At 41.0% G+C, this 144179-nt stretch overlaps 2 protein-coding genes, 2 non-coding genes and 1 pseudogene across 12 annotated transcripts; 1 reads left to right on the top strand and 4 right to left on the bottom strand.

Moving 5' to 3' along the window:
• Positions 1–22085: 22085 nt before the first annotated feature.
• Positions 22086–23040, bottom strand: LOC132482667 (intraflagellar transport-associated protein-like; annotated as a pseudogene).
• Positions 23041–23646: 606 nt separating this feature from the next.
• On the bottom strand, positions 23647–108625 carry TAF1 (TATA-box binding protein associated factor 1). Of its 8 annotated transcripts, XM_060087980.1 has the most exons (41): positions 108418–108625; positions 107298–107412; positions 107039–107155; positions 102987–103106; positions 101648–101889; positions 100727–100945; positions 100116–100334; positions 99555–99762; positions 97904–98080; positions 97413–97540; positions 97212–97319; positions 96921–97094; positions 96092–96265; positions 95759–95863; positions 93781–93981; positions 93471–93612; positions 92918–93048; positions 92183–92263; positions 87536–87685; positions 87238–87357; positions 86767–86942; positions 86007–86185; positions 84144–84357; positions 76440–76605; positions 74932–75143; positions 71703–71811; positions 71389–71487; positions 70920–71097; positions 67449–67516; positions 66240–66362; positions 64362–64454; positions 64199–64283; positions 40153–40220; positions 39696–39812; positions 36377–36502; positions 35462–35563; positions 35039–35195; positions 34267–34444; positions 26830–26870; positions 26051–26176; positions 23647–23734 (listed from the first exon to the last, which is right to left on the bottom strand). In XM_060087980.1, exons 1-41 carry the CDS (start codon positions 108595–108597, stop codon positions 23700–23702), a joined length of 5763 nt encoding a protein of 1920 aa, XP_059943963.1. In that variant the 5' UTR covers positions 108598–108625; the 3' UTR covers positions 23647–23699. The 8 variants fall into 8 exon arrangements, with proteins under 8 accessions (XP_059943963.1, XP_059943965.1, XP_059943962.1 ...); XM_060087981.1 differs by lacking the exons at positions 23647–23734; positions 26051–26176; positions 26830–26870 and adding exons at positions 30958–31178; positions 31274–31311; XM_060087982.1 differs by lacking the exons at positions 23647–23734; positions 26051–26176; positions 26830–26870 and adding an exon at positions 29410–31178 and having other exon boundaries at positions 101648–101826.
• Positions 61255–61361, bottom strand: LOC132482829 (U6 spliceosomal RNA). Its single transcript, XR_009530993.1, has one exon. It is a non-coding gene; the product is annotated as a U6 spliceosomal RNA (small nuclear RNA).
• A 3497-nt stretch (positions 108626–112122) lies between the features above and the next one.
• Positions 112123–119952, bottom strand: LOC132482523 (rho-related GTP-binding protein RhoG-like). Of its 2 annotated transcripts, XM_060087845.1 has the most exons (3): positions 119851–119907; positions 116778–117108; positions 112123–115528 (listed from the first exon to the last, which is right to left on the bottom strand). In XM_060087845.1, the coding sequence occupies exons 2-3, from the start codon at positions 116802–116804 to the stop codon at positions 114938–114940; spliced, it is 618 nt and encodes a 205-aa protein (XP_059943828.1). In that variant the 5' UTR covers positions 116805–117108; positions 119851–119907; the 3' UTR covers positions 112123–114937. The 2 variants fall into 2 exon arrangements, with proteins under 2 accessions (XP_059943828.1, XP_059943827.1); XM_060087844.1 differs by lacking the exon at positions 116778–117108 and having other exon boundaries at positions 119851–119952.
• A 14941-nt stretch (positions 119953–134893) lies between these two features.
• Positions 134894–134998, top strand: LOC132482859 (U6 spliceosomal RNA). The gene has a single exon (XR_009531018.1). It is a non-coding gene; the product is annotated as a U6 spliceosomal RNA (small nuclear RNA).
• The last annotated feature ends 9181 nt before the right edge of the window (positions 134999–144179 follow it).

Raw genomic sequence — 144179 nt, forward strand, 5'->3', positions numbered from 1 at the left:
ACAGCAATGTGATTCAGATATATATATATATGTTCTTTTCCTTATTCTTTTCCATTATGGTTTATTACAAGGTATTGAATATAGTTCCCTGTACTATACAGTAGGCCCTTGGTGTTTATCTATTTTATATATAGTAGTTTGTATCTGCTAATCCCAAACTCCTAATTTATCCCTCCCCCCCTTTCCCCTTTGGTAACCATAATGTTGTTTTCTATGTCTGTGAGTCTATTTCTGTTTTGTAAATAAGTTCATTTGCATCATTTTTTTAGCTTCCACATATAAGAGATATAATATGTTATTTGTCTTTCTCTGTCTGACCTACTTTACTTAGTAGGATAATCTCTAGATGACTTCCTTATTTTAAATTCTTTTTACTTGGCTTCTAGGAATTGTACTCCCATCCCTTAATTTTCTTCTTACTTCACAGTCTGTTCCTTCTTGGCTTCCTTTAATGAGTCCTCTGCATCTCCCTGGCCTCTGTATTTGTTGGAGGACCTCAAGATTCGGTCCTTTAATCTCTTCTCTTCTTTGCACTCAATTCTTAGGCCATCTCCCCTAATCCCATGGCTTTAAACACCATCTACATAGTGATGATTCCCAAATTCATATCTCTAGCCCCAACCACTCCCCTCAACTCCAGACTCATATAGCCAATTGCTTATTCAACATCTCCACTTGGTTGTCTAAATGGCACCTCAACCTAATATGTCAAAAACGGAACTCTATTTTTCCCTTCAAACCTTCTTTTCTCTCAATGTTCTCCATTTCACCAAATAGCATCTCCAGCCTTCCAGTCTCTCAGGCTTGGGAGTCATCCCTGACTCCTCTCTTTATTTCAAACCTCACATGCCATCGATCAGCAAGCCCTGTTAGTTCTACCTTCAGAATACATCCCTACTTTTTTTTTTTTTTTTTTTTTTTTTTTTTTGCAGTACGCGGGCCTCTCACTGTTGTGGCCTCTCCCGTTGCGGAGCACAGGCTCCGGATGCGCAGGCTCAGCGGCCACAGCTCACGGGCCCAGCCTCTCTGCGGCATGTGGGATCTTCCCGGACCGGGGCACGAACCCATGTCCCCTGCATCGGCAGGCGGACTCTCAACCGTTGCACCACCAGGGAAGCCCCATCCCTACTTTTAACCACTTCTTACCATCTCTGTTACTACCAACCTTATCCAAGCCACCACCATCTCTTGCCTGGATTACTACAATCGCCTACTAATTAGTCTCCCTGCTTCCACCATTGCCCCCTAGTATTTACCACAAAGCCTAAGAGATCCCTTAAAAAACAGAAATAAAAATCATGACACTCCAAGCCTAAAACCTTCTAATGGCTCCCCATGCCACAAGGAGTTACATAATCTGGCCCCTGGAAACCTCTCTGACCTCATCGCCTTCCACTCTCCCCTTGTTTACGCTGCAGCAGACATGATGGCCTCCTTGCTGTTCCTCTAACATGCCAAGCACCTCAACTGTCTCAGCATCCTTGTACTTGCTGTTCTCTCTGCCTGGAATGATCTTCCCCCAGATATCCACATGATTTATTTCCTCACTTCATTAAGTTCTCTGCTCAAATGTCACCCTCTCAGAAAGGCCTTACCTGAACAGTCTAATAACTCACCCCCCCCAACTCCCTCTCTATACCCTTACCTTACTTGTTTTCTCATGTACTTACCACCACCGTCCACATACAGTCATCCCTCAATATCCTCGGGGAGGCGGGGGGATTGGCTCCAGGACACCCCCCACACACACACCAAAATCCCTGGATGCTCAAGTCCCTTATTTGCATATAACCTATGCACATCCTCCCATATACTTTATTTATTTATTATTTCTTTATTTGGCTGTGTTGGGTCTTAGTTGCAGCATGTGGGATCTAGTTCCCTGACCAGGGATCGAACCCAGGCCCCCCTGCATTGGGAGTGCAGAGTCTTAGCCACTGGACCACCAGGGAAGTACCCCTCCCATATACTTTAAAGTTTATTTTGTTTTATTTTGTTCAGTGCTGTATTCCCAGCACTTAGATCACTGCCTGGCACAGAGTATTCACTCGCTCAATAAATATTTGTTGAATGAATAAATGAATTAATGATTTCTAGCTCTTAGATGAACAGTAACTACATAATTGAATAAATGTATCTCTGTACTCCAGGTCCCAGCATAGTACCCTGTACCTAGTTGGTATCAACAAATTTTTGTTGAATGAATGAAAGAAGCCTGTAAATGTGCTCCTATCTTACAAGTATTTAAAAAATCTTCTGATGATCCCATTTCTCCCTCTAGTTATTACTATTATTCTCCTTCCCTTCACAGCCTAGCTTTCTCACCTTCCAATCATTATTTCTTAGCCTAAAAATTTTTATGAAACGTATCACAAATACAAAACAATATATACATACTCTTACGATTTATTTAAATCATATATATAAATAATAAAATCATATATGTGTGTGATGATTTAAAGAATAATAAAATGAACACTCATGTAACCCACCAATCAGCTTCAGAAACAGAACATTACCAGAGCTTCTGAAGCCCTCTGTATGCCCTTCTGTGTTGCATTCCTCTCCTTTCCCGCAACATATAACTGCCCGCAGGGATTTTGCTTTTCTTTATTGCTTTCTCACCTGTGTTTTTGAACTTTACATACATAGAATCATACCGTATGAACTTTTCTGAACTTGACCTTTCTGTAGATTGTGTTTGTGGGATTTATCCATGTTGATATTGTAGATGTAGGTATTCATTTTCACCAATGGGTAGTTTTCCATTTTATGATTATACTGCAATTCATTGAGCCAAATGTCCTGCTGAAGGACATTTGAACTGCTTCCAGCTTTTTGCTATTAAGATCAGTGCTGCTATGAACACTCTTGAACTCTTGTACATATTTTCTGGTACATTTCTGCAAGAATCTTTCTAGTGTTCATAGCTGGGGTAGAATTGCTGAGTCAGAGAGTATGATCATGGGTACTTTTGAGTTCTTACTTGACTTCTCTGTTGCATTTTAAATACTGATTATTGGGAATTCCCTGGCGGTCCAGTGGTTAGAACTCTGTGCTTTCACTGCCAAGGGCCTGGGTTCAATCCTTGGTTGGGGAACTAAGATCCCACAAGCCTCACAGCCAGGAAAACCCAAAAAACCATCTTCTGATGGGAAAGAGAAAGAAAGAAAGAAAGGAAGGAAGAAAGGAAGGAAGGGAGGGAGGAAGGAAAAAAGAAAGAAGAAAGAGAAAGACTGATTATTCCTTCATTCCTCACATTCTCTTCCCCCTCTAAGTTCTGGATTACACACTTGCTGACTGTTCTTTTGCAATCACCTTGCTGACTCCCCTACCTTTGGTCACCCATTAAATGTTGGATCTTTTCCCCAGAGTTCTGCCCTTGGCCCTGATCTCATTTCCATAACTTCATCTGCCACCCATAGGCTAACGACACAACAACATGGCCTCTCTCCTAAGCTCCATTATTTCCAATTACTTCCTGAACATCTCCACTTGGATGTCTTACAGACGTCTCACCAAACATGACACAACTCCTTATCTACCTCAACCCAAAGCCTATTCCTTCTTTTAAGTTACTCCTCTATTATTCTCCACCCCCACCCCTAACTGCCCAAGACAAAAACCTGGAAGAATTCCACTCTCCCGTTTGGTCATTACATTCCAATTTGCTTTACTCAAGTTGCAACACTTCAGTTCCTCCAATACACCAACCTCTTTTCTGCCTCAGAGCCGTTGTTCTTGCTGTTCCCTCTACCTAGGATGATCTTCCTGTGGCTCAGTGCAAGGCTAGCTCTTTCTCACCTTCAAGGCTTAGTGAAAATGTCACCTCCTCATTAGAGACTTCTGCTGTCTATCTTATCTAAAGTAGGTCTACAGCCACCCCAACCTGGCCACAATGACTAATATACCACCTTATTTTATTTCTAACAAACACAGTTTGTGTTTCTTTGCTTACTGTCTCTTTTCCACTCAGGTATAAATTTCATGAGAACAGAGATTTATTTCCATGTTTTTCACTGCTATGTCCACAGAGTCTAGAACAGGGCCTGGCACATAATAGGCACACTATAAAGATTTATTGACTGAGTCCTATAAGCCTTCTTATTTCTTGCCCCTCTAACAATTAGTCACCAAGCATGGTTGAGTCTACCTCTTAAATATCTCCCAAATCTATGCCATCTACTCCAACCCGAATATCGTTGCTCTAGTTGAAGTCCACAACGCTTCTCACCTGAACAAATGCAACTGCCTTGTAACAGGTACCCTTTCCTCCAGCCTGGCCTCTTCTCTAACACATTCACTACAGTGAAGCCAGAGTTAATCTCTTTAAAACCAAACCAAATCGAATCACATCCTTCACATTCTTCATTGTCCATCAAGATAAAGTCCAAATTCCTCACCGTGGTCTACAACCCCTTGTGGGATCTGTTTCATAATCTACTCTGCCTTCCCCACCTTTCCCCTACCCTCACTTTCCCTCCCCACAGGCCCAATGCTCCAATTCTGCTGGACTACTTGCGGCTCTGCAAACATTCGACGCTGATTCTAGGCTCTGGCTTTTGGATATGTACTATCTGTCTGGAATATCCTCACCCCAACTCACCTGCCAACCCTTCAGCAGCCATTCAAATTCAGCTCAAAGGTCTTTTGAACTGTAAAGCTTTTCTTCACCCTCATCACTGGCCCATAACTTGCAAAACTGATTACTTTTTCCTCTCAACTTTCCCTTTTCCTTTCACATGCTTCCACTGCATTGATCACACTGTACTGTACTCTTGGGTTTTGCTTCTCCTGTCAGTCTGGCTTCCTGTGATGCATCAGAGCAGATGCTGTATCATTCTTCTTCGTAACCTCAGTTGTCTCCTGTAGTAGGTGCTGGAACGGTTATTGAATGAATGAAAATAGGCAAAAACAACTTTTAAATAACATCTAAAGTTGACAATGTTGTAGTGAAATTAGTATGTTCACATAGGATGGGTACAAACTTTTGGAAAGCAATGTGACATTACATATCAAAACCCATAAATACCTTTGTAACAGATAAAAGTGGTTGCTTTGGGGAAAGTGAGTGGAGAAGAAAAGGGAAGTGTGGGTAGGGAAGTTGCTATTACATTATGAGCTCTTCTGATTTTTTGACCGTGTGCTACATAGATAGCAATTTTATAGAATTGTTTTTAACCACTGGCCTAATAATTCCACACTCACGAACTGATGCTAGAGAAACAATTCAACAGAAGTAAAAGCTATATGCATGGGACTTCTCTGGTGGACCAGTGGTTAAGAATCCGCCTTCCAATGCAGGAGACACAGGTTCAATCCCTGGTCGGGGAACTAAGATCCCACATGCCACGGGGCAACTAAGTCCACGTGCTGCAACTACTGAGCCTGCACGCCACAACTAGAGAGCCTGTGCGCCGCAACTACTGAGCCCCCGTGCTCTGGAGCCTGCACGCCACAACTGGAGAGAAGCCCACATGCCTCAACGAAAGATCCTGTGTGCCGCAACTAAGACCCAACACAACCAATAAATAAATAAATAAATACATACATATATAAAAAAGTAAAAGCTATATGTATGAAATGTTAATTGTTGAATTATCTAAAAATGGGAAATATTGGAAACAATCTAATGACATAATAATAGGGAAATGGTTAAATAAGTAATGGTAAATTCAATAAACTATTACACAGTCATTAAAAAATGGTATGTGCAAGTATGATCTAATCTTGGTATACATTATATATACACAAGTGTGTAAAGGCCTGGAAGCTAGCTATACACAAAACAAGTTAATGGTGATTTTCTTTGGTGGTGGGATTACAGGTTTGTAGTTCCCTCTTTTTGCCTATCTATATTAATTTCTACAATGAACAATAATATTTAAATAATTATTATTTTTGTATTTTTATTTTTTTTAAATAGTAATTTTTAAAAGTTAAAAAAACATATTTTGTACACCATGACTGCTATCAGGTAAAATTATGCAACTACGGGAACAAAGACTGGGAGGTGATATGCAAAAATGAAAACAGTTATTATGTTGGCATAGTAGGATTATAAATGACTTTTTTCTTGTAACAAAACTTATTTTCAACATTTTTATGATGAAAGTAATATATGTTTGTTATAGAAAATTCTCTATAGAAGAAAATTTTTTAATAAATTTCTTTTTTTTTAATGAATTTTATTTATTTATTGCTGCACTGGGTCTTCGTTGCTGCACACAGGCTTTCTCTAGTTGCAGCGAGTAGGGGCTACCTTTGTTGCGGTGCGCAGGCTTCTCATCGCGGTGGCTTCTCTTGTCGTGGAGCACAGGCTCTAGGCACGCGGGCTTCAGTAGTTGTGGCATGCCAGCTCAGTAGCTGTGGCTCGTGGTCTCTCGAGCACAGGCTCAGTAGTTGCAGTGCAGTGGTTAAGAATCTGCCTGCCAATGCAGGGGACACGGGTTCGAGCCCTGGTCCGGGAAGATCCCACATGCCGTGGAGCAACTAAGCCCGCGTGCCTCAACTACTGAAGCCTGCGCGCCTAGAGCCCATGCTCCGCAACAAGAGAAGCCACCGCAATGAGAAGCCTGCACATCACAAGGAACAGTAGCCCCCGCTCGCTGCAACTAGAGAAAAGCCTGCATGCAGCAACAAAGACCCAACGCAGCCAAAAATAAAATAAATACATTAACTTAAATAAAAAACCCATTCACTTTATAGCAGTACACCATATACACTCAATAAATATTTATTAATCAATAAATATTAAAAAAACAAAAAACAAAAACACTGCACCACCAGGGAAGCCCAATGGAAAAATTTTAAAAATAAAATGAAAAACACTCTTCATCCCACTGTGCAGATATAAACAGTGTTACAATTTTCCTGTATTTCCTTCCAGACTTTTTCTATACTTATTTTTTTAACAAAAAATGTGGTCATACTTAATTTTGTATACTGTTTGTCTCACTTGACATTGTATCATGAGCATTGTTCCATGTCCCCTGTCCATCTTGTGGCTGTATCTTAATTTAATTCCATATTGTCGAACACTCATGGTTTCCATTTTTTTATTTTTTTGCCGCGCCACGTGGCTTGTGGGATCTCAGTTCTCTGACCAGGAAATGAACCCAGGCCACGGCAGTGAAAGCCTGGAATCCTAACCACTAGGCCACTGGGGAACTCCCTCCAATTTTTTATATTAAAAATAGAATGCTTCGATGAGTGTATTTTACATAAATCTTCATGTTCATCTCTGATTATTCCCTTAGGATAATTTTGTTTGTTTGTTTTGGTTTTTTTTGTGGTACGCGGGCCTCTCACTGTTGTGGCCTCTCCCGTTGCGGAGCGCAGGCTCCAGACGCGCAGGCTCAGCAGCCATGGCTCACGGGCCCAGCCGCTTCACGGCATGTGGGATCTTCCCGGACTGGGGCATGAACCCGCATCCCCTACATCGGCAGGCGGACTCTCAACCACTGCGCCACCAGGGAAGCCCCCTGTAGTTCTTCTATAGCAAAGTTGTCCCAAATTGCAATTCTCTGTTATTCCTGAATGAACCCATTTTTCTGGTAAAATAATTGGCTGTTTTATTTCTATGGTCAACACCTTCAATGGACTTTCATACAAAGCAGCCTTTCCCAACTTCCCTTTTTCCTCTGTAAAATAACATTCCTCCCCTTGGTCTCTGGAGTTGCCTATCGTTTGCTATAGTTGGCATGCCCTTAATTGCTATTCCTCTGCCATTCCTAAATAAACTCATATTGCTGGTTAAAAAAAAATATGTAGGGGGCTTCCCTGGTGGCACAGTGGTTGAGAATCCACCTGCTGATGCAGGGGACACGGGTTCGTGCCCCGGTCCGGGAAGATCCCACATGCCGTGAAGCGGCTGGGCCCGTGAGCCATGGCCGCTGAGCCTGCATGTCCGGAGCCTGTGCTCCGCAACGGGAGAGGCCACAACAGTGAGAGGCCCGCGTACAGAAAAAAAAAAAAAAAAATGTAAGGTGTCTATCAAAAGTTCATTACTTACTTTGGTGGTTTTAACTTATGTTCACAACTTCTTTGCTACTTCTTGCTCTAGGAGATGGAACTTAATTTCCCCTCATCTTGAGTGTGAACTAGATTCAGTGACTTGCTTCTAAGGAACAGTACATGGAAAAGGAGAACTAGTAATTTTATAGTGGAGAAACCTGGCAGACAGCTCCTTAACCAAGTGATTAAGGTTAACATCAACAGTGATAAGTCATGCTGATATTCTGTGCACCACCTGGTATGATGTGAGAGAAAGGCACTTCACGCTGTGGTCTTCTTCGCCCACATGCATACCACCAGGATAATGAGAAAAATATCAGACAAACCCAAATTGAGGGCCATTCTACAAAATACTGGACCGGTACTCTTCCAAAGCATCAAGGTCATGAGAGACAAGGAAAGACCAAGAAACTTTCACAGACTGGAGGAGACTAAAGAGACATAATGATTAAATGCAACATGGTATCCTGGATTGGATCCTGGAACAGAAAAAGGACGCAGGTGAAAAAACTAGTGAAATTTGAATAGAGTCTCTAGTTTGGTTAATAGAACTGTACCAAAGCTAATTTCTTAGTTTTGATAAATGTACCAGATTAAGGTGTTAACATTAGGGGAAGTTAGATAAGGGTATAGGGGACCTGTCTGTACTATATTTGAAACTCCACTGTAAATCCAAAGTTCTTTCAACATAAAACTATTGAAGAAAAAAATATAATTTCTTATGTGGTAGGTACACATTTAATGGTTTTATGATTCTTTACATCTAGTACATCCATTATATTCTTTTTTAAAATTTTTTATTTTGAACAGTTTTATTTTTTTTAATTTACTTGGTTTAATTTTTATTTATTTGGCTGTGTTGGGTCTTCCTTGCTGCACGTGGGCTTTTAGTTGCAGTGAGTGGGGGCTACTCTTCATTGTGGTGTGCGGGCTTCTCACTGCGGTGGCTTCTCTCATTGTGGAGCCCGCGGTAGTTGCAGCATGCGGGTGCTAGAGCACGCAAGCTTCAGTAGTTGCGGCGCATGGGCTCTAGGGCACATGGGCTTCAGTAGTTGTCGCTCGCGGGCTCTAGAGCGCAGGCTCAGCAGTTGTGGTGCACAGGCTTAGCTGCTCCGCAGCATGTGGTATCTTCCAGGACCAGGGATCAAACCCATGTCCCCTGTGTTGGCAGGCAGATTCTTAACCACTGCGCCACCAGGGAAGTCCCCATCCACTATGTTCTTTTTTTAAGTTTATTTTATTGAAGTATAGTTGATTTACAATGTTGTGTTAATTTCTGCTGTACAGCAAAGCAATTCAGCTATACAGATGTATACATTCTTTTTTATATTCTTTTACCATGATGGTCTATCACAGGATATTGAAGATAGTTCCCTGTGCTATACAGTAGGACCCTGTTTATCCATTCTCTATAGTTTGTATCTGCTAATCCCAAACTCCCAATCCCTCTCTCCCCTACCCCCCATTATATCCTTTTATACACATGAACTATTTTATAATTTAAAAACCAATATAGGAAAAATGTAAGGGATCTAAAACAAGCCATCTGTGGAAGGGACCTACAAAATTTTTAATACTCCAAATTCAATTAAGTTGATTTGGGGTAAGCACAGGATGGATTGTTCCAGTAGGTAAGAAGCTTTTATTTTAGCAAATATACGGGCTTTCTTTAGTTGCGTCGAGTGGGGGCTACTCTTCGTTGTGGTGCGTGGGTCTCTCGTTGCCGTGGCTTCTCTTGTTGTGGAGCACAGGCTCTAGAGCGCAGGCTCAGCAGTTGTGGCGCTTGGACTTAGTTGCTCCGTGGCATGTGGAATCTTCCCAGACCAGGGCTCAAACCCGTGTCCCCTGCATTGGCAGGTGGATTCTTAACCACTGTGCCACCAGGGAAGCCCTACTGAGCTCTATCTGACGAAATGGAATATTAACAGAACAAGGATAGTCTGCAAGTCATCAGATACAAGAGTCCAAGGTAGAGGCCAAAGTCATCAATATTCCCCAGCACTGTCTAGGAGGATGTTCTGGTATCAAATCCATGCCTATACAGAAGATGGGTACATGAGGTTATGACAGCTTGATCCCAGCCATTCAAATTGGCCTGTATAACAACCAGATAATCGTGTGCCTCCTGATGTGATGCAACAGGAAGCACACACCATCAGTTATGAAACATCTTGTTCCTCCCCCTCCCTCGAAAATAAAAACATTCTGAACTTGACTCTAATCAAGCCTCCTGGTCTAACTTCCCGTTTACAGGATATACAGGGAATAGAAGACTATTGGGGATGCAGTCAGCCATACTGGGAGAAAGTCAAAGTCACCTGGTTTTCTCAACAACAAATGCCACTAAAAAAAGAGAGAGAGGTGGAACTGTTAAAGATTAGAAAGGACTTAAAAGATGTGAACCAAATATAATGTTTGAATCCTGATTTCAACAAGCCAAATGTATACCTTTTTTTGAGACAATGGGGACATTTGTGTATAGATGGGGTATTAGATAGTATAAGGGGATTTTTTGGGGGGGCTGCGCCATGCAGTATGAGGGACCTTAGTTCCCCGACCAGGGATCGGACCCGTGCCCCCTGCAGTGGAAGCTCGGAGTCTTAACCACTAGACTGCCAGGAAAGTCCCATGATTATTGTCATTTTTGCTATGTGATAAAGGTAGAGGAGTTTTTAAAGTTTTATCCGTAAGAGCTACATAATGAAGAGTTTTCTGGCAAAATATGATCTCTGGGATTTACTTGAAAATACTACAGCACCTCTCCAAGAAAAGGGGGAGGGATAGATGAAAGAAGACTGGCAAAATGTTGATAATTGTTCAAGCTATATGAGGGGTTCATGAGGGTTCATTATACACCTCTACTTTTAAGTAAGTTTGGAATTTTCCATAGTAAAAATTTAAAGGTAAAATCCAACTTACTGCCCTGGTTCTGATTGTCTCCTCACTAAGCAACATTCTGATTACAATGTCTTCTCCTGTAGACTTGTCAACTAGCAGAGAATGTACTAATGAGCAAATATGGGTACTTGTCTATTTGTTAAATTTCTTATTGCTGATTAACAAATTAGTAAATGTTTATATATCAGTTTGCTTTAAGGTTTAGACACAGCTTCTGATTGGTGAGGCAGAGACCATGGGCTGGGATGAATGCTACCACTGGTCAACTAACTGGGTGGCCAACTGGTCTTCCCTGAGTGGACGGATTACCTCCCAACAGTTTTACATTCACTGTTTTACCAGCGTGCCGTGCTTTCCTACTTGAACTGCAACACTGGTAAATTGTGATTTAGGAACTGATGAGCTGTGGAATTAGAACAAGGAAAGAAGGTCCACCTCTCTTCTCCTACTCATTATTTGTAACAACAAAATGAGAGTTAACACATACTGAGTGCTTACTATGTGCCAGACATTATTCTAAGCACTTCACAATGTATTTTTCATTTAATCCTTACGATTATCCTACTACCCTACATTCACAGATGAGGAAACAACGCCCAGGGGACTTGCCTAAAGAGCCATAGGAGTCTGACTTAAAAGGCATGTTCCTAGGCATTAGGACCTATTATCTTCATTGGAAAACACTGTCGTAAGTCATCTGGTTTATTTTGTAAATCACACACAGGAGCATCTCTGAACTGTCTCTAGGCTCTGAAGCAGCATATTACAGACTAGGCAAGTAAATATGTCCCTGGCAAAATGCACAAGGGTATCATATGTTGGAGAACAGAAGATTTTGTAATGAGTACTGGGGGGAGGGGACAGGGCGGTATAGCCTCTTTTACCTGTATATTGAGAGATTATCTTCTAAGTCTTGGGCACTACCTATGTTAAGACAGGACACCTAGGGAAAGCGCCAGGCTGTCCTCTTTACACAGCTCCCACTGAATCAAAAGCAGTTTAAGTGCTTGAAATTTTAATAATTAGAGGTTTGCATGGAAAAGCTTAGAATTTGTGTTATAAAATGAGGAGCCCTTGAAACTAGAAATTAATTGACTAAACGGGTACGTGAAATGTGTATAAATTGAATGGATGTATTACTATGTAATAACTTACTTCAAAATAATAATTTAAAAAATCATCATGCTAGGAAGGAGTCAAAGAGAACAACTTCTGATTTAGTTGCAAGAAATTTCTCGTCTTACCTTTCTAAAGAATTTATATTATATTTTCTGGCAAAAAAATTCTGCCCAGTCTGATATTTATTGCTCAGAGTTAGGAGAAGCCATACTTGCTTGGTGATCTGAGGGTTAAATCTCATAACTTACAATTTGATTCTAAAGTAAAAAAAAAATGAAATGAGAAGCAAAACTTTTAAAACCCCAAGTTTTGGGAATTCCCTGGCTGTCCAGTGGTTAGGACTCGGCGCTTTCACTGCCTCAGCCCAAATTCAATCCCTGGTCAGGGAACTAAGATCCTGCAAGCCGCTGTGGCCAAGCTTTTATTCTAAACTTGAATTTCAGAAACACATCAAGTAACTTGGAAGAAAAGCTAAAATATTTAAATTACAAAAGTTAGTGGTGGACAAATTCTTACGCTTTTTTCATATCTGCAATAACTTGGCTATTTTACAGTACTTGGAGCTGTCTAGAGTCGTCAGATATTTGTGTTTTACTTTTATTTGACTGTGTCATAAAGTGTTGTTTATTTTAAATAAAGGAGAGTCAAGTAAACTGAAAAGTTGTTTTCTGGCCCTGCCAGAAAGGGAGATGAAGTCAATACATGGTTCTGAAGATTTCCCCTCTACCTGTGTAGAGTCTCATCCATAATAGTGACTCACCAAGGCACTGATTTTCAGCCAAGGGGATAATAAAACTCTGGGTGAGAGTGGAAGCAACTCTCCATGTGGGGGGAGAAGACTAACAGGGAATGGGAGTTTGAAAACGTCTCTCAAGTAATTCTGACAAACCCTCCCTTCCTGAGGATCTCTACTTGGTCTGGAATATTTTGCAATTTCACATTAAGATCGAGGTTTCACTTTAAGGAGCTAGAATAACTTAAATTGGTCTGAATGTGTGAACTATTGTTTATTCAGAAGAGATAATAACCACAGCTAACATTTACTGGGTGTGAACCATGCGCCAGGCACTGTGCTGAGCACATCATAGGCACTATCTCATTTAACTCTCACTACAACTCTGTCAGATAGCTGAGGAAGCAATGTTAGTTAATTGCTAGTAAGCTGTTATACATAAGTATACATGATACTTAAGCCTGTATTTCAAACCACCACACACTACACTGTTTCTAAGACACTTGGATCTGAAATGTGGGTTTTTGTTGAAATTTTTTTTTTCCTGTATGTGGGCCTCTCAATGTTGTGGCCTCTCCTGTTGCGGAGCACAGGCTCCAGACGCGCAGGCTCAACGGCCATGGCTCACGGGCCTAGCCGCTCCGCGGCATGTGGGATCTTCCCGGACCGGGGTACGAACCCGCGTCCCCTGCATCGGCAGGCGGACTCTCAACCACTGCGCCACCAGGGAAGCCCCTGTTGAAATATTTTTTTCCTCACAGTCCACAAAGAGATTCTACTGGAATCTGGAGCTGGCAATCACAAGGTTGGAGAAAGTGAAACGACTGATAAATTTACCTCAAGAGAATGAAAAAGTGTTGTCCCAACTTTTCTCTCTATTGTAAATTGGCGATCGAGCCTGTAACTTGCTTATGATTTTGTCTAAAGATTTAGGAGTATTTAAATTATGCTCTATTGTTTGCAACTTAGACACCCTTGGTGAGAAAGTTACGTTAAACCTCAGACTATACTTCTTTTTAAATTACTTTCTTAACCAGGAGTCTAATAAGCACCTGATATTATATACAAAACTTATGTACCCACCGCTATGTTTGAAATAGATAACCAACAAAGACCTCCCGTATAGCACAGGGCACTCTGCTCAATACTCTGTAATAGGGACTTCCCTGGTGGCACAGTGGTTAAGAATCCGCCTGCCAATACAGGGGACACGGGTTCAAGCCCTGGTCCGGGAAGTTCCCACATGCCGCAGAGCAACTCAGTCCGTGCGCCACAACTACTGAGTCTGCGCTCTAGAGCCCGCTAGCCACCACTACTGAACCGGTGTGCCACAACTACTGAACTCCGGACGCCTAGAGTCCATGCTCTGCAACAAGAGAAGCCACCGCAATGAGAAACCCGCGCACCACAATGAAGAGTAGCCCCCGCTCCGCTCGGCGCAACTAGAGAAAGCCTGCGCACAGCAACGAAGACCCAACGCAGCCAAAAATTAAAAAAAAGAAAAAAAAATACTCTGTAATAACCTAAATGAGAAAAGAACTTGAAAAAGAATAGATACGTGTATATGTATAACTATGTTGTACACCTGAAACCAACACAACATTGTTAATCAGCTATGCTCCACTATAAAATAAAAATTTAAAAAAAATTTTTTTTAAATAAAAAAACTTGGGCTTCCCTGGTGGCGCAGTGGTTGAGAGTCCGCCTGCCGATGCAGGGGACACGGGTTCGTACCCCGGTCCGGGAAGATCCCACATGCCGTGGAGCGGCTGGGACCGTGAGCCATGGCCACTGAGCCTGCACGTCCGGAGCCTGTGCTCCGCGATGGGAGAGGCCACAATCAGTGAGAGGCCCGCGTACCGCAAAAAAAAAAAAATTAAAAAAAATAAAATAAAATAAAAAAACTTTATGTGTATTTATACCACAGCTTTTACTATATTTTCAAAATTGTCCATATCCCCAAACAGGGTAAGATCCATTATTTTAACCACTGTTTGATAGACTGAGAGCTGTTTGATAGAGAGCAAAGGTAAAGGCTGAAAATTCCTCGTTGATAAGAAATCCATTAGTTTCAAATTTAAGTATTGAAGCCTACGAATTGTTTTAATATAATATCGGGGAAACTTCATCAAAGTGTCTAAATCAGGGATTGGGGAAGGACGGGGCGGGGGGTGGCGGGGGGTGGGGCAGGTCTTCCTATCACTTGGGAGGCTTTAAAAAAAACCCTCTTCCCAGACTCTGGTGACCTTCCCTACCACCAGAATCTAGAGCCACCCTGTCCCCCCTCTCCCAGAATCTAGAACATTTGTTTACCAATGAATGCTCTTCTTAACTCCCAGTGTATTGGGGGAAGAAACAAAGAAACAAATAAGACTGGTTTAAACTCTTGCCTTCAGGGTCATAATATGTGCCCAGCACTATGCTGATGTTATTTTAAAAGATAGGCAGACTGTCAATATTTAGGATAAAGGAATTTAGGAAGTGAGTTGTCTAAAATAAACAGCTTCTAATATACTTTCTTCTGATACAGCTGTGAAAACTGAAGCAAAATATATCTGGCACCCTACCAACCTCCATTTTTCATTGATAAATTCTTTTTCCTTCCTAAGTATTTAACTATGTCTCTAGTTTTGGGAACTAGAGCAAATAAATGTGCTCCCAAGTTTTCCCATATAGCTGTTTCCTCCCTTTATAGTATTCCAGATTTCGTAAGAAGGAAACACAGGAAAAATGAATAAATTTGTGATCATTGATATGACATACCCTTCACCTACTAAAATGTAATTTAATTCGGCTTACTCTGTTATTTGACCACTTCTTACAGTTAACTCAGTCAAATTTTTGGTTGATACAAGTTCTTATTTGTACTCTGTAAGTGAGAGAGTCACAAACACAGGATATAAGTACACATTTTTATTTTACCGTAAATCAGGATGAGTGGGTATTTTTAAAAGTTAAAAAGCTATAATGTGCAGTTGATTGAAAACACTGCATTCTGAGACCCCAAAATGTGGAAAATCCAAACCTGTACAGGCAGTTTTAAATAAATGATTTTTAAAGTCTTACATCTATTTAAACCAACTTGCAGAATTTATAATTTATATGTAACTTAAGTTGTCAGTTTATATATGACATTTATAAATAATAGATTGAATGCATAATATTAAGGGTAATTTATTATTTTTAAAAACCTTGAATATTAAGTTATTACGAACCAAAAAGCAAAGGATAAATTTGTAATACTATATACCTGATAATTAAAATATTGTGATTCTATATTTCTTCTAAAGTACTTATGTTTACCAAAGGATTATTATGAATATTGTTGCTAGTATTATTTTAAGGACTATCTGTATCAGAATTATAGATGTGCATGTTAAAAATGCACATTCCAAGCCCAGGAATTTAAATTTACAATAAGCAACCCCTATTCCCATTTTGATGTAATACTTGTTGAAGAACAGTGATGCCGAGCAGGAAACTCTGGGGCTCCTGGGCAGGGAGGCCTTTTTGTCCCCCATTTCTTGTAGGCAAGACTCCAGCCTCCATGACCTTCCCTGAGTTCCAAAGGGCAGACCTAAACAGTTGCTAATCAAGGGCCTGAGGCAAGACTAAAGGGACCAGAGAAGCTCAGGAGGTTAGGGGACCCTGCATACACCCTAATCTTGTCAGCAACCCCACCCTTTTGAAACTTTGCAGAAGAAGAATGCAAGACTGTTACTGCCTTGATCCTTATCACATACCTCTGACCACTACCCCTCACTATATAACCTCTCCCTATTCCCCAGTGAAGGGGGCACAGTTCTTGAGGTGCTAGCCTACTGTGTTCCCCTTTGCCTGGCAAAGAAAGCAAGCCACTCTTTCTCCTCCATATTCCTGTTTGGCATTGCCGCACAGAGAGCCAAGATTTTGGCAACAAAATTGGGGGCTCGTCCAGGATTGACTTGTGGGCAGGAGGCCCCGTAGGGCCCTCGGCTTGATCTGTTGCTCAGGGATTTCTCTCCACGCCACCCTCCTCAGGGAGAGCAGAGGGTTGGAGGATTTCTCTGAGGCCAGATCGCCAGGGTTCCCCTGCCATAGGGCCCTGCCCTGATCACATCCAACCCGCCGTCTCAGCTGCAGAGCTCCATGGCTGCGGCGGAGATGGGGGAGAGGTTGCCCTAGCAGCTGCCGAGGCTTTCTTTGCCTTGAGGACACCTTCCTTCTCCCTTCTCCGCATCAGCCCGGACACCTACTCTGAGAAAACATTAACTCTTGGAGGATTAGAAAGAGGGCGTTTGGTACGTCGCAACAAACCTGCCAGCAATTTGGTAAGTCCCCTGGAGTGCACACCATGGCCTTTTTGACTTTGTTCAGTTGGGGAACTTCGGTTCCAGTTTGGGGAGTGGGAGTTCTCCCTATGAAGGGAAATTCCATTTGTAAGGCGCCGCTTCGGACAAAGGTCACAGGTCTAGTGGGACTGGGAAGTCATATTTGGGGCATTTTTGCCATTTGGTTTTTGATTTCTGGGCATCTCTTTGCTGTTTTTTTAAATTTTGAGTGTGGCTTCCAGCTGGCAAGGTCTGGGTTCGTTTGGTTACTTTGGTTGGAGCGCGCAGACGTGTTACTAACTGCTCAAGCTAGAATGGGAAGCGCTTCCTCTAGGGTTCCATCCCCACCTGGGAGCCCCTTAGAACACTTTTTGAATGACTGGTCAACCTATAGCTATGATCCAATGACAAAGAAAAATGGCCTAAAAATGGGTCTCTTACAATTAGATCTTTATTGCCACAGGATGGGAAAATGGACTGAGGTTCCCTTATGTCCAGGACTTTCCCCTATAATTGAAAGCCTGAGGAATCAGAAAAACTCTCCTGGCTCAGGGAGGAAAACAAGCCTCCCCCACTTCTGCACGTTCCCTTACTCCTTCAGATTGTTCTGATAAGCCTTAGTAGACCCTGGAACGTGGAATATCGAGGTTCCCGGCTTGGCCAAAGATATCCAGCTGGTGATTATTAAGTAAAAGGGTTATATAGTATCTAAATATAAGGTACCAATTTCTGAAAAGTAGGGAAGATCCTCAAAAACTGTTTATAAATAGATTACCAAAATAGGAGGCCACTGGTCTGACTAAACTAACCATAGCTGATATTCAGAGCCTGATAGGAAGTCTGGAAGAGGCCTTCTCCCCTAAGCTAAATGAGGAAAAGTAAAACTTTCCAACATGGGTGAATGGGTATGTCAGTCCCTCAATATCATTGAGGTAGCCACCCAATTCTTTGAAAAAGAAAACAAAACTGTCCTTGTTTTACAAATGTAGTCTTTACCGGACCAGAGGTGTGGCTCCGAAAATAATCCAAAACCCACCAATCTCTTTTACCACTCCCAAAACCTTCCCTATTTATCTTAAGAGGCTTATAAATATATATATATATATATATATATTTTTTTTTTTTTTTTTTTTTTTTTCTTTTTTGCTGCACACGGGCCTCTCACTGTTGTGGCCTCTCCCGTTGCCGAGCACAGGCTCCGGACGCGCAGGCTCAGCAGCCATGGCTCACGGGCCCAGCGGCTCCGCAGCATGTGGGATCTTCCCAGACTGGGGCACGAACCCACGTCCCCTGCATCGGCAGGCAGACTCTCAACCACTGCGCCACCAGGGAAGCCCAAGAGGCTTATAAATATTAAACAAAAGGGAAACAAAGTCATCCTAGGAGGAACTTGCCTGTACCATTGAGATGCAAATGTCCTACCTGGTCTTCTCAGGAACACCTACCTCTGCCATCCTTTTAAACTGGAAATTTTAAAGAGGGTAAAGTAATTTAGAATTTGACTTGTCAAGGATAAATAGAAATCTTAAGTGTCTTTTCTTCTGTAAACACTAGTAAAAAGGGTTTAACCATCTAGATAGGTGACCTTGATGTGTTCCATCTGCTAGAAGCCCAATTTGAATCCAACCCCTTGTAACTGATGGCTTTTATGTTGTATCTGACTCAGGGCTGAAATTCGAATGGAAACTATGGGGCCTCTATGTTTGTTTGTGTGTTCGTAAGTGTCTATATGTGTGTTTTAGGTGTATGGTATTGCCAAAAATGAATTCATAAAAGAGCTCTACTTAGTTGGCTTTTTAAAAAATTAAGTGCTTATATAAATACTCAGAAATAGAAAATAATCTGGCTAGAATGAATTTCAGGTTCATGTCATCTGGAAAATATTCAGTACTAAACTGATATCTGGTACTGAAGGTGGTTTAAGCTTGTTTGTTTGATTAATATAGATATGTTAGAGTCATCAATGTCAAGTATAATACTTCTGTTGTACACCTAGGTTTACTAGAGATCAAATAAGACCTTATTCTGTATCTATTACAAATTTATCAACAAGAAAATGAACTCAATGGGAAAAAACTTTTAAGGAAAGTAAGATATGTGTTTTTAGTAAAAGAAGTTATGAAGGGCTTTCCTGGTGGCACAGTGGTTAAGAATCCACCTGCCAATGCAGGTGACACGGGTTCGAGCCCGGGTCCTGGAAGATCCCACATGCTGTGGAGCAACTAAGCCCGTGCGCCAAAAATACTGAGCCTGCGCTCTAGAGCCCTTGAGCCACAACGACTGAAGCCCGCATGCCTAGAGCCTGTGCTCCACAACAAGAGAAGCCACCACAATGAGAAGCCCACACACCTCAACGAAGAGTAGCCCCCGCTCCCACAACTACAGAAAGCCTGCACGTGGCAACGAAGACCCAACGCAGTCAAAAACAAATTAAATAAAGTTTTTAAAAAAGCATTAAAAAATGTGTGAAGAATGAAAAATACTGAAAAGAATGATACATGATCAGGATTTTCTAAGACTGGACTAAATTTAGTTGGGTACATGGATTTCAATAGGAATGGGCTAGAACAAGACTGGATTTGGTTTCTCCCTCCAAAGTATTCTTTTCTTTTTTAAATCTTTATTGGAGTATAATTGCCTCACAATGGTGTGTTAGTTTCTGCTTTATAACAAAGTGAATCAGTAATACATATACATATGTTCCCATATCTCTTCCCTCTTGCGTCTCCCTCCCTCCCACCCTCCCTACCCCACCCCTCTAGGTGGTCACAAAGCACCAAGATGATCTCCCTGTGCTATGGGCTGCTTCCCACTAGCTATCTATTTTACATTTGGTAGTGTATATATATGTCCATGCCTCTCTCTCGCAGCTTATCCTTCCCCCTCCCCATATTTTGTTTTTTACAGATATATGCCCAGGAGTGGAATTGCTGGGTCGTATGGTAGTTCTATTTTTAGTTTTCTGAGAAATATCCATACTGTTTTCCACAGTGGCCCTGAAACATCCCAAAGAGAGATACTAATCAGGTTCATTTGGTATGTTAAATTACATGGGAAGTATTGTCACATGAGTAATAAATCTTCTTAGGTTATACTGTATGGTAAATGTTACTAATACAGATATTCTAGAAATTATATGGACTTCATAAAGATCTGATATGTCCTGGTAATAAAATGTTATCAGTCATAATTCTAGTTATTATCTTAAAATGTTGTATATCACAACAGTAACCAAGTTACTTTGTCAATTGCATTGTAATCAGATTTTAAACATGGCTTTTTTTTAAAACATCTTTATTGGAGTATAATTGCTTTACAATGGTGTGTTAGTTTCTGCTTTATAACAAAGTGAATCAGTTATACATATATACGTATGTTCCCATATCTCTGCCCTCTTGCGTCTCCCTCCCTCCCACCCTCCCTATCCCACCCCTCGAGGTGGTCACAAAGCACCCAGCTGATCTCCCTGTGCTATGCGGCTGCTTCCCACTAGCTATCTATTTTACGTTTGGTAGTGTATATATGTCCATGTCACTCTCTCACTTTGTCACAGCTTACCCTTCCCCCTCCCCATATCCTCAAGTCCATTCTCTAGTGGGTCTGTGTCTTTATTCCTGTCTTACCCTTAGGCTCTTCATGACTTTTTTTTCCTTAGATTCCATATATATGTGTTAGCATACGGTATTTGTTTTTCTCTTTCTGACTTACCTCACTCTGTATGACAGACTCTAGGTCCATCCACCTCACTACAAATAACTCAATTTCGTTTCTTTTTATGGCTGAGTAATATTCCATTGTATATATGTGCCACATCTTCTTTATCCATTCATCCGATGATGGACACTTAGGTTGCTTCCATCTCCTGGCTATTGTAAATAGCGCTGCAATGAACATTTTGGTACATGACTCTTTTTGAATTATGGTTTTCTCAGGGTATGTGCCCAAATCAAAACTACAATGAGATATCATCTCACACGGGTCAGAATGGCCAACGTCAAAAAATCTAGAAACAAATGCTGGAGAGGGTGTGGAGAATAGGGAACACTCTTGCACTGCTGGTGGGAATGTAATTTGATACAGCCACTATGGAGAACAGTATGGAGATTCCTTAACAAACGTGCCTTAAGTCTTTTGTCATTATAGACACTTACAGTTTCAATCTAATGCCTTTGCAAAAAATGCTTCCCCTTCAAGAAGATTTATAGAAAGGACTTTTGGATATATACAAGTTTCTGACTTTCAGACCATAATGATGAACTGGGTAAGAAATTGAAGAATTCTAATGAAAAACCTGATGGCCTCATAAAGCTGTTAACCAAAAAAGGATTAGTTATATAGGATGGAGTGAACTGGCGAATATGGTTATTTTTATGGTTTCTATCTGAAAAAATTACCGGTTTAAACCTGTGTTTTCCAGGTATAAGGAAACCCTCCCCTCAAATTCATTGTAACTTACAGAAATTTGGTAAATTATACTTTTTTGTAAACAGAATTGAAACATTTATCTTATCTCTCTATCTGCTCCCTCCAGAGATTGGAAACTCTTAGGTTCCCTGCAGCTTTATCAGATAAATTAGGAAGGCTACCTTACTAGTGGTTACAGAAATCCCAAGGTATTTTGGAGACCTCAAAAAGGGAGGAATTCACCTACAATCTGTTAGGCAAAAATCTGTGATAAGCCCTTGGCGTGACTTTCCTAGCCCTGAGAGGTCCTTTAAAAGTGCAGTCTGAGACTCCTTATAAGAGTTTCAGCAAGTAGGGCTTCCCTGGTGGCGCAGTGGTTGAGAGTCCGCCTGCTGATGCAGGGGACACGGGTTCGTGCCCCGGTCCGGGAAGATCCCACGTACCGCGGAGTGGCTAGGCCCGTGAGCCACGGCTGCTGAGCCTGCACGTCGGAGCACAGGCTCCGCAAGGGGAGAGGCCACAACAGTGAGAGGCCTGCGTACCGGAAAAAAAAAAAAAAAAAAAAAAAGTTTCAACAAGTAAAAAGTCTATATGATCAATTACAGTTATATAATAAATCATCAAACCAAGTTTATTGAGACCACACTTATTTTGCAATCCATTGATTCTTAATTTGGTTACATTTAGTAGAAAAGGGGGTAATTTTAGAGAGAAAAAGATTTTTCAATGAATGTTAAATCCCAGGTTTTTTTTATAGTAGGTATATATTTTATGCTAATGTTGCTCGAATAAGAACAAGATAAAAATAAACACGAAGATATCCTGGTGGATCAGTCCCGGGGTTTCTCTAAGTCTGTGCTCTTTTTCTTTTGCTCACATAGCTCTTTGATAGCATCTATCTCTGCAGGAGTGAACTTGGGGGGTTAGAATCACAGCATCATAATCAAATTCTTCATCAAGTGAGAACAGCCGAACTTCACCTCCGACTATCTTTGTTTGCCTGCTCCTTTTCCAGTGGGCCTTGGCTTCACTTCAGAGGTAAGAGGCTGGGCCACAGAAGGAATGTAAGAAGGAACACTCATGCTCATGTCCTGCTCCACCTCTCCTGGAAGCAGCAGCAAATTCATTTGGGGCTTAATGTCTTCATCCAAGTCCAAATCTTCTAAATCAAGGAAGTTGTCTACCTTCACCTTTCCTGCCTGATTCAGATCACCTTGAAAGGAACTGCCAACTTTTTGGCCTTCATCCATCACTATCTGTTCCTCTTCTGAACACTGTGACGAAGTACGAAGAAAGATGGCTTTATTGCTGAGATGGTGATCATTTGGTTCATTTCTCTGAGTAAATTTTACTGAAGGAAAATTGTTTTCTGAAGAATTGGTTCCAAAGGCTCCTCTTTTGGTCACATTATCTTTTGAAAGATGAGCCAAAGTGCTCAGAAATTCTTCATATGTTTGCTCGTGACAATTAACAAACTTATCCAAGACTTCTTCAATATGCCGATCTTCATCCATCACCTCCAGTTCTGGTATCTGGCAGGCATTCCTATTCATGAAGCCACATTCTCTCTCCTTCGCTAGTTTTACGTCTTGGCTCCCATTTAGTCACTTCGCGTTTTCGGCGTCTTTATTCACAGACTCCTCTCGCGGAGCCACAGAGACGAACTCCCCAGTTTTTTTTTGTTTTTTTTTTTTAAATCCCAGTTTTGTTAATGGAGATTTGTAGTTAATAAGACTCATCTCTCACATAGTTCTTTGCTGTTATGTTAAATTAATTTAAAGCTTAATTGAATTATTAAAGGATACTCTAAGCTTGTTTCTGAAGCTTATCTCAGTAATTTCTTTGGGTGAAGATCAGATGCCCCATGACCTGCAACCAGGGGATTATGCATACTGGAGAAGTTATAAGGGACAGGAGGACCCTTTTCAGGTACTCTTAACTAGCTTATGCACAGCGAAACTGAAGGGAATTGACTCTTCGATTAATTTCCACTCACAAAGGGCCCCTGCACTGGAGTGGCCCATAGAGAGGATGGGTGACCTCAAAATCACCTCAAAACAATGATCCAACAAAGGAGAAACTACACGCACACCAGGGCGAGAAGACGACGACATCAGAAGTAGACAGCTTGCCCGAGATCCTCGACCTGGCTCATCTCCCTCTCACCTGGAAGCTCTCTTACCTCCCTTCAAAGGGGGAGACGGGGTGCTGCTGAAGTATCAAAAAGAGCAATGACCTGAGCAGCAGAAGCAGCCTGAAGAAAAAAATGAAAGGGATCTTATCTTAGGACATTCTTCTTACTACTCACACCTCTCTAAAATTAGATAGAGTAAAACCGTGGGTACATCATACCAGAGTAAGAAGATTATCAGCTATTGGCCAGCCAAGGCTGCCTACAGCCAGCACAGACTCCTGCGAAGCAGACATCTCACCCTTTGGGAAACTTGAAGTATTTGTTCCGACAAGTGGAATGAAAGTTCTGTTTTCTTATCCTTTCTCATACCTTCTACCTATAGATTCATATGCTGATTCTTTCGATAATTCTAACTGCTAGACATGTGGTCAGCTTCCTATTTCTGGGTCTTCAGGATTGCCTTGATAGGTTTTCCCCATACAGGGAATGGTTTGGAAACAACTGGCTACAATAAGTCTCTCTGAAGTGCTGGTTCCAGACTGGGCTTCAGACTTACTCCCCTGAATTCCCAAGGAAATGAGATCTGTTCTGTCTACTAAAGTTCTAGTTGTCACTCCTCTTACTTCTAACTGGGTCTGCTACACCAAAATGGCAAAACAAAGGACTGAGATCTTAATCACATAAGACTGGGATCCAGGACTTGGAACTCAAATATTTCTAATTCGTTATCTATTCCCCCAAATTTAGGCAGGAATACGCCCCAGCTCAGCAAGAAGTAGTTAAAGCTGTTGTCGTCCCGTTCCCTAAAAGATTTGGGGAAAGATACAGCTGAAGTGGGGATGAAAACCGAGTCCCCCTAAAGCTGAGCTCCTCTGCCTAACATCTCTACCCAAAACGATTGTTCCCTTTTCTTGTCCAACATCTGTTCTCCTCAAGATTGAGGAATATCAAAGAAAAGGGAGGGACCAATGCTGAGCAGGGCCCTCTGGGGCTCCTGGGCCGGGAGGCCTTTTTGTCCCCCATTTCTTGTAAGCAAGACTCCAGCCTCCATGACCTTCCCTGAGTTCCAAAGGGCAGACCTGAACAGTTGCTAATCAAGGGAGGAGCAGCCACAAAACCACCTGAGGCAAGATTAAAGTGACCAGAGAAGCTCAGGAAATTAGTAGGAGACCCTGCACACACCCTAATCTTGTCAGCAACCCCACCCTTTTGAAACTGCAGAAGAAAGAAGAATGCAAGACTGTTACTGCCTTGATCCTTATCACATACCTCTGACCACTACCCCTGACTATACAACTTCTCCCTATTCCCCAGTGAAGGGGGGCACAGTTCTTGAGGCACTAGCCTACTGTGTTCCCCTTTGCCTGGCAAAGAAAGCAAGCCACTCTTTCTTTCTCCTCCATCACTCTGTCTCCATATTTCTGTTTGGCACTGGTGCACAGAGAGCTAAGATTTTGGCAACAACAGCTGATACAGAGGATAGCATTAATTTGGGAATGTTGCTGAATCAGAGTTTCCCAAACTTCTCAGATAAGAATCGCTTGGAGGGAATTCCCTGGCAGCCCAATGGTTAGGATTCCGCACTTTCACTGCCAAGGGCACGGGTTCAATCCCTGTTCGGGGAACTAATATCCCACAAGCTGTGTGGCATGGCCAAAAAAAAAAAAAAATCACTTGGGCCATCTGTAAAATATACACACCACCAGTCTTCCCCAGACATTCTGACTCAAGAAGTTTGAACTGGGGCCTGGGAATCAGTACAAGTACACCAGTGGTTTATCTTCAAAGTCAGGGGGAAACAAATTAGATTATTACATTTAGGCAAATATTTGCATTATAATACCGAAGACCCTGCAATTGCCAAAGGAGATTAAACTACCAATAGGAAAAAATTTGTCTATTTTTACACTGATATGGAACCGGTGTTTTGGAAACACAATCCTGAGGTTAGCTTCTCAGGCTCCAACCCCACTCCCACTGAAAAATTTCCCACTACTTTTAGAATATAGACAAAACTCCTTACCATGGTCCACAATGCCCAGAGTCATGGTTTCCTTCCTACTGCTTCTCTATATCCAATACCCATCTTTCTGGTCTTAATTTAAAGATGGCCCTTCTCTAGGCCAAGGCTAATCTCTTCTACCCTTGGTGCTCCTGAGGAAGTTTCCTCATTTGTAAAATGGGAATAATATTGATCTCATAGATGGTTCAGGATTAAATGAGGTCAGGTAAGAAGAGCTCTCTGCACAGAGGCTGGCACAGTGAATGACAGCTATTATTTAATCAAGTCAAGCTCTGTTTCTACTTCACATTCAATTCAATTCTTAAACCCACTTGCCATCTGGTTTCTGCATCCACCATTCCAAAGAAACTATTTTCATTAGGCTCACCAACTGCCAAGTCCAAATGACATATTTCAGTCCTTATCTGACTAACCTTTCTGCAAATACTGGACATTGCTGACCATTCCATCCTCTGAAATTCTCCTTTGGCGTCCCCAAAAACTGTATCCGTTTTTCTTATACTTCTCTGGCCAGTCTTTTAAAGTACCTTTTGTGGTTCCTTCAAATTAAAAAAAAATGTTTTATCACAGTAATACATGCATATTTATACGCCAATGAGAGCTACTCAGCAAGGTCTTCCTTGACCATTAAGTTAGAACCCTCACCCCATACCCTCTCACATCACTTTGTTTTGTCTTCGGAGTACTTCTCTCACTCTCATTCACTTGTTTGTCTTCCTCCCCCACTAGATCCTAAACTCTCTGAGGGAAGGGGGTATGTTTTATTCACTGCTGTATTCAGAGCACAAAGAATAATGCCTGGCACCCGCCAGGCTCAATCAGCATTTGACTAACTGACTGAAATATCCCCCACATTTAATCAATCACTTGTAGAGTCTACCTCCTCAATTCTCTCAAATCTTTGCCCCCTGTTCTTGTTTCACAACTGACTCATATCTTGCTTAAATGACTGCCACAACCATCTCCAGTCCTATTCTATAGTCCATAGCCCAAATTGCAGCTAAAGTGATCCAAATCCTTCAGTAGATTCCTACTGCCTTTAGGATTATGTCCAGATTCTTTAGCAAAGCATATAGAGCTCTCCATGATCTGGACCCTGGCTAATTCTAGTTTCAGCTTTTGCCAGCCCCTTCCATATGCACCATGCTCTAACCATCCCTAACTATTTATAGTCACATGCAAACTGCTTTACCTTTTCTGCTTCTACACCATGACAGCTGTGCTGCTGAGGACCTTTGGAAAAAAATCACACAATAAAGTAAATCGGTACCATTTTAGATAAACAGACTTTAACCACATTTGTGCATTGAACACCTATAACAATCATTTTATGGATCCCATGTCAGCTCCAGCTCCCATTTCCCTCATGACCATTAAAAAAAAAATACCAAGAAACACTTCAACATTAATAGAAGGGTTTACAGTGAAAAGAATGTGCCCCTCCCCAACCCTACTTCACTCCTAGAGGTGTTAACAGTTTGAAGCGCAACATGCCAAATCTTCTCTGTGAATATGCAAATATGGATTTACATTCCTTTTGTCTCCTAAACAAGTGAAATTAAATGCCACCTACTATTCTAAGACTTACTTCTTCAAGAATATCTTTCCATATTAGCACATATAGATTTTCCTCATTCTTTTTCAACAGTTGCATATTTTTTGACTGGACGTACCGTAATTCAACCTCTCTGCTACTAATGGACATTTAGCAGGTTTCCCATTTTTCATTCTCTCAGCAGTTCAACACTTTTATTCGAGCTCCCATCCCATTTTCACTTTTCTCACAAGGATGATTTTACCTATTCCACAGAGGAAACTGACGCTATGAAGTGTGAATTCCTCCAACTTTCTATCTCCCTCATCTATAGGCCTGTAACTGTAACTCCGTCTCCGTCCTTCCTTTGTCTGGGGGGCGGGGGGAGAATCTCTTCTCCTATAAGAGAAAATGCTATCTATGCTAACATTCCTTCCTGTTTTCACAGCGGTCTTTCCAACAATTATCTTCTCTTGCTTTTTTCCAACCCCTCCTTCTCTATTGCTTTCTCCCTGAAGCCTACATAAGGGTACTTATTTATCTTCCATCTTTTTTTTTTTTTTTTTTTTAATTTTTGGCTGCGCTGCACAGGCGCCGCATGCAGGATCTTAATTCCCTGACCAGGAATCAAACCTGCGGCCCCTGCAGTGGAGGCGCAGAGTCTTAACCACTGGACAGCCAGGGAAGTCCCTATTTTTCTTCCATCTTAAGACTCTCTCCCTCTTTTATTCCTCACAGCCTAGCTTCTTGAAAGAGTAGTCTATGATCTCTCTTGTCACTTCCTCATCTTCCATCTGTCCCTCACCCTCCTGCTTGGCTGGCTTCTATTCTCACTCTCTTGCTAGCTAAGGTCACCAGGGACCTCCTAGTTGCCAAACCCAAAGGCTCTCAGGCTTTATTTTACTTTTCTGTGGTATATATGCTAAGTATTTTTCTTTTTTCCTTTAAAACTCCTTCCTTGGTTTAAGAAATATCATTCTTCAAGTTTTCCTTCTATTTCTGACCACCCCTAAAAATTGGTCTATACCAGCATTCTGCCCTCCATACTCTTCTGACTCTACACAGGCTTCCTGTGTGACTTCACCTACTCCCAAGTTTGCACAAATCCTAAGCTTTCTACCTATCATAGTTTAAACACACAGGCTCCCAAGCGAACTTAGCTATTTCTCCTACCTTCCACCCTCAATCTGTTCAGTGAATGGCCATCACCATTTACCCAATCACCTAAGTCAGAAACCTAGATTCCACTTTTCAACTTTCCATTATCCAATCAGTCACCAAGAGGTACCTCTCATTTCACCCCTACTGCCAATGCCTCAGCCAATTTAATTTCATTTCACCCCTACTGCCAATGCCTCAGCCAGTTTAAGTCTCCATCATCTCTCATCTGGCATCACCCCTCCCCAGCCCATCCATTTTTCACACTGTGCCAGTGATCTAAGATGAGCATTTGATCCTGAGCCTTGTAATCACTACACTACGTATGTTTCCTATATTCCATCCATCCAGAACTATTTGTTGTTCCACGAACAGACCATGTACTTTTATGTCCCTAAGCATTCTGTTCCCTCTGCCTAGAATACTGCCAGGAGGACCCCGGCAAAGTCCTCCCTACTCTTCATGATCTATCTGAAGGGTTCCCCTCTATGAAGGCTTCTTATCCTTACTTCATAAGCAGAGTTGGTAACTCCTTATCACCATGAAACTTTGTAAATATTTATTGAAATGATCATTTCTTATTAAACTTATTTATATTTATGTGTCTACCACTCATCCTAGACCTTAAGTGCCCTGCCATCAGAAACTGTATCTTAACGTCTGTATCAGCATCTAGCAGACTACTTGATAAAAAGGTGGCTTGATAAATGCTGAATGAATGAATGAATACCATGTACCCATCCAATCAAGCTAAACCAAAATTCTGGAAGCCACCTTTCATTCTTCCTTCTCTACTCCCAAATGCCAATTGGTCATCAAGTCCTGTTGAGTCTATCCCCTAAACAGCTCTCAAATTCATCCCCCTCCTCGCCATCTTAATGCCACAGCCCTAGTTCAGGCTCCACTACCCCATACTTGAACTAGATTTGCCCCCCTCCAAACCACTCTCCGCACTAGTGCTGGAATTTAAAAAAAATTTTTTATTACAAAAATAATACATTCTTGTAAAAAATTCAAATACAGAAATAAAAGCACAATACCCCACCCAGTATACACACAAGCATATAGCCCCCTCCCCTCCAATCCCACTCCCCAGAGGTTATCACTGTGAACAGTTTTGTCTATATCCTTTCAGACCTTTTCCTTTGCATATACACACATATAAAAACACATATAAATACACACACATGGGTTTTGTCATTTACAAAAACGGTATCACACTTGTTACATGATTGTTCAATTTTTCTTCATTTCATATACAGAAAATTTCTAAAACACAAATCTGATTATATCACTCCACTAGAGCGCCTCATTTCTCATAATATGAATTCACATGCATTAGCATCAAATTCAAAGCTTTTGACGATATGCTTCCTATCCATCTTTCAGTCTCATCTCTAGCCATTCCAGCATTTGAGGGACTCGAACATAAACCACCTTAAATCCTTTCTGGAACAAGGCAGGTACAAACAAACAAACAAACAAACTAGAAACACACTCTGCCATTTCTGGAGTTCAGCCTTTTCACTTCATGTTACACTCTGCCTGGACTTTTCCATCTGGCAAGCTCCTACTAATTCTTCAACAATCAGCTTAAAAATTACCTCTAGGAAGACTTCCCTGACTTTTTCAGACATGATCACTCTTCTATTTTCCCCTATACTTTAGATCTAGCTTCTTAATTGCACTTATCTCACAGTACTGTAATGATTTATTAACATGTCTTGAATTCCACTCCCCCTCCCCCAACTGGATGGTGATATTGTTCAGTGAAAGGAATGCATCTTATTTAATTTTGCATCCCAACGTTTTGATGGAAATGCTTACCATGGAGCAGATGCTCAGTAACGAATCTGTTGAGGACTTTATGATTCTAGGAACATTTACTGAGTACCTACTCTCACAGAACCATATCCTAAGCATGAAAAGAAACAGAAGACAGTCTTTGCCCTAAGGAACTTACCATTTCCCTACCATTTCCCCTGGGGGGGAGGGACAGAACACATTTACATGGCGACATATTTCTGACATATAGGCTGTTTCAAAGATTTATAGTTATTTGCCTCCAATCCATTTAGGAACAAGGCATTGTATAATCAAATAAATAATAAAATAATGGGCAGTTCAGTTTGTCCAAGAGGTTTATGCTTTTAGTGTGGCATAGAGTCCACCAGAATCCAATTCTCTGTCCCAGCAGAGGGGCTGTCCCCTGTTCCAGCCTGCAAATTAGAAAACTGAGATGATACCATGCTTGGAAATTTTCTAATACATCAAGAGGACATAAAGTTATTAGTTCTTTCATGATTTCTCTTCTTTCCCCAGGAAAGAATGATACTAAGGGCAATAAATGGAGTTAAAGGGGGCACTGGAGAAGAAGATTACTCTCTGTTAGTGGTAGGGGGAAGGGGGTTGCTTGATTTTAAATCAAAGGGTGGCACTGCCCCAGGAACATCAGGAGAGGTGATTTTTTTATCATTTACTTACTTACTAATTTTTAAAGGCTACGGTATTAGTTAATCTGGTGATTTCAAGATCAGACACTGTACAAATAAAAACAAATGGGGGAAAGGTGAACCACCTAGGCTGGAGAACAGGGAAGGCTGACCAAGGAGGCCCAAAGGAAGCCTCATTCATCAGAGTCCAAGTCACTGTCCCCAGCAATGGAGTGGAAATCCTCACTGTCCTCCTCGTCCTCTGACAGGTGGACCTGGCTTAGTACGCTCGGCCCAGAGCGCTGCTCTTCCTCCTCCTCATCTTCTTCCTCCTCTGATACCTCATACCCACCGATGCTGCTGAAGCTTGTGTCTTGGGTGTTCGACTTGGGATCAGGCTCCTCATAGCTCCCATAACTGAGAAGAGAAACATGTCATCTCTCAAGCTCGGACACCATCCTCTAGCTGACCAGTCCCGTTTTTGGTGCCACCAAGGGATCAGCCCATCTCACCTAAAATGACGGTTCTGGACTGTTCTACAGGCAGGTCCCTGAGAGAAAAATGATCCTATTCAAAAACATCAACTTGCCAACTTCATATACGCAAGAATCTGAATGAAAGAAACTCCCCTACACCTGAACAACACACTGCCAGCTTACATGACCATAAATGCTCTGAGAGCCTCATAGTTTTGTCTGCCACTTACAGCTTCACTCATCTACATATCCAATTAGTCAACAGTCCTGAAGATTCTACCTTTTCAATATATCTTGTCTCTATCCCCTCCTTTCCAGCCCTATTCTGCCTGCCTTGGCTTAGTCCTTTGTGATCCCTGGCCGTCTGCACCACTGAAATCAGTCTTCATGCCTCCAGTCTTGCTCTCCCCCAATTAATTCTTCACATTTCTGCCAGAGTGCTGTTTATTTTTGTTTGTTTGTTTATTCTTAATTTTACTTAAAAAAAAAAAACCACAAGTAATGCACGTTCACCGGTTAAAAAAAAATTAGAATATACACCAGAAGGGGCTTCCCTGGTGGCACAGTGGTTAAGAATCCGCCTGCCAATGCAGAGGACACGGGTTCGAGCCCTGGTCCAGGAAGATCCCACATGCCGTGGAGCGACTCAGCCCGTGCGCCACAGCTACTGAGCCTGTGCTCTACAGCCCGCAAGCCACAACTACTGAAGCCCGTGTGCCACAACTACTGAAGCCCGTGTGCCACAACTACTGAAGCCCACGTGCCTAGAGCCTGTGCTCTGCAACGAGAAGCCACCACAATGAGAAGCCTGCATCCCGCAACAAAGAGTAGCCCCCGCTCACTGCAACTAGAGAAAGCCCGCGTGCACCAGCGAAGACCCAATGCAGCCAAAAATTAAATAAATGAATAAATAAATTAAAAAAAAAGAATATACGCCTGAAAAAAAGAAAAAAAAAACACCAATAAAGCTACCACCCAGAGATGATCTTTTGGTATATGACCTTCTAAATTTTTTTCTATGCACTTCACTTTGATGCTTAAACATTTTCTTTTTATTTACAAAATTAGAATACTCTACATACTCTTCAGGAATCTGCTTTTTCACTAATGTTTATAATGAACATCTTTCCATGTCAATAAACATACATCTATAGCATCATTTTAATAGCTGCATGGTATTCCACTGTATGGCTGTAACAGGATTTATTTCACAGTGTCTCACTAGAACATTTAAGCTGTCTTCAATTTTCCCACTATTAGAAACAATGCTGTGATAAACATCCTTGTACAAACATCTTGATGAAGGTATTTTATTGTTCCCATGGAATAACTTCCTAGATATGGAATGTGGGGGCCAAAGGGGATGCACGTGTTTTAAGCTTCTGATTTATAATGATAAATTGCTGTATCTCTCTCACCTACCCCTTTCAATTTACATTACCAACCAGTCATTTCAGAATGTCTTTTTCCTCATGCCTTTTCCAACACTGGGCGTTATCATTTATTTTAATCTTTGCCCATCTTATAGGTAAAAATTGTATTTCATTGTTTTATTGCATTTCTTTGATTCTTAGGGAAGCTACTTTTTCATATATTTATTGGCCATTTGCATTTCTTTTGTAAACTGTTAATTCATGGCTTTTGCCCATCTTTCTTTTGGGGCACAGAGCAACCTTTCCAAAATACGGGTATGATCATACTATGCTCATTCAATGTCTGCCCCAAATTTTCAGACCCTTCATGACTTGGTCCTTACCTACTTCTTTAAACTGTCTCTATTACACGGATCATGATCAAAACCTTCAGCCACACTGAGCTACTTGCATTCTCTAGAAGTGTTTCATGTTTCTGTGTCATCATACATGCTGTTCTTAGTCTCTGGAATGTCCTTCACTTTCTTTTTCATTTAGCTGATTCCTATTCTGATTCAGCTCAGTTTCTCTAACCAGCTCCCCTACTCCACTCCTACCCAAGTCCCCAAAAAATCCTGTTGTTGCCTATCACAGCACTTTTCTTGTTACACTGTGATCATCATCTGTTTGCCTGTTTTAGATTTCCCACTAGACTGAACTCCTTGAAGCAAGGACAACATCCTTGCTTTTGTACTTGTAAATATTTGATGATGAACAGACTCTTAACTGCTTGCTGGATACCTGTGGCTTAGATGTATCTTATGTACCTTAAATCCAACATATCCACAGACAAGTTCATTTTTTGCCTCCTTTCCCACTCCATCTAATACCTGTTTTTCCTCTTTCTTCTCTCAGTGACATTCCCATTCATTATATATCTAATCTCCTTACCTCCTGAATCCAATTGATCTACCCTCTGAACAGCTCTTGAATATGTCCCTCCCCTTTCTTCCACTCCTAACAGATTCTAGCTGAATTCCTTATCACTGCCCTAGAGTTATTTAACACAAAAATTTGATGTTACTTTCTTTTCCTTAAAGTGATGATTCCCATTAACCACAATCCAAATGTCTTAGCATACCAGTTAAGGTCCTCTACAGTATAATCCCTTGCTACTTCTAGAGTCACAACGCCCAGAAACCTCCCTTCTGTTTGGAATTTACTTTGCTATATTTCTGTGCCTTTGAACATACTGTTCCATCTCTAAGGATCTCCTTACCTGCTGTCACTTATCTACTTAGTAGACTCCTATTCATCCTTTAAGGCCCAGTTCAAATGTTCCCTCATCTGTGACACTTTCCCTGATTGCTCCAAGCAGAGCGAGATACTCCCTCCTCAATGGTGACTTGGCACTTTGTACTTAACCTATGCTACGTAGCTCTTATCACACTGTATTTGTAATAATTTTGTTGTATCAGTCTCTTCCACTAGACTGTGAGCTCCTCAAGGGCAGGATATGTCTTGCTCCTCTGTGTATCCCCAAGGGCCTAGCACAGTGCCTGGCCCTAGTAGGTGCTCAGGAAATGTTTGATGGATGAAAGTAATCTGATGCTGGGCCCTCTGACATCATAGCTGGGCACTGATGCCACAGCCCTATAGCGTGTTGCTACCGATTACCTGATGTTGCTATCCTCCAAACCATGAGAAGCCTCCCCACCGTCTCCCTCATAGGACATCATGCTTTCTTCATTTTCCATGCCCATCCTTGTGTTCTCCTGAAGCATGCGGGGCCGTTTGGGTCTTATCCCACCAGATTCCACATCAGAGTCACTTCCACTTTCACTCAGCTGGATAGCTGTGAAAAGAGACAGATCCTGAGATAAGTTTGACAAAGAATTAACATCTTTGGCTTAGTCTTCCAGAACTAGTTAATCCCATGCATCTACAGAGGCATCTTGCCTGGACTCCTCACCTCAGAGGACTGCCTAGGGTCAACATTGACAAGATCTGTAGTTTGGAAAGAGAATTAAAAAATCATTTCCTTTTTCCATTTCAGTGCTATCTATCTGTTCTTCCCCCCCCCCCCATCATCTCCTCTTATACTCATCCCCTGCCATTGCCATTAATCCACAAAAAAATCCCAAAGCAGGATCTTTTTTCTTCATTTTCCTTCCCTATTGCCACATATAACACTTCTATCTCATTTTTATCAAGTATTCAAATCAAAACTGCTGCTTTGGCATTGCCTTTTTGGCTGTCATCTTTTGTACCTCCTGTGTTGTATCTTTTCACCTCTTCTAAGACTAATGAATTTGATCAGCCTATGAGTGAGTGCTCAGTACCCTGAGGTCTATTAATGGGACTTCAATAAAAGAGCAGTTTCTGGTAAGAGCATATGTAGCCCAGAGCTTCCTCCCAAGTCCTGAGGGTGCCACGGTGAGCTACGTACCAGAGAAAGGGTTATCTCCTTCTTCATCACTCCCGGCATCTTCCTCATCATCTTCTCCTTCAGACATAAGCAAATCCTCATACAGGACACTGGCTTGAGGCTGTTGCACAGTTCCCTCCTCTTCATCTGCAAGATCACCATCTACATCTTCACCTTCCTAAATGAGACCAGTTGAGGACAAAAGTTCCATTAATCGACCAAGTAAAAGACCAGAAGCCACCATCAGCCGCACCCCCCTTGCTGCCTTACAAGGAGTTACATAATTTTGGTGGATAGATTTGTTTAGCTGGTTCTTAAAGTCAGATTGGGCCTCACTATGGAGACCTTCTGATAGCGCCTGGGGATTTGGCCTGTCCTGTACTACTGGGGCTCCTACCATATAAGGGTATAATGTAACCATAAGCTTTCTGTAAGCATACTCACTGGGGCTGGAGTCTTAGGTTTCCCATCCTCCTCCTCATCATCATACCCTTCAATATCTACATCAGAGTCTTCCTCGCCCAGCCTACCTCGGCCCTGGCGCATCTGAGTAAGGAACACAAATAGCACATCATTGAGGGACGTGCCAGTAGGAGGAGTTAACCAAGGGCTCTCACTCAGGACCGATGCTCCTCCCTGATATCCCAGCCAACCCCACAGCTAGTGGGGGCTGTTTACACAGCTCAAGCCATGTGCATTTTCCCCCATTCATTCTTTGGAAATCACAGGTAGGGTTAAAAAAGAAAAAAAAACCCAAAGAACAGGAAGGCCTCAGTCTACTATTACTGTATCATCACAAGGAGACTCCTCCTTTCTAAACCAAGCTTTCCCTAGCTTGTGTTGGACTCTTTGGGACAGAAAAACCCTCCTGGATTTTGCACTCTCCAGTGGAACCCTGACTGAGATCAGCTGATAAGATTTCTGGCTTCAGAACAGGAGTATCTGCTGATACCTCTAGAAAAGGCCAAGTTAAAAAACTTAGTTTTAAAAATAACTTTAATTTAGATAACTCATATACAGTAAAGTAGCGGGGCAATTATTTTGAACTCTGTCTCTGAATGCAGTTGGTCTTTCTAGTCACCTGTCAGGTTGCTGTGATGCCTCACACATTTTTCACACTTGTACCTTCCCTTAAGTTCTGCTGTGCCTGACTCTGCCCATGGTGACAGACAGAAGACAATGCCAGTCATGCGACCTGCCACCGTCCCACCTTGAAATCACATTTCCAGGCCTTCATTCCCAGGGCCAAGGGGTCCAATCATCGTCCTTGACACATGTCCACACATCACCACCATCACTCCCCCATCCCCTACTCCCAAGCATACTACCAATCTCACAAAGAGAAAAAGAATATCCTACCTGTGTCACCTGCTTTTCTGGAGTGGCAGTGGGAATATCCAGGACAGACATATTGCTCTCATCTTGAAATACAGAGGCATCTCGAGACATACTGAGGGATGTGTTGGTATCATACAAATCAGGAGGCTGTGGCACAAATCATACAACTTAGCTTCTATTTAGTAAAGGGAGCAAGAACTACAGAGAACTCCCCTTTAGAGCATTCACTGCAGAAAAAGGTCATGCAGAACAATCCATTTAAAGAGAAAACATAGTTTTGACATAGTTTTATGGACAGGTTTTTGGGAATCTCACAAATGTTGCTCATTCTAGTAGAGAGGCATCTGATGTATATGATCAGAAGCCTGAAGCAGAAAAGCATCAAAGCTATGGGACAATTCTATGTCCTAACTGCCTCTATGGTCAATAATCTAATTTCTTCTAAGCCTTGTCTTATTGTTTTTAGCCCCAGGGCTTCATACCAGTGCCATTTGGATTGTTTGGTTTAGAGACATCTAATAGAAAATGGGATAAAGAAATTTCAGTTCCAACCAGAGCATGGAATGGGGTAAGAGCTTATGAGCTCACCAGAGGATGCTACGAGGCAAAATGGCATGGTGAAAAACCATGGACTTCGGAGTAAACCGCCCTGGGTTTGAGTCCTGGCTCTACCATTTGCTAGCTGAGTAACTTTAACAAATTACTTCATTTCTCTAAGCCTTGATTTCCTCAACTGTGAAACACGGATGATAATGTCTACCTCACAAGGTTGTTTGGGAGAATTAAGAGATGTGTATATGCTCCTTACCCAATGCTTGGTAGTCAACAAATTATAGCTTCCTTCCTTCTTCCCTCTCCTGAAGAGAACAGGGATTTAACAAATGGACTATTCAGTGAAAGGAGGGCAGGAGGGACTAAAAAAGAACAGGCTGGAAAAGTAGGAAAGCATTCTCTAAAAAGCTGGCTGAGGGTAGAAATATTATGTGGCTATTAAAAAATGTTTTCAAAGACTATTTAATGAAATAAAAGGCTCATGATATAATGTGAAACGAAAACAAGACAAAATCATAATGACCAATTTCACTTTAAAAACGTGTCTAGAAACGTACACGTACACGCATTACAGATTTGAAACACACCAAAATGTTCACAGTGGTTGGTTCTTTCTGACTGGTGGACTTGATTTTAGGTAACTTATTTATTCTGTATATTTTCCAATGTGTCCCAATGAACATGTTACTTTTATCAACAAAAAACCCACATGTGTTACTTTGTTGTTGGTTTTGTTGTTGTTGTTGTTTTTAAAGCAAACAAACAAGGCTGATTGGGAACAGGGTTTTGGAGAAAGAGAGGCAAAACAGAATTCAAAGCATTACACTGCAAATAAACTAGTTGTGGAACAAAAGAAGAGAAAATCAGGGAATGAAACGCTATGTGGGAAAATGTAAAGCAAGCAATTTTAGAGAAAATGTTAAGCTGAATGTATGGTGCAATACAAGCTGGGTAGAAATAGTTGAGTGAAAATACATTATTGATTACCACCATTTAGAGCTGGAAGTAAAGTACGATTTCTGTCATGTTTCTACACAACAAAATTGTATTATGACAGGTTAAACTTACACAAACACACTTTAATAACATTTGGGTTTGAGAGTAGTAATGAGTAAGGACAATCACTCATGCGCATCTTCCTCAGGTTTAGAAATAATGCACTGGGCTTACTAATTTAAAACGTGTATATATGAGTGAAGGCAATGATCAGAGAGTGAACTGGAATAATGAAGAGGCAATACCTACACCCTACTCCTCATAGGAGATCCTCTTAACTGCACAAAACAACAGCTACTGCTCCAGAGGAAGAACAGTTGCCAGGTTTTCCTCCATTTGAGATAGTGTGGGAGGGGAAGGGAAGAAAGGAAGATGGCTTCTGGGTCTAAGGCTCTGACTCACCAAACGGTTAGCCTTAGGCTGTCATAGAGCAGAGCAAACCACACTCCACTCAGTAGTTAGACTCTCCTGGGGAATGATGGCTAAAACCCAGGCTTTAACTTACCACAAAGGGTCTTGTGGAAGCTGTGGGCCTATTAGCAAATAGGACCTTCCTGGGCAACATCACTCACCCAAGCCCCCTTGACCCAATCTGCCCACACACTCCAAGAGCCTTTCCTTGTTCTGGGCCTGGAAGAAGTATCTTAGGGCTCTTTATACTTGGCCCCTCAGTGGCCTAGGTTTTGGGGTGAAAGAGAGAGTAAAAGATAGATAAGGAGAGTGCATGAATGAGATATAGACAGCAATTATCCAACAGAGATCACACAGGTTGCATTATTAGTTCAGAGTGAAACCTGAGCAGAATGGAAAAACGTTTTCCGGTGGGAACTGGGAGAAATATGCATTAGAATATTTGGTTAAATTTGAAAGGGCCTCTGAGAACCCTGTAGGTGACTTTCATACAGATAAGGAAATAAACATTTCCTGAATGTCTACTATGTGCTGGGCAAATGACCTTGTTTAATGTCTACAACAATCTTGAAAAGTACATTTTAGAGAAACGGAAACTGGATTAGAGGGGTTAAGTTAACTTCCCAAGTTCACAAAGCTAGATAGCAGCAGAGCTAAGACTCAAACCCAGGACTGTTTTATACCAACCTTCATGTACTTTCCACTTTACCATAGTGCCTCCAATACAGTTATATTCTGGTAAGTCTTATTTTTCAAATATACCAGCCCTCTAAGAGTATAGTATAGATGAAAGAGACTCAGTATATTCAAGGGTCAGATCAGAAAGACTAAAAATTTCTTATTAATCTTGCTCTCTAGTCTTTGACATGAAAATTTAAGAACATTATAAAACATTACCTGTCTTCATTTATGGGGAGAGCGAGTCAATCCAGGAAAATGGGTGACATCTGAGCTACACTGAGATATCTCAGAGGGAATGAGTAATCAGGCATCTATAAGGCACAGGAACAATGTGGCCCATGTCTATACTCTAGGGTTGTCCTAGAACCCCAATGCATGAGGCAAGGGAGCCCCAGAGACTCAAGAGAATGCCTCTGGCCATGGTAGTCAGGAATCTGGTATTCCTAAATACTGCCTAAACAACTAAGACCCCACCCCGTTCATTCATCCCATATCTGTCTCTTCTGGATTCAACAAGGCTACCAAGACCCACGGCCCTCACTCACCTTAGCCTTTGAGAAGACAAGAAAGCACACGAAAGGCATATGAAGAGGAAGGACAGAGAAGAAGGGTATCTCAGTAAATACATCTGTTAACATGCTCCCAAGTTCCCAAACCAAAAAGAAAACTGTAAGAGGAAGCTTCTAGTCCTCAGACTCACCTGAGGTGTGTAAGGCCCTGGGGTCATTGGGTCCAAGCTTTCTAATTCTGCTTCCTCCAAAGCTGCTTCTTTGGCTGTGCAAATATCCTTCTCAAGTTGAGTCAAATGCTCATCATACTGAGAAATAAAGAAAATTAGTGAATTCATTCAACATTTGTTTTAGACACTGGGGACACAAAAGTTGTAAAAAGAGCAAATGAAAATCCCTTTGAGGAGCTTCTATTCTAGTGGCAGGACACACATGGTAATTAAAGTAAATAATTACATAGTTTATTAAAAACATTTAGTGCTAGGTAAGAAAATACAGCAGGGAAGGAAATAAGGGATGTGGGTTGAGGTTTGGGGTGGGCTATTACATTTTAAAACAGGATAGGCAGAGAAGGCCTCCTCATCACTCTAGGGAACAAAGGGATTCCAGAAAGCTAGATCCTAAGGGGACCTCCTCTTTACCACTTACCTCAGTCAATGTCTGGTAACAGACGTTCACAATCTCCTGAGCAGTCTTGGTATACTGACTTTCAGGCCCTAAAAATGAAAAGAGAATGCCATTACCTTTGCAGACTTCAGTTCCAGAAATTTACATTCTGTCACCAGCGGTAGTGTCCCATTATCCTAGATCCAAAGAATCATGCTTCAGCTTTAACTTGGACTCTTGCTCTACTTTTGGAGGTGGAAAATTTCAAACACATACAAAAACAGAGACACTAATAAAATGAACTCCCATGTACCCATTACTCAGTGTCAATGATTATCAATACATGGTCAATCCTGTTTCATTTACACCAACTTTGACACTTCCCAAATTATTCTGAAGCAAATTCCAGCGTTTCATTTCATCCATAAAATGTTCAGTATGTGTCTTTAAGGACTCTTTAAAAAAATAACTATGCATGATACTATAATGGTAGATACATGTCACTATAAATCTGTCAAAACCCATAGAATGTACAATACCCAGAGTGAACCCTAATATAAACTATGGACTTTGGGTGATAATGATGTGTCAATGTAGGTTCACTGATTGTAACAAATGTACCACCTTAGTGGGGGATGTTGATAACAGGGGAGGCTGAGCATGTGTAGGGGCACAGGGTATATGGGAACTCTCTGTACCTTCTGCTCAATTTTGCTCTAAACTGCTCTAAAAAATAAAGTCTATTTAAAAAAAACAAACAACTGTATTACACCTGAAATAGTTAACAATAATTCTTTAATATTATTAAACAGCCAGTCAACATTCAAATTTCCCCAACTGTTTTACAAATGTTCTTTTACATTTGATTTTTTGGAATCATAATCCAAATAAGGTCCACACACTGCATTTGACTGATGTGTCTCTTTAAGATACTTTAATCTATTAGGTGATTCTTAACCAAACTACAAAGCTCCCCATACAGTTTTTGTCACAAGTTGCAAACTGGTGGCTTGGTCAATCCAATTTTATTTGGCTCACAAAAAAAAATCAGTTCAGGTGGTGATTGTTTCATAATGTGCAGAAATGTCAAATCATTGTATTGTACACCTAGAACTAACATACTGTTGTAGGTCAATTATACTTCAATTAAAAGAAAATCACTTCAGTTTGTGAAAATGGATTGAGCTGTGCACTCATAATATATACACTTTTCTGTATGTAAACTGTACCTCAATAAAAAGTTTAAAAAAAATCTTAGTTGGCAACATTCAACAATCAAGAGATTTCATATAAAAACCCAAATGTCTAGCTTCTCTTAAAGAAGTAAAAGATGTGGCAACACAGGGTTATTAGCATTCTCATAATGCACCAATGGGGTGGATCTGAGTAGCAGCTGTCCCTTTTAGATAAGGCATGTGTTTCCCAGGTTACCTTGGTCCCTACCAGGTCTGCTTAACTCATTTACGCCTGGACCATGAAGGCATCTGAGTTTTTATTCCCTGCCTTAAGTGCTTTATAATATTCTTTAACATACTGTTCATTCACCTACTCATTCATAAAACATTTTTGAGTACCTTCTAGGCGCCAGGCACTAGACACAGAAAGGAGTAAGATATAGACCATATCCTCAAGAAGTTATGGTCTAACACAGTGAGATAGACTATAAACAAATGGGGCAATACAATGCAATGAAAACATCTATACAGGGCTCAGTAGAGGCATAGAGGAGGAAGTGGCCAATTCTAGGATATAAGAAGGAAAGCAGAATTAGGACAGGCTTCACAGAGGAGGTGATGCTTGAATTAAATCTACTATTTATCAGGATGTAAAGGATAAAAAATATACCACATGTGAAGTTTTCGTGCCGTAATTACTCTGATTATTGTAAGCTACTATACAAGTAAATAAGTCTCCTTCAGTTAAAATCTCTCACAAGCATAGGTCATCTGTTCATTCATTCATTCATTCATTTATGGCTGCGCTGGGTCTTCGTTGCTGCACGCAGGCTTCCTCTAGTTGCGGCGGGGGGCTGCTCTCTTCGTTGCGGTGCGCAGGCTTCTCATTGCCGTGGCTTCTCTTGTTGCGGAGCACGAGCTCTAGGCGCGCGGGCTTCAGTAATTGTGGCACTCGGGCTCAGTAGTTGTGGCTTGTGGGCTCTAGAGCGCAGGCTCAGTAGTTGTGGCGCACAGGCTTAGTTGCTCCGTGGCATGTGGGATCTTCCTGGACCAGGGCACGAACCCGCGTCCCCTGCATTGGCAGGCGGATTCTTAACCACTGAGCCACCAGGGAAGTCCCAGGTCATCTATTTTTTATAAAAGATAAGTAAGCTGTGTCCTCACACAAGCTGACTGTGCCAAACACAAACCAGAAAGAAAACGCAGTCAACCAAAAGATATTCAGGACATGTATAAAGACAGCCAGAGCTGGCTCACAGTCAAGAATAGCTTGAGTGATAAGAAGACCGAAGCTGAAGTTTCTGAGTTCTAATCTTCTAGGGCCACCAGTAGGTTGGTCCTCAAAGTACTGATGGAGACAGACTGCAACAGTTATCAGACAAGCTTTCGTGCTGATAGAAATGCATGATGTTAGAGAAAACAGGCTGCATACAGGTTAGAGCCCTCCTTCACCAAGCCAGTACAACATCAGCTTATTGCAGTATCCTGGCTCTTATACCTACCTACCTGACTCATCGCTCAAATTCCAGCCTATAGAATAAGAATTCAGCTCTTCAGTTTTGAAACCTAAACATAAACCAACCCTTTCAATATCTCAGTGCTCTCATAATACAAGGAAAAATTAGTTTTATACATTTGCAAAGTTTTCTCTTACTTTAAACCATTTAAAAGATGTGACCTCTTCGTCGCCCATTTTCTTTGCAACACACAGCTCTAAAGAAATACCCACGGGCTTCCCTGGTGGCGCAGTGGTTAAGAATCCGCCTGCCAATTCAGGGGACACCGGTTCGAGCCCTGGTCCAGGAAGATCCCACATGCCGCGGAGCAACTAAGCCCATGCGCCACAACTACTGAGCCTGAGCTCTAGAGCCTGCAAGCCACAACTACTGAAGCCCGTGCGCCTAGAGCCCGTGCTCCATAACAAGAGAAGCCACCACAATGAGAAGCCCACGCACCACAACAAAGAGTAGCCCCCACTCGCTGCAACTAGAGAGAGCCTGTGTGCAGCAACGAAGACCCAATGCAGCCAAATAAATAAATAAATTTGTATTAAAAGAACCCCTAAAAAATTTTTAAAATCCCCACTAATAAAGCCCCCAGAATATAAAAAAATACTTACTTATATAGCTGAGATACTTCTCTGTGTGTGTGTTTTGATTACTAGCTGTGTCTGTTCTCAGTTTTTGACAGTCCATGCTCTCAAGAGCTACAAGGGTTTCAGCTATTTAACTCTATTACTCTACTATATGCAAAGTGGCACTGAAGTATAATATTTTGGATGAAAGATGGTGGTGGAGTTGGCAAACCACTGTTAACACCACCAAAAAAGGATAAAAATGCACAGATATTTTCTTAACCCTACCTATATATACCAGAAATTCTTTATTTGTTTGTTTGTTTATTTATTTATTTATTTATTTATGGCTGCACTGGGTCTTTGTTGCTGCACATGGGCGGTGAGCAGGGGCTACTCTTTGTTGTGGTGCGTGGACTTCCTCATTGCGGTGGCTGCTCCTTGCGGAGCACGGGCTCTAGGCACGCAGGCTTCAGTAGTTGTGGCACGTGGGCTCAGTAGTTGTGGCTCACGAGCTCTAGAGCACAGGCTCAGTAGCTGTGGCACACGGGCTTAGCTGCTCCACGGCATGTGGGGTCTACCTGGACCAGGGCTTGAACCCATGTCCCCTGCATTTGCAGGCGGATTCTCAACCACTGTGCCACCAGGAAAGTCCCTGTACCAGAAATTCTTGAATGGAGTGGTAATGAGAGAGATCCATGAACCTCCTGAAACTGTAAACAGAATTCTGTATATAATACATATTTTTCTGAGGAGAAGATCCATAGTTTTCCATCAGATTCTCAAAGGGGTCCATAACCATCTCCATAATGCTAAAAATATTGCTCTATATTCTGCAGCAATCAGGTGTTTACTAAAAGTAGGATGATCAGGGCTTCCCTGGTGGTGCAATGGTTGAGAATCCGCCTGCCAATGCAGGGGACACGGGTTCAAGCCCTGGTCCAGGAAGACCCCACATGCCGCGGAGCAGCTAAGCCCGTGCGCCACAACTACTGAGCCCGCGTGCCACAACTACTGAAGCCTGTGTGCCTAGAACCTGTGCTCTGCAACAAGAAGCCACCGCAATGAAGAGTAGCCCCCGCTCGCCGCAACTAGAGAAAGCCTGTGCACAGCAATGAAGACTCAACGCAGCCAAAAATAAATAAATAAATAAATAAATAAATAAACAAATAAAAGTAGGATGATCAGCTTTAAGTTTCACAGCTTAGGAAGGAAAGAGTCATCCAGTGAAAAGACATACACAGACAACAGGGCCTCTGCGGGAATAATAAAGATACTGTGGCTATTGTGGGGGGAAAAAGAGGAGGCAGAAACTGAATTCCAATTTCCCAGTCCCTAAAGGATTACTATAGAGAAAATCAGAATTTATGAAGAGTAATTTCCAGGATGACATGAAAATGAATGTGAACGATAAAACTGTCTATGAATTATCACTGTGCCCTACAGGAGAACAAGTGACCCATTTGCAAAAAGAAATGTTTTTCTGAATATATTTTGTTTTTCTTCTCTCTCCTTATTTAGTAAATCATGGCAAAGCAACTGCAAATATCAAAGAAATATATTTATATTTATACTTTGCCTCATTCATAAGGATTGGCAGTAGCCTACAGAATCACATGTAGTTCAAATCAAATGTCCTTAAATAGTGATAATTCCAATGACAGCTTTGGAAAGTTGATATTCCACCAAAATCAAAGAAAATTCCTTTTGTCATTTCTAAGTTAATCTTCCTCTTTAGTAATGTCAGGAGAAGAGAAGAAAGTTACAAGCTTTGTGGTTCTAGTTAGAGAGGGAAAACAAGTATTATTGCTATCTAAAAGGTTTCAGAGAAAAATACCAGTTGAGTTGGTGAGCAGTCCTGTGCAACCAAGAGAAGAGGGTTTGTGATCACTCCTAAGCTCCTATTTCCTTTGAGAACATTTCCACAAATACTAAAAATAACCTTCCTCCTAAGAAGATGAGCACTGTGCCAAAACAAGCATACATTATTATCCTGACAGTGAACGGTGTGGGGGATATGCATGTGTTGCAATGTGAATCATTAAAATTAAAAAATAAAATCTCAGTAGCAGTAGAAAACTTTAAAAAAAATCAGTGCCAGATTTAAAAAGAAAAAAAGGAAAAATCTGCACAGCTAATTCCTAAAGAAATTAGAATTACTAAATTCAATTATGCATAGTCCACAGATCCCCAAAAAGATGAGCTTGGGCTCTCCCAATTCTTAGATATTTATCTCAAACTAGGTCCAGAAAAGGTAAAAAGAGAAGTGAATCTAACCTTTCAGACTGTAGCTAGGCTCTTTACATTAGGAATGACGTAGATAAAATGCAAATTAAGATGTTTAGTTTCCAAGATAAGAGGTTTGAGCTCTCAAACCACTGTAACAGAACTTTACTCAGAATCTGGACTAGAAACTCAAGAAGCTAGAAAATCCAGAGGGGAACTGGGGTAATAAATCTCACTGGGCATGGGTAGGATTTACATTCAGGACCTACCTCATAGAAGCCCCGAAGAATGTTAAAATACCTTTTTCCCCCAAATGGACCATTCCATTTAGCAACTTAGAAAATACACACATAGGGCTTCCCTGGTGGCGCAGTGGTTGAGAGTCCGCCTGCCGATGCAGGGGACGCGGGTTCGTGCCCCGGTCCAGGAGGATCCCACATGCCGCGCAGCGGCTGGGCCCGTGAGCCATGGCCGCTGGGCCTGCGCGTCCGGAGCCTGTGCTCCACAACGGGAGAGGCCACAACAGTGAGAGACCCATGTACAGAAAAAAACAAAAACAAAAAAACAAACAAACAAAATACACATATAGCCTTAGCTAAACACACTCATCTCATATTTCTACAACAATTAGAAAAATAACAATACAGACAATTCAAAACACCTTTTCTTGTAGAATAAAATTTATAACAGCCTAACTCTTCATTTTTAAGTACTTACTGGAAGCCAGGTATAGTGCTAGGCTCTGATGATACAAAGATACAAAAATAAACAGAACAAAACAAACAAAAAACAAGAGATAAGTCCTTGTCCTTGATGCCCTTTCACAGCTTCATGGAAGATAAATATACACAAACTCGTAACTTCAATAACATACCAAGCACTAAGGGATCATAGAGAAAGTAGCAAATGTGTCAGAGAATGAGGCAGTGTTAAAGAACAAACACTTCTTTGCAACTGTTTTCATCAGGTCAACAGTGATATGCTTAACTGCCAAATCCACTCAACATTTTTCAGACTCAACCCTAGAAGTGCTATGTTACATATGCAATTGACGTTCACTTCTTTTCCTTGAAATTCTCTAAGCCCGAGCTTCTACAGCACCACTCTTCACTTATTCTTGGTACTGCACCTCTTTCTTTGGCCGTTAGTTCATTCAGCAGATATTTACTGAGTGTTTACTATGTGCCAAGAATTATCCTACACACTGGGGATATGAGACAGACATGGTTCCTGCCTCCATGGAGCTTATAGCAATCACTTATTAGATTTAGGCCATTTTTCTTTCTATACTCTTCACCTAACTCTACATGATGCCAACTGTAATAGCTTATATAGAATAAACATGGGGAAGTTAACATTGATTTATATCCTTCATGGTAATAAGGTTTTGTTTTGTTTCTCCTGGCACCACAGAAAATACACTGCCTTGACAATACATTACAGAAACTCCCAGGCTGACAGAAAGCCTATTTTTCTATATCTCCTTTTTCTTTTAATAAATAGTAATTTTTATTTTCCCAAATGCTGTTTTTGGAAATGTGGGCTTTGTTGTGTAGCCTTAGCACTTTCTGGTGCATATTTGTTTTCTAGCATATTATAATATCTCACTCACCATAAGTACAGGACTTTCAGTGAGATGATGCCTTGTAACAGATTGCTATATCACTATTTACTAGCTCAATACAGTACATAAGAGAAAAGGGCTAGTAACTTATGGACATCCTATGTCTATTCCCTATCAAACTTAAGCAGATAATGAATTCTTGAACAACAAACAAGTATTCTCACAGAAATGAAATGTCAAAAGACAATTACCACTGGGCAATCTCCCTCTACTTCAGCCACAGTATTTATGTATATATACATACACACACACACACATTTTATTGAGGTATAGTTGATTTATATATTAGCTTCAGGTGTACAACACAGTAATTCAAAATCTTTATCGATTATACTCCATTTAATTACAAAATACTGGCTGTATTCCCTGTGCCATACAATATATCATTGTACCCTTTTTATACATAGTAGCAGCCACAGTATTTTTTTTTTTAATTGAAGTAGTTGATTTACAATGTTGTGATAGTTTCAGGTGTACAGCAAAGTGATTCCATTATACATCTATATATATCTATTCTTTTCAGATTCTTTTTCATTATAGATTATTGTAAGATATTGAACATAGTTCCCTGTACTATACAGTAGGTCCTTGTTGATTATCTATTTTATATACAGTAGTGTGTATCTGTTAATCCCAAACTCCTAATTTATCCCTCCCCCCACCTTCCCCCTTTGGTAATTGTAAACTTGTTTTCTATGTCTGTGAGTCTATTTCTGTTTTGTATCATTTTTTTAGATTCCACAAAAAAGTGATATCATACGATATTTGTCTTTCTCTGTCTGACTTACTACATCTAGTATGATAATCTCCAGGTCCATCCCACGTTGCTACAAATGGCATTACTTCATTCTTTTTTATGGCTGAGTAATATTCAACTGTATGTATGTATGTGTGTATATATATATTACATCTTCTTTACCCATTCATCTGTTGATGGACATTGCTTCCATGTCTTAGCTATTATAAACAGTGCTGCTATAAACATTGGGATGCATGTATCTTTTTTTTTTTCTTGCCATGCCATGCAGCATATGGGATCTTAGTTCCCCAATAAGGGATTGAACTCGTGCTCCCTTCAGTGGAAGCATGGAGTCTTAACCACTGGACCACCAGGGAAGTCCCCTTGCACGTATCTTTTTGAATTAGAGTTTTCATCTTTTCCAGATTAAATGCTCAGGAGTGGAATTGCTGGATCATATGGTAACTCTATTTTTAGATTTTTTTAAGGAACCTCCATACTGTTCTCCATAGCAAGCAGCCACAGTATTTTTAAAAGCAAAGTAGAAATCCAATTTAGATTTCTTTTCCAGAAACATTCAAAATGATATTCAGTTCACTCTTTTGCCTTTTTGAGTCACATACAAACAGATTTTACTTAAACAATATCACATACTTAGATGAATGAAAAATTGTCCATAATACAATGTCAACTGAAAAAAGAAAAAGTATATGGTGTGTACAGAAAAAGGCCCAGAATGCTTCACACCAAAACTAACACTACTCTGGAGAATGGGATGGATGAAGGGGAAGGACAGGGAGATTTTTCCTTTGCACTATATACAATTCTATATGGTTTGATTTTTTTTTAATGCACATGTAATTTTTTATGATGAAAAATTTTAGTTTAAGTTATATACTTGAATTTTACAGAAATAATTTGGCAAAGATTTTAAAACACTGATAATCTCCAGTGTTGGACAGGCTGTAGGGAAACAGGCATTCTCCTTCACTGTTATTTTTATTATAAACAGGTACAGCCCTTTTGGAACACAATTTTAGAACATCTATCAAAATTTCCTACAAAAATATTCCTACAAATGTGCAAGGATATCAATTATGATATATATATATATATTTATGCTATGGAATACATTAAAAAGAATGATAGAGATCTCTATGTACTAACAATAAGACAGGATCAGTAAAGATGTCAATTCTCCCCAAATTGATCTATAGGTTTAACTCAATTCCTATCAAAATCTCAGCAAGACTTTTTTGTAGATATAGACAAGATTCTTCTAAAATTTACGTGGAAAGGCAAAAGAATAAGAAAACAATTTAGGAAAAGAATAAAGTGAAAGGAATCACTCTACCTGATGATAAGACTTACTACATAGCTACAGTAATCACAGCAATGTGCAGAGGGACAGATACATAGGTCAGCGGAACAAAGTAAACCCAGAAAGAGACCCACACATTTAACTGATTTTTTACAAAGGTGCTCACAGCAACTCACTGGAGTAAGTCTTCTCAACAAACAATAATAGAACAATTGTCGGACATCCACAGGCAAAAAGAAAATGAACCTCAACCTAAATCTCATGCCATATATAAAAATAAATTCAAAATGGATCATGGGGCTTCCCTGGTGGCACAGTGGTCAAGAATCTGCCTGCCAGTGCAGGGGACATGGGTTCAAGCCCTGGTCAGGCAAGTTCCCACACGCCGTGGAGCAACTAAGCCCGTGCGCCACAACTACTGAGCCTGCGCTCTAGAGCCTGTGAGTCACAACTACTGAGCCCACGCGCCACAACTACTGAAGCCCATGTGCCTAGAGCTTGTGCTCTGCAACAAGAGAAGCCACCGCAATGAGAAGCCCGTGCACTGCAACAAAGAGTAGCCCCCGCTCGCCACAACTAGAAAAAGCCCGCGTGCAGCAATGAAGACCCAAGGCAGCCAAAAATAAATAGATTAATTTAAAAAAATGGATCATGGATTTAAATGTACAACAATAAGAGAAAACCTTTGTGACCTTGGGTTAAGCAAAGACTTCTTAGAGACATACCGGAAGCACAGTCCAAAAAGAAAAAAATTGATAAATTGGATTTCATCAAAATTAAACATTTATGCTCTTCCAAAGTTACTGTCAAAAGACTGAAAAGACACAGGTTAGAAAAAAATCTTTGTAAATCATATATCTACGGACTTCCTGGTGGTGCAGTGGTTAAGAATCTGCCTGTCAATGCAGGGGACACGGGTTCGAGCCCTGGTCCAGGAAGACCCCACATGCCACGAAGCAACTAAGCCCATGCGCCACAACTACTGAGCCCGCGTGCCACAACTACTGAAGCCCATGAGCCTAGAGCCTGTGCTCCACCAACAAGAGAAGCCACTGCAACGAGAAGCCCGTGCACCGTAACGAAAGAGTAGCCCCCGCTTGCCGCAACTAGAGAAAGCCCACAAGAAGCAACGCAGACCCAACGCAGCCAAAAAAAAAAAAAAAATCATATATCTAATAAAAGACGTACCTAGAATATATAAAGAACCCTCAAAACTCATTAATCATAAGAAAACAATGCAATTAAAACCAGGGCAAAGAAATGAACAGACAGTTCACCAAAGAAAATATATGGATGGCAAATAATCACATGAAAAAACGTTTAAAATCAACAGCCATTAGGGGAATGCAAAGTAAAAACACAATGAGATAGATGAATGGATACAATTTTTAAAAACAGTGGTAATACTAAATACTGCAGAGAAACGATGATTCATAATTGTTGGTGGGAATGCAAAATGGTACGGGCACTCTGGAAGAGTACAGCAGTTTCTCACAAAACCACACATACATCTACCATCATATTCTTAAGCATTTATCCCAGAGAAATGAAAATTTATATTCACACAAAATCCTGTATACTAATGTTCACAGCAGCTTTATTCATAAGCAAAATACTGGAAAACTGAATGTCTTTCAATGACTGCATGGTGGAACAAACTCTAGTGAGATGGAACACTACTCAACAATTCAAAAAATGAACTACTGGGCTTCCCTAGTGGCACAGTGGTTGAGAGTCCGTCCGCCTGCTGATGCAGGGGACATGGGTTCATGCCCCGGTCCGGGAAGATCCCACATGCCGCGGAGCGGCTGGGCCCGCGAGCCACGGCCGCTGGGCCTGCGTGTCCGGAGCCTGTGCTCCGCAGCGGGAGAGGCCACAACAGTGAGAGGCCCGTGTACTGCAAAACAAACAAACAAACAAACAAACAAACAAACAAAAAACCTACTGACACAATAATTTTGATGGATCTCAAGAGAATTATATTTAGTGAAAAAAATCAATCTCAAAAATATTATATTATTCTTTATATAACATGCTCAAGTTTCAAAACTATAGAGATGGAGAAGAGCAAAGAGGTTGCCAGGGAACAAGGAGAACGGTGGGTGCACGTGGAGGGACATGGATGCAAAGGGGTAGCGTCAGGGAGTTCTTTTGTGATGACAGACCAGTTCTAAACCTTGATGGTGGTGGTGGTGGTGTGATGGCATAAAACTGCATAGAACTATACACATGCACAAATGAATATAGATTTTTTTAAAGGTGCAATCTGAATAAGGTCTGTAATCTAGTTAATGGTAATGCATCAATATCAATTTCCTGATTTTGATATTGAACCACAGCTATGTAAGATGTCACCATTGGAGGAAGGTGGGTGAAGGGTATATAGGACTCTACACTAATTTTGTAATTTCTTGAGTCTAAAATTATTTCAAAATGGAAGCTTAAAAAAGAGGATCAGGATATATTCATGAGCAAAGAGAGCAAATTACAGAGTAATTATCTATAAAAATGACAATTTTTGTAAAAAAGAAAACCCAAAAGTTAAAAACTATTTATGTGTAATTACTTAACATGTTTTGTGTAAGTACAGAAAAAAGTACAGACGGGGCTTCCCTGGTGGCGCAGTGGTTGAGAGTCCACCTGCCGATGCAGGGGACACGGGTTTGTGCCCCGGTCCGGGAGAATCCCACATGCCGCGGAGTGGCTGGGCCCGTGAGCCATGGCCGCTGAGCCTGCGCATCCGGAGCCTGTGCTCCGCAACGCGAGAGGCCACAACAGTGAGAGGCCCGCGTACGGCCAAAAAAAAAAAAAAAAAATATATATATATATATATGTAGACGGATATACACCAAACTGTTACCTCTAGGGAATAAAACTATGGGAGATAGGAGTGGGAGCGCAGGAACAAGCTTTTTTTTTTTTCAGGAGAAGGATGGATTTACCACTTGCAGCAAGTAAGGAGAACACTGGGGATCTTTCCCAAAGCAGTGTCTCCGGAAGAAGCTTTAATATTTAATTCTATCTATTTCTGTATTGTTTGACCTTTTTGTAAGTATGAATTATTAAAGAGGTCTATCTGACAGGAATGTGAATGATAGGTTAGAAAGAGATAAGTCTAAAGGCTGGGACACTGGCCAGGTGACTACTTATTTTAATAATCTAGGCAAAATATAATGAGGGTTTTAGTGATATGCTGGAAGTTGGAGATTTATTCAAGGGAAAGAATCAAAAATAACTCTGAGGTTTCCAGATGTAGCTACTCAGTGACGCTAGTACCCCATTCAACCCAGATTGGAAACAGTAAAGGAGTGAGTCAAGTAAAGGACAGAGGGAGAAAACTGGAATAGAGAAAGACTGGAAGAACACTCAGTTTGAAGCATGTTTCAAGTTCCACTGGGACATCCAACAGGAAATGTTCAGCAGGTGGTTGGGATATATATAGATCTTTCCCCAGAATAGAGTTGAGAGTCATCAGGGAAGAGGTAGTAATTAAAGTTGTAGGAACAGGCAGAAGAACATTGAGTAAAGGAGATTAAAAAGGAATGGTCAAAGAGGTAGGAGGAAAGTAAGAGCTGAAAGTTGTTATGAAGCCAATCATACTACAGTTTCAAGGAAGAAATGGCCAGTAATGTCAACTACTGGGGTGAAGTCAAGATAAGGACTTGGAAAGTGCCCACTATACCAGGCAATTATGTAATACTGTTCACTTGGTATGCCGGGCAGGGTAGAACCAGATTAAAGCTAAGTGAGGCATGAATGGCAGGTAAGGAACAGGAGAGAGACGTTACATATTCGTTTAAAAAAAAAAAAGAAAAGAAAAAAAAAAGAAATCCTCATCCATGCTACAACATGGATGGCTGAACCTTGGAAACATTATGCAAAGTGAAATACAAGCCAGACACAAAAGGACAAATATTCTGTGTACTGTATGATTCCATTCATATGAGGTACCTAGAAGAGGCAAATTCACAGACAGAAAGTAGAATAGAGGTTACCAAGAACCGGGGGAATGGGAGAATGTGGTTACTGTTTAATGGGTACTGAGTTTCTGTCTGGGATGATGAAAAGGTTCTGGAAATGGATAGTGGTGATGGTTGCACAACACTGTGAGTGTACTTAATGCCACTGAATTGTAAACTTAAAAATGGTTTAAAAAGGTAAATTTTTATGTTGTGTAGATTTTACCATTTTTACGATCAAAAGAGATTTTATTCTCCTCAATGATGTGAGAGACTTAACCTGTATGTAGGAATACTTATACCTTGGCCCCAATCTAAGGAGAGTCATTGACAGAAAAAAAGAAAACCTTAATATTTATTAATGGCCAAACTTACAGAGTAGTCTCAAGGACAGACTTAGAAACTAGTATACAGAAATACTTTAAGCATTATATTAACCTATGAACAATACTATTCTTCAAACTGATTGAAACCTTTAGATTTAATAATCATTTTGGGGGCGGGGAGCACATGTACAACAGTAGCAAAACTTTTAAATCAACTAGGAATAGGGACTTCCCTGGTGGTGCAGTGCTTAAGAATCCGCCTGCCAATGCAGGGGAAAGGGGTTCGATCCCTGGTCCGGGAAGATTCCACATGCCGTGGAGCAACTAAGCCTGTGCGCCAGGACCACTGAGCCCACGCACCGCAACTACTGAAGCCCACGCGCCTAGAGCCCGTGCTCTGCAACGAGAGAAGCCACTGCAATGAGAAGTCCGCGCACCGCAATGAAGAGCAGCCCCTGCTCGCTGCAACTAGAGAAAGCCCACGTGCAGCAACGAAGACCCAATGCAGCCAAAATTAAAATAAATTTATAAATAAATTAATTAATTAATTAACTAGGGAAAAACTCAACAAGAAAAATATAGATGCTCAACAGCAACAAAAACTATAAAACATATAGAAATAATCAAAAGATGCCTAGAAATTATACAAAAAACCTAGAAGTCTTTGTTGCGGGGAGTAAGAGAAAATTTGAATAAATGAAGAAACGTGAGATCCTAGATGAAGAAACGTATTATTATAAAGATATACACTCTCTTCAAATTAACCCACAAATTAAAATGTCAATATTATCTACCTACCTACCTATCTATTTATGGACAAGATAGAATCTAATAAAAACGATCCTAGAGTGTATTTAGGATACTTGGGTGAAGACAGTCTAGCAGGGGAATTTAAAATGATAAAGTCTGAATGATGATCACAGTGATACTATCTGGTGGTAACAGTGCAGACTGGATAAACAAACACATAAAACAAAATAGAAAGCTCCAAAATAGGTTCAAGAATATATATAAGAATTTAGTATATGATAAAGGTGGTATTTTGTACTAATGTAGAAAAGGATAGACTATTCCATAAATACAACTTGAACACTTTGGCTAATCCTTTGGAAGAGAAAATAAGTTAGATATTTACTTTATACCTTAGATCCTATTTTTAAAAATCAGTAAACATTCAAACGTTTAAAATGTTATATGTATTAGAAAAAAATACAGTTGGGTATCTTGGGGGTAGGGAAGGTCTCTTAAACAATTATACCAAAGATAGAAATCATAAAGGCAAAGACTGATAAATGTAACTACATAAAAATGAAGTTTCTATATGTCAAAAATACCATAAACCTAAAAGACCTCTGGGCATGATAGAGTAACTGCTATTGGACTAGTCTTCCCACTGTAACCAGAAAACTGGAAAAAACACATGAAACAACTGTTTCCAACCAGGAAGTATAGGACTGTGATTTTTGAGAGAAAGGAAATAAAGGAAGTGAGCCCTATAATTGTCCTTGGCTTTCTGCCGAACCCAAGAAAAGCACAGCAGTCTCGCTAAGCCATAGAGCCAGACAGTGGAGTCTGGGGAGGCTAAAACAGCTGTAAACTGCAGGACAGATCTGGAGAGAAGAGAACTCCACAGAAAAATAACCTAAGGTCTTCAGAAAGGCTCTCTTGAGTCTTCAGCTGAATACTAAGCTGCACATGTACATAACGAAACTCCGGAAAGAGTCCTATAAGCAGAACAACTATTAGAGCTCACACAGGGTTGGGAATTACTCAAACAAAAGTGTAGGAAAAAACTACCCTAGAGATTTTTTGGGTAAATTTATTTTTTTATCTAATCTAGATTGTAGGGTCCCACTGAGCATTCTAAAACGTCAGGAGCTCAGATTTTATGATATATCATCTACTTATCGTAGGTAAGATGGCTTCTTCTTGGGGTTGACTTTTTGGTTTGAAGAACACCGGAGGAGGAACTTGCTAGGAAATTCTTTGGGAAAAGGGCTTTCGTCATGAATAGCTCGGCATCATCTATTGGTACAGACTATGCAGTTTACCTTAAATTTACATCAAACATTAAGTATTAAGGCCTCTGCCAACGATTTAAGACTTTGTGGCTTTGTTAAGACCAGTAAAAAAAATGCGGGCTGTGTTTTTCAGACAGGATTTCTTTATCTGTATGACTCTCTCACTGACATGGAATGTTGTGTGCCTTTTAAGACTAGTGCAAATAGTTCCAATCCCAAGTTTTAGGTTTCCTTGATTATTAACGTTCCTTCAAATGTAAGTTGAACATGAACAGAGGCTGAGATTGATTCAGTACCTATGTGGTATCTGGAAGGCCTAAAGGCCTAAATTCCAATATCAGTGTGCAGTCCATCACCACTACCTCAAGTACAAGACTGTGTCCTCCAATGTGTACTGCATACTTCCAGATGCAGTTTCATCTGGAGTACTACTTATCTTCCACTTGTTGCCCGATGATAACCTTAGTGTTAAGCATTCTAGCTATGTACAATATAGCTCATGTGTCATATACATGATTATACAGGATAAGTCAATGAAGGTATATAAAATGCTATGGAAATACGCCACTATGCAGTGTGATATTTATTATATGTGAAGGATCTGAATGGAAAGAGTCAAAATAATGTTAACTAGAGATACCATTCTACTAATTTTGGTTAGTAAATTTTTTTGAAATAAAAATTTTAAAGCAGGGAATAGATTCCACATGGATTTTGTTAATTTTATATATATATATATATATATATATATATATATATATATATATTTTTTTTTTTTTTTTTTTTTTTTTTTTTTGCAGTACGCGGGCCTCTCACCGCTGCGGCCTCTCCCGCTGCGGAGCACAGGCTCCAGACGCGCAGGCTCAGCAGCCATGGCCCACGGGCCCATGGGCCCAGCCGCTCCGCGGCACGTGGGATCCTCCCGGACCGGGGCACAAACCCGTGTCCCCTGCATTGGCAGGCGGACTCCCAACCACTGCGCCACCAGGGAAGCCCCTGTTACTGTTAATTAGAAAGAGGCAGGTTCGTATCTGGCCAAACCAACACAGTTTTAAACAAAAGTATTATTTTGTGTATAGTACCTGATGGTAGGAAACATCTCATATGTGCCTTCAACTCCATGATGGGTGTCCTTTTAGTATAAAAAATGTGACATTTCCAAAAAAAATGTGACATTTCTTATCTCATGACACCATTTACCCTTACAGCCCTATTCAGAGGTTACTTACACTCTCACCCACTGATTAAGGATGGGGGGAAGACAGCCTTCTAGGCTGTCCACTGCTGCTACCAAATTATTATTTACTTCCCCTTGGGGAAAAGAAAAAAATCCCTCCTACTTTGAGGCTTGTTCTCTCCTATGCCAGAGGTTGAAAACCAGCTGCCTTGGAGCCAGATTTGGCCTGCAGATAGATGTTTTTATTTGGCTTGCACAATTAAAAAAAATTTTTTTAACTATTTGCAAATATGTAAAAATTAGAAAATGTTATACACACACAAATCCAGATTTTCAGCTTCTCTTGAAAAATTAAGATACCTAGTGACACTGTATACTCATCTCCTTAGGAAAACAATCAGATGTAGTAAAGTACAAGCCTCTTTAGATGGAATATGTACTCTTCCAGTTTACCACAACCCACACCTGGCCCACCTCACTCATTTACATTACTTGCCTGGCCCCTATAGGCCACTTGAGTCTGAGATCTTTGCTCTTCACCTTTACTCACCATCATTAACCTACTCACATTCACCAAGGACTTGCACACCTGGCACAATCTTCTTGGCTCCAAATCCCTCCCCATCATGGTGGGTTACTCTAACGTTCATATGTACCACCCATCCAAAATCCTTGCAAATCCTCATGCCAATGGTTCACACCTCCACTCCAGCCAAACATATACACGACTATATCCAGAATGTTCTTTACTAAAAACTGCTTCACCTCTGAAAGTTTCAATGTCAATATCCTACACTTCCTTATCACAGCCTTGTATCTGTCCAGTTTTTTCATTCTCTCTCTCTGATCTCAAGGAAACTTGCATCCCCATTAACTCCTGTCTCTATCAAGCCTCTCCTGGCTTTAGTTCAAAAACTAAGGCAATGTGTAGCAGTATACTGAAGAAAGCTATAGGATCACTGTCATTTATCTTTCTTCATCAGCAGTTTTACTTGAAGATGGAGGTGAGGGTGGGGGAGGATATAAAATAATTTGGTAAGAAATTTGCAACATGTTAAAGTACAAAGAGATTTCGCCTAATACAAAATCAGTATAAATTTAAAAGATAAAACATGAATTGCCAAAGAAATTTCAAGCTTTTGTAGAGCTGCTTTGGGATACTCCCCCCAAACTAGAGGCTATGTAGTCATAATCCTCTGCTATAAAGGGACCTTTGGTGACAAAGTTTGAGAAGCTCAACGATCAACTTTTTTTTTCTTGCTAACACTGTCAATTCCCAATCTTTGCAACACATCCAGAAACAAAATCCCAATCCTGAATCAATTCTACCATCTGCCTTGTTTCCTCATGTGGTTTGATGAGCACTGACAAGTTACCCAACTGTGCCAATTGATGCTGTTATAAAAATGAATGATCTCCAACTTCAGCTGGACCCTCAAAGGCTGCTCAACATTTCTGAAATGTCTCTAAGTCAGCTCCTTTTCAAATTTCCTACAACAGATAATTCAAACCCTTATCTACATTTCTCTTCAAATTCTCTCTCCCACCACCTCACCCACTCTTAGCAAAAGATCCCATTTGCTACTTTGCAGAGAAAATGAGAGGCTACTGGGCAGAAACTTTCTCAATGTTTATATTCCCATTCTCATAGGGATCCTATCTTATACTCTTAATTTACTTCTCTTTCACCTATACAAACATCCCCTCTGTCCAACTGCCTTCGTCCCCTCCAAAACATTGATTACAGTCTTCCGTCTTCCCTTCACGGGCAAATTTCAGTCTCCACTTAATTCTCACTCATTTATATCCTCTGTAGTCTGGCTTTTGATTCTACCACTGCACTGAAATAGCTCTTCTAATGACCGTTCTCTTTGGTCTTCTCCGTAGCACTTGACCTGTTGGCCATTTTCCTCTTCTCTTGGTTTCCAGGACATCACTCTCTTCTGGTTTTCCTTCTTTCATTCTGGTCACCCCTCAGTATTCTCCACCTGATCCCTTAAATGTTGATTTGGTATTTGTTGAGTATATTCTCATCCTACATTCTTTCTTAACAGTGGTTCTTAACTTTTTTGGGTCACATACAACTTTGGTAATATGATAAAGCTATGGTCTGAAAAACATACAACCATATTTCACCTACAGCATCAGGGGGTTCAAGGAATGTACCCTACTCCCTATTTGAGCTCATCTACTTATATTTTTATATGCTGATGATTTGAAAAAAATATCCATATGTACAAATAGTATAGACTTCTCTTCTGAGCTTTGGACCCCTATATAGCTAACTACCTACTGAAAGTCTTCACTTGGATGTCCTACCTTAATACAACATAGCCCAAATTGAACTCTACCACATTTCTCCAAAACCACTCCTCCTATATTTCCTATTATAGTCATCCCTCTGTATCCACAGGTTCTGCAACCATGGAAATCAACCAACTGTAGGTCGAAAATATTTGCAAAAAAAAATTCCAGAAAGTTCCAAAGAACAAAACTTGATTTTTCTGCACACTGGCAACTATCTACATTGTATTTATAACTACTTACACAGCATTTACATTGTATTGGGTATTGTAGGTAATCTAGAGATGATTTATTAAAGTATATGGGAGGATGTATGTAGGTTATATGCAAATACTATGCCATTTTATATAAGTGACTTGAGCATCTGCAGACTTTGGTATCCATGGGAGTCACGGAACCAATCCCCTGCAGATATCGAGGGACAACTGTATTAGTCAATGGCACTGCCAGTTTGCCCAAGTCAGAATTCTGAATGTCATCTGACTTAGCCATCCTTCCAAAAAATGGAAATTTCTTTATTTTTAATTACAAAAGTATTTCATGCTCAATTAAAAAAATTCAAATACCTAAGTACAGAAAAGTATAAAGTGAAGATTATCCTCCACCTCTCCCTTTAGTAATTCTACTCTGTGACAACAATTGAACAAAATAGTGACTGAGCCCTTTAGATGGGGGATGTGCTCTCCAGTTCATCCAGTCCTACTGAGCCTGTTTTACTCATTTATGTTACCTGTCTGGCCTCCATAGGATCTGAATTTGCAACTCCTGTAAATACTGTTGAGTGATCTAGTTTTCAACAGTACATATCCTGGATATATTTTGATATCAGCATATGTAAGGTACAGCTTTATTTGTTAGCTGATCTACCATTCTGATGGCTAAACAGTATTCCATCATATAGATGTACCATAATTTAACTAATTTCCTATTGTTGGATATTTAGAATGCTCCTATATTTTTGCAATTACAAACAATGTTGCAATTACAAACATATGTACATTTGTACGTATGCCTTTGCAAACCTGTGTGGAGTATTCCTTTGAGATGAACTTGCTTAGTCAAAGGGAATACACATTTATAGTCCTCTAAAAAGTCTGTACTGATTTATGTTCTCACCAAGAGCATAAGAGTACTTGGCATCATTCTGAATTCTCCCTGTCCTTTACCCATACTCTCAACTTCCAACCATTTATGAAGGTATCAATCCTACTTCCTCAGTATCTCTACCATCTGTCCCCATCTTTCCATTCTTATTGCTACTTAACTTAGTTCAAGCTCTCAGTACTTTTAACTTGGGACTGTTGTCAATAGTTTCTTTACTGGTCTCCATATTTCATGTCCCCTCCTATCTATTCTTCAGGTAGCTTCCAGAATGATCTTACTAAAATACCTGTTATGGTGGTCTGTCCTTTTAAAGGCATACTAGGCCTTTCATGACTTGGCCCCATCTAACTTTAAAAACTAATCTCTTAACACCAAAACTAGCTCCCACTTTGCACCCTAGCCAAACTCAACTATTTGCACTGCCCTATCCAAGGCACTCTCATCTTTTTAGCATTTGCACTATCTACCTGGAACTTCTTCCCCACCCTTCTCCACTTGACTATTTGCTTGGCACAGCAGGTGCTCACTAAAAAATTAGCTACAATAATCGTCATCCTTCAAAATTTAGCTCAAAAATCACCTCCTCATGAAAGAGTTTCCTGCCTTCCATACGAGTAGAAAACTTGGAAAACATACAAAAGATGAAAATGAAGACAACTGTAACCTTACATCTCAGAAATAATCACTTATCACCAGCACGTCTTTTTTCTATGTATCTTTTCTTAAAAGCATAACTGAGATGACATAAAGTTATGTTCTGCTTTTCTCACTTAACATTCTAAGCACTTTTGTCATTAGCTTGTTTTTTTTTTTTTTTTCCTTTTGCGGTATGCGGGCCTCTCACTGTCGTGGCCTCTCCCGTTGCAGAGCACAGGCTCCGGACGCGCAGGCTCCGAGGCCATGGCCCACGGGCCCAGCCGCTCTGCGGCATGCGGGATCCTCCCGGACCGGGGCACGAACCCGTGTCCCCTGCATCGGCAGGCGGACTCCCAACCACTGCGCCACCAGGGAAGCCCTAGCTTGTTTTTTTTTTTAACACCTTCATTGGAGTATAATTGCTTTACAATAGTGTGTTAGTTTCTGTTTTATAACAGAAAAATATGGAACGCTTCATGAATTTGTGTGTCATCCTTGCACACGGGCCATGCTAATCTTCACTGTATCGTTCCAATTTTAGTATATGTGCTGCCGAAGTGAGCACTGTCATTAGTTTTTAAAATAAGCTTTCAATCTTTACACAGCAATCCATCATACAGGTGGCACAATAACTAGTCATTCCCTTTACATTAACCGTTCAGGTTATTTCTAATTAATATAAATGACATTATCATGAACAGCTTTGTCTGTATCTCTGATTAGGATAGATTATCCTACCACGTGCTAAGCACTTACATGCATTATTTTATTTAATCCTCACGATAGCCCTCTGAGGAGGGTATTATTATTTTCCCCATTTTACAGAAAAGAAAGCAGAGTCTAAGTTATTTGTCCAAAGTCACAGTGCTATGAAGTGGTGGGGCCAAAATTCAAATTCAAGTCTACCTGACTATAAAGTCTGTTCACTTAACGATTTTTAAGTCTCAATGCTGTCAAAGAGCTTTCTAAAAATGTCTAACAATGTTACACTGCCAACAGCATATGTGAGAGTAACTGTCTCACTAGCATATTGAATACTTCCATTAAAAAAGAAATTGAAAAAAAAAGAGAAATTGAGCTCATCTAATAGGCAAAAAAATGGTCTGTTTCAATTTGCATTTCTTTGATTACTAGGTACAAGTGAATTTTCATTTTCATTTGGTATTTAATTTTTGTCTTCTGTGATTCGTCCATCTGCCCTCTTCTCATTTCAATTAGCATCTTCTGGGTTTTTCTTGTTGCCTTACATAAGCTCCTCATAAATCTGCCCTCTATCTTCAGGCAGCCATTACCAGGCCAAGCATCCTCTCTGTAACACTCCAGCTTGCTTATTACTTGTTATACTCATTTTTAGACACCTGTGAGCCTGCCAACTTCTTTTACCAGAATTTTGGCTGATTAGCTTTAGGTGTTTTCAGGAGACAATAATGGAGAAATAAATGACCTGACAGAGGTCATTTCCACTTTCCAATCAGCAATAAGAAGGGCACAAGGGACAACGCAGATTCTTTTAACGCAACCCAGACGGAAGAAAAATGGAAGGCTCATCTCCTACAACTTCTCTCTCTTTTTTTAATTTACTTATTTTATTTATTTATTTTTGGCTGTGTTGGGTCTTCGCTGCTGCGCGCGGGCTTTTCTCTAGTTGCGGCGAGCGGGGGCTACTCTTCATTGCGGTGTGCGGGCTTCTCATTGCAGTGGCTTCTCTTGTTGCAGAGCACGGGCTCTAGGCGTGTGGGCTTCAGTAGCTGTGGCTCACGGACTCTAGAGCACAGGCTCAGTAGTTGTGGCGCACGGGCTCAGTTGCTCCGCGGCATGTGGGATCTTCCCGGACCAGGGATCAAACCCGTGTTCCCTGCGTCGGCAGGCGGATTCTCAACCACTGCGCCACCAGGGAAGCCCTCCTACCACTTCTCTTAATGAAATATATAGGTTCTAGTCAAGTACAGTCCCTTGAACTTACCCTGTTCTTTCATTCCTCCATGATATTCTATTCTCTATACCCAGAATACCCATTTCCTCATCTGTCATTCTGGTTGTCCCCTCTGTCACCTCCTCTTTCTAATTCTCTGTCCCTTCTATCTGGCAAACTTAGCAGCCACACTACTTGGGTTCCTGAATATTGTGGAGAAAAGTCATACAATCAGGTGGATTTTTAGCTGAGACCTCAGTATGCTAGGCAATTCTCTCAAATGCCCTTAGCTCCCTCTTCTGTTTTGCTTCAGGAGTTATTTGGGATTGTCATTTTGCTGCCTAATTCTTTCAACGTTTTTCCATTTAGGATAATGTAAAAGCTCTTAAGTATGACATATGGCATACACTAGGCCCTCTTATGATCTGACACCTGTCTACTTCTCTATATGTAACCAGTCATCCATCAACATGTACGCTTAACTGCAACCCCAGTAACTTGTTTCTTAAACCCAAGATGTAATTTCAGGTCTCTGTGCCTTCATATATTGCTGTTCTCCCTGCCTAGAACGCTTTCTCCTCATTTTTTTGGTTAGCAAACTCCATATCCTTTAGAACTCAGCTTAAGAAAACTCTCTTCCCACTCTGATTTAGATACCCTGTTTCTGTTTTCCTTTGGCACTCTGTGAATGCATCTAGCATAATACTTAAGTTCTGTAATTTTTTTTTTCTGTTTTCCCAACTAAACTATAACCAATTTGGAGGCAGAAAACATATCTAATTTGACTTTATATTTGTAACATCTATCAGTGCCAGCACGTATTAGGTGCTCAACTGATGTTTACTTAAGTGAGCCATTCAAAACTGAACTGTATTAACTTGTTTATGAAGCCTTCCCTAACCCTTAGGTGAAGGTGTCCTTCCTCTCCTCTAGGGCACTTTGTACATCCTTCTAATATAGCCCTTGCCAAGCTGCATTTTAACTGTTTCTCTTCGTTGACTTGAGGACAATGATGTCTTTCCCGCTGGTAGATTAAGTAGCTAGCACAGCACCTGAGATACATTATGCAATCATTTCATATATTGAGCAAAAACTCCATGCTCTGAGGAAGCACACCATGGTCTATATTTAACACATTTCCCTAAGCTCCATCTAAGGGCCTGGGGCATAGGTGAGTTTTTACATCTCATGGAAAGCAGTGATGGCCCAAAGTAATATCCAGTTGATTTTCATTCTCATCTCATTTTTCGGTGCTTTCCAAAGTTTAGAAAATAAATATACGTTGTTTTTTCATCATTAAACGTTATTAGCAAACTTTACAGAACACACTAAAGTACGTGCCTGTTTTTAAAAAAATGCAGAGTAAGTCACATGACTGATTCTACTGACTATCATGGCTCAAGGCTGCTTTATGCACTTAAATTTTAATAATGCTAACTAACGTTGGATGGATATATTGATGGAAAGAGAAAAAAAGGAGAAATACCCACCATTGTATTTAACACTGTTGGCCAGAATAAGGTTGACATCGTCTAGAAAGCTCTCCCGACTCTGATACTTGTGCTTGGAGATATTCTGTGATTAAAAGAATCAGGGATTCAGATACACAAAGTTACTTGATTCCCAAAAGACATTTTAGACCAAATCACTCACCTTACGTATGGTCTCTAAATCCATTGGACTGACAATCACTTTGTAATAATCTGGAACAAACTTCTTATTAACTGGGTGATGAAATGGCCAAGACTAGCAAAAAGAAAGCATGAGAAATTAAATGGAAACCATTCTTTATACCAGATTCTCAAACTTCACTGGGTCACAAATATTCTTAAGACTCCGACAAAAGCTATGGACCCTTTTCCCAGAAAGACACATAATCATACAAAACTATGCATATGATTTAAGGGGATTCCTTTATGGATTCATGTGCCCTGGTAGGGTAAGGACCCCTGCTCTATATTCACAATTAAAATCTCTCATTCCCTCGTCCCATGCAGAAGGTTTATAGCAGGGGTCCCCAACCCCTGGGCCATGGACCGGTACCGGCCCGTGGCCTGTTAGAAACCGGGCCGCACAGCAAGAGGTGAGCGGCGAGCAGGCGAGCGAGCGAGTGAAGCTTCATCTGTATTTACAGCCACTCCCCATCGCTCACATTATCGCCCGAGCTCGACTCCTGTCAGATCAGCAGTGGCATTAGATTCTCACAGGAGCGTGAACCCTACTGTGAACTGCGCATGTGAGGAATCTAGGTTGCGTGCTCCTTATGAGAACCTAATGCCTGATGATCTGAGGTGGAGCTGAGGTGATGATGCTAGTGCTGGGGAGTGGCTGCAAATACAGATTAGCAGATGATAATTAATGATAATTAGCAGAGAGGTTTGACTGCACAGAGACCATAATAAATCAATTGCTTGCAGACGCATATCAAAACCCTATCAGTGAGTGGCAAGTGAAAACAAGCTCAGGCCTCCCACTGATTCTGCATCATGGTGAGTTGTGTAATTATTTCATTATACATTACAATGTAATAATAATAGAAATAAAGTGCACAATAAACGTAATGTGCTTGAATCATCCTGAAACCATCCCCCACCCACCATCCGTGGAAAAATTGTCTTCCACGAAACCGGTCCCTGGTGCCAAAAAGATTGGGGACCGCTGGTTTATAGCGTAACTGCATCCACAACATATGCCTACAACACAAAAGGAAACTCAGTTCAGAACTCCCTAGGGAGGATCATTACAACAAAATGATACATAGAATCAACATGGTACTCCTGCCATAAAGTTGCAAGACAAAAAATGAAACAAAAAACAACAAACGCGGGACTTCCCTGGTGGCACAGTGGTTAAGAATCCACCTGCCAATGCAGGGGACATGGGTTCGAGCCCTGGTCTGGGAAGATCCCACATGCCTTGGAGCAACTAAGCCCGTGACCCACAAGTACTGAGCATGCACTCTAGGGCCTGCGTGCCACAACTACTGAGCCCATGTGCCGCAACTACTGAAGCCCGCACGCCTAGAGCCTGTGCTCCACAAGAGAAGCCACCGCAATGAGAAGCCTGCACACTGCAACGAAGAGCAGCCCCCGCTCACCGCAACTAGAGAAAGCCCGTGCACAGCAACAAAGACCCAACGCAGCCAAAAATAAATACCTTAAAAAAAGGGAAAGAAAAGACAACGAATGCTGGGTAATTATCAAACTCTCATTTGTTAAGAAGCACCTCTAAATCCAAAACCTCCCATTACCTGGCATCCTAATTTCTCTCCAGGGCTATTCAGGAGCATTAAAATACTGAATGTCAACAACAGGTATAAAGAACCTCTCTATATCACAGATTCCTGGCCTCTTTGATTTCAATGATAATGCACTCATAGAGCAAAAAGGTTTCTTTTTAAAATTATATACCAGTTTGAACTGACAAACACCACACTCCAGACTCCCAAACATACATACACATGCACACATCCTTTCACCCTTTCCTCTCCCCTGTCCTATCTTCACAATATTTAACACACAGACCACTTACATCTGGAACTGCCATCATTTTCTGGGTGACAATGTTGTCCAGAATAAAAGAAAATGCCACTTGGTCATCATCATCCAGCAAGGGGTTGATAGCTTTCTCTAAACGAGCCAATTTGTCTTCTTTCTGACATGAAACAAAGCAAAGGAAAGGCAGAGGTTTCCCTGAGGTATAATCACCATAGAGTATTAAGGATAATTTAAGGTTCAGTTGTCTATTTCCCTTGTCCCAAAAAGTCTAACTTTGAATTGTGGCCTATTCAGTTCCAGACAAAAAGTCCAGATAAGAGAAATAATATTCCAGTAAAAGGATCAAAAGAGATGTACTGACCAATTCCTTTAGGTATTCTATCTTCTATTCTTGTAGATCATCAAAAATACACATCATTGGGCATCAATAGCTTAGCTCCCACAACAAAAACATCTTCACCAAATTAAGTTTTAATATCAGACTGTTTTTGTCGTAAAACTATTGCTGAAAACACTGAACACATTATTGTTGAGTAGTGACTTTTGTGTAAGGGAATCTAACCCAATAAATTGATTTTAGACTGTACTAGGAAAAAATTTGTGTCAACTGCTCCATATCCTCATCCAATAAAACTCAGACTTTTGTTTTTTTAAGTCTTTTTAAATTTTAGCCTTCTAAGGGAGGTATGCAGTGTTAACTAATCATGGCTTAAATTTGTATCTCCCCAATGATCAATCAAATTGAGAATCTTTTCATGTTTACTGGCCATTTGGTTATCCTCTTTTATGAAATTTCTACTTCAATATTAGCATCACCATAGTTATATTTTTTAAGCCTATTAAGGTGCCATTTTTTTTTGTTGTTAAGAAGATGAAATACAGATAGATTATCTTTTAAAAATTAAAGTTTCTCCCTGCCAAAACAGTCTCTTAGCTTCAGCTGACTTCCTGGGAAGTCAATTTCCTAAGAGTTATGTGGATTTTATATTTTAGTCGTAGCCCTACTGTTTAATAGCCATGATGCCCAAGACAAATTAGTTTCTTCTATGGACCTCGGTTTTTCCATCTACAAAAGGGAGGGATTAGACTACATGATTTCTAAGGTCCCCTCCATACTCTAACATACAAAAGACCTGCTACTCTCTCATTTCTCTACTCTTCCTTCTGTTACATTCCCTACTTCCTCAATACTGGTACCTGCCAGCTTCATTCTACTGCTTTTCCCTCATTTTAAATGTCTTACCTCTTTAAGTTTTTCATCACAGAGATCCAGCATGGATTGAGAGATCTGGGTCAATGAGTGCTTCGGCCCTAGATTACAGAGGAACAATAAGAGATGGGACCACTAAAAATGGGAGGCAAAGAGCTACCAACACCTCTCCAGACTTTTAACTCATTTAGTTAATCACCTAATATGTGCCAGGCACCAGCCTAGCTGCTGGGTTAGACAGATGTATCAGTCTTATCTCCATTTTTCAGTGCCTAACACATAGCAGATGCACAATATGGATGAATACTAACTAATTTTAACTCTCTCCCTTATTTGTGTATATCCATACATAGCGGTACTACTGTCGATACTGCTGCCTTTAATACCTTGAAAATAAAACTATGGATGGGGAATGACAATTTGTTTAAGGATGTCTAAGGAGACCAATGAATGATTTATAATCTTTCCATACTCAGCATACAAAATTTGTGACTGCAATTTTTGTTCGCAGAACTCATGGTTTGTGATGTCCACCCAACATACGGCTAATCCAAAGCCTTTGTCAGTAAAGAATCTCCACCCCACCTCAGACTATTACTTTAGTTTCCCTGAAATCCGTAACAAGAGCTTCACAGAATCCTCCAACTATCTCCTACATTCCCTGCTTATGGCTACCCTAATTTAAGCTCATCATAAGGATAGTGAAAACATTTTCATGTAAAAAAACAGTAATTCTGGCTACTTCCTTTCAATATACTTTCTTATCTTCCTCTGTCAATTCTTTCGTGTAAGTGCTCCCCAGAGCCTAAAACTCAGCTCTTTTCTCAACTACTTATTAATTAATTAGCAGGGATTTGTTTATTCATTCAACAACTGTTTAATGACTGTCTGTGATGTATTCAATGTTGAGAATAAAGGGAACATAAGACACAGTCCCTACCTTAGAGAGTTCTTGGTTTAGTCAAAGAAAATGATATGAAAATAAAGCACTGCACGACAGGGCGCAAGTGCTTCAAGTATCTACAGATGAAATGATATGACGTCTGGAAATACAGGCTAAACAATGAACAAGACTGGCCATATATGCTGGTGATTGTGGAAATGGGTGAAGAGGTACACTGAAGTTTATTTACTTTCTCTCTACTTCTGTATATGCCTAACAATTTCCATAATAAAGTTTTTAAAAAGTGAGTGTAGGGCTCCCCTGGTGGTGCAGTGGTTGAGAGTCTGCCTGCCGATGCAGGGGACACAGGTTCGTGCCCCAGTCCAGGAAGATCCCACATGCCGCGGAGCAGCTAGGCCCATGAGCCATGGCCGCTGAGCCTGCGCGTCCGGAGCCTGTGCTCCGCAACGGGAGAGGCCACAACAGTGAGAGGCCCGCGTCCCAAAAAAAAAAAAAAAAAAAAAAAGAAAAGTGAGTGTAAGTGCAAATAGAGGAATACACTGATTACTATGAACTATGGAGGGGTTGCAACGTGTTTTAAGTTGTTTTACAACAATTAAATCTGAGTACCAGGGAGGAGTAGGGAAGGCTTGTTGTGAATGACAATCGAGCAGTGTTATTAAACAAGAGAAGTCTATCTGGTAGACAGTAGGGTTGAAAAACATTCCAGAGGGAGGAAAAAGTATGCAAAAACATGTTAAGTAAGCAAATTCATGGAAACATGAAACAATACATTTCACAACAGGAATCACAAGTAGTTTGGTACAACTGGAATACAGGTAGGTATGTGTGGAGGAGAAATAGGAAATGGAACTTGGAAAGGCAAGAAGGGACATATTACAATGGTCTCACAGGAGATACAAAGGCACTGGAGATTTTAAGCTAGAGAGTAATTTTTCAAATTTGTGTATCAGAAAAACATACCCTGTCAACAGTGTGAAGAATTAAGGCAAGCAGCAGAGAGAAAGTCTGGAAGCTATTGCAAGAGGTCAAACAAGAGACGACAAGGGCTTCAACTAAGATAGTAGCAATGGAGACCAAAAGGAAGGTGATGTATTTCAGCAAAATTTAGAAGGTACAATTTATGCAACTTAGTGATTTATGAGTATAGGGCAGGGAGAGTGGAATAACAATGGCCAACATTTCTAGGTTGTACAACTAGATGGACAGCAATACTAGCAATGGTGGCACTACTACTATCATCATCATTATCAGCATTTGGGTATGAGGAAGAAGGAAGACTGAGTTAGAGGGGGATGTGGAGAAAGTCATAACTTAAGTTCCCAAATTTTTACGAACACTGCCACCTAAATGACCCACAAGTACCTCAAGCTCTGTATTTTCAAAGTCAACTCTTACCTTCCCATTCCCCTTCCAAGCTGATTTTTGTTTATGCATTTATCCTTGTCACCTTGAATGACAGTTGGGACTAATAAATTTCTTCTTCCTCTGTATGTGTCTAGTACTCTGCTAGGCCCTCGGAATACAAAGATGAATAGTTTCTCTAGAAGGTCACAAAGTGATGGGAAAATCGGATATATAAACAATTATATGTAACACATAAGAGCCATAAAACTTGATTTAATAATTGTGCTAGGGGGGGCACAGAGGATTGAAATAAATGGGTACTTTGGGCAATCTGAATAAGTCTTCATGAGAGATGATATGAGTTGGTCTGGAAATATGAATGGAAATGGAATAAAGGGCACTCTGCGGACAAAGACTATACAAAGACATGAAGACATGGTATAGGATATTTAGTTAAATGCAACACTGAGCATAGCCGGAGTCTCTATCTATAGTAGGTCTGGGAGCCAGTCTCTGGAGATGAGACTAGATAAATGGGTCAGGCCTGCCTGTGAAACGTATTAAAATCTAGGTACTACTATTGTCCCATGTGTACAGGTAAGAAAACTGAAGAGGCTATGAGAGGTTAAATAAGTTGTCTAAGGTAACTCAATTAGTAAGTGGCAGAGCCATAGTTCATACTCTATCTGTAAGTGGCAGAGCCATAGTTCATACTCTATCTGTAACCTTAATCCCTACACTAAGGATAGAACTGGAAACTAGAAAACTTTATCCTCTACATGCAGAAGCTATACTGTTTCTTGAACTCTTTAAGACTCAGAAAACAGATTTCTTCCTCCTTGCCTTTCCAGCTTTTGAGCAAAGTAGACATATAACAGCCCCTCTCACAGATTTGTAGACCAAATCAAAGACAAATATAGTCAACAAGCATATACTCTGCAGGGGTTCCACCCACACTGAATGCCTCTCCCTTCTACTTATTTAGGCTCACTCCTATCTCCCACTGCTTCTCATGCAATTGTTTCAACAGATTTTCTAAATTCTCTAGAGGATACATAAAAAAGTGGGAATAAAAAGAAGCAACACTTATTAAATGATTAAAATGTACATTACCTGATTTTCATAACCCCCGAATGCACTAATACATTGTAGGTCCCTTCAGTCAGTCCAATCTAGTCTAAATTTAGGACTAGTAAGGGATAAATAAGGATCTGAAAGGTGACCTTTGCAGTCAAAGAACAGGTGATTCTTACCATTGTAGGTTGCACTATTTTTCACAATTAGCTCCAAATGCTCTCTGAACTCTTCCCGAGATGGGTAAAGGCGTTTACGCACATTTTCACGGAGCGTTTGTAAGTCCATTGGTCGGGTGATAATTTTGTAGTAGTCCTTTACAACCTTTGCATTGACTGGAGTGTGGAAAGGGTACGTCTGTGCAAACAAGAGCCAGCACCATCCATGAGCAAAGAACAATTGCCAGACCAATTCCTGAAGACTTTCTCACACCTTACCTGTCTCTACCTGGCCATGACCTCTCAAAGGAATCTCTCTAGATGGAGCAGGTCTGTTTCCTCTACTAAACTATTAAAGAATAAATGAAAAACTATATCCCAAAGAATTAGGAGTTCCAGGTTCCTAGGACTATACTCTACTGCCATCTATCTGAAATCACACAGAACACCCTTGCCATCCATACTGTAGATCTGAATGCAATGAACTCACATTTGGAAGATCTCTCATGTCATTGATGATAGACTCCAAAATGGATGACAATGTCACCATGGGGTCTGTCCGGCGCCGGTGAATGGACTTATGAGGTCTCTAAGGAAAAACAAGAAATCAGAATGCTTTTTTAGATTAAAAAAATAATAAACACAATACATATATATTTTGGAAACCCTGTAATGAACAGTACATGTAATTCTCAGGGCAAGGCCAAAGGGAGAATCTAAGGCTATATCAGGGCCACGGCTTAGAGGGCTGGGGGAATGAATGAGAACCCTATGTGGTCAGAAAGCAGCAATGCCAATACTCACATTCAAATAGTCACAGTGAACAGTGGTTCCAACTCGCCGTTTCTTCTTGGGAGGAAGTTGCTGCTTAGGGAACTTGAGAACCAGAGATTTTCTGCGAACCTCATCTGCACTGCAATAAATAACACTTTCATAGTGTGCAGTCCCTATTTCTAGTCCCCAGAAAAAAAGCAACTACAATGAAGAAGTCCAAGGTACCTGAGCATGAGCCTAGGGAGGAAAAAGCCAAACCAAAGGCCAGACATCCACATTCTAAGGCTCAGATCAGGCAAGGCCTCATAGGATCTCCAAATTAATAAAGAACTAGGCAAGCCACAACTTCACCTCAGTTTCCTATTTGGAAGATAAGGCAACTAGGCTAAAGGAATTTCAAGAATCCTCCCAGCTCCAACATTCTATCTTTGGGCTAAAGGGCTAGGAAATTTAACTCACTCAGAATAGAAACAAGGAAGAAATTAAAGCAGGTTTGAAAAGAAAAACTAATTTGAGTCTCCCTCAATCATTAAAAGCCCATCCACCTTTTTCCTTTCCATCATATGGGATCAAGATACTACATTTTCCTTTTCTAATGTGCTTCAAAACATGACTACTATAGATATTGATAAATTAAATTAACGAGGATGGAAAACAACCCTCAAATCTAAACAGAAACGGATGAATATAACTGCATATCAAATTAATTAAAAATCATATACTCAAAAAAGAATTCAAATATATTTTGAATAGAATACCCTGACTGTACAACTTCAGTGGCACATAATCCAAGGACAACTAATTACAGAAAACACCTTGAACCTACTGTACAGATTTGTTGTTGGTAGTAGTATTGGTATTGTAATTCTCAAACTATTTTGTACATATCATAGGATAGAGCAAGATGTTGGGAACCAAAGAAAGGATACAAATATGAAACGGAGGAAGATAAGGAAGCTGTAGATACAATTTGAATTGGAGGTATTGATATGAAGTTGTGATTTACAATATATGTATATTTCCTAGTTCTGTCTACTAAGAGCCTAGAAGCAATGACATCTCAGTGGCAATGAGCATACCTAACACCTAGATATTGGTTTCTAAATACCATTCCCCAATAAAAGGAACCAGGACTCTCTGAGAAATGGCTGATTCTGGGTCTGGGACAGGGAAATTTCAAGGACAGCCTGGAACATCTCGTGCCAAAAAGCAAAGAAGTTTTCAAAATTTATAGGGTCATTTCAAAAGGACACAGGTCAGGCTTGAAGGGATCAAATTTGGGACAATCTGGCCATCGAAATTAATAATGATGTTAATAGATTTTAATATATTAAAGTTTCCAAAAGAAAGAATTTCAGAATCTATAGTAATACCCAAACAAAAAAGGGAGGGGGAAGCTCTTTACAGAATGCCAGTTAACGCAGAAAGAATGAAAAGAATTAGAAAAACCACCATTAAGCAACCCCCAGTGTAATAACTGAGTTATCAGGTAATGATCATCAATGGATGTTAAAACTATTGAGAGAAAGATTGTTAGCAGGATAGACCGCAGTCCCTAGCGACACCTTGAAGGCAGCCTCTGAGCAGAGGACCCAGCTGAGCTGTGCCCAGACTCCTGACCCACAGAAACTGTGAGATAATAAATATATGTTGTTTCAAGCTACTGGGAAAAAAAAAAGGGACTTCCCTGGTGGTGCAGTGGTTAAGAATCCGTCTGTCAATGCAGGGGACACGGGTTTGATCCCTGGTCCGGGAAGATCCCACATGCTGCAGAGCAACTAAGCCCACGAGCCACAACTACTACTGAGCCTGCACGCCACAACTATTGAAGCCCACGCACCCTAGAGCCCACGTGTCACAACTACTGAGCCCACATGCTGCAACTACTGAAGCCTGCATGCCTAGAGCCTGTGCTCCGCAATAAGAGAAGCCACTGCAACAAGAAGCCCACGCACCGCAATGAAGAGTAGCCCCCACTTGCCACAACTAGAGAAAGCCCACGTGCAGCAATGGAGACACAACACAGCCAAAAAAGAAAAAATTTTAAAAAACCCAGGATATTCACCCACATATTAATTACAATGGGAAAAACATATCTTTATTATAGAGGAATCTGGGGATTAACACTTTAATAAGATAATCAAAATACTAAGAAAACCTGACGTTATCTGCTTCCTGATGTGGTGCAGTAAGTACATAATACCACCTATGTTGTAATCTTGCCAAAGACATTTACTCTGAATATAATCAATGCGAAAACAGACAAATCCAGAATGTGGAATATTTTATGAGACCACTGGCCTGGACTCTTCAAAACATTCAAAGTCATGAAAACCAAAAAGGTGGGGAGGACAGTTCTAGATTAAGAGAGACTCAAAATACTTAAATGTTTGAACTGGAATTGGATCCTGAAGGGGGGTGAGGGGCAGGCAATAAAGGACATTGAGACAACTGGGGAAATTTAAATAAGGACTGAATATTAGATCCTACTGAATTAATGTTAATTTTCTTACGTGTAGTAATAGTATCATGTTTGCCACATCTTTATTGTTAGGAGATGTGTGCTAAAGAATCTGAGTGAAATGCCATGATGCCTAAAACTTCCAAATGTTTCAGCAGAAAGAAAATGTTTTAGATATATAAAGATGAAACAAATGTGACAAACGTTAACAGCTGGTGAATTAAGAGGAACAACAAACTTAATTATTCCTTCAGCTTTTCTGTAGGTTTGCAATTTTCAAACTAAAAATTTAGGGAAGAATTTTTTTTTATTTAAAAACTTTTCTACTTGCTTATCAAATTCTCTGAGGGCAAGAGACAGATAAGTATAAGCACAGTTTGTCTCCTTAATCTTTTTGGATGGTCCATTATCAGAACATCTGAGATCAGGGACCTTTACAAATATTCCAAGTGCCTGGAAGTAGAATAGGAAGAGCATCTACTATATGCCAGGCACTATACTACATTTTTTATACAGTCTCCCTCATTTTACCTTCATAGCTACCATCGTAAGGGTGATTTTATTTTGTAAATAAGGAAATGAAGACTCAGAAAAGTTAGGTAGCATGCCCAAGGGCAAGTGGTGGAGCTTAATGAGTGCTTCACAAGACTAATTTTCATTACTGGCAACAATTAGTGAGGAAAATCCATCAAAGTTCCTATGTCCTCAGTTCCACTTCAGAGAACACATCACATCCACCCCTGCCACCCATCGATACCACCAACCTCCAACAGATCTCTCCCACCTGCTATCTCTTACCTCTCAATTAGCTGTTTCCCTAAGACAATCTTGGTTCCTTCAACCTTGATAAGTTCTTCATTATCATTATGAATGACTGTCTTTTCCAACTCTTCCTCCTGCTCCTCTGTCATGGCAACAGGGTTGGAAGGTGGAGCATTTGTTTGATAATAAAGGGGGCAAAATTTGTTTGTTCTCATGTGCCCAATGGCACCACAAGCCCCACATTTCAGCTGCAAAAGGAAAAGTATCAACATGTCAGAGGTAAGCAGGCTTCTTCATGTGAGCTTTAAGAAATATATAGAAGGCAGACAAGAAACAAAGGCAGGCCCAGAACTTTTATTCTAACAGAATCGTTATACGCCTTTCAACCAGAAGGCACTAGACAAAAGTGCATGTATGGAAATGACACATTAAAAACAAAGTGAAATCCAGAGACTGAACATTACTTTAAAAACCAAGTGAGGGAGAAAACGGAGAGGATTTCTATCCCCAATTCAAGTTGTAAACTATGAAAATATTAAATATGCATAAGAAAGGCTATTGGAAGCCCAAGGCTGCATTCAGCCTCACAGGCAGCCAGCATGGGTGTATTCCCAGCCTCAAGGAAAAGGCTTAATACCAAGTCTCCGGGAATTCCCTGGTGGTCCAGTGGTTAGGACTCTGTGCTCTCATTGCAGAGGGCCTGGGTTCAACCCCTGGTCAGGGAACTAAGATCCCACAAGCCGTGCAGTGTGGCACAAAACCCAAAAAACAAAAAAAAACAATCTCCATCTTACTTTTGCAACTGCCCTCAGTTTCATCTGTAAAATGGATCAATACTGCATCATACAACACTTATATAATATCACATAGAAGAAACATTAAAATACTTAATGACCTCAGTACATGTTAATAGCAGTTCACATTTGTTGAGAATTTTACAGTTTATAAAGTGCTTCCCATGCATTATATACTTTAATACAACACCAGTGTGAGATAGGTATCATTTTATAGAAGAGAAAACAGGTTTGGAGAGGTTACGGTCACAAAGCTACTAAATGGCAGAACGAGAACCTGAACCCAGATCTTCTGTTTCCAAGTCCATGGCTCTTTCCACGGTACCATAGTTGCCTCATTTTGTGATGCACGTTACAGTTACACTGCACAGTAATATCTGGAATCCCACCTAAATTATGCAAAGCAACCTGTATTGTATGTTTTTTTCTGTTGCTTCTTTTAATACATGCAATTTAAAAACAAGATGTGTTCACATATGTACATACATGTACATGTTAAAAAAAATCCACCACACCTATCTCAACTCACAGAAAATATTTCCAATGGATGAAGTATAAATGACACCCAATGACACCAGATCAAGTCTGGTGTTGTCAGTACCAGTCACAATAGTACTAATAACACCCAAGTGGCCACATCCATTCAAACTAGTTTTCCACAATACTGCCCTCATTCCCAATAAGGGAGGATGCCAAAAGCTAAGGGAAAAGGTATGCTTTCTTAGTTATGATCACACCACATATACTTACTTTTAGGTCAGGACGCTCCTTCATTTTTTTGGGCTTCTTCTCAGGAGGACCCTTAAGCTTCTCCTTTTCCTGGTTTCGCTTAAGCCGCCTCAGTTGCTCTTGAATCCTCCGCCGTTCTTTTCGCATCTCTTCTCGATGCTGCTCATCAAAAAGGGCAAATTTACGACTAAATAATGGGGAAAAAAAATCACAGATCCATAAGTAAACTTAAACCAAGAAGACTGTCCTGATAGCAAACATCTCAGAACTAAAGTAATCCATCAAGAATGAAACAAAAGGGGCTACCTGGCATCCCCATCTATCCTGCTCATCATTCTTCCACGTGCAGAGAGGCACCTCTCTCAGAATGAGAAGCCCTGAGGAGTCCCTAAGATTTTTGCCAACCAACCAATGAAAACACAAAGGACCCAGTGGAACTAAAAACATGCCTTTATTTTGCAGCAAATTTGGAATTCTCCCTGTGATTTGGCTTTGTTCAAACCCAAAGTTCTAAAGGCAAAATGGTTGCCAATTAACACAGACTTCCAGGGACAACTGTGCAGAATCCTGTCACTAAAACTCAAGCAACAGGAGGAACCAAGATGGCGGAGTAGAAGGATGTGCTCTCACTCCTTCTTGTGAGAACACCAGAATCACAACTAGCTGCTGTTGGACAATCATCGACAGGAAGACACTGGAACTCACCAAAAAATATACCCCACATCCAAAGACAAAGAAGAAGCCACAATGAGATGGCAGGAGGGGCACAATCACAGTAAAATCAAATCCCGTAACTGGTGGGTGGGTGACTCACAGACTGGCAAACACTTATACCACAGAAGTCCACCCACTGGAGTGAAGGTTCTGAGCCCCATGTCAGGCTTCCCAACCTGGGGGTCCAGCAACGGGAGGAGGAATTCCTAGAGAATCAGACTTTGAAGCCTAGTGGGAATTGACTGCAGGACTTCGACAGGACTGGGGAAAACAGAGACTCCACTCTTTGGACGGCACACACAAAGTAGTGTGCGCATCGGGACCCGGGGAAGGAGAAGTGACCCCAAGGGGAGACCGAACCAGACCTACCTGCTAGTGTTGGAGAGTCTCCTGCAGAGGCCGGGCGGGGGGGGGGGGGGGGGGCGTGGCTCACCATGGGGACAAGGACACTGGCAGAAGAAGTTCTGGGAAGTACTCCTTAGTGTGAGCCTTCCCCCCAGAGTCTGTCATTAGCCCCACCAAAGAGCCCAGGTAGGTTCCAGTGTTGGGTTACCTCAGGCCAAACAACCAACAGGGAGGGAACCCAGCCCCACCCATCAACAGTCAAGCGGATTAAAGTTTTACTGAGCTCTGCCCACCAGAGCAACAGTCAGCTCTACCCACCAACAGTCCCTCCCATCAAGCCTCTTAGATAGCCTCATCCACCAGAAGGCAGACAGCAGAAGAAGGAAGAACTACAATCCTGCAGCCTGTGGAACAAAAACCACATTCAGAGAAAGATAGACAAGGTGAAAGGGCAGACGGCTATATACCAGATGAAGGAACAAGATAAAACCCCAGAAAAACAACTAAATGAAGTAGAGAAAGGCCCCCAGAAAAACAACTAAATGAAGTGGAGATAGGTAACCATCCAGAAAAAGAATTCAGAATAATGATAGTGAAGATGATCCAGGACCTCGAAGAAAGAATGGAGGCAAAGATCGAGAAGATGCAAGAAATGTTTAACAAAGACCTAGAAGAATTAAAGAACAAACAAACAGAGATGAACAATACAATAACTGAAATGAAAACTACACTAGAAGGAATCAATAGCAGAATAACGTATAAGTGATCTGGAAAACAGAATGGTAGAATTAACTGCTGCGGAACAGACTAAAGAAAAAAGAATGAAAAGAAATGACGACAGCCTAAGAGACATCTGGGACAACATTAAACGCAACAACATTCACATTATAGGGGTCCCAGAAGGAGAAGAGAGAGAGAAAGGACCCGAGAAAATATCTGAAGAGATTATAGTGGAAAGCTTCCCTAATATGTGAAAGGAAATAGCCACCCAAGTCCAGGAAGCACAGAGAGTCCCATACAGGATAAACCCAAGAGGACACACACCGAGATACACAGTAATCAAACTGGCAAAAATTAAAGACAAAGAAAAATTATTGAAAGCAGCAAGGGAAAAACGACAAATAACATACAAGGGAATTCCCATAAGGTTAACAGCTGATTTCTTAGCAGAAACTCTACAAGCCAGAAGGGAGTGGCATGCTATACTTAAAGTGATGAAAGGGAAGAACCTACAACCAAGATTACTCTACCCGGCAAGGATCTCATTCAGATTCGATGGAGAAATCAAAAGCTTTATAGACAAGCAAAAGCTAAGAGAATTCAGCACCACCAAACCAGCTCTACAACAAATGCTAAAGGAACTTCTCCAAGTGGGAAACACAAGAGAAGAAAAGGACCTACAAAAACAAACCCAAAACAATTAAGAAAATGGTCATAGGAACATACATATGGATAATTACCTTAAACGTGAATGGATTAAATGCTCGAACTAAAAGACACAGGCTTGCTGAATGGATACAAAAACAAGACCCATATATACATACTGTCTAGAAGAGACCCACTTCAGACCTAGGGACACATACAGACTGAAAGTGAGGGGATGGCAAAAGATATTCCATGCAAATGGAAATCAAAAGAAAGCTGGAGTAGCTAACTCATATCAGAAAATATAGACTTTAAAATAAAGACTGTTACCAGAGACAAGGAAGGACAATACATAATGATCAAGGGATCCATCCAAGAAGAAGATATAACAATTATAAATATATATGCACCCAACATAGGAGCACCTCAATACATAAGGCAACTGCTAACAGCTATAAAAGAGGAAATTGACAGTAACACAGTAATAGTGGGGGACTTTAACACCTCACTTACACCAATGGACAGATCATCCAAAATGAAAATAAACAAAGAAACAGAAGCTTTAAATAACACAACAGACCAGATAGATTTAATTGATATTTATAGGACATTCCATCCAAAAACAGCAGACTACACTTTCTTCTCAAGTGTGCACAGAACATTCTCCAGGATAGATCACATCTTGGGTCACAAATCAAGCCTTGGTAAATTTAAGAAAATTGAAATCATATCAGGCATCTTTACTGACCACAACACTATGAGATTAGAAATGAATTACAGGGAAAAAAACGTAAAAAACACTAACACACGGAGGCTAAACAATACGTTACTAAATAACCAAGAGATCACTGAAGAAATCAAAGAGGAAATCAAAAAATACCTAGACACAAATGACAGTGAAAACATGACGATCCAAAACCTATGGGATGCAGCAAAAGCAGTTCTAAGGGGGAAGTTTATAGCTAGACAAGCCCACCTCAAGAAACAAGAAAAATCTCAAGTAAACAATCTAACCTTACACCTAAAGGAACTAGAGAAAGAAGAACAAACAAAACCCAAAATTAGCAGAAGGAAAGAAATCATAAAGATCAGCGCAGAAATAAATGAAATAGAAACACAGAAAACAATAGCAAAGATCAGTAAAACTAAAAGCTGGTTCTTTGAGAAGATAAACAAAATTGATAAACTATTAGCCAGACTCATCAAGAAAAAGAGGGAGAGGACTCAAATCAATAAAATTAGAAATGAAAAAGGAGAGGTTACAACAGACACCACAGAAATACAAAGCATCCTAAGAGACTACTACAAGCAACTCTATGCCAATAAAATGGACAACCTGGAAGAAATGGACAAATTCTTAGAAAGGTATAAGTTTCCAAGACTGAACCAGGAAGAAATAGAAAATATGAACAGAGCAATCACAAGTAATGAAATTGAAACTGTGATTAAAAATCTTCCAAGAAACAAAAGTCCAGGACCAGATGGCTTCACAGGCGAATTCTATCAAACATTTAGAGAAGAGCTAACACCTATCCTTCTCAAACTCTTCCAAAAAATTGCAGAGGAAGGAACACTCCCAAACTCATTCTATGAGGCCACCATCACCTTGATACCAAAACCAGACAAAGATACTACAAAAAAAGAAAATTACAGACCAATATCGCTGATGAATATAGATGCAAAAATCCTCAACAAAAGACTAGCAAACAGAATCCAACAAGACATTAAAAGGATCATACACCATGATCAAGTGGGATTTATCCCAGGGATGCAAGGATTCTTCAATCAATGTGATACATCGTATTAACAAACTGAAGAATCAAAACCATACGATCATCTCAATAGATGCAGAAAAAGCTTTTGACAAAAGTCAACACCCATTTATGATAAAAACTCTCCAGAAAGTGGGCATAGAGGGAACCTACCTTGACATAATAAAGCCCATATATGACAAACCCACAGCAAACATTCTCAGTGGTGAAAAACTGAAAGCATTTCCTGTAAGATCAGGAACGAGACAAGCATGCCCACTCTCACCACTATTATTCAACATAGTTTTGGAAGTCCTAGCTATGGCAATCACAGAAGAAAAAGAAATAAAAGGAATACAAACTGGAAAAGAAGAAGTAAAACGGTCACTGTTTGCAGATGACACGATACTATACCTACTATACATGATACTATACTATACATGATACTATACATATACAAGAATCCTAAAGATGCCACCAGAAAACTACTAGAGCTAATCAATGAATCTGGTAAAGTTGCAGGATACAAAATTAATGCACAGAAATCTTTTGCATTCCTATACACTAATGATGAAAAATCTGAAAGAGAAATTATGGAAACACTCCCATTTACCACTGCAACAAAAAGAATAAAATACCTAGGAATAAACCTACCTAGGGAGACAAAAGACCTGTATGCAGAAAACTATAAGACACTGATGAAAGAAATTAAAGATGATACCAACAGATGGAGAGATATACCATGTTCTTGGGTTGGCAGAATCAATACTGTGAAAATGACTATACTACCCAAAGCAACCTACAGATTCAATGCAACCCCTATCAAATTACCAATGGCATTTTTTACGGAACTAGAACAAATCATCTTAAAATTTGTATGGAGACACAAAAGACACCGAATAGCCAAAGCAATCTTGAGGGAAAAAAACAGAGCTGGAGGAATCAGGCATCCTGACTTCAGACTATACTATAAAGCTACAGTAATCAAGACAATATGGTACTGGCACAAAAACAGAAATAAAGATCAACGGAACAAGACAGAAAGCCCAGAGATAAACCCACGCACCTATGGTCAACTAATCTATGACAAAGGAGGCAAAGATATACAATGGAGAAAAGACAGTCTCTTCAGTAAGTGGTGCTGGGAAAACTGGACAACTACATGTAAAAGAATGAAATTAGAACACTCCCTAACACCATACACAAAAATAAACTCAAAATGGATTCGAGACCTAAATCTAAGACCAGACACTATAAATCCCTTAGAGGAAAACATGGGAAGAAACACTCTTTGACATAAATCACAGAAAGATCTTTTTTCATCCACCTCCTAGAGTAATGGAAATAAAAACAAAAATAAACAAATAGGACCTAAAGAAACTTCCAAGCTTTTGCACAGCAAAGGAAACCATAAACAAGACAAAAAGACAACCCTCAGAATGGGAGAAAATATTTGCAAATGAATCAACAGGCAAAGGATTAATCTCCAAAATATATAAACAGCTCATGCAGCTCAATATTAAAGAAACAAACAACCCAATCCCAAAGTGGGCAGAAGACCTAAATAGACATTTCTCCAAAGAAGACATACAGAGGGCCAAGAAGCACATGAAAAGCTGCTCAACATCACTAGTTATTAGAGAAATGCAAATCAAAACTACAATGAGGTATCACCTCACACCAGTCACTATGGGCATCATCAGAAAATCTACAAACAACAAATGATGGAGAGGGTGTGGAGAAAAGGGAACCCTCTTGCACTGTTGGTGGGAATGTAAATTGATACAGCCACTATGGAGAACAGTATGCAGGTTCCTTAAAAAACGAAAACTAGAATTACCATATGATCTAGCAATCCCACTACTGGGCATATACCCAGAGAAAACCGTAATTCAAAAAGACACATGCACCCCAATGTTCATTGCAGCACTATTTACAATAGCCAGGTCATGGAAGCAACCTAAATGCCCATCGACAGACGAATGGATAAAGAAGTTTTGTTACATATATACAATGGAATGTTACTCAGCCATAAAAAGGAACGAAATTGAGTCATTTGTTGAGACATGGATGGATCTAGAGACTGTCATACAGAGTGAAGTAAGTGAGAAAGACAAATATCGTATATTAACATATGTATGTGGAACCTAGAAAAATGGTACAGATGAACCGGTTTGCAGGGCAGAAGTTAAGACACAGACAAACAAATTAACCAAAAAAACAACTAATACTAAACTTTCTTTGGGTTATTTGTATGGACATACGTTAATATAAATGTTTCAGACATTACATGAAATTTCTAAAAATCTTGTATGTTCCGGTATAATGTTATAAGTCATAGTTCTAGTTATTATTTTAAAATGTATATCTCAGAAACAACAAAATTTCCTTGTCAATTGCATTATTATGAACTTTCATCAGATCTTGAACCTGGTCATTTTTAAGTCTTTTGTCATTTACAGACAGTTCTGGACGTACTCTGATGCTTTTGCAAAAATGTTCCTATAAAAGTTTTTCATCTTCAAGGAATTCATGGAAAAGACTCTGACAAGTACAGGTTTCTGGTAACTGACTATACTGCTGAACTGAATGAACAAGCATTTTCAGAACTCTAATGGAAAACTGATGAATTCATAAAAGTGCTAACAAAAGATCAAGATGGGGCTTCCCTGGTGGAGCAGTGGTTAAGAATCTGCCTGCCAATGCAAGGGACATGGGTTCAAGCCCTGGCCTGGGAAGATCCCACATGCCACGGAGCAACTAAGCCTGTGTGCCACAACTACTGAGCCTGAGTTCTAGAGCCCACGGGCCACAACTACTGAGCCCATGTGCTACAACTACTGAAGCCCGCGCGCCTAGAGCCCGTGCTCCGCAACAAGAGAAGCCACAACAATGAGAAGCCCGTGCACCGCGATGAAGAGTAGCCCCCGCTCGCCGCAACTAGAGAAAGCCTGCGTGCAGCAACAAAAACCCAATGCAGCCATAAATAAATAAACAAATAAATATTGAAAAAAAATCAAGATGAAAAAAATTAATTACATGGGGCTGAGTGAACTGATGATGATTATAATTTTTGTGACTTTCTGTTTGAATAAAAAAAAAATCCACATCCCCCCCCCCCAAAAAATCCCACAAGGACTGAGAGGCAAAAAATATACAAATCAATTTTCACTGCAAAGTAAAGGAGCTGTTACAGTGGAGGATTACTGGACTGAATGTCAATACTATGACATAGTATGAGTGTGTTTCGTGTTTGGTAATTGCAATCATTGTTGCTTTTGTTGTGGTCATCCATTTACAATGCTTGGTGTCAGTTTATTTATCTCTTGTAAAAATAAAATACAGTGTGTGTGTGTGTGTGTGTGTGTGTGTGTGTGTGTGTGTGTGTGTGTGTGTGAGAGAGAGAAAATAAAGAATATTCAAAAAATAAAAAATTTTTAAAAATTTAAAAATAAAAAATATAAAAAACTCAAGCATCCACCCTCACTCCCTTCCCCATCATTATCATTCTCCTTATCGCACTGGAAAGTGGGGAGGGAGTCAAACTCACATGAATTCCTCATCTTTTGTGGTCCGTATACGCACGTAGGCATCAATGACAGCTGGCTTTCGGACGGTCTCACAGCGAACGTATTCTTTCCCCTCTTCATCGCGAAATGTGCGACAAATCTTGAGACAACGGCCAGTGGCAGAAGAGTTTAGGCTAGTCACAGAAGCTGTGTCATCATCTCTGTGATTGTTTCCTGATGCTGCTGAGCCTGCTGCTGCAAGGCAGAAAAAGGTTTCCACAAATTCCCCCTACCACCCAAATGGCCATTTTCTTGGGGTTGAGTGGAGACCCTGAAGCTCAACATGCCACAGAACTATGTTTCTACAGAAAGCATCAGTCACCACCAGCCCCAAGGATACACTGAGTTGTCCTTTCCTGACTTCATTTTACCATTGTCAAGTTCTCATTTTTGTAAGTACAAAAAGTTCTGAAAGGATCTCAAAGAAACACGTTTGTTATATAGGGGACAGAAGAGCAGTAGCTGTATTCTGATTCCTCTGAACAACAGCACAAGAAGAAAGTCCAAGCAGGAAGCAGTTGATGGTCACATTATAGAAAAGCACCCAAGCACCCAGGGGAAAAAGATGGCACCACAGAAAAAATCCAGAGTCTCAAGGTCTAGAGTATGCTTCTCAGACTATTAATATGAACGAATAGGAATCATCTGAGGATCTTGTTAAAATACAGAGTCTAATTCAGTAGGTTTGGGGTGAGACCTGAGATGCTGCATTTCTAACAAGCTCCCATGTGATGTAGATACTGCTGGTCCACGACCACACTCGAGGAAAGGCTTTATCACATCTTTACAAAGTAGCCAGAACAACAGAATTACGCAAAGCTTTTAGAGAGAGGAAACAAAGGAAAGACTACTGTGAGTGAAAATAGTCATTTAAACCTTCATCTTCAGCCTTTATCCTCTCTCTCTCAGTATCTACATCCAAGTTTTCAATTGCCTACTTGACATCTATACTGGGAGTATCATGGGGACCTCAAACACCACGTATTACACCTTTCCTTCTTAAACCTGCTTCTTTTTCTGAAATTTACTACTTTAATCAATGGTACCACCATCTTTCTAGCAAGCAAGAGTGAAATCTTAAGGTCCCTTTTTCTCTTTTCATTCCCAGTGACCAAATCCCAAACTAGTTTAGGCCTTTCTCATCCTCACCGTCAACTTATGCAATTTTGGGTTGGTGATTTTAAACTTTTTAGGGTCTAAGACTCCTTTAAGAATCTTCTGAAAGCCATGGATTTTCTCAGAAAAGGCACATTTGCACAGAATTGTACATGTGATTTCAGAGGGTTCATTAACAACCCCCCAATTCATCCACAGATTCTGTATTAAAAACTCTTACCCTCTAGGATGAATGCACAGAAAACTCAACTGATGTATAGCACTGATAGCCCTGGCTTGGCCAGGCCAAATACAGACAGAGGCAGTAGTGGACTGGCAACATCTCTTCAATTTGTGCCCCACAGACAAAGCTAGAGTCCAGTTTGCAGAATCTCTCTACCTCATCAACAGGCTTTTCTACACTCATCCCCTACTTCTTCTGCCTCCAGCTTTACCTCAGTTATTAGCGTGGTTATTTACACTTTTTTTTTTTTTTTTTTGCAGTACGCAGGCCTCTCACTGTTGTGGCCTCTCCCGTTGCGGAGCACAGGCTCCGCACGCGCAGGCTCAGCAGCCATGGCTCACGGGCCCAGCCGCTCCGCGGCATGTGGGATCTTCTCGGACCAGGGCACGAACCCGTGTCCCCTGCGTCGGCAGGCGGACTCTCAACCACTGCGCCACCAGGGAAGCCCATTTACACTTTCTTGATCTTTCTTTTTCTTATCTGTCTGTGAAGTCACTACCCTCACCCAGTAGCATCCGCTGCAGTTCCTTCCGCTCCTGCTCCTCCCGCTCACGTGACAGCTGAGAGCTTGTTTTCTTATTCTGCAACATGTTCTCGATGTTCTTTCCCATCTCCTCAAAGTCACTGTCTTCAGCTGAGCTGCTATCTGTGTCAGTTGATAAGATTTCAGTTGATGACAAAACCCTAAAAAGAAAAAACGTTAAGAAGAGGGAATCATAAACGTGTAGAAACAACTGAAGAAATACAGTTTTAGTTTAGGCAAAAGTAGGAAATTGAGAAATCAACCTTAAAAAAGAAATATTCAAAATCCACTAAGACATGGGACCCTGAACAGAGAAGCTCTACAAAGTTTTCCCAGAAATTTAGTCACAAGGCAAGTTCAAAATATGAAATAGTACTGCAACTCTTTCACAATTCCTGGAAAAAGCCTGAGAAACAAATCAGTACACTGGTCATTTTTAATAGGGCATTACCATCCTCTAACCACTAAGCCTACTGTTGCCTATCACCACTATAATGGCTGTCAGGCCCAAGTAGGCCACAAAAGTTGCCATGGAACCTAGCACTTCTTGCCATTCAAAACCTTTGCCAAGCTGCTTTGAAGGGAGTAGGTCCTCTAGCAGTATTATGAATAGACACCACCCTGAAATCTCAGATACCTGACCACCAGTCACTTTATTAGGTGACCTTCTCTTCACTGTAAAATAATGTCTGGGACCCCCAGCTTTCCAGCCTGGATTTTCTACAGCACTAAAACAACACACTTGTTCTGCAGGTCAAAGATGCGCTGACATTCCTCTTTGTAACGCTCTTGATGCTCAGCCACAGAAAACCTTGATCCACGGGCAAATTTACTCATGGGCCCCTCTCCAGAGCGGGCCTGTTCTGTTGACATTGTGCGTACTACATCGATCACTTCCCAGCGGGACAACTTTTTTATCTATAAGAGACACACACAAATCATTCAGGGATTTCAAAGGACAAACCAGGATACATGGTTAGAGTTAGACCAAAAAAAAAAAAAAAAAAACCAACAACAACAACAATGAAATCACCCAAAACAGGTTAAACAGAAAGCTTTGGGAAAGCTAACTCCTGAAAAACTATCTAAGATCCAGTTTACCACAACCTACCCTACAAAATTCTCCAGATTAGTTCCTAACATCTGCCTCCAAGCTTTTCCCTCTCTATACAAAGCCCCTAGGAGCCTGTAAGTCTTCCTCTTCCACACCCACCTCTTCCTCAGGCACGCCAAATTTACGTAGAAGTTGCTTGGCATTTTTCAGTGAAAGGCGACGGAGGTCTGCATCTGTTCCTGTCACTGTCTTCTTCACTGGCTGAGGCTCCTTATCATCCTACCTCAGAAACAAAACAAGAGAGAACACTAGTAAGTTGAATTCTTTATAGTAGGCATTTAAGTCATCCTGTCAACATTTTAATGGCTTTCCAGATCCCCACCCATTCATCTGCATTCCTTAACCTCTATTTCTTCCTTCCTTGAGTTTTAACCTCTAGAAATTCAGACAGTCTCACCTTCTGCTGTGTTGGTTTGTTTGGAATCTTCACATAGGAGAATCCTTCACCACACCCTGTGGGATCTGCCACCCCAGTCACCTCCAGGAGACACTTGCCCTTCATGGCAGCAATGAAGGCCCTTGTGGTGTTCCAAGGAGCAGTGCGAACCTGAGGTAGAGAAAAATATTCAAAGGGTGGTGGGAAACATTTGCTCTATGTCTAGCCATACTTAGAAGGTGGGGATAATTACAATAATGTACAAGTTGATGCTTTCTTAAACTGCCTACAGAGATCAATAGTTACATAAAGCTGCCCAGTACTCAGCCTGCTGTTCTTTCCTATGGTACTTAAATCATGATAATAAATAGAGGCCAAGACCTCAGTCAGTATAAGTAGGAATATGTGGAACAGTGGTACCTTCAGCCCCATATCCCTTGGGTTTGACTGAGAGTTCTCAAAGACAGTGTTGCCCCCACTCTCATGATGCTCAAAGAGTTAAGTTAGATTGATGACCACATTTGACTGTCCAATTGCTCAAACGCCTTCTTGAGAATGACTCTCACAATTAGATGATAGGCATGCTTTACAAAAGCACTGGCCCCAATCCCAGTAGCAATAAATTAAAGTGTATTCTACCTCTGCCACTGGTTTGGTCAAAAAGGCCTGTCCTCTCCTGGGACCCTGAATAGTGTTCATCGACCCCATTAAATAATCAGGCAGTTACGACAAGGGGAATGTGCTTGTCCAAACAGACCAGTCAAGAGTATAAATTATTAGCTAGAAAGAGGCCAATTCTCTACTCAAGATTCAATCTTGAAGGCCATTCAACAGAATCTTTAATTTTGGAAATTCTTAGACATCCACTCATTGTTAACTCCAACCTCAAAAGAATAGTACAACAATGCTTCTTTAGTCACTCTGCCTGACCTCACTGACAATCATTCACTCATTTAACAAATATTTATGGAATATCTACCACATGTCAAGCACTACTTTCTCAAGGACCTCATATTAGTGAGAGAGAGACGAATAAACCAACAAATTCAATACTGCATGATCAGTGCCATGACAGGAAAGTAAAAAGTGCTGTATGTACACAAAGAAGGAAAGGATGGTGATCCAACCTGAATGAAGGGTGGGAGTGAGGGCAAGAGTTGGGGAAAGCTTCCAGGAGAATATAACTTGTAGATGAAGGTCAGATGACAGAGGAGTGGAGAGAAAACATTCTAGGCAGAAGGAATAGCAGTTGCAAAATCCCAGAAGAGAGCAGAAAGAAATTAAGGGAACTGAATGAACTTCAGTATGTTTGGAGCTTACAGTATAAGATGGGCAGTGACAGATGAGAGGAGGTGATAGTTGTATTACAATACAAGACCAAAATCATGCAGAGCCTTATGAATCATGTTAAGGATTTCTTCCTACAAGAAATGAGGACCCAAAGGAAGTCTTTGGGCAAGAGAGTGATATGACCAAATTTTTGTTTTAAAAGATCATTTAATTTTTTGACAAATGGTACTAGAATAACTGGACATCCATATGCAAAAAAATGAACCTTAGGGCTTCCCTGGTGGCGCCGTGGTTGAGAGTCTGCCTGCCAATGCAGGGGACACTGGTTCGTGCCCCGGTCCGGGAAGATCCCACATGCCGCGGGGCGGCTAGGCCCGTGAGCCATGGCCGCTGGGCCTGCGCGCCCGGAGCCTGTGCTCCGCAACGGGAGAGGCCACAACAGTGAGAGGCCCGTGTACCACAAAAAAAAAAAGAACCTTAATCTACACCTTGCACCCTAAACAAAAATTAACTCAAAATGGATGTAACCGTAAGATCTAAAACAATAAAACCTTTAGAAGAAAATATAAGAAAAAAACTTTGCAACCCTGAGTTAGATTAAAATATCTTACATATAACACCAAAACCACAAGCAACAAAGGAGAAGATTTACAAGTTAGACTTCAGCTCTTCATAAGACACTGCTAAGACAATTAAAACACAAGCCTCAGATTGGGAGACAAATCTTTGTAAATCACATACCTGGATAAGGAACTCGGACCTAGAATACATAAAGAACTCTCAAAACTTTAGAAGAAAACAAACAACGAATTAAAAATAAAAATGGGCAAAAGAGATACAGACCCTCAACCAAAGAAGATAACTGGATGATAAATAAGCACATAGAAAGATGCTCAACATCTTTAGCTATCAGGGAAATGCAAATTAAAACTGCAATGACAGACCACTTCACACCCACTAGAGGCAGGCAATAATAATAATAGTAATAATAATAAATAGAAAATAACAAGTGTTGATAAGGATGTTGGAAAACTGGAACCCTCATACACTGCTAGTAGGAATGTAGATGGTGCAGCCACTGTGGAAAAGTCTGGCAGTTCCTCCAAAGGTAAAACAGAGTTACCACACAACCCAGCAATTTCACTTCTAGGTATTTACCCCCCCACACAAAATGTATGTCCATGTAAAGATTTATACATGGATATTTAAAGCACCTTTATTCATAATAGCCAAAAACTGGGAACAACCAAAATGCCCTCTGACAGGTGATTAAACAAACTGTGGTACATCCACACTGTAGTATACTACACAGCAAAAAAAGGAACAAACTATTAATACACACAACCACCTGGATGAATCTCAACATAATTAGAGTGAAGAACACAGACAAGAAAAAATTTATACTTTCAACAAATGGTGCTGGGAAAATAGAATACCCACGTACAAAATAACAAAGGTGGACCTTTACTTTACACCATATACAAAAATTAACTCAAAATGGGACAAACACCAAAATGTAAGAACTAACGATGTAAAACTCTTAGAAGAAAAAATAGGGGAAAAGCTTCCCGACACTGGATTTGGCAATGATCTCCTGGATATGGAACCAAAAGCACAAGCGACAAAAGTAAAATTAGGTAAACTGGACTACATCAAAATTTAAAATTTCTCAGCAACAAAGGACACAACCGAGTGAAAGCCAACCTATGGAATGGGAGAAAATATTTGCATAACATATATCTGAAAAGAGGTTAACACCCAGAATATATAAACTCCCGCAACTCAACCACAAAAAGCAAACAACACAATTCAAAAATGGGCAAAGTGCTTGAACAGACATTTCTCAAAATAAGGCATACAAACGGCCAACAAGCACATGTAAAGACACTAATCATCAGGGAAATGCAAATCAAAACCACACTAAGATACCACCTCACATCCATTGAGATAGCTATTTATCAAAAAAACAATAAATAACAAACGCTGACAAAAGTGTGGGGATGCTGGAACACTTATACACCATTGAGAGGAATGTAAAACAGTGCAGATGCTTTGAAAAACATTATGGAGGTTCCTCAAAAAACTATTGATAAAAATAGAATTACCGTATGATCCAGTAATTCCATTTCTGGGTATATATGGAAAAGAATTGAAAGTAAGGTCTTGAAGAGATAGCTGCACACCCATATTCATAGCAGCACTATTCACTACAGCCAAGAGGTGGAAACAATGCAAATGTCCATAAATGGATGAATGGATAACCAAAATAATATTCCATGATATACGTGTGTGTGTGCATATATATCACAGAATATTATTCAGCCTTAAAAAGGAAGGCAGGGCTTCCCTGGTGGTGCAGTGGTTAAGAATCTGCCTGCCAATGCAGGGGACATGGGTTCGAGCCCTGGTCCGGGAAGATCCCACATGCCGTGGAGCAACTAAGCCCATGCGCCACAACTACTGAGCCTGCGCTCTAGAGCCCATGCGCCACAACTACTGAAGCCTGCGTGCCTAGAGCCACAAGAGAAGCCACCGCAATGAGAAGCCCGCGCTCCGCAACGAAGAGTAGCCCCCGCTCGCCACAACTAGAGAAAGCCCGTGTGCGGCAACAAAGACCCAACACAGTCAAAGATAATAAAAAACAAAACAAAAACTCTCTAAAAAAAAAAAAAAGGAAGGAAATTCTGACACATGCTACAACCTGAATGAACCTTAAGAATATTATCCCAGATGAAATAAATCAGTGATATAAAAACAAATACTGTATGATTCACTTAGGTGAAGTACCTAAAGTAGTAAAATTCATAGGGAATTCATAGGGACAGAAAGTAAAATGGTGGTTGCCAGGGGCTGGGGTAGGGAAAAACGGGGAATTACTGTTTAATGGGTAATAGAGTTTCAGTTTTGCAAGATGAAAAGAGTTCTGGAGATTGGTTGTATAACAATGTGAATGTACTTAACACTACTGAATACACACTTAAAGGTTAAGATGGTAAATTTTGTGTTACATGTATTTTACCACAATTAAAAAAAAAAAGAGTACATGTAACTGTATGATTCCATTTATCTAAAATTCTAAAAAGTGCAAACTCATCTATAGTGACAGGAAGCACATCAGTGGTTATCAAGGGACAGGGAGGGTAGAGAGAAGGGAGGAGAGTGGAGAAAGGGATTTCAAAGAGGCACAAAGAAACTTGTGGGGGTGACAGATACACTCATTATCTTGTCACGACAATTTCACAGGTATAAACATACAACAAAACGTACCAAATAGCACACTTTAAATATGTGCCGTTTATTGTATGTCGATCATCTCAATAAAGCTGTTTTTTTAAAAAAAGGATAAATGGGATGTACTAATAAAGATTAAAGCCGTACCTCATCATCAATCTTCATCTGGAAATCTTCCTCATTTTCCTCTTCTGGAGCAAAAAAGGACTTCTCACCATAGCCAGCATCCTGGAAAAGGAAGGACACATCCATGCGAAAGACAAAGCACAAGTTTCACTGAATACCAAGTACAGAACACCAAAGCCCATTTTGCATACAGAATGGATTCTGTAAAGTCTTAGGCGTACCTATCACCATTCTACATCCTTAGGCTAATACATGTGGACAGTTAAGGCCCATAAGGAAGCGGAATAGAGATGCTCATTAACTCAGTGGGACAGAGTTGTGCTATCTCACCCCAGCTAGATCTTTCCTATTTTGGCCTGATAAGGACATTATGCTTCTCTAAACCACATGTCCAGCACCATCATCATCTCTGCCCACCTGGAAGGCTATGGAAAACAACTGAGAAGTACTTTCCCTGCTAACACAACTGTCTTACAAAGAACAGAGATTAAAACCACCACCCAAATGAATGAGCGACCATTTTCAAAGCAAAACAATATGCCCTAAGTCCCTCACTAAGCCTTCCCACTGGTATTTAACTACAGTGCAGTTTACCCCAGAACTGATGTACACAGAGTACATCATACAGTTTGACTTTATAAACAGTTGGTAATAATCTAGTAACCATCATTCGTAAGCCAGTGAGAAAAGTCTTCATCCTCATCTCTCTGAAAAAAACCCATAGGCATAAGTAGTGCCTAAGAGGAAGGTATTCACCTTCAGCCGCTGCTCTGCCGCTATCATGCTATAATAAGCGCAGCACTGCTCTGGAGACACCATAGCCCTGATCTCCTCCTCAGTTGGTAAACGAAAATCAGACTTCAGCACCCACCAGTTTGAGTCCATGCCTAGAAAAGATAGAGAAAATTAGACCATTCTGAATTCCAAAGGCCCTTTCATTGACAGCAACAGGGATAGCAAAACAAGACTGAACTAGGCAATGTCCTAGAAGGTATCAGGCCTAGCCACAGTTAGCCTGACCGTCCGGCAAAGAAAAGCCCTGCTGCTAGGTTTCCTACATCTCATGCAAGACATCCAACAATCACACTGAATTTCCTGACAGGCAAGATTAAATAGCCAAAAAAAAAAAAAAAAAAAAAAATTAAATAGTAATCAGAGCCTCCATAATTAGAAGATTGGCTAACTCCTTTTGATGACTTTATTTTTTTTTTCTACTTTATTAACTGTATGTTTATCCTTTTAACTGGAAACCCTAATTCCTTTCTTGGAGAGAGGCAGAGAGGACATATAATCAGTCACAACTGATGACCTGTGCGTTTGAAGTCAGCGCAGAGCTTCAGCCTCTTCCGGATGCTGCTTTCTGAATGGGAAGGAAAGGCTTTTTTTATATCTTCCATTCGGATCCGCCGTGGCCGATCTTTACTCTTCCAGAACAGGCGGTAAATAAAAACCTGCCCAACAAACCGAATTTTTTTTATTTGGCAAAGTAAGGATAAAAGTCCTCCCCAGGGCCCCTTCCCCTGTTATCCCCTATGTGTTTTGATCTTTCCTGGTATGCCCCCAAATCCACATATCCTTTTATGTACACCCAGACCCCCTCCCTATCCTCTCATCCTTACCTGGAGAAAGTCTCGAATATGTGTATTGGCCCTTTTGGAGTTGGGCCCAGGAACTTCAGACAAGGGGCACTGCTGTCCAACCACAAAAATATCCACTAATTCCCGAATATAGTAACCTTGTCTTGTGCGAATGATAAGGAAGTCAGTTTCTGGCATCTTATGAAGATAAATTGGAGCACGAAAAAGATTGTTCTCAAATGCCTAACAAAAATAAAAACACAAAAGTTATATACAGAAAAACCCTGGAAATTTAGTAAACTAATGAGAAAGGAAAATCAAGCTTGTTTGCTCTCTATCCCCATTATGCCATCTAAGGTCTATCGAATAACGTAAACAAATTATAACATGGAATATCAAATGAGATTAGACAGATAATTTTTTACCCACTGGCTACCTTTAAGAGTCAGTAGTAGGGAAACTACAGGATTTGGATTCAGATGACACTGGCTCTGCTACTCACTGTATGATGTCAGATAAATTACTTAATATCTATGAGCTTAATTTTCCTCATCTACAAAATGGAGATATTTAAAACACCTATACCTCACACGATTGCTATAAAGATTACATATGAAAATCACTTTATAAACTAACAAGTACCATACTATTACCCTAGACCTAGCATAGCCCTTGACATAATATGTGAAATCAAAACATTTGTTAAGTAAATTAATAAAAAAATAAAACAACAAAAACAACTAATGAATTAGAAAGTGTGCTAGAAAAGACAGACTAAACATGCAGGACAGAAACATTTGAGCTTGTTTAAGTAGCAGCCAGATGAGGATCAACTATCACAAGAACCTGTGATTCTAAGGAAAGACTTCTCAAAAAAATCAGAAAAGTAGAAAGAGGGAGGATCTTCAATAGATAGGTGTGGAAAGAAAATTCTAAATGTGAAAAAGAGTTACAGGGGAAGGTAAAAAAGGATCTCTCTGAGAGACTACAAAAGTAGCCACAAAAGAAGGGGATGGACTGGTAGAAAATCTCAATAGAAAGTTACAGGGATAGGAACTCCAGGAACAGTATGAAGGTGATACTCAAAATCTGGTGGGAAATGGATTACAGATGTAAAGGATAAAAAAACAATGTGCTTGGTAGATGCTTTAAGAGAATAAGCAATAGAAGCAATGGAATAAAGTAGGTACAAGAGCAGGTAAAATGGTTAAGATTGCCAAGAGAAATGAAGTGGGGCGGGAGTGGGGGGGAAACAAGGTAGAAGAGTGCTAAAGATTTCCTCACATCATTTGTGGACCTCTGTACGTTCCCTTAACAAAATATGTAAAAGCTAGGTTACCAGAGGGCATATCTCTATACCCATCAGAACAAAGAGGGGAAAAAACCATTTCACTACAGCTGGGGACTGTAAGTAGCACAGTTCAGGGTGGTTAAATACTCAAAATGACCACGACTAATATAATTAAAACATACCCATCTTACACATACAAATTAAACATTCATAAATTAACTATAGTAAATTTTTTAAAGATTTTTTTTTAATGTGGACCATTTTTAAAGCCTTTATTGAATTTGTTACAATATTGCTTCTGTTTTATGTTTTGGTTTTTTGGCCCCGAGGCATGTGGGATCTTAGCTCCCCAACCAGGGATTGAACCTGCACCCCCTGCATTGGAGGGTGAAGTCTTAACCACTGGACCACCAGGGAAGTCCCTATAGTAAATTATTAATCCCAGGTTGACTTCCCTATGCCACCCAGATGTTTCTGGACTTCTTACCACTATGTATTTTCAAAAAACGATTTCAAATTTAACTTACTGAATAACATAATAAGGAGCCAGTTTCAATAAAAAGATGCAAAAAATTTTGGATTATAATCATTTTTAGTTTATATTGCTTTTTCCCATACCTGATATATAAATAGTATCTCAATCAACTAGAATTGGTCCTTTCTGGGCTGACTAGCTCCTCATCTATCAATTTCCTTAGGGAAGAGTTACAACAGGAAATAATTCCTTACCTGCAGTAATTGTCCAGGATGGAGTGAGCCTAGAAAAGGAGATGTATGGCAGTAAACAGTTTCTCCGTATTTACAATCTGGGGCTCCAGGATCTTTTCCGGGTTTCTATAAGGAATGCAGCAGACCCAGTTACTATCCCAGAATATAATCAATAAGCCTACACAAAATATTCCATGAGCATAGCATTCTTCTAATAGTACTACCTGCAAAATGGATACCATTCCTTTCTCCCAATAAATTTCTAGTATAAAATAACAAAATACACGTTCACATATGATCACTGATATTTAACTACAGCTATGCTAACAACAAAGATTTTCTGAGCAAACTCACCCGCTTATAGTAGTTTTTAATCTTGGTTGCCATGCCAACCTGCATCATTAATGGTCCATTTTCCTCACTATATTCTGCAAGAATAAGATCTCCATCTTTGCCTGTGAGGTCCTGAGGTGTGCGCATGAAAAACATCTCTCCACCACCTGAAGCTTGCCTCTCTTGTTCTCTCATCTGCCGAGAACAGACAATACAGTACAGCTACTGACAGGACAATAATTACAGAGTGATGTTATTCATTGAGACATCAAAAACTTTTACTTGCCTTTTTTTTCCAATTTCATTGCAAAAATTTTCAAACATAAAGTCAAAACTATGAACACCTATTATCCCACCACTTAGATGTAACTTTATATTTTGCCATATTTGTTTTATCTGTAACTATCTCTCAATAGATTTTGCTGAACCATTTTTCAAAGTTGCAGTTATCATGGCACTTCACTGCATTTTCACATGCATATCCCAAGAATAAGGACATTCTCCTAAATAACCACAATAACATTCTATCTCATCTAAATAAATAAATAATTTCCTAGTATCGTCTAATATCCAGTCCAGCTCCCCCGTTTGTACTCCAATGTCTTTTTTTTTTGCGGTACGCGGGCCTCTCACTGTTGTGGCCTCTCTGCGGAGCACAGGCTCCGCATGCGCAGGCTCACTGGTCATAGCTCACAGGCCCAGCCGCTCCGCGGCATGTGGGATCTTCCCAGACCGGGGCACGAACCCGTGTCCCCTGCATCGGCAGGCAGACTCTCAACCACTGCGCCACAAGGGAAGCCCCTCTAATGTCTTTTATAGCTGTTTTTTTCTAACCAAGATTCAATCATACCTTAGCCTTCTTTTTGATGTGCTTTAGCAAGGGCTGGACTGAGTGGGGACCTGGCTGAGATAGTGCCCCAAAAGAGTACTTCTTCAGAGGTGGGCGATGGAACTGCCGTAGTTTAATGGGCCCCATGTGGGTGGGAAAGAAGGGCTGCCGTAATTCCACAGCAGGAATTGAGTGCTAAGACAGAAATATAAGGGTTCAAATTAAACTCCAGCCTAGGCAAGATTTACCCATACCCTCCATCAGAAGAAAGCAGTGGTTCCCATTCACCACAGAATAAAATGCTACTTTTACCTGGATAATATTTCCTCCAAAGGTGCCTCGAAGACCCTGTTGCTTAGGGTAGTAATATTCATCATTGGAGAGATTCCATGGATCTTTCACTTCTGGCTGAGACATGTTCTAATGATAGATCATCAAACCTTAGTCAGACTATCCTTCTCCATTACCTTTCTTCGTTCTTCTAAACCCCAAACCCCTTTTCCCTTCACAGACCTGCTGTGGTTCCTCCTTGATGACTCCTGTTTTCCCTAACAGAATTCGACTCTTCTTCAGAGATGATTCCTTCTTACTCTCCTTGGAGGGGGAGTTAGAAGTAGCCTCTTCCTTTTCATCTGGAATTTCTAAGGAAACAAAAGTTACCGTGGAGTTATCCTTGAAGATTCACCTTTCCTAATGACACCTTCGCAATTCCTAACCAGATTTCTCATCCTTCTCCAGACCACTTCCAGTCCATAATCAACTCCAACCAAACTACACTCCTGACATCTCCAAGGTACTACTTTCCAACATTCCTACCTTTTGAGTTTCCCCTGAACAATACACAAATACTAGAAACTGACAGCCACAACTTTGCTGTCTCAAACTGCTATCAAGAAGCTTCTAGTCTTGACCTTCCCAACCCTTCTGATTTGCTCCTACCCCTGACATTTGCAGAGCAGGCTGTCAATTACGGAGGATAAACACTGACCCAGCCAGTACCATACCCAAAATGAGGTTCTCATCATTGGGATCAAGTGTCAAAACAGGAGGCTCCAAGAGCCGGGGCATGGCCTGGGCGTCCCAAATGATATTGTCCTCCCAGCGTCCATACACTAACTCCTCATTGTCAATGGGAAAAATGGAGTACCAAGGTTTGTCATCATCCAGGGTTGCTGCAAAACCTAGTCAAAACACGAGGAAACAATAACAAACAAAACATTTATGCCCCCTTCAATTCTAGCAAAGGGAAAAGGAGCAATGCTAGTAGTTACTCATGTGGCTACTGAAAAGGAACCTAGTGGATACAGTGTATTTTAAAAAATGTTGCAGACAAAAATGTTCACTGCAATGTTTTTTTATAATAGTCAAAATTTAAACAGCTAAGTGTTTAATAATGGACTGATTAAATAAATTATGGTAATAAATGATATGGTAAAATATGCTAACAATAAATGTAGTAAATTATATTATATTTAAAATACAATAATTATTGGTAAGTTATGAAAACATCCATGTATGACTGCTATGTAACTAATAAAGTGTTTAGATAGATGCGAACGAAAAAGAAAAAAAACTATTTCTTAGATTTAAAAGACATTTTTGGTTTTCCTCTGAATATAAAAGAAATCCAGATTAACTCAATAAAATTTGGAAAATACAGGAAAGGTATAAAGAAAACTGCAAAGCTGTTTGTGATCTTACAAACTAGAAGGAACCACTGTGAATCCCACAGTATATTCCCTTTTAGTAAACTTTCTGTTTATATAGTGTTTTTTTCTTTTTCACTTATGCAAACAGGGTATCAAATATGCCACATCATATCTGGGTTTTTTTTTCCTTTTAAAATGAGTTTCCCATGTCATTAAACATTGATAATCTCTAGATGGCAGGATTACCAGTGATCTTTGACACTGTACTGCACCTTCAAAGTTTTTTACATTAAGCATAGCATACCTTTTTTTGAGTGTCCACGTCTATTTAAGGAGGAAAAAAGCAAATTCTAGAATGATAAAGATAAACGGCCTTTGAAAACAAAAGCAGACTGTAAAGAAAAAAGCATTGTTACAGTTCAGAAAGATCTTTTTTTAAAATTTTATTTATTTATTTATGGCTGTGTTGGGTGTTTCTTTCTGTGCGAGGGCTTTCTCTAGTTGGGGCAAGTGGGGGCCACTCCTCATCGCGGTGCCTGGGCCTCTCACTATCGCGGCCTCTCTTGCTGCGGAGCACAGGCTCCAGACATGCAGGCTCAGTAATTGTGGCTCACGGGGCTAGCTGCTCCGCGGCATGTGGGATCTTCCCAGACCAGGGCTCGAACCCATGTCCCCTGCATTGGCAGGCAGATTCTCAACCACTGCACCACCCGGGAAGCCCCCCAGAAAGATCTTTAATTTCAAAGTAGTTTTCACATTTTTCTAATGAGAACCGGGAAGCCCCCAAGATCTTTAATTTCAAAGTAGTTTTTCACATTTTTCTAATGAGAAATCAGAGTCCAACCTAGCTCATTAACAGTGTAAAAAAAAACATTAAAGACTAGAATCAGGGCTCAGATTCAAAACATTTTACTGTCCCTCAGCAGCCAAGATCACAGCTAAGCCTACTTAAGATGACTGAGATGAAGGACAGTTTGTGCTGGACACTGCGGGCATAGATGCACACCTTGTTGAACATTGTAAGCCATGGCATTCCTAGTCATGCTGGAAGGAAGCCAGCCGGCCAAGCTTGCACGCTGTGGTTTTGTCCCTTTGTGTTTGACATCCTCTCCATCCCAGATGATATCATCCTCCCAATGCAGCTGTGTCACCATCAGGAAGTTTTCATCAGCCAGAAGATCAGTGCCACTGCTTTCCTCAAGTTTCCTGAAGCCCTACACAAGTAGAAGAGGAACAACAAATCCCTGAATGGTCACTCATCAGAGTTCCCACTCCAAATGCCACAACCGATACATCAAATGTGGTCCCTGACTTGAGAGAAGAACCTGATAACAAAGGGGTATCTGCCTCCTCCCCCTCCTAGTCTGGCGCAGCACTCATCTCACAAACAGAATCCTTGCAGTGGGGCCAAGTTGCCAGGGTGATATACCACACCAAACAAAAGGCTTGGACACCTCAATCTCCCACCAAGGAAACCCTACCCAGTGTCTCCCCAGTTGAAAAGTAAAGTAAAACTGATAGGGCTCTGGGCACAGTGATTCCTTTCTTACACACCAGTGTCACTTACCTCCATCATTCTACATTTCATCACAGGTTCAAGTTCCATCTTCCTCAGTTTGAAGCCATAGTCAAACCCACTGCCATCTTCAGGAACACCTAGCATATCATACCACAGTCTAGCAGGACCATAACGCCACTCAGCCACTCTTGGTTTGGTGTCTGTCACTTTATCTGTATCTCCAGTTGACTGGGAAAACTTGGACTCCACAGGAGCCATCATTGTGATCTGTAACAGAATAAAGTAGAAGGGGAGGAAGATATCCTGATCCCAGATGCCCTAAGGCTACAGGGAGTTAAGAGGCAGGAGGGGAACTTAGAGGAGCCATAACAATGAATCTTGAACAGGACTGGAGTTCGAATGTAAACAATGCAGGTATATCATGGCATACTCTTATCATTCAACTTTCCTACTCATCAGTGTATCACCATCTGCCTGCCCCCAATACTTTTCTATTACAACAGGGAAGGGACAGCCACTGGGATTGAAATCATGATTACTTAATAATAATCAGCACAGGACACTGCCTGTTAAGGTATTATTTTCAATTTAGACATAAGCTAGGGAGAACTCATTTGTTCCCCTCTTAGGTCTTAATTCCAGATCTCTACTTTGCCTACTTCATCATCAGAGAGACACTGCTCTGGAGGTGGTGGTGGAGCGTAGTCATAGTTCCACAAAGATTTCTGGTTGACTTCTGATTCTACTGAGCACTCCACCTCCTGGATCTGCTCTTCCTGTATTAGTTCACGGTGCTTCTTCTTCCTCTTTCTCCGAGCACTCCGCCAAACAGATGGGACATTCTTCCCTGGTCCAAAAAGACGTAGGAAGCGTAACACCTAGAACACAAAACATGCTTCTATGTCAGAGACTCAATGTCAGATAGGAAAACCAGTAGCTCTGAGTCTGGAAACTCCCTTGAGGATTCTACTCAACTGTGAGGGAGGGATCAAGAAATGCTGAACTCGGACTTATAACATCTGCCAAGAAAGTAAAGTGTTCCTTAATAATTTGGATTAGTTCTTTTAAAACAGAAAGGACAATTTCTAATGAGAACTATATAAATCACTGTACTATCAATGCACAAAACTTAAAAAAAGGAAACCTTTAGATTCTACCATTCTACCCATTCCATATTCAGTATCTTAACAACACAACTCAGTATCTACAAGAGGGCAGTGGTTTGCAATGTGGACATTCTCCATAGAAAGTATGTTCCCGGGCTTCCCTGGTGGCGCAGTGGTTGAGAATCTGCCTGCTAATGCAGGGGACACGGGTTTGAGCCCTGGTCTGGGAAGATCCCACATGCCGCAGAGCAATTAGGCCCGTGAGCCACAACTACTGAGCCTGCGCGTCTGGAGCCTGTGCTCTGCAACAAGAGAGGCCGCGACAGTGAGAGGCCCGCGCACCACGATGAAGAGTGGCCCCCGCTTGCCACGACTAGAGAAAGCCCTCGCGCAGAAACCAAGATCCAACACAGCAAAAATCAATTAATTAATTAATTAATTAACCCTACCCCAAACATCTAAAAAAAAAAGTACCTTCCCAGGACGAAATTCTGGGAAAAGTTCTGTGACACTCGGCAACAGCTTGGTGGCATCATGCTGCATAATCCCAGCCAATGGTAGGGTCAGCTTTCCATCCTCTGATTCTGCCTGTGTTGCTTCCTGAAGTCCCATCTCAGATTCTGAGTCAGAGGAACTACTGAAGTCCACTTTCTCTGAGGCCAAAGAGGAAGGGGCAATGATGGAGGGCAAGATGATGCCTTCTCCATCCTCAGACACTGCAACAAGGAAGAGAAACCCCTTTGGCATGTAACTGTGAGCATATTTCCTCAAATTCAGCCAACACCCACTCTAGGCTTAAGCATGGCTCAATGGCAGGGGATACAGTTCCAAGCACCCAGATTACTAGTAGGCAACCCAGAAAACTCATTCCAACTCATTATCTCCCACCATCCCCAACTCACCTTGTACCTGGTACCCTGGGGTTGTGATAAGAGAAAACAAACACTATTACTACATTTACTACTTTCTGTAAGTATATTAGGTTAAAGAAATGTGACCAATAGAAAAATTACGTAACACTTTTATACCAGTCAGGCCTTATGTCTGATTCAGGGACCCATAAACTGGAGAGATTTTTTTAAGTCCACAGGATAACAATGAAATTATTTAGCATAAAATAACATCTATGCCACGAAGTTACCAAATGCTACTTAGCCTGCAGACTAAAAAGGAAATGGCTTAAAACTCTAATAGGAGACACTTAGGTTGACATAAGCCTCAAAATACAGGAGATCAAAGACACTGCTCTTCCCCAATCTTCTAGCCTAGAACAGGGTTACTTACTGCTGTTGCGGACATAGGAATAGGTGAGATGATCATTAAAGACCCTGCCTTTGAAATCTCTGATTCTGACAGCTGGCTCTAAATGATTTATACACATTCTAGATGCCTTCCTATTTAATCATTTCTTTTAAGGAGAGTCATCTAAACAGGTAGTTTCCAAATACCAGTATAGATCAGTTGCATCAGAAATTACTTGGGGGAATTCTCTGAAATCCCTGAGCTCTACCTCAGATCTTCTGAATCAGATTCTCAGATTTTTAAGACTCGAGGTGATTCTGATGGGCAGCCAGATTTGAGAACCACACTGACCTAAACTACTTTTTCTTGAGCGCTTGTTAAAATACTCTTGTCAAATGTTTTAAAAATAAAATTTCCCTTTAATACTGAAATTTGAAAATTGTATGAATCACTTCTAGAAGTTGCGTCCTTTCCTAGCAGCTTAATTTTAATAGCTCACTATGAGCATGCCAAAAATTTGGACCAGGAATGGAACTTGCTCCTTAGACAAAATTAGACAGTCTCTACTTACCACCAGTAATAGCATCCTGGTCCTTATCCTTCTTCATTGGTCCTGGGGGTGGAGGTGGAGGAGGCATCAACTTGCAATCAATGTCTTCACAATCAGCATCATAGTCATCCTCATCATAATCTAATAAAACCAAGAAAGTGATCTCCTCAATATCCAGAATGTCACACAACAGCCTTGAGCGCCCTTGTCGTTCAAGAATTTAAAGCACCACATGAAGAACTAGGCAGATGCCTTGAGAACACACAAGAGATGCAGCTTCTGCCTTCAGAAAGAGATGACACCATATCGCCAAGTGCTGTTAACACCATGTATATCTCACACAGGAATGTAGGAAGCTCCCAAGAACTGTTTAAAACCTTCGCTCCTTCTCCTGGTCAAACCCTGTTCCTTTATTTTCATGCTACTCAATCTCATAACTGAATTTAACATTCTTCTTTCCTCTGTCAGCTTAAGACTGGACTTTTTTCTCACCTCCCAAGTCTCTGACACATTTTTTTCTGTCTACCTTCTGTAGTCTGTTATTCTTTTCACTACCCTTTAACCAGTGGCATCACTCAATACTTAGTCCTGAACACTCTGCTTTTATTCCTCTATACACTCTCCATTCCCTTTCTAAAGAATCACCTTTATCCAGACTAAACTCAAATCTGTTAAGTCTTGCCCTGACTTAGCCCCTCTACAATTGCATGTTCTGCTGCCTGAAGAGCTTTTCCATTCATATATTCAACAACCGCGTTCCGTATCACACTGAAATATCCTTCAACTCTTTTAAGTTCCCTTTTGTTACTATCAATACCTCCTCCATCCTCATTTTCCCAGCTTAAGATTTTAGCCTCCTGTCTCCTTCATCAATCTCTTACCCCCAACACACCTTTTCCAATCAATCATTAATAGTAGTCATTACAGCAACTTCTATTCACTGAGCTCCCATTATGTGCCATGTACATTTAGCTATTTTATCTATAATCCTCCCAATAATGCTACAGAGTAGGAATTATTCTGAGATACAGAAGCGAAGTGACTTAGGGTCATACAGTTTTAAGTGACAAGGTCAGAATTCAAGCCTGGTTTAACAACAAAGTGTCTTTCCAACACGCTTCCTCACTCACCAAGTCCTACCGATGTTTTATCAGCAACTCTCAAGTCTGACCCTGCCTAACATTTTCCACAATTGTCACCCTACTCCAGACCTTGATAACTTCTGATAACTTTACATCTAGCCCACAAGAACTGTCTCCAAGTTAGTCTGCCCCTTCACCCTTTTTCTAATCAAAACCCCAAAGCAACAAGCATCACTTTTCATTTTCACTTAGGAAGGAAAGACAACTAACATTTATGGACCATCCACCATGACACTATTCTATGTAGGTGTTTTCATACCATGTGATAATGAACTTGAATTCCCACCAAAGTCCTATTAATGAGGTAGGTATTAATACACTTATTGCAGAAAGAAAACTGACGGATTATTACAAATGAGAAATCCAAGCCTCGGAGACTGAGCAACTTTCCCAGGGTCAAACTAAATATGGAGGTGGGACTTGAACCTATGACATTCTGACTCCAAAGTCCATCTTCTTTTCATTATACCATCCTGCTTCTTACTCAACAATCTGTATCAGTTTACAATTCTTTATGGCAGCAAACCCCAAGTAATGCGTACATAAAGGTGCTGTCAAGTTGCTCTATGGTTGGTTCTTACTATTTGGTGTATGTTTTCCACTCCTTCCAAGAAAACCTGCTGGCCAATTCCCCCCACACGACTTGCTTATTTCTATCTCCAAACCTTTATGCAAGCCATGTTTACAAACCACAATACCCTGCTGCGTCCTCTTCATCAAACCTTATCTTTCAAAATTTTGCTCAAAATTCACCTCCATGAAGCCTCTTCTAATGACCTCCATCTACTTCTAATTATTCCAAAGAAACACCCTTATCAGTCAAGCCGTGTGAAGGGGCCAATGCCAGGGAAGGAGGAAGCTAAGGGTATAGATGAAGGTACCCTCAGAGGACAAGAGAACTTGGAAATGAGCTTCCCACAGTACTGAGACTCTATCAAATACAGCATCCTCCTTTTCCAGGAGGCCAGCTCACACAACCCAACTAAGAACCCCCACCTATCCTCTTCCTTACCATCCCTAGCCAAGACAACAAATCCAAAACCGAAAATTACAACAAGCCCTGAAAAATCAGATCTGCTACCACCTCCCCCTCAGCCTGAGTCAGGGTGCTCAAACAAATAGTTATGCTACTTGACTTAGCTAGTCTGGCAGCCCTTCAAAATTAAGTATAACACTCTATACAGAAATACGAGCTGGCAACTGGTTTATGTCTTCTTATTATGAATAATTATGTTTTGCATTCATTTACCTCACCTTCCCCAAACGATAACAATATCCCTGAAAGTAAGGTCTGTATCTTCTATTTTTCTAGGTTACTTCTTGTGCATGTGGTGCAGTTAATTCTCTTTATATAAGAAGCACCCAGGGCTTCCCTGGTGGCGCAGTGGTTGGGAGTCCGCCTGCCAATGCAGGGGACACGGGTTCGTGCCCCGGTCCGGGAGGATCCCACATGCCACGGAGCGGCTGGGCCCGTGAACCATGGCCGTTGAGCCTGTGCGTCCGGAGCCTGTGCCCCGCAGGGGGAGAGGCCACAGCAGTGAGAGGCCCGCGTAACAAAAAAAAAAAAAAAAAAAAAAAAAAAAAAGAAGCACCCAAATATATTAACTGGCTCTGAAGAAACTAAGTTCAGCTCTTTACTAAGGTTTTATCTATACTTCTCAGCAGCCTGAAATCTAATTCAAAGAGGTGGATAATGAATAAACAGTGAACAACTTCATACAAAAGTCCCAAACAGTGAAAGGTAGTATAGGGCAGTGGAAAGAATGAACTAGGATCAGTAAGTCTAGGTTCCAGACCACAAAGCCAAGCTCCTCAAAAATCAGAAAATGGATTTCATTATCTTTGTACTTTACTATCACAGTTTATAACACATAACGGGTGCTCAATGCCTAATAAACTGAAATGCTGAATTAGTCAAGGTCTGCCACTAGTAACTACAGAACTTTTGATAAAGTTCCACATTTTATTAAAGTTTTCTTAAGTTCCAGGTTTCCATATCTATGATGAGCTTAAGAATAAATAATCACTAAAACCCTCCAACTCTTGACATTTTGATTCTATAATGTAGCACCTTATACCAGGAGGAAAACCTATGTTGTGAGCAAGCATTAAGCGCACTGTGTCGGCATACAGGTAGTGAGTGATTAACGGAAGCTGAGCCGATAAATACATGTGCTCGTTTATATACAACATAGCATACTTAATCTTTCTTGAACTACCAATTCCTTGAGGGCAAAGACTGAGATTAAATAGCATCTAGGGCTTCCCTGGTGGCGCAGTGGTTGAGAGTCTGCCTGCTAATGCAGGGGACACGGGTTCGAGCCTTGGTCTGGGAAGATCCCACATGCCACGGAGCAGCTGGGCCCGTGAGCCACAACTACTGAGCCTGCGCGTCTGGAGCCTGTGCTCTGCAACAAGAGGCCGCCATAGTGAGAGGCCTGCGCACCGCGATGAAGAGTGGCCCCCGCTTGCCACAACTAGAGAAAGCCCTCGCACAGAAACGAAGATGCAACACAGCAAAAATAAATAAATTAAATTAATAAACTCCTACCCCCAACATCTAAAAAATAAAAATAAAATAAAATAAAATAAATTTTAAAAATAAATAAATAAATAAATAGCATCTAAAACAGTACTGTGAACCCCATAGGTACTCAAATACCAGATGATAAGGAGAAAAGAATTATCATCCTTATTTGGCATTCACCAAGAATTTGGGACTAACCAGTATGAGGAATAAAAGCCTGAGTATAGTAACGCTGCCCCAGAACACAAAGGAGGACAGCAGCTACTTGGAACTGAGCTGACAAAGGGAGAGAAGCAAAGACATAAAGAGCAGAAACAGTGACAGAAAGCTTGGATAGAAACAAACTGGACTACACAGCAAGAAAATGTACTGGAGTGCTCTTACTGATGGCACCAAAGAATCACCTGCATGGCAAAGGGGCTGCAAGGTCCCCATTGTTTGCTGGTATCTTCGGCTTTCATCTTCTGCTACTTCATTAATGTCTGAATAGTCCACAGCATCTTCTGTACTCCTGATCCATCCTATAAATAAAAGGGGGGGGGGGGTAGATCTAAACAAAGAGCAAGAAACTTTCACTCCCTTAGATAATTCCCATTGAAAAGTACATGTACAGTAAGTGGCTAGCCTCCTCCCCCACCTTACTCCCCATGACCCAGACTTCACCTTCATCATTTACCAGGGCACCGTCAATCCCAATCAATTCTTCATTTGCTGTGAGTTCAGTGATCAGGGTGCCCAGACCCAAAGCCCCCAGGCCTGCCAGGTGCTTCTTACACTCCTGAAAAAGAGACAGCACCAGAATCAAAGACAATACCTAAGCCTAAGTTTCCCACACCACAAGGCTTATTTCCCAGATCCACGACAAAGCTATAAATCCATCTGAAAAACGACTGGGCAGCGTGCTAAAAGCAGCATCACATCCGAGAACTGGAAAGTACATCTTCCACTAAACTCCACATTGATCAACACATCATGTCCAATTTCATCACCATCCTTTAAACTAATGTAAGGAAAGATTATTCAAGGAACCCCCACCAAGACTAAATAAATGGAGCAGCAGTTGCCTGAATAAAGGCTAAGGAAACTGAGGTCATTCTGATCAGAGAAAGCAAGGCAAGAACTTTACTGCTGTCATTATTGTGTGTTGCAGAGAATGAGGAATAGTGGTCAGTATTTTCTCCGTGAGGAGACGAACTTAAATGAAGATAGGTGAGTGTCAGGCACAAGAAACTATTTCATGAATGTCAGTGAACGGTGGGAAAACTATGTAAGAAGTGCACTGGGACCAGAAGGGGTCTGCCCTGGATGGTTTGAACACTGGCTGTTCTAAGAACTGGGACCTGAACCACGTGATTTGGTGCAGGTCCTGTCCTCTCGCTCAAGAGCCACCTCTAGTCAGCGATGGCACAAACGCAGTTTCAAGAATCTCCAAGGTTCTCGTAGCAAAGGTTTGAAAGCACTCTCACTAGGTTAAGCTGCTATTTTTCCATCTATCTAGCTCCAAAGCCACCCATATCAGCGCCGCTGACGTCCCAGAGCTTGCCTACTCTTCTCTCGTCTCCACCATCGCCCAAACTGAGCCCCCTCGCTCTCGGTTACTGCACAATCTACTAGCATGGCAACCGCTTCTCTGGTCCCCTTCGCGTACGTTAAGTGCGCCCTCTCACTGGGGGAGGGCCGCATCGCCCTCTTTTTCTGGTTCCTAAGACCACTCAACTCTCCTCACTCCACCTTTTCCTTAGCCGATCCACCCCCAGCCCTATCCCCACGCCCACCCCCTCACATCATCCAAGACGCTTTCCCCCTCCAGCTGCCCGGCTCCATTGATGTTGCCGAAAAGGAAACCGGTTAAAGAAAATGGGCGGCCTCCAGCGGAATCTTCATCGCTGTCCGTGTCTGACATGATGGCGGCAGCGATCCTGGCAGCCGCTTTGCAGAACAGCAAATCCCACTCTCGCCCCATATGCCGGAAACAACGTGGCCCAGAAGTGATTCTCATAGTTCAGTGACTCTACTAGCCCCTACCGGATGCGGAATAAAGAAAAAGAGAACCGGAAAGGCCGCCAGTCCTACGAGAAAGGAGAATTGTATAACAAACTCCAGGAGGCTTTTGATTGGAACACGTGATGAGGGGGCTGGATCTGTGAAAAGAGGTTTTTCGGTCCCGTCCCCTTCCGCTTATCTAAGCAGGAGCTGTCTCAGTGCAGGGGGGGAGAGCGTGCTTCCTAGGTCACGTGATCTACGTCCTACGTAACCACGCCACAGGATAGAACCGGTTTTTCTTGTCTGTGTTGTCTCCTCCTGTACTGTTTCGATCCAAAGAGAAACTGGCAGTGTGCCAAAGGTACCTTTGCAGTTAGTTGTTTTGAATTGACATTTACCCTTAGAAATGGATTTCTTCCCCCTTTTTTTCCCCGGGAAATGTGAAAGTAAAAGATAAGTAAAACGAACAGGCGACCCTTCACCCAGATTCACAGTTTTAACATTTTGCTAGGTTTTTTTTCCTGAACCATTTAAAAGTGGGTTACAGATATCGTGATTCTTCACCCCAAAAAATACTTTTTTCTACACAACCACAATACCATTTGCACATATTTAAAACTTAACATTAATTCAATATCATTTAACATACAGTCCGTATTTAAATTTCCTCAATTGTCCTAATTGGAGCATTTTACATTTCAATCCGGGATCCACTCAAGGTTCATGCATTGTATTTGTTTATCTCCCTTTAGTCTCTCAATCCAGAATCCACCAGCATTTTTCTTTGTGTTGCATGACACTACGTATTTGGAAGAATCCAGGGAAGTTGTCTTGACAATATTCTATATGCTGAATTCGTCTAATCTTTTCTTCAAGGTGATTCCGGTTAAATATCTTACCGGTCATCAGAAGGCACGATGTCAGGTTGTCCCAATGTTGGTGATGCTAAATTTGATCACTTCAAAAAAGTGGTGTCCACCAGATCTCTCCATCGCAATGGCACATTTTTCCTTTTGTATTAGTAAATAACCTATGGGGTGGTACTTTGAAATTCTGTGAATATTCTGTTCCCTATCGCCCTTGCACCCAAAGGTTTTAGCATCCGTCGATGATCCTTGCCTGAATCATATTGGAAGAGTGCAAAAGGGTGATTTTTCTAATTCTTATTTCCTTCTACATTTATTAACTGGACTTATTCTGTAAAGAACTTTCCCTTTTCTTATCTCCTTTCTTGTATTTTTATTTTAATGTGTTACAATCTAACACCATCATTATCCTTTTTGATCCTCAAACTGTTACAAATTTGTCCAATGGTTACCACTTCACTCTGGCTCCTGTGTCCTTTTGACATGACCCATGACCCCAATTAGTCTTTGAGCACTTCCTTGCTTTTTGGCACAAGATGTTCCAGGCTCATTCTGTGCATTCCCTGTCCTGGATCTGATATAAGCCATTTCTCCAAGGAGCCCTGGTTCCTTTTAGTGGGGAATGGTGTTTAGAAACTGGGGCATCGGGACTTCCCTGGTGGTCCAGCGGCTAAGACTCCGCCCTCCCAATGCGGAGGGCCCAGGTTCAATCCACATGCGGCAACTAAGAGTTCGCGTGCTGCAGCTAAAGATCCCGCACGCCGCAACGAAGATCCCGCGTGCCGCAACTGAGACCCGCCACAGCCAAATAAATAAATAAATATTTTTTTAAAAAAACAAAACTGGGGCATCATTGCTTGTAGGCCCTTTCAGTGGAGAGAGAGAAAAAATTTTAAATGAATGAGTTTATACTAATACCTTCGATTCAAATCTAATACCACAGGGTTCTCCCTCGCCGTTCCCCATTTCATATTTGTATCTTGCTTCTCTTACAATGAAAACTCTGGTTCCTAACACCAATATATTACTCTTTTCAGAATTACAAACCAATACCACTACCAACAATTAACCTAAGTTCAGAAGTGCTTTGCAGTTTTCTGTCCTTAGACTATATCCTATTAAAAATTATGTGAATCTTTTTTTTTCCTCTGTGGAGTTGTTTCCGTTTGTATTCAACTTTAGGATTTGCTTTTATTGTCCTTTTTAATAAAAAGGATAAAAATTTTATAAAATTTTTATTTTTAAAAAATGTAAACTTTTACATGGTTCAAAGTCAAAACTATATAAAAAGCTATTTCCAGAGAAGTCTTGTTCCCATGCCTATGCTCTCTGCCCCATTGTCACCCACTCTCTGTAACCATTTTCATTAATTTCTGGTTTATCCTTCCTGTGTTTATTATTTTTTTCAATTGAGGCGTAATTGACATTAACATATTAGTTTCAGATGTACAGCATGATTCACTATTTGTATTTCCTGTTTCTTTTTGCAAATATATGCAAATGAGTATGTTCTTATCTCTTCTTTTTCATTATATACCCATGTATTGTTTGATTCCGTTCATATGAAATGTTCAGAAAAGACAAAGATTAGTGGTTGCCTAGGGCTGGGGGTGGGAATGGGGATTAACCGCATGAGGGATCTCTTTGGGGTGATGGAAGTGTTCTCAAACTTAATTTTGGTGATGGTTGCATGACTCAGTAAATTTACTAAAAATCATTAAATTGTACACTTGAAACAGGTGAATTGTACAGTATGTAAATTATACCTCAATAAAGCTGTTTTTAAAAAAACAAAAAACATGGTTTTGCACTTCTTTACTCGTGCACTTACTAGCGTACCAGCGCTATTTACAGTTGCCAGCCAGGATGGGGGGGGGGGTTCTTTGTGGTTTTTTGGGGGTGGGAGGAGATCGAACCCACTCTCTCAGCAGTGAAGGCACAGAGTCCTAGCCACTGGACCACCCACCAGGGAATTCCCTAGTTCATTTTTATAACAAACGGGAAGGAGATTTTTCTGATATAACTGGAAGAGGCAAAAAATATTAAATGATATATCTTATCTTCACAACCCAGCCCCTAGCAGTCAAGCCTGTAACACAGTAGGAGCTTGGTAATTGTTTACTGAATGTAGTGTAATAAGTGAGGAAAATCACCAACAGGGAACTAACTGGTCTGTCATTATTGAAAACCAGGAAATGAAGCTAAATCCTGGGGATGAATAGGTAGGGGGTGGGCAGGAACTAGACAATCAATGTTAGCAGGGCAGACAGTTCCTTACCCTGATTATCTGATGTAGAGAAATAAGCACAGCTACACATAGGTGCCATGTGCAATATGACAGTTATAGTTATTTCATCCTTTGCAAGCTGAAAAGCATTTAGAAACCACTCAAAGCAAAGGGGTGGTGGTGAGGAATTGCTTTGATGTTTAGAAAGCAGTGGACCCAGTAAAATCAGAAAAGTTTATTACCATTCCTTATGAATAATTTAAAAGTGATATTAGCATGTTGGTCTTCATACAAATTCCTTTCAAGTATAAAAACCAAGATGTCAGTGTATGCTTAAGACTATTAAATCAGACCAATACAAAACCACTCTCTCAGACTTGTGGATCACACCTCCATTTATTAGAGGACACAAATTTGCCCAAACCAAACCCAGGCTTACATTTGGGAATTTGCAAGGCAAAGGGAGAGCAGGAGGCACTATTAAATTAAAAGCCAACTTAAAAGATTTCAGTAGCTAAACAGAAAGTTCCCAGAGACCCAGGTGACAGCCATGTTTCTAACCCCTTTGAACCATGAAGTCCTGTGAGCACCCAAGGTGGCATCAATCAGAACATCCTGAGACTGGAATACACTTTCATTTGGCTGCCTTTGGGAAAACCCAGTGACTCTACCCAAGGGCAGTGGGCACAGTGCCCAGAAGCCAGTTGACTTCTATGGTGGCCACGTTACTGTAACAGCAGCCCCACTTTCCAAAGTGCTACTGGGCCTTAGTTGAGGAGGTCCACCCTCACCCTCTTCCAGTTGACTCACTTCTCATATAGAATCCCTGCCACCCCCAGGAGGCCCCGAGTCACACACTGGAAAATAGATACAGTACATTGGACCTGAGACAGAAGGCAAGCGCTGGACAACAGTATTCATCCTGGATCCTCCACAGCTTTAGACAATCAGCAGTGTAGAAATATACACCAATGAAGTACTATGTGAAGTGGAGGGTACAGTCATGAAGGAAAAAGAAAACACTAGTCCAACGTGAGGGAAAGGGCAACCAGAAGAAAAGGAGGAAGAATAGAGAATTTACATAATCATTTTTAGAAAATATTTATTTATTTATTTTGGCTGCACCGGGTCTTAGTTGAGGCAGGCAGGCTTCTTAGTTGTGGCAGGCGGGATCTAGTTCCCCGACCAGGGACCAAACCTGGGCCCCCTGCATCGGCAGCGCAGAGTCTTACCCACTGGACCACCAGGGAAGTCCCTACATAACCTTTTATCTTCTATCAATACTTGATATTTGACCTCCAGGTTCCAGGTTCTCCAAGAGTAGGGTTGCCAGATTTAGCAAATAAAAATACAGGATGCCCCATTATATTTGAATTTCAGATAAACAGCAAATAACTTTTTAGTGTAAGCGTGTCCCAAATATTGCATGGAACACACTTATACTAAACAATTATGGTATTTTATCTGGCAACCCTATCCAGGAGGTTCAGTTAGCCTGAGGTTACTCTGATCATACCCCGTCAAAGAGCAACAGCAAGATGATCACAGAGTGAAGCTCAGGCACTCCACCCACCCCAAGGGGAGGTATGTGTTCCTTTCAGCTCCATTTCCCAAACTCTCAAAAATCCCATGCTATTCTGGCAGGGTGAGAGGATATGTGCACGGTGGAGTTGTCAACCACTATTTGCCAGGTAGAGAAGTTAAGGTTTCCTTCCATATCAAATGAAGAAGGTCAAAAATACAGCTAGGGAGAAGGAGCAGCAGGCCCGCTAGGATATGGAATCTGAATCCTTCCACCCCGAGAGAAGGCTGAGCAACTCCAGCAACACCACCACAAGGGCGATGACAGCCCTGCGGCCTGGAAACCCAACGTACCCCAGCTCTCTTGGAGCAACCTCAAAAGGCACACAGGGCTGAACACACACACAGGGAGATACACAGAGGCGGGAGGAACAGGAAGAGAGCAAGGTAGTCTTTATAGTGACTCAGAGGAATGACAGCAGAAGAGAAGTATCAGAGGGAATCACAGAACCCCCTGACAGTGACTGGCAGGACATTTTATTTCGTTGGTCGTTTCATTGGTTTTATTTAGGGGGTTAATCTTCAGTGGTCTTTCCTTCAAGCGGAAGGATGATGAGAGAAAAAAGAGCCACACAGAAGCCTCAGAGACACAGCTCTTCAGAGGGACTGTTCATTACACATCACCATGCCTACTGTGCTAGCAGAATCCAAGAGCAGATCTGAACATCAGATCCCACAGCCAATATACTATCGTGACTAAGTGCCAAACCCACCTCCTGAGGATGGAAGAGGAACCAATAACAAGGCCATGGCTGGTAAACATTCCTGTCAAAGGCATGAAGAGGGAAACAGCACAAAGAACAGGACCACATTATGCTTTTTTCAGTCTCCACCATGAGCATTCCCAGTCCCTTGTAATCCAGCATCCCTGAAACTGTGTTCCCAGAGATGTTAATAGGTGTTGCATGGGGCCAAAAAACAAAAGTTCAGTGAAATAAGTTTGGGAAATATTGCATACTTATTAAGTTATAACTTCCTGCAGTAGAAGAGGAAACTATCCGGCATTGTTTAAATCACTGGTCCCTGCCTTATTTGACCAGAGAACCCTTTTAAGAAACATCTATTACCATCTCAAAGAACTCTAGAAATGCTGCTTAACCATTATTGCAAAAATATCTCCTCTCAAGAATGGAAAGAGCATGTCAACATTGGGAACACCTAGGAATCACACATAAGATGGTTTCCAAATATTAGCGTATCAGAAAGCTTAAGGCAATGATTTGAAAACTTGTAGAACCTTGTCCTTCTGTGAGGCACTTGCTCAACGGTAAATACAGCCAGGAACGCTGAAATTAGATTTCAAACAGCCAAGCAAAAGCCTACAAACAACAGTGCTAGGCTGCTCTGCTTAGTCGTGGCCTGGCCAGGACAGAAAAGAACGGCACTTGGTGGCATCTCCTCTTACCACTTCGACAGGAGAGACACACACACTCTCACTCTCTCAAACTTCCTCCAAAAGGTTCAGACCAAACTTCAAAGCAGCCAAGTGCAAACTAGCCTCTCTTTGTTCCTCCAAAAGCTGAATAACCTGGAGTCTAGGGTTTCCAGGGGAAGAGATAAGTGGCTCACGCTGGCACTGTTAAATGCTGTCAAAGGAACTCCCCCTTATTCTCCTTAGGTGCAGTCTCCAAGCAGCACCCCAAAAGCTATAAGAGGACACACTTCTTGCTGTTCTTCTTTGTGGCAGGGTAAAGCACAGCCCGGACAGCTTCTGAAAATACCTCATGGACCCCATCCTGCATCAGGGCTGAACATTCCAGATACTTCACAGCCCCCACCTGCTTAGCCAGGGAAGTGCCTTGCTGAGGAGTTGTGGGCACTAGGCTCTGTTCCTTCAGCTTCTTCACTGTCTCAATGTCACTTCGCAGGTCCCTCTTGGTGCCTACCAGCAAAACAGGTACATTGGGGCAATGATGGGAGACCTCTGGGTACCACTTATGCCTCACATTGGCATAAGAAGATGGGTTGCCAATGGAAAAACAAATGACGAAGATATTGGTCTGGGGGTAGGAGAGTGTTCGCAGTCGGTCATACTCCTCTTGGCCAGCTGTGTCCCACAGGTTCAGGCTGACGATCTGGCCGTCCACAGATGTCTGGGCACTATAGTTGTCAAAGACAGTAGGGATATACTCCTCGGGAAAGGCGTTTGTTGTGTAACTGATGAGGAGGCAGGTCTTACCTACAGCCCCATCTCCCACAACCACACATTTAATTGTCTGCATTCTTCCCTTGGAGTCCTACGGACAAGAGAGAAAGAAAGAATGTTCACAGACGTCTGGTTAATTTAGGGAGCCTAAGCCATATAAACATTTCTCTCTGAGGAGAAAGAAAGGAGGTGAGACCCCCCCCACCGCCACCGCCACTTGCCTGGCCTCTTAACACTATGGAAGAGTCAGCTGCAAAAGGTTGCAGAGGGCAAGAATTCTTACCATGGAGTCCATGGACTGCTAGAGGATAAGCTTCAGTAGATTCTAGAAGCCACCTCTGCAGTTGTGTGCAATATTATGTGCATAAGGAAATTTTTCTGGAAAGAAGATCCAAAGCTGTCATCAGACTCTCAAAAAGGACTGTGAGCCCAACAAGATAGGTATTTATGTTGCAGTATCGTCATAAGGTCTGCATATACAATATCAAAGGTTCTAAAATATAGCAGATGCTAAATAAATGTTAACTAATTAAAAAACAAAAAAAAAATGGTATAGAAAGAAGGTTCCCAAGGTTGAAACGAAAGGAAACACGTCTTTTACTTTGGGTCTGTGGCTATAGACTCAGCAAAGTCTATAAAACTCAGCACGGTTTTCTCTTCCTGAAAAACAGTGACATCATAATATTGGAGAGAAAGGTAGGCCAGTCAGACTCAGCCATATAGAGAAGTGGCTGAGTCCAGACTCTGAAGTCAGACCTCCTGGAGTCGAAAACCAGTCCTCTCTTTTCCTAAGCTTTGTGAAACTCGGGCAAGTTTTTAACCTGAAGCTTACATGAAAGAATGCATGTGCTGTACTTATTAGTGCCTGCCACATAGGAAGTACTCATTAAGTGTTAGAAGCTACTATGACTTCACAGAAATCACTAATGTGCCGGGGAAGGCAAAAGTTCTATAATGTGAGTACAATGCTAGACAAACCAGGGGGTCTCACCCCTTCCGACCTTACCTGAGTAAAACTACAGGTCATAACACCACTATCTTCTCGTCAATTTCTTCATGAATCAAGTGTTTGCGAGTTAATGGTACAACACAGATGATCCCCAAGGAGCATGTTTACTGTGAGCTCCCATGTCTGTATCCCCTTATTAACATTCTGTCAATGCCCTACTGTGTTAGTGCCTCCACAGCACTCCACTTTCTTTAGCTTCTTAACTAGTACCCTAGTTTCAGACCCGATCCTCACAGCATTAACTTCAAGTGTCCGAACATGGAGGAAAGGGGACACATTATCATATGTATTTGATTATGGAAAAAAATTTGAGAATCAATTAGTTTCTTACCTTGGGAGTGTGGGGGAATAGACACATTCCCCCATCCTGCTGTTTTATTAGCTAAAGTCTACATTAGGTCCATATCGTAGACAAAAACCAGACAAAACAAAACAGCTCACTTTGGATCAAGGTAAAAAAAAGTTGGCCTTCTCAGCATGCTTCGCACAGGCCCGCTAGGGGTAGCTCTCTCCTCACACAGCCAGCTCTGCCCAGTGAGGCGTTCCACCTAGAAGCCTTCCTTTCTTTGGCACAGGTCCCACAGCTAGAAGTCCAGAGCCTGATTCAGCTCTAGTAGGCAATCATCCCAGAAGACTCACTGACCATAGCTGTCTTTTTCCATCTAGGAATACGCATGAGGATCAAACACACAAGGTCAATGGAAACAGGGCGAAGTCACCACCACACTCCTTGAGAATAGCCTTCCTTGATTTTCCCAGTTTGGATTAATTTCTTTTGCCTTTGATAGCAATCACTGCCTGTACAACTCATCTTCCCAGCTGCCTCTAGGTATCATCCGGTGTCTCTGCTCAAAGTGACAATAGTGCATCTGAGGGGGTTGCTGAACCAGAGCAAAACTCTTAGGCACAAAGACCATTTTGCATCCCAAGTTCAGCTCCTCACCTCTATAACTAGGAAGAGCCATCTACACTCTTTTCTACTTGTTTACATCTACCAGTACTCTTGGTATATATAATAAATACCAGACCTACATGATGAAATGCACCTAGAACATGCCAGGTCTGAACAAAACCAAAACATCCTCACCTATAGCAAACTCTCAAAGAAAGGGAAGGTTCAGCAGAAGCGGGGCGGGGCGGGGGGGGGGGCTGCTTTGTACAGTTGACTCATTCATTCAGCCCACATATTCATTATACGATTTTCTCTGCTTGTGTGTATATTTGAAATTCTCCATATTTAACAAGTTTAAAAATAAGACTAAAAAATATAATCCAAAAGAATTGAAGACAGGATCTCAAAGAGATAATCGCCCACCCATGTTCATTGCATCATTATTCACAATAGCCAAGAGGTGGAAGCAGCCTAAATGTCCATCGATGGATAATGGATAAAGAAGAAGAAGAAAAAAAAAAAAAAAATATATATATATATATATATATAATTCAGCCTTAAAAAGTAAAAGGAAATCTTTTCATACACTACAACATGGATGAACCTTGAAGACATTATGCTAAGGGAAATAAGCCAGTCACAAAAAGCCAAATATTGCATGATTCCACTTATATGAGGTATATGAGGTATCTAGAATAGTCAAATTCATAGAAACAGAAAGTAGAATGGTAGTTGCCAGGGGCAGGGGGAGGGGGAAATGGGTAGTTGTTTAAGGGCTACAGACTTTCAGTTTTTCAAGATAAAAAAATTCTAAAGATCTATCGCACAAAAATGTGCATATAGTTACTGCTACTGTACTGTACACTTTAAAATGGTTAAAAATACTAAAAATAAAAATAATACTTTTTAAAGGGCTGGGAACTCTGAGAGAAGGCTAGGAGTTACAAGAGAGAGGCAAATATTCTGTTTATCACCAATATGAGAAAAGCTTGTTTCGTTCAGCTCCATCATCCAGCACAATGCTGTCCGGTTACAGATCACCCACAGCTTTTCCCTTATCACCATCACTATCCACACACTCTCCCAGGCACTACTATGCACAATGCACTGCTAGGAGAGACTCAAAAAAGGGGTTAAAAAAAAAAGAACGATGATAGAAGTTTATAGTCTTAGGGTAAACGCAGGACTTCTATAAAAAGGTAAACAATAATACACAGTAAAGCATGGTCCAGAGAAAAGTAAGTTGCTATGAGGAAACAAGGGGAAATTAAAAACTGAGAGCCTGTTACAGGCATTGTGTAAAATACTCTCACATATCTTATTTAAGCTTCATAGTAGCACTGTAAAGTAGACATCACCTCAGCTCAGAGATCATTAAATATGCCTCTAGGATTGGAAATTGGAAGAGGCCTGGAGCTGCAGAGACCAACACCTCAGAAGGCATTCACTTTTAACCTTGGAATTACAGTTTCTTCTAAATCTTCCATTCTCATCTGACAAAGCATCCTTCTTCACATGTACGTTTCCCAGCAGTCACTTTTCTCCTAGGCTAGAGGCACAACATAAAAGACCCCATAACTGGACTTCCCTGGTGGCGCAGTGGTTAAGAATCCGCCTGCCAATGCAGGGGCACGGGTTCGCTGGTCCGGGAAGATCCCACATGCCGCGGAGCAACTAAGCCGGTGTGCCACAACTGCTGAAGCCGGAGCGCCTAGAGCCCGTGCTCCGCAACAAGAGAAGCCACTGCAATGAGAAGCCCGCGCACCCCAACTAAGAGCAGCCCCCGCTCCCGCAACTAGAGAAAGACCGTGCGCAGCAACGAAGACCCAACGCAGCCAAAAATAAATAAATTTTTAAAAAAGACCCAGTAGCAGTAAAGACAAGAATGCAGCTTAGAGTATTACTATTTCTAGCACATTCTCCCCCCGAGTCTCACCCTTTCCAAAAGTCAAACCCACTTGAAATCACTCTAACTTTCTGAAACTAAAACAATTCAGCAGAAGACCCTCATTTTTACTTACTACTTTCTGCAACTTAGTTATCTACTAAATCTGGGAAGCTTTTTCACATTGAAGACTGACTTCTTGGTTCAAGTCCAGTCAAAGACACCCCAGGGCGAAGGAAGCCATGTGAACACTCCCCAACCCGGAGCCAGGGGAGACTATCCTGCGCTTGGAAACTTAACCAGAGAGGCAATTCTAGTGACCCATCGATAGCCACCGCAAGCCCGCTCGGCCCTTCCCTCACATCCTTTCCACCGAGGGTCCTTGGTTCTGGGACTTCAGATGGACTCGTGAGCCTGGGACAGAGAGGTGCCTCACGTCGGATTCACAAATAGGAAGAGCTGGCTCGATCTCCCCCGCTATACATACAACTCATCCCACTCTCAAATCCCTTCCATCCAAGGAGTGGCTCATATACTAAGGTAACCGTCCCGGGGATGGGGAGACTCGAGGAGAAAAGAGCGGATCAGGGGGCCGCCTGGTGGGTGGGGGTTCTCCATAAGGATTACCCAGCAAAGTAGTCGTCCTCCCGCGCTGTTGTACCGCAGCTGGCAGAGCCTCCCAGGCGTCCCTCGCTGGGCTGGGCAGGCTCGGCGGGCTCGGCGCCACATCCGGGCAGCTACCGAGTCCCGCCCCCGTCGTCGGACGCAGTCTCCACCCGGTGCCCCGCGACCTCCTGGGAAATGGAGTTCTAGCCCCCGCCGCGTGCTCTGCAAGTCACTGGCTTCTAAACTACACCTTTGGGTAATCAAGGATCTCCGGGGTCCCAGTTCCTCGGTTCGGAGGTCCCCGAGCTTCACATTTCCCGTGACAAAGTGAGGCCGCCTCCTCCTCCCCAGACCGCTGTTTTCTCCTCAAGACAAATATTAACATAAAGAGGCAGTCAGGGAACTGAAAAAGTGTTAGTAAAAACGGAGGCGATAAAAGAAAATGTGGTAGTGAGTTAAGGTAGCTGTCACCATATATTAGTTTGCATTTTCTAGAGTTTTATATAAATGAAATCATACAGTATGCACTTTTTTTTTAACAGCTTTATTGAGATATAAATTCACATACCATACAATTCACTCACTTAAATTGTACAATTAGTTTTTTATATATTACATTATTAATTTTTTAAAATAGTGGTAAATATATATAACAAAATTTGCCATTTCAACCATTTTTAACTGTACAATCCAGTGGTGTTAAGTACATTCGCAATGTTGTGGAACCATCACCCTTGTCTATTTCTGAAACTTTTTCATCACCCCAAATAGAAACTTTGTACCCACTAGGCAATAGCTGCTCATTCCCCTCTTCCCACCACCCCTGAAAACCAACCTCTAATCCACTTTCTGTCTCCATGAATTCGACTTTTCTAGCTACTATTCATCTATTGCTGGACATTTGGGTTGTTTTCAACTTTTGACTATTGTGAATAATGCTGCAATGAACACTGGTGTACAAGAATATGGTTTTGTTGATTTTTCTCTATTTTTTGTTTTCTATCTCACTGATTTCCACTTTGATCTTCATTATTTTTGTTCTTTGAGTTTTATTTGCTCTTCTTTTTACTGAAGTGAAAGCTGAAGTTATTGTTTTGAGACTTCCTTCTGTTCTGATATAGGTGTTTAGTGCTTAAAAATTACCCTGTAACTATTGTTTCAGCAGAATGTCATGAATTATATAGTGTGGTTTCATTTTCATTCAGTTCAAAATATGTTCTTATTTCTTTTTTGATTTCTTCTTTGTCCCATGTGTTGTCTAGAAGTGGATTATTTAGTTTTCAAATATTTGAGGATTTTCCAGAGATGTTTCTGTTATTGATAGGTAGTTTAAATTCCATTATTCATATTTTGTGTGACTTGAATCCTTTCAAATTCATTGAGACTTGTTTTGTGGCCTAGAATATAGCCTATCCTGGTAAATACTCCATGCACATTTGAAAAGAATGTGTATTTTGCTGCTATTGGGTGGACTGTTCTATAAATGTCAACCAGGTCAATTTGGTTGACAGTGTTATTTACTTCTACTATATCCTTGCTCATTATATGCCTACTCGTTCTATCAGTTATTAAGAGTATTGAAATCTCTGACTTGAATTGTGGATTTGTTTATTTCTCTTTGCAAGTTTATCAGTTTTTGATTCATGGATTTTTTTTTTTTTTTTTGGCCGTGCCACGCAGCATGTGGGATCTTAGTTCTCAGACCAGGGACTGAACCTGCATCCCCTGCAGTGGAAGTGCAGAGTCATAACCACTGGACCACCAGGGAAGTCCATGATTCACGTATTTTGTAGGTCTTATACTAGATGCACAAGCGTTTAGAATTGTTATGTCCTCTTCATTAATTGACCCCTCTATCATTATGAAATTACCTTCTTTATTCATGGTATCTTTGCTCTGAAATCTACTTTGTCCAATATTAATATAGCCCCTCCAGCTTTCTTTTGACTAGTGTTATCATGGTACATTTTTTTTACATACTTTTACTTTTAACCTATTTGTGTCTTTGTATTTAAGGAGTATTTTTTTTTTTTTTTTTTTTTTTTTGCGGTATGCGGGCCTCTCACTGTTGTGGCCTCCCCCGTTGCGGAGCACAGGCTCCGGACGCGCAGGCTCCGGACGCGCAGGCTCAGCGGCCATGGCTCACGGGCCCAGCCGCTCCACGGCATATGGGATCCTCCCAGACCGGGGCACGAACCCGTATCCCCTGCATCGGCAGGCGGACTCTCAACCACTTGCGCCACCAGGGAGGCCCAAGGAGTATTTTTTGTAGGCAGCATACGGTTGGGTCCTGCTTTTTTTACCCAATCTGATCATCTTTACCCTGTAACTGGGGTGTTTAGACCATCTACATTTAACGTGATCGTTGATTTGTGATTGTTAGGTTTGAGTCTGTCATCTTGCTGTTTGTTTTCTATTTGCCCCATCTCTTCTTTGTTCCTTTTTCCGCCTTCTTTTGGATTAATCAATATTATTTTTATTCCATTTTATCTCCTTTGTTGGCTTATTGGCTATACCCCCCCCCTTTTTTTTTGACCACATCAAGCGGCATGTGGGATCTTAGTTCCCCAACCAGGGATCAAGCTCACGCCCCCTGCATTGGAAGCATGGAGTCTTAACCACTGGACCACCGGGGAAGTCCCTAGCTATACCTCTTTGTTTTTTTATTTTAGTGGTTGCTTAAAGGTTGATAGTGTACATCTATAAGTTATCAGTCTACCCTTAAGTGTTTATTATACCACTTCACAAAGAGTATAAGAACCTTACATTATTATACTTCCATTCTCTCTTCCTGGACCACTCGTTATGCATTCTACTTTTATCTCATGATACATTGTTATTATTTTTGTTTAAACAGTTACTTTTTTTAATTTTATTTTTTTTTTTGGCTGCATTGGGTCTTCATTGCTGTGCTCGGGCTTTCTCTAGTTGCAGCAAGCCAGTGCTACTCTTCGTTGCAGTGCATGGGCTTCTCATTGTGGTGGCTTCTCTTGTTGCAGAGCACAGGCTCTAGGCGCCCTGGCTTCAGTAGTTGTGGCACGTGGGCTCAGTAGTTGTGACTCGCGGACTCTAGAGCGCAGGCTCAGTAGTTGTGGTGCACAGGCTTCGTTGCTCCGCAGCATGTGGGATCTTCCCCGACCAGGGCTTGAACCCGTGTCCCCTGCATTGGCAGGCGGATTCTTAACCACTGTGCCACCAGGGAAGCCCTAAATAGTTACTTTTTAATACTGCATTATTTAGAGCAGTTTCAGGGTCACAGAAAAATTGAGCAGAAGGTAGAGAGTTCCCATGATATGTCGGTTACAATCAACAAACCTACATTGGCACATCATTATCATCCAAAGTCCACAGTTTACCTTAGGATTTATTCTTGGAGTTGTGCATTCTACGAGTTTTAACAAACGTATTCATCATTATAGTATTATACAGAATAGTTTCACTGCCCTAAAAATCCTCTGTGGCCTGCCTATGCATCCCTCCCTCCCTCCTAACCCCTGACAGCCACTGATCTTTTTACTGTCCCTTAGTTTTGCCTTTTCTAGAATGTTATATAGTTGTAATCAATCTTTAGCCTTTTCAGATTGGCTTCTTTCACTTAGTAATATGCATTTGAATTTCACCCGTGGCTTTTCATGGCTTTATAGCTCATTTATTCTTTTTTAAACATAGAGTTTATTTTTCAGAGTAGTTTTAAATTCAAATCAAAATTGAGCTGAAAATAGAGAGTTCCCATATATTCCCTGCCCTCTCACATGTACAACCTCCACCATGATCAACATCCTACACTAGAGTGGTACAGTTTTTACAATTGATAAACCTACACTGATACATTATTACTACCCAAAGTCCATAGTTTGCATTAGAGTTCACTCTTGGTGGTGTACATTCTATGAGTTTTGACAACTGTATGATGACATGTATTCACCATTATAGTATCATACAGAATAGTTTCACTGCCCTAAAAATCCTCTGTGGTCCACCTATTCATTCCCCTCTCCCCCCAGTATCTGACAACTACTGACCTTTTTATTGTCTCCATAGCTTTGCCTTAGTTGGAATCATACCATATGTAGCCTTTTCAGATTGGCTTCTTTCACTTAGTAATGTGCATTTGAGGTTCCTCCATGTCTTTTCCTGGCTTGATAGCTCATTTCTTTTTAGGGCTGAATAATATTTCATTGTCTGGATGTACCACAGTTTATCCATCTACCCACTGAGGGACATCTTGGTTGCTTCCAAGATTTGGCAATTATGAATAAAGCACTATAAACATCTAAGTGCAGGTTTTTGTGCAAACATAAGTTTTCAACTCATTTGGATAGACACCAAGGAGCGTGATTGCTGGACCATATGGTCAATTATCTTTTTAAAACAGCTTTATTGAAATATAATTTACATACCATAAATTCATTCATTCACTTTAAGTGTACAGTTAAATGATTTTTAGTAAATTTACAACATTGTGCTACTATCATCACAATCTGATTTTAATATTTAATTTTTTTTTTCTTTTTTTTTTTGTGGTACACGGGCCTCTCACTGTTGTGGCCTCTCCCATTGTGGAGCACAGGCTCCGGACGTGCAGGCTCAGCGGCCATGGCTCACGGGCCCAGCCGCTCCGCGGCATGCGGGATCTTCCCGGACCAGGGCATGAACCCGTGTCCCCTGCATCGGCAGGCAGACTCTCAACCACTGCGCCACCAGGGAAGCCCAATATTTAATTTTTAATTTTTTTTCATGTCTGGTTTTAAAACATTTCCGTCACCCCAAAAAGATCCTTCATGCCCAGTTACAGTCACTCCCTGTTCCCAACCCCCAGGCAACAACCTCTAATCTACTTGTCTCTATAAAGTTGTCTTTCCTGACGATTTGACATGAATGGGACCACACAGTATATCATCTTTTTGTATTTGGTTTCTTCCACTTAGCATAATGTTCTTGAGTTTCATCCACAATGTAGCATGTATCAGTATTTCATCCCTTTCTATTGCCAAATTATATATTTTCTTTTTAAATCAAATATATAGACATATAATTTATATACCACTAAATAAGCTCATTTTAAGTTTATAGCTTGATGACTTCTGACAAATGTATGCACCATGTAATTACTACCACAATCAAGACATACATTTCCATCACCCCCAAATAGTTCCCTTGTACCCCTTTGCAGTCAATCCTTACCACCCCTAGCCCCAGAAGACCACTGTTCTGCTTGCTGTCACTGAAGATTAATTATACCTTTCTAGAACTTCATATAAATGGAATCAGAGCATTTACTCTTTTGTGTCCTTTTTTTTTTGGAATAGGATATCTCAGATAACTGAGCAACTGCTCCAGAGAAGCATGGTTTTCAGCACAGTTTTATATCTTGTCAGAACAGAGAACATCAAACAAGTCAGGGATACATTCCTTCAGAGTTTCAAAAAAAAAAAGCAGATCAGTACATACACAGTGAGTCTCTATGGCCCTGGCACCTGGGAAGGGAGTCTTACCATTGAAGGAGTACTAGCACTGGTATCCCAAAAGGGAGGCATTTAATCTTTATTTTTAATATGGACATTATTTCTGGTCAGTGTACCCTTTTCTTTAATAATTACAGCAGGTGTACAATGTATGTTTGATAGGCCACGAGCAGGTTGTTTTAGCTAGCATAAAATTCAAGTTAAATCATGTATAAGCCAGAATGACTTCCCTCATACCTCAATATGTGAAAATTTCTTTCATCACATTGTGTATGATAGCTTGATAGCTACCTTCTTAACTTGTATAAGTATTTTGGTTTTTCAAAAACCATGAGCTGCTAATCATTTTCTCAGCACAATATTTCTGAGATTTATTCGTGTTGTGGGGCATAACAGTAGTTCATTCCCTTTTATTGCTTAGTAGCATTCAATCGCAAGGATATATAGCAATTTGTTTCTAGTTTGGGGCCATTATGGATAAAGTTGCTATGAATATTGTATATAAGGCTTGTTGATGAAAATAATAAATAATCTATAATAAGAAGAGAGAAGAGTTTTATTTGAGCCAAACTGAGGACTGTAGCCCAGAAGACAGCCTCTCAGATAACCCTGAGGAACTGCTCCAGATAAGCATGGTTTTCATCACAATTTTATATCTGGTCAGAGCAAAGAACATCAAACAAGTCATGGATACATTCTTTCAAGGTTTCCAAAAACAAACCAAAAACCAAATCAGCATGTGCACAGCGAGTCAGTACTGGCCTTGGCACCTGGGAAGGGAGTCTTATCATGGAAGGAGTATCAGTATTGGCATCTCAGGAAGGGAGGCATTTAATCTTTATTTTTAACATGGACATTGTTTACTTCTGGTCAATGCGTCCTTTTCTTTAATAACTAAAGCAGAGTTACAGTCTATGTTTGTTAGGCCACAAACAGGCTGTGTGAATAAAATTCAAGTTAACTCAAGCCACAGTGACTTCCCCATACCTCAATATTTGAAAATTTCTTTCATCAATCAGTCTTTTTGTGGACATATGTTTTCATTTCTCTTGAGGGATACCTAAGAGTGGAATTGTTGGGTCATTGGGTAGGTGTATGTTTAACTTTGTACGTTTAACATTTTTAAAAACTATCAAATAGTACAGCAAAGTGGTTGTACCATTTAAAATTCTAATGTATGAGAGTCCCGGTGCTCCACATCTTCACCATCACCTAGTATTGTCTTTTTAATTTAGCAATTCTAGTGGGTATATATGGTGGTATTTCACATGCATTTCCCTGATGCCCAATGACTTGAGCAGCTTTTCATTTACTTAATTGCTATTGATACATCTTTCCTGGTGTAGTGTCTGTTCAAATATTTTGCCTATTCTGTTATTAGGTTGTTTTCTTATTTGGAGTTGTAAAAGCTCTTTATATATTCTGGATACAAATCCTTTATCAGATATAGGTATTGTGAATAGTTTCTCCCACTCTGTGGCTTGCCTTTCATTTTCTTAAATGAAATAGCAGAAGTTAATTTTGATGATGTCCAATCAAATTTTTCTTTTTTGCTTAGTGCTTTTTTTTCATCCTCTTCTATATAAGAGAACATTGCCTATATTCTTATATATTTTACAGCTTTTTTTTACTGTTGTGAATGAAATTTCATTTTCTACTTAGTTATTGCTTATATAGAAAGTTATTGATTTAGATATATTTTAAAAGTGGCCATCTTGCATGTAAATATTTCTTTTTTGTTTAATAACTTGTAAGTTGACTCTCTTGGATTTTCATATCAACTGGAAATAATGACAGTTTTGTCTTTTTCTTAATATGTATTTATTTATTTATTCGGTTGCACCAGGTGGGCTCCTTAGTTGCAGCTCGCCGGCTCCTTAGTTGCAGCATGCAGGCTTCTTAGCTGTGACATGTGGGATCTAGTTCCCTGACCAGGGATCAACCCAGGCCCCCTGCATTGGGAGCGTGGAGTCTTAACCACTGCGCCACCAGGGAAGTCCTGACAGTTTTATCTTTGCCTTACCAGTATTTATACCTCTTATTTTGATTTCTCATTTCATGGCATTGGTCAAGACATCCAGCATAATGCTAAATGGTAGCTAAGTTACCTATGAAGGTCCGAGATTAGATTTTGGAGAATAACAGTGAGACTGGAGAGAAGCTAGAGTCACTACAAGGAAAGAATCAACAGAACTTGGTAACTAACTGAATAAGGGGAATGAAAGAGAAACACAGGTTAGAAATAATTAGGATGTTAAGCTTAGGAACAGGGAGAATGAAATATCCATTATCAGAAATGAGGAAACGAAGAGAATTACTTGGCATGGGGGAAATAGTAAGCTCAACTTCAGATATTTTCAGTTTGAGTTTACAATAGGGCTTTCATGCAGAAGTGTCCTGTAGGCAGTTAGAAATAGAGAACTGGTGTTTGGATGAGAGGCCTGGGCTAGAGATGAAGATTTTTAGTCATTAACAAAGGTGATGTTTATTTTTTAATTGATGTATAGTTGATTGACAGCATTATATTAGTTTCAAGCAAAGGTGATAGTTGAAACAGTAATGTAGATTAGTTACCTGAAAAGGAAAGTTAGAGAAAAAGAGAAGAGTTCAACACTGGGCCTCAAGGGTACAGGTAGGAGGAAGTAGAGGAGCCAAGAAAAAATAAAAAAGAAGGATTTAGAACAGAAGAACATGCAGAATAGCTTTAAAAGTTATGAGGAATAGCCAACAGTGTCAAATAGGAAAAAGAGCTTAAGGGAAACAAGGAGTGGGAGTGGCAGAGCTTCCGAAATTGTCAATAAAAATATCTGAAGGATGGGGCTTCCCTGGTGGCACAGTGGTTAAGAATCCGCCTGCCAATGCAGGGGACACAGGTTCGAGCCCTGGTCTGGGAAGATCCCACATGCCATGGAACAACTAAGCCCATGCGCCACAACTACTGAGCCTGCGTGCTACAACTAATGAAGCCCACGCGTCTAGAGCCTGTGCTCCACAACAAGAGAAGCCACCACAATGAGAAGCCTGAGCACCGCAACAAAGAGTAGCCCCTGCTTGCTGCAACTAGAGAAAGCCCGCGCGCAGCAACGAAGACCCAACAGCAGCCAAATTAATTAATTAATTAATTAATTAATTAATTTTTAAAAAATCTGAAGGTTGACGGCTGCAAAGTAAAACATTTTTGAGCTACTAAAGGAAAACTAAATACAGACTAGGTATTAGATGATATTGAGAAATGATACATTTTATTGAGTGTGATAATGTTATTGTGGTTGTATTTAAGTCTTTATCTTTTAAAGATATGAGCCAAAATATTTAAAAGTGAAATAATATGATGTCTAGGATATGCTTTAAAATACTCCAGCAAAGTTTTAATAATAATAATATTAATAATAATAAACGTGAGGGATAAATAAGACAATAATAACAGAGTGTTCGTTATTATTGAAATGGGTGATGGGTTCATAGGGGCTCATTATTCTATTCTCTCTTCTTTGTATATGTTTGAAAATTTCCACAATGAAAGGTTTAAAAATGCATAATTTGGTATGACCCCCAAGATATATTGTTAAGACAAAAGCAAGATTCAGAACATGTGGATGGTATGCTATCATTTGGACAAGAAAAAAATTAAAAGAAAGACCATGAATGTTTGCTTGTATATGCATAGAATATCTCTGAAAAGATTCTCAAGAAACTGATAACTTTAGTTGCTTCCTAGAAGGAGAACCTGTATGGCTTGGGAACAAGAGTGAGAAGGAGATTTTTTTTTTTTTGCGGTATGCGGGCCTCTCACTGTTGTGGCCTCCCCCGTTGTGGAGCACAGGCTCCGGACGCGCAGGCTCCGGACGCGCAGGCTCAGCGGCCATGGCTCACGGGCCCAGCCGCTCCGCGGCACATGGGATCCTCCCAGACCGGGGCACGAACCCGTATCCCCTGCATCGGCAGGCGGACTCTCAACCACTTGCGCCACCAGGGAGGCCCAGAAGGAGATTTTTATATATCCTCTTAAAACGTTTGAAATTTTGAAACTATGTAAATATTCAAAAAAGTAAATAACACTAAAAATAAATAATTTCTGATAATATGGTTTTGACTGTTGTACAATTGTTAAGAAAGGATTGCTAAAAAATTTTTTAAAGGAAAAAAAGCATTCCTAAAATAAAAGGTATAATGTAGCCAAAATTTTAATAAGCCTAGAACCAAAATTTCAACTAATTTTACAAAAACATTAGAGGTGGGAAAGAAATATGAGGGGAGAACTATAGGTACTAAATAATTCTTGCTATGTACAGAAAAAGTGTAAGTTTAAATATGTTTTTAATACAGGGGTTATTACTCATTGACTAGAAATAAGAACTAGAATTAGAGGGAAAAAAGGAACAAGGACAACTTGATCAGCCAAGCAATCAGACAGATCAATGCAGAAACAGAAGACTTAAACAAGACTATAAACCAGATGACTGTTGGCTTGGGGCTTCTGGATAGCCTCAGGATGGGAGGTGATAGCCAGGGGAACCAACCATGTGATTAGAGGATTGGAACTTTCAGCCCCATCCCCTGACCTCCAAGGGAGAGGGGCTGGAGATTGATGTAATCACCAATGGCCAATGATTGAATCAAACATGCATATCAAACATGCACTCCCAGAAATATCCTAACCAAAGGAGTTTGGAGAGCTTCCAGATTGGTGAACATGTGGAGGTACTGAGAGGGTATCGCACCCAGAGAAGTCATGGAAGCTCTGCACTCCTTCCCTCATAACTTTATGTATCTCTTCCATCTGGCTATTCCTGATTTTTATCCTTTTATAACAAACCAGTAATCTAGTAAGTAAACTGTTTTCCTGAGTTCGGTGAGCCATTCTAGCAAGTTAATAAGCTCAAAAAAGGGGTTGTGGGAACCTCCGATATGTAGCTGCTTAGTCAGAAACACAAATGACAACCTGGACTTGCAATTGGCATCTGAAGTGGGGGCACACTTGTGGGACTGAGCACTTAAATTGTGGGATCTGATGCTATCTCCAGTTAGATAGTGTCAGAATTGAGTTAAACTATAGAACACCCAGTTGGTGTCCACTGAGATCTGGAGAATTTCTTGGTGTGGGAAAAACACTCACACATTTGGAATACAGAAGTATTCTATGAGTAGAGTAAATGAGTATGTCCCTTTCACAGACAATCTACCAAAAATGGCCCGTAAAGAAATAGAAAATCTGAAAAGACCTATAACTAGTAAGGAGATTTATTCAGTAATTGAAGACTTCCCAACAAAGAAACACTCAGGATTAGATGGCTTCACTGGTGAATTCAATCAAACACTTAAAGAAGAATTAATACGAGTACTTCTCATTCTCTTCTAAAAAATTGAAGAGGAGGAAATACTTCATAACTCACTCTATGAGGCCAGCATCACCCTGATACCAAAGCAAGACAAAGACACCACAAGAAAAGAAAACTACAGGCCAAATCCCTGATGAACATGGATGCAAAAATCCCCAACAAAATACTAGCAAACTTATTTTGATAGCACATTAAAGGGATCATATACAATGGCCAAGTGGGATTTATCCCTGGGATGCAAGGATGGTTCAACATATGCAAATCAATCAATGTGATATATGATATTAACATAATAAAGGGTTTAAAAATCACATGATCGGGCTTCCCTGGTGGTGCAGTGGTTGAGAGTCCGCCTGCCGATGCAGGCGACATGGGTTTGTGCCCCGGTCCGGGAGGATCCCACATGCCGTGGAGCGGCTGGGCCCGTGAGCCATGGCCGCTGAGCTTGCGCGTCCAGAGCCTGTGCTCCGCAATGGGAGAGGCCACAACAGTGAGAGGCCCGCGTACCGCAAAAAAAAAAAAAAATCACATGATCATCTCAATAAATTATATATATATATGTATGTATACACACACACACAGTTGTAGGGAAAAAAGTGATCTACAGATTCAGTACAATCCTGATCAAAATTCCAATGGAATTTTTTGCAGAAATAGAAAAATCCATTCTAAAATTCATTTGGAATCTGAAGGGACCCTGAATGGCCACAACGGTCTTGAAAAAATAACAAAGTTGGAGGACTCACACTTCCATATTTCAAAACTACCAACTACTACAAAGCTACAGTAGTCAAGACGTGTGGTACTGGCATGAGGAAAGAAATATAGATCAAAGGAATAGAACATACAGCCCAGAAATAAACTTTCACATATATAGTTAATTGATTATCAACAAGGTGCCAGAAGATTCAATAGGAAATTGACAGGCTTTTCAACAAAAGCACAGGCAACAACAACAAAAAATAGATAATTGGAATGTATCAAAATTAAAATCTTCTGTGCATCAAAGGATACTATCGAGAAAGTGAAAAGATAATGTATGGAATGTGAGAAAATATTTTCAAATCATATATCTGATAAGGGAATAATATCCAGAATAGAAAAAGAACTCCCACAACTCAGAACAAAAAAACAAACAGCCCAATTCAAAGATGGGCAAAGGGACCTCCCAGGTGGTCCAGTGCTTAAGACTCCAGGCTCCCAATGCAGGGGGCCCGGATTCAATCCCCGGTCAGGGAACTAGATCCCTCATGCCACAACTAAAGATCCCGCGTGTCGCAACTAAAGATCTCGTATGCTGCAACAAAGACCTCGCACGTGGCAACAAAGATCCCGCATGCTGCAACTAAGACCCGGCGCAGCCAAATAAATAAATATTAAAAAAAAAAAGATGGGCAAAGAGCTTGAATAGATATTTCTTCAAAGAGGATATATACAAATGGCCAATAAACACATGAAAATATGCTCAACACATCATTAGTCATTAGGGAAATGCAAATCAAAATCACAATGTGATACAACTTCATACTTATTAGGATGGCTATGATAAAAAATGGAAAATAACAAGTGTTGTTGAGGATGTGAAGAAACTGGAACTCTAGTCAATTTATGACAAAGGAGACAAGAATATACAATGAAGAAAGGACAGTCTCTTCAATAAATGGTGTTGGGAAAACTGGACAGCCACATGCAAAAGAATGAAACTAAACCACTATCTTAAACCATACACAAAAATTAACTCAAAATGGTTAAGACTTAGACGTAAGGCCTGAAACCATAAAAAATCTAGAAGAAAATATGCATGGTAAGCTCCTTGACATTGGTCTTGGTGATGATTTTTTGAATCTGACAGCAAAAGCAAAAGCAACAAAGGCAAAAATCAACAAGTGGGACTACATCAAGCTAAAAAGCTTGTGCACAGCAAAGGAAATTATCAACAAAATGAAAAGGCATCTTATTGAATGGAGAAAATAATTACAAATCATACATCTGAAAAATACAAAGAACTCATACAACTCAATAGCAAAAAAACAAAACAAACAAACAAACAAAAAAACCAAAGAACAATCTGGGCAGAAGATCTGAACAAGACATTTCTCCAGAGAAGACATACAGCTGACCAACAGGTACATGAAAAGATGATCAACATCATTAATCATCACGGAAATGCAAATCAAAACCACAATGAGATATCACCTCACACTTGTTAAAATGACTATTACAAATAAAAAAAAACAAACACACACAAAAAACCCAAGAAATAACAATTGTTGGCAAAGATGTGGAGAAAAGGGAACACTTGTGCACTGTTGGTAGGAATGTAAATTGATGCAACCACTATGTAAAACAGTATGGAGCTTCCTCAAAAAATTAAAAGTAGGACTACCATATGATCCAGCAGTTCCACTTCTGGGTATTTATCCAAAAAACCCAAAAATACTAATTTGAAAAGATATATGCACCCCCATGTTCATTGGAGCATTATTTACAATAGCTCAGATATGGAAACAATGTAACTGGCCATCAATGGATGAATGGATAAAGAAATATATATTATTCAGTCATTAAAAAGAATGAAATCTTGCAATTTGCAACAACATGGATAGATCTCAAGGGCATTATGCTAAGTGAAATAAGTCATACAGAGAAAGACAAATAACGTATGATCTCTCTCATACGTGGAATCTGAAAACAATAACAACAACAACAATCTCCAAGCTTACAGATACAGAGAACAGACTGGTGGTTGCAAGAGGCAAAGAGGGGTTTCAAGAGGTGGGGAGTAGGGGTGGGAGAAATGCGTGAACTGTTTGTTTTGTTTTTAGTTTAAATAATTTTTTTAAAAAAGGAAATTGGAACTTTTGTACATTGCTGGTGGAAAGGTAAAAATGTTTGCAGCTGGGCTTCCCTGGTGGCACAGTGGTTAGGAATCCACCTGCCAATGCAGGGGACACGGGTTCAAGCCCTGGTCCAGGAAGGTCCCACATGCCGTGGAACAACTAAGCCCATGCACCACAACTACTGAGCCTGCACTCTAGAGCCTGCAAGCCACAACTACTGAGCCCACATGCCACAACTACTGAAGCCTGCACGCCTAGAGCCTGTGCTCCACAACAAGAGAAGCCACTGCAATGAGAAGCCCGCGCACTGCAACCAAGAGTAGACCCCACTCGCCTCAACTAGAGAAAGCCCACACGCAGCAATGAAGACCCAACACAGCCAAAAATAAAGATAAATAAATTTATATTTTAAAAAAGACAAAAAGTAGAATAGAGTTTACCAGGGCTGTTGGGAAGGAACAATGGAGAATTACTGTTTAATAGGTACAGAGTTTCTCTTTGGGATGATGAAAAAGTTCTAGAAATAAATAGTGGTGAAGATTATACAACATTGTGAATGTACTTAATGCCAATGAATTGTACACTTTAAAATGGTAAATTTTGTGTTATATATTTTTTGCCATAAAAAACGCAAAAAAGGGGCTTCCCTGGTGGCGCAGTGGTTGAGAGTCTGCCTGCCGATGCAGGGGACACGGGTTCGAGCCCTGGTCTGGGAAGATCCCACATGCCACGGAGCGGTTGGGCCCGTGATCCATGGCCGCTGAGTCTGCGCGTCCGGAGCCTGTGCTCCGCAACGGGAGAGGCCACAACGGTGAGAGGCCCACGTACCGCAAAAAAAAAAAAAAAAAAAAAAAAAAAAAACGCAAAAAGAAAATCAAAGGCCAAAGGAGAAATTCAGAAAATATATTTCAACCCACATAACAGAGGCCTGATTTACCTAGGATACAAACATCTTTTACAAAGCAATAAAAAAGAGAAATAGAAATAGAAAACTAGGCAAAGGACATGAGCAATACACACACACACACACACACACACACACACACACACACACACGAAAAGAAATATATGTGACTTCTAAGTATATTAGAAAGCTTAGGGAATTCCCTGGTGGTCCAGCGGTTAGGACTCTGCACTTCCACTGCAGGGGGCACGTATTCAATCCCTGGTTGGGGAAGTAAGATCCTCATGCCACACGGCGCAGCCAAAACAAAAATAAACAAACCAAAAAAAGCTCAACCCTACTCATGATAAAAAGATTGTGTTAAGATATCACTCTTTTCCTATAAAGATGGCAATATCAGAAAGTTTGATAATATATTGTTTTGGCGAGGCTGTGGAGAAACACTCTCATATTCTGTTGTTGGACTGTAAATTGGTATATTTTTTGTAAGGCAACTTATCAAAAAAATTTTAAAGTATGCTCACTTTGGCAGCACTCATACTAAAATTGGAACGATAAAAAAGATTAGCATGGCCCCTGCGCAAGGATGATATGCAAATTCCTGAAGCGTTCCATATTTTTGAATGCATGTATAACTGAATCACTTTGCTGTACACCTGAAACTAACACAACATTGTAAATCAACTATACTCCAATAAAAATTTTTTAAAAAAGAAAAGAAATTTTAAGTACATATGTCTTTTTATTGGTAAGTAACAGAAAACCCAACTCCAATAGGCTTAAACAATAAAGAGGATTTAGGGCTTCCCTGGTGGCGCAGTGGTTGAGAGTCCGCCTGCCGATGCAGGGGACACGGGTTCATGCCCTGGTCCGGGAAGATCCCACATGCCGCGGAGTGGCTAGGCCCATGAGCCATGGCCGCTGAGCCTGTGCGTCCAGAGCCTGTGCTCCCCAATGGGAGAGGCCACAACAGTGAGAGGCCCGTGTACCGCAAATAAATAAATAAATAAATAAATAAATAAATAAAGAGGATTTATCAGTTCAAATAACTGCAAATTCCAGGGGATGAGTGAGCTTTGAAATTGGTTTGATTTTGTGGATCAACGATATCACCAAGGACCTAATTTCCTTCTGTCTGTCAGTTCAGTCGTCCAAAGTGCGAGCTCCACTGTAAATCTGACTCCCTTCTTGGTAGCAAAAGGGCTGCAGCACTTGAAGTCTTCACATCAGCTACACCATACTGTCCAAAAGAAGAGACAAAGCTGGCTTTTGTTCTCTCTCAGAAGAGCAAAGAAAAACAAAAACAAAAAAACCTTTCTTCCCCCAAATACTTCAAAAAAATATCCTCTAACATTTCACTGACTTGCCTCATTGGCCCATTCCTGAAATTTTCCCTTGACAGGACAATAGTATGCATTGATTGGCTAAGGCCTGGGTTGCTTGAACCAACAACTGAGGCATGGGGGATGGACTTACCCTGATTGGGTTACATGTGTGGTGTACCCTCTCCAGAAGCTGGGAGTGAACCCCCTTCAAACTTTGACTGCTAAACAATGGGGAAGATATGGAATGGATGTTGGGCAGGGAATAACATCAACCACTATATACTTTGATACAGCAACCATACTTCTAGGAATTTATCCTAAAAATATGCTGACCCATGTGTACAAATAAGTATGCTCAGGGAGATCATTTGTAATAACAGGATATTGGAAACACCCAAAATGCCTGGGACTGGTTAAATAAATTATGATGTAGCCATACAAAAGAATAAGGCAGATGTAAATGTATTGATATGACACAATCTCAAAAATATATTAAGTGAAAAAAGCAGAGTGAATAGCCTGCTACCGTTTGTGACAAAAAGAGAGAAGAAATGCATATATGGATATGATATATTTTAAGTGAAAAAAGTATGATAAACTCCCATTTTCATCAATAACCAGACAGATAGATATCCAAACGCATGTGCACACACACATATATACCCATTTATACTTGTATATCCATGGTTTGCATAGAATATGTCTGGAGGATAAGCAAGAAACTGACAGTGGGGTTCTCTGGAAAGGGAACCAAGGGAACTAAGGAATAGGGGTAATATATAACTTTAGGGCTTCCCTGGTGGCGCATTGGTTGAGAGTCCGCCTGCCGATGCAGGGGACACGGGTTCATGCCCCGGTCCGGGAAGATCCCGCATGCCGCGGAGCGGCTGGGCCCGTGAGCCATGGCCGCTGAGCCTGCGCGTCCGGAGCCTGTGCTCTGCAACGGGAGAGGCCACAACAGTGAGAGGCCCACGTACCGCAAAAAAAAAAAAAAAAAAAAAAATATATATATATATATATATATATAACTTTAATTATATATCCTTTTATATTGCTTGAGTTGTTTTTTACCATGTGCATGTATTTTTAGTTAAAAAACAAAAATATTTATTAGTTATAGGTTTCTATTTTTTACCTGTCAGATTGTCAAAGATAAAAAATATTTTTAATAGCTTAATTGGTCAAAGTGGCATAGTAGGAAGACTCTGAGCTCACTTCCTCTCACAGCCACACCAAAATTGCAACTATTTACAGAGCAACTATTGATGAGAAAGACCAGAATCTAGCAGAAAAGATCTTCTACAACTAAAGACATAAAAAAGGAACCACAATGGGGCTTCCCTGGTGGCGCAGTGGTTGAGAGTCCACCTGCTGATGCAGGGGACACAGGTTCGTGCCCCAGTCCGGGAGGACCTCACATGCCACGGAGCGGCTGGGCCCGTGAGCCATGGCTGCTGAGCCTGCGCGTCTGGAGCCTGTGCTCTGCACCACACCCCAGGGTGGGCAACCCACAGATGGGAGAATAATTACAATTGCAGGGGTTCTCCCCATGGAGAAGGGGGACTGAGCCCCACATCAGGCTCCCCAGCCCAAATGTCCAGCATCAGGAAGATGATCCCCCAGAAAGTTTGGCTTTGAAGGCCAGTGGGGCTTACTTTCAGGGGAGCCAGAAGGCTGTGGGAGACAGAGATTCCATTCTTCTTCTTTTTTTTTTTTTTTTGCGGTACGCGGGCCTCTCACTGTTGTGGCCTCTCCCGTTGCGGAGCACAGGCTCCGGACGCGCAGGCTCAGTGGTCATGGCTCACAGGCCCAGCCGCTCTGCAGCATGTGGGATCTTCCCGGACCGGGCCACGAACCCGTGTCCCCTGTATCGGCAGGCAGACTCTCAACCACTGTGCCACCAGGGAAGCCCAGAGAGATCCCTTTCTTAAAGGGTGCACACAAAATCTCACACACTCCAGGACCCAGGGCTACAGCAGTAATTTGAAAGGAGCCTGGGTCCGACCCACCTGCTGATCTTGGAGAGTCTCCCGGAGAGGCAGGAGGCAACTGGAGGTCACCCTGGGGACACAGACACTGGTGCTGGCAAGCGCCATTTTGGAATAATCCCTCTAGTTTATTAGCCTGGGGACCCAGCCCTGCCCCTGCCCACCAGTCTATAGGCACCCATACTGGGATGCTTCAGGCCAAGCAACTAGCCAGGCAGGGACAGCCCCACCCACCATCAGGCAAGCTGCCTTAAGACCCCCTGAGCCCACAGCTTCCCCTGGACACAGCCCTATCAACAGAGGGCTCAGAACCCAGCCCCATACACCAGAGCACAGGCACTAGACCCAGGACCCCCAGGGTCCTGCAGCTAGAGACCGCAGGACCCAGCTCTGCCCACCAGTGGGCAGGCACCAGCCTTACGACATGTTGGGATCTGGACCCACCCACCAGTGAGCAATCTCTAGCCTTGGAACCAGCCTCACCCACCAGTGGGCAGACACCTGCCCAAGGACAACTGCAGCCCCACAGCCTGCCATGGCAGGACTCAGACCACCCGCCAGCAGGCCAACACCAGCTCTGAGACATCTTGAGGCCCTCAGCCAGCTGCTCTAGGGTCCATCCTCAATCACCAGTGGGCTGACACAAGCTTCAGGACACCCCAGACCCTGCAGCCATGTCAAGAACTGGCCTCACCCACCAGTGGTCAACCCCAGCTCTGGGACCCCTGGGCCCTTCAGCCAGAGACCCCAGGACCTGGTTCTACCCACCAGTTGGCTGGCACTAGCCCCAGGACCCAGCTTCACCCACTGGCAAGTGGGCACCAGTGGCGAGATCTCCTGTACTCAAACCTCACCAACCAATGGGTGGACACCAGCTCCAGGATCACCACAGCCCCACAGCCTGCCTTGTCAGTACCCAGCTGAAACACCAGCGGGCAGAGAGTAGCCCTGGGAACCCCACAGACCATGACCCTTCCCACCAGCAGGCCAACTCCAGCTCTGGGACACCTTGGGCTCCTCAGCCAGTGGCCCTGGAATCCATGCCAGTGGGCTGACACCAGCTTCAGGACACACAGGACCCTGAAGCCGGAGACACCAAGACCTGGCTCCACATACCAGTGAGCTGGCACTAGCCCTGGGACCCCCTGGGCCCTAGCCACGCCTACTAGCAGGCCAACACCAGCTCTGAGATGCCTTGGACTCCTCAGCCAGCCACCCCAGGATCTAGCCCTATTCACCAATGGGCCAGTACCAGCATTGGGACACCTGGGAACCTGCAGCCAGCAATGTCAGGAACCAGCCCCACTCACCAGGAGGCCAACACTAGATCCAGGAACTCCAGCCCCACAACCACCCACCCTAGAGCAAGGTTCTGCCCACCAGTGAGCAAGCACTAGCCTGGGACCCCCCAGGGTCCCTCAGCCAGGATCTCATGACCCGGCTCTGCCAACCAGCAGCTGGTAGCCTCCATGCAACGCAGGGCCTGACAACCAACCAAACCAGGGGTGAGCCATGCCTGTGAGACCACCCACAGTAGTCAGCCCACCATAACAGAAGGACCCACCCAGCCAACATAGGGGGCACCCCTAGAGCATATAGCTCTGGTGATAACAGGGAGGTGTGCTGCTGGGACACATAGGATGTATCCTACAAAAGGTCACTTCTCCAGGGTTAGGAAACATAACCAACCTATCAGATACATAGAAATAAAAAAAGCAAGTTAGGCAGAACGAGGTGACAGAGGAACATGTTCCAGATGAAGGAACAATATAAAACCCCAGAAGAAAAACTAAGTGAAATGGAGATAGGCAATCTACCCAATAAAGAGTTCAAGGTATTGATCGTAAAGATGATCAAAGAACTCAGGATAAGAATAGATGAAGAGAGTGAGAAGTTAGAAGTTTTTAACAAAGAGTTAGAAAATATAAAGAAGAACCAAACAGATGAAGAATACAATCAGTGAAATGAAAAATACACTAAAAGGAATTAACAGTAGACTAAATGATATAGATGAATGGATCAGCAAGCTGGAAGATAGAGTAGGGGAAATCACTGAAGCAGAACAGAAAAAAGAATAAAAAGAAATGAGGACAGTTTAAGAGACCTCTGAAACAACATCAGGCATACTAACATTCACATTACAGGGGTCCCAGGAGGAGAAGAGAGAGAGAAAGGGACAGAGAAAATATCTAGAAGACGAAATACCTGAAAACTTCCCTATCCAGGGAAAGGAAACAGAGAGCCAGGTCCGGAAAGCACAGGGTCCTAAACAGGATCAACCCAAGGAGGACCACACCAAGACACATTGTAATTAAGATGGCAAAAATTAAAGATAAAGATAGAATATTAAAAGCAGCAAGGGAAAAGTAACAAATACCATACAAAGGAATTTCCATAAATCTATCAGCTAACTTTTCAGCAGAGACCTTTCAGGAGAGAAGGGAGTGGCACAATACATTTAAAGTGAAGAAAAGGAAAAACCTACCACCAAGACTACTCTACCCAGCAAGGCTTTCATTCAGATTTGATGGAGAGAGCAAAAGTTTTACAGATAGGCAAAAGCTAAATGAATTCAGCACTACCAAGCCAGCTTTACAAGAAATGTTAAAGGGACTTCTCTAAGTGAAAAAGAAAAGGCCACAGCTAGAAACATGAAAATTACTAAAGGGAAAAACTCACTGATAAAGACAAATATAGTAAAGGTAGTAAATCATCCATGTACAAACCTGTAGGAAAGTTTTAAAATAAAAGTACTAAAGTAATCTACATCCACAGTAAGTCATTAAAGACTACACAAGACAAAAAGATGTAAAATACAATGTCAAAAAAGCAATAATAGGGAGAAGGGAGTAAAAATGCAGGGCTGTTAAAATGCATTTGAAATTAAGAGATAAGCAGCTTAAAGTAATCACATATATGTGTATGTACATTGATATATATATATATACCTGATAGTAACCACAAACTGAAAATCTGTAATAGAGACACACACAAAAAGAGAAAGGAATCATGCAAACTAACACTAAAGATAGTCATCAAATTACAAGGGAAGAGAACCAGAGAAGAAGAAAGGATAAAAAAAATTACGAAAACAATGCCCAAATAATTAACAAAATGGAAATAGGTACATACCTATCAATAATTACTTTAAATGGAAATGGACTAAATGCTCCAATCAAAAGACACAGAGTGGGGACTTCCCTGGTAGTCCAGTGGTTAAGACTCTGCACACTCCCAATGCAAGGGGCTGGGTTTGATCCCTGGTCAGGGAACTAGATCCCACGTGCCACAAGTAAGACCCAGAACAGCCAAATAAATAAATAAATAAATAGTTTTAAAAAATGACATAGCATGGCTGAATGGATACAAAGACAAGACCCATATATACACTGCCTATAAGAGACACACTTCAGACCTAAAGACACACACAGACTGAAAGTGAGGGGATGGGAAAAGGTATTCATGCAAATGGAAATCAAAAGAAAGCTGGGGTAGCAATACTTATATCAGACAAAATAGACTTTAAAACAAAGACTTTACAAGAGACAAAGAAGGATGTTACATCATGATTAAGGGATCATTCCAAGAAGATACAACAATTGTAAATATATATGCACCAAACATAGGAGAACCTAAATACATAAAGCAAATATTAACAGACACAAAGGGAGAGATTGACAGCAACACAGTACTAGGTGATTTTAACACCCCACTTACATCAATGGACAGATCATCTAGACAGAAAATCTGTAAGGAAATTCTGGCCTTAAATGAAATATTAGTCTAAATGGACTTAATAGATATATATAGTACATTCCATCCAAAAACAGCGGAATATACATTCTTTTTAGTGCACATGGAACGTTCTCCAGAAGAGATCATATGCTAGGCCACAAAACAAGTTTCAATACATTTAAGAAAACTGAAATCATATCAAGTATCTTTTCCAGCCGCAGCACTATGAGTCTAGAAATCAACTACAAGAAAAAAATTGCAAAAAAACACAAACACATGGAAACTAAACAATATGCTACTAAACAAACCAATGGATCACTGAAAAACTCAAGGAAGAAATTTTAAAAATATCAATACCTGGAGACAAATGAAAATGAAAACACAATGATCCAAAATCTATGGGACACAGCAAAAGTAGTTCTAAGAGGGAAGTTTATAGTGATACAAGCTTACCTCAGGAAATGAGAAAAATCTCAAATAAACAACCAAATCTTACACCTAAATGAACTAGAAAAATAAGAACAAAACCCAAATTTAGTAGAAGGAAAGAAATCATAAAGATCAGACAGAAGGGCCTCCCTGGTGGCGCAGTGGTTGAGAGTCCGCCTGCCGATGCAGGGGATACGGGTTCGTGCCCCGATCTGGGAGGATCCCATATGCCGCGGAGCGGCTGGGCCCGTGAGCCATGGCCGCTGGGCCTGCGCATCCGGAGCCTGTGCTCCGCAACGGGAGAGGCCACAGCAGTGAGAGGCCCGCATACCGCAAAAAGAAGAAAAAAAAAAAAAAAAAAAAAAGATCAGACAGAAATACATGAAATAGTGACTAAAAAATACAATGGAAAAGATCAATGAAACTAAGAGTTAATTCTTTGAATAAAAACAAAAATAAACAAATGGGACCTAATGAAACTTAAAAGCTTTTGCACAGCAAAGGAAACTATAAACAAGACAAAAAGACAACCCTCAGAATGGGAGAAAATATTTGCAAATGAATCAATGGACAAAGGATTAATCTCCAAAATATATAAACAGCTCATGCAGCTCAATATTAAAAAAACAAAAAACCCAATCAAACAATGGGCAGAAGACCTAAATAGACATCTCTCCAAAGAAGACACACAGATGGCCAAGAGGCACATGAAAAGATGCTCAACATCGCTAATTATTCGAGAAATGCAAATCAAAACTACAATGAGGGACTTCCCTGGTGGTGCAGTGGTTAAGACTCCACACTCACAATGCAGGGGGCCTGGCTTCGATCCCTGGTCAGGGAACTAGATCCCACATGCATGCTGCAACTAAGAGTTTGCATGCCACAACTAAAGGAGCACACGTGCCGCAACTAAGGAGTTGGTGCACCAGATAATAAATAAATAAATAAATAACTACAATGAGGTATCACCTCACACCGGTTAGAATGGGCATCATCAGAAAATCTACAAACAACAGATGCTGGAGAGGGTGCGGAGAAAAGGGCACCCTCTTGCACTGTTGGTGGGAATGTAAGTTGATACAGCCACTATGGAAAACAGTATGGAGGTTCCTTAAAAAACTAAAAATAGAATTACCATATGACCCAGCAATCCCACTCCTGGGCATATACTCAGAGAAAACCATAATTCAAAAAGACACATGCACTTCACTATTCATTGCAGCACTATTTACAATAGCCAGGTCATGGAAGCAACCTAAATGCCCATCAACAGATGAATGGATAAAGAAGATGTGGTACATATATACAATGGAATATTACTCAGCCATAAAAAAGAACGAAATTGGGTAATTTCTAGAGATGTGGATGGACCTAGAGACTGTCATACAGAGTGAAGTAAGTCAGAAAGAGAAAAACAAATATCATATATTAATGCATATATATGGAACCTTGAAAAATGGTACAGTTGAACCAGTTTGCAAGGCAGAAATAGAGACACAGATGTAGAGAACAAACGTATAGACACAAAGGGAGGAAAGTGGGGGTGGGGTGGCATGAATTGCGAGATTGGGATTGACATATATACACTAATATGTATAAACTAGATAACTAATAAGAAACTGCTGTATACAAAAATAAATACAATTAAATAAAAAAAAATTTTAATTAGAAAAATAAAATTGTACCCTACAAACTTGCCATAAAAAAAGAGTTATCTTTTCTTTGAAAAGATAAATGAAATTGATAAACCTTTAGCCACACTCATCAAGAAAAAAAAGGGTTCTGGGCTTCCCTGGTGGTGCATTCATTAAGAATCTGCCTGCCAATGCAAGGGACACTGGTTCGAGCCATGGCTCAGGAAGATCCCACATGCCGTGGAGCAGCTAAGCCCGTGCACCACAACTACTGAGCCTGTGCTCAAGAGCCCGCAAGCCACAGTGACTGAGCCCACGTGCAACAACTACTGAAGCCTACGTGCCTAGAGCCTGTTCTCCACAACAAGAGAAGCCACCGCAATGAGAAGCCCACATACCACAATGAAGAGTAGCCCCCGCTCACCGCAACTAGAGAAAGCCCATGCACAGCAACGATAACCCAACATAGCCAAAAAAAAACCACAAAAAACCAACAACACAGGAACAAAAAGGACCATAAGAGATTACTACAAACAACTATATGCCAATAAAATGGACAACCTAGAAGAAATGGATACATTCCTAGAAATGTACACTCTCCCAAGACTGAACCAGGAAGAAATAGAAAATATGAACAGACCAATTGCCAGTAATGAAACTGAATCAGTAATAATAATAAAAAATCTCC

This window comes from Mesoplodon densirostris, chromosome X (assembly GCF_025265405.1).
Source record: "Mesoplodon densirostris isolate mMesDen1 chromosome X, mMesDen1 primary haplotype, whole genome shotgun sequence".
NCBI lineage: Eukaryota > Metazoa > Chordata > Mammalia > Artiodactyla > Ziphiidae > Mesoplodon > Mesoplodon densirostris.

What these genes read in the sequence shown, in the direction of transcription:
- TAF1 (XM_060087978.1), bottom strand. Translation starts at nt 108,597, where the DNA reads ATGGGGCGAGAGTGGGATTTGCTGTTCTGCAAAGCGGCTGCCAGGATC. An exon ending in ATCTTTGACCTGCAGAACAA is followed by an intron (nt 86,186 to 86,766) that starts GTGTGTTGTTTT and finishes TTTTCTTTTTAG; the next exon opens with GGTTTTGTCATCAACTGAAA. An exon ending in CAGGGCCTTACACACCTCAG is followed by an intron (nt 36,503 to 39,695) that starts GTGAGTCTGAGG and finishes TTTGTGCCACAG; the next exon opens with CCTCCTGATTTGTATGATAC.
- LOC132482523 (XM_060087844.1), bottom strand. Translation starts at nt 119,952, where the DNA reads ATGTGGCGCCGAGCCCGCCGAGCCTGCCCAGCCCAGCGAGGGACGCCT. An exon ending in GAGGACGACTACTTTGCTGG is followed by an intron (nt 115,529 to 119,850) that starts GTAATCCTTATG and finishes TCTTGTCCGTAG; the next exon opens with GACTCCAAGGGAAGAATGCA.